The sequence below is a fragment of the Asterias rubens genome, chromosome 6 (assembly GCF_902459465.1).
Source record: "Asterias rubens chromosome 6, eAstRub1.3, whole genome shotgun sequence".
Taxonomy (NCBI): domain Eukaryota; kingdom Metazoa; phylum Echinodermata; class Asteroidea; order Forcipulatida; family Asteriidae; genus Asterias; species Asterias rubens.
Window position 1 is genome coordinate 2,703,881 of NC_047067.1, and position 144,179 is coordinate 2,848,059.

General features: G+C 37.2%; 3 protein-coding genes across 5 annotated transcripts; 2 read left to right on the forward strand and 1 right to left on the reverse strand.

Annotated features, from left to right (window-relative positions):
- Positions 1–8,667: 8,667 nt before the first annotated feature.
- LOC117291793 lies at positions 8,668–16,867 on the reverse strand. 2 transcript variants are annotated; one of them, XM_033773707.1, is made up of 6 exons: positions 16,827–16,867; positions 16,194–16,267; positions 14,620–14,850; positions 14,002–14,199; positions 13,034–13,166; positions 8,668–11,508 (listed from the first exon to the last, which is right to left on the reverse strand). In XM_033773707.1, the coding sequence occupies exons 2-6, from the start codon at positions 16,223–16,225 to the stop codon at positions 11,401–11,403; spliced, it is 702 nt and encodes a 233-aa protein (XP_033629598.1). In that variant the 5' UTR covers positions 16,226–16,267; positions 16,827–16,867; the 3' UTR covers positions 8,668–11,400. The 2 variants fall into 2 exon arrangements, with proteins under 2 accessions (XP_033629598.1, XP_033629597.1); XM_033773706.1 differs by lacking the exon at positions 16,827–16,867 and having other exon boundaries at positions 16,194–16,477.
- A 149-nt stretch (positions 16,868–17,016) lies between these two features.
- Positions 17,017–90,916, forward strand: LOC117291344 (cyclin-dependent kinase 14-like). Of its 2 annotated transcripts, XM_033772988.1 has the most exons (13): positions 17,017–17,267; positions 35,045–35,125; positions 42,796–42,842; positions 63,363–63,611; positions 79,842–79,933; positions 80,832–81,006; positions 83,307–83,493; positions 84,074–84,194; positions 85,226–85,319; positions 85,665–85,728; positions 86,913–86,961; positions 89,531–89,670; positions 90,465–90,916. In XM_033772988.1, exons 1-13 carry the CDS (start codon positions 17,210–17,212, stop codon positions 90,521–90,523), a joined length of 1,416 nt encoding a protein of 471 aa, XP_033628879.1. In that variant the 5' UTR covers positions 17,017–17,209; the 3' UTR covers positions 90,524–90,916. The 2 variants fall into 2 exon arrangements, with proteins under 2 accessions (XP_033628879.1, XP_033628880.1); XM_033772989.1 differs by lacking the exons at positions 17,017–17,267; positions 35,045–35,125; positions 42,796–42,842 and adding an exon at positions 56,998–57,726.
- A 41,605-nt stretch (positions 90,917–132,521) lies between these two features.
- Positions 132,522–138,628, forward strand: LOC117291938 (frizzled-2-like). Its single transcript, XM_033773957.1, has one exon. The coding sequence runs from the start codon at positions 132,751–132,753 to the stop codon at positions 134,407–134,409; it is 1,659 nt and encodes a 552-aa protein (XP_033629848.1). The 5' UTR covers positions 132,522–132,750; the 3' UTR covers positions 134,410–138,628.
- The last annotated feature ends 5,551 nt before the right edge of the window (positions 138,629–144,179 follow it).

Here is a 144,179-nt window from a genome sequence, read left to right on the forward strand (position 1 = left end):
TGCTCACTTACCATAAAAAGGTTACCATCCAAACTACCATGTAACATGAACAACTATTTTATGACCGGTATCCTGCTCATTTCTGTTTAGCAGCAATTGTTAAGCAATATTCCCGAGCAGCTCTATGAAATTGGGCCCATGACCTACGCACACTGGGGTTTCTACTTACACATAACTTCATTTTGGACTTTACTGCATCATTTCCCACATCATTTAATAAAAGTTCACATGAAAAGTTGGAAACCATCTTCATCTTCACATGTATCCCAAGCCCTCCGGGTTGCGGTTGCATTAATGCCAGAAAGATACCTAAAAATAAACATCCATCTCCGTATTAGAATACCATCTCGTTTTAGGGCATCACAAACAGGAATCAACAGTTTGCAATTAATACGGTATCTAACCCAAAAAGGGAACTTGGAGAAGCAGTGAATTTGGTATTTCACTCGACCTCTCCCTTAACCAGAAAGAGCCCGTAACACGAATCCAGTTTCCTGCTTGTAAAAGTTTAACTGTATCAATTGGTAACATAACCTGCTGATCAGCCACGTTATCCACCATGCGCCGTGAGCTCTCTGTAACTCAACACAGTCGGTGGATATCGCTTCAGATGTCATCTCTTGAAAATAAGACCTGTTAAATCAAACCGCTTAGAGGGCGTTTCCTAACTGGTTGCAGCGTTTCGTTTTCCCTTACAATTCGATTTCCGATCGTTTGGTTGAAACCCGCTATATGCCTGGGGAACACGTAAAAGGAACAGGGAACATCGTTAGCCAAAAGAGGAAGGGATCTGACTGGCATTTTGGGATTGATATCCATGGATGTGCTATAACCCATACATTAAAGTCAGGTTATCCCTCACAACCTTCATTGCTTCCCTTTCTAACAACACCACTTTCCGTAGACTGGTACCCTGCCCCTATCCGCAAGGATAATAATATTAACATTTAATAATATTTATCACATTTACAAGCACATGTACATACATTAAACATATTTAAGAAAACAAAGTAAAACAACAGTGGGGTGCCCAGGAGAGCATAAAAGTAAAAAAAAAAAAATAACTATCGCCAAAAGGCGTATGTCTCCTAAAATGTCTCCGATAATGACAGAGATTGGCTTATATACGTGTACAAAACATCTACGTCGGATTACACTGCGAATCTCAAGAACCATAAAGGTCATGTGAAATGATGAGGTCAAAGGTGATTAATGAACGCGGGTCAACAACAAATGTCTGGCGTAATTCACGAGCCCCGAAGTGTGACGTCAGATGTTCAGGCTAGCCTACAGTCCCAATTACTTCCCTTTCTAACACCACTACTTGTGTTATTATTTTTTTTTTGAGATGTCTGTTTATTTACATCGTGAAATCGACTTTTGAGACTTTTAATACATCGGCAGCCAATAATGCATTTAGGGGTAGATTTGAATAATTTGTATATAACCTCTTTAGGCACAAGTTACCGCTTCCTCGGACTTTAGATACAGTTGCTATGTCAACAAATGGTTCGGGAAAGCTTTTGCATAACCTCCAGATGAGCAAAACCTGCGTACCAGTGTGCCATAATGTGACACCTTCTCTGCATGAGGTTAAGCAGTGTAACTTGATTCAACCAATTCAACTCATGCAAGTTTTTAACTGTTGATATCTTTGTAAAATTAATGTTTATCTCACCCCCCCCCCCTCATCCCCTGAGTATCTGCGTGTCTTTACCTTATAGAATGTTTTTATCGGCAGACTGAACATTTTATAATTATTGGGAAAATTACATTTTTCTCCTCAGTCTTGCCTCCTCCATATCTTTTTGTATCTATTTTGTGTGAAATTATATTGAACTTGTGAAGAGAAATAAAATATTACTACTAATAATCCAAATTTGTGATCAAACACGCAACTTGTACCAGAAAGTATTCAAATCTCGCAAAGCTACTTTACTGAATAAGCTGAATATCATATACAAGAGTACAATCACTATGCCACTGCACTCTCGATATAGGACCATCGAAGCTAATGCCTCCACGGTCATCAATCTCTCATCTATGTTCATTACAGACGCAAACAAAAAACTCATTACGCAACGAGGTGCCTCGCCATCAATTAATCTCCCACTTTGTCTTTGTACTCCTTAACCCGTCATTGACAAGTGAAGCCCCGGTCTTGATTTACATCGACATGTGTGGGAGGATATATCGATCAGGTAACAGCCATTTTCAACTTGACCCCCCTCCTGTTTTATGATTACACAGATATCGATTACAAGGGGTGATATCCATTAACTCCAGATTGATTTGTAGGAAATTGATCCTCGGTGATCACCCTATAGTTTAGCTATTAGGTCATTGCCTCCTCAACAACCAACAACGTATAGTGTTGTTGGCAGTTATTGACTGCTGAAGCCAAAATCTTATTAAGGCTGCGATTCCATGTGATATGACCAGCCAAAAACAGTTTGTGAGCTTTAATTGCCTTTTCGAAATCACGACTCCAGTTTGTGGGCTCTTGTTGGTAGGGTTCGTCTCGTATTTTTGAAAAACGTGCGCATGCTTTCGGTATCTGGGCTTGGAGTTTTATAAGCCAAAGCCCATAAGCCGAATACGTGGTTTTAAAAGGGCTGTCAGTCCATTTGAAATTACGTATCATATCCTTGTGCACGTTTTCAAATACATGTTGGCCTATGACAGTGGTAACCTACCTCGAAACACAGGTTTCGAATTGGTCCGGCTTAGGCTACGTCTATGCGTGGTCTATGTGTGCAAAGCCCACAGTGTTCACTACGCTGTTTCGAAGACTGCCAACACTCTCAGGCTTTGCGACCAAAAAGGGCTGTTCAGCGACAACGCTTAAGAACCACACTTACATGACGTCACTATACATGTTTCTAGTATTGGAGGGCCATCAACTTCGGTTTCGCCCTGAAATAGGTTATCGTTTCGTTAGGAAGTAGGTACCCATCACCAAAAGATAGTTATAACATGTCCGCGCATCTTGCATATCGAGGCTCAGTGCCAGTTCGCATGGACAGTTTTCATGACACTGAAAATAAACAAAAATCAACTGATTTTACTTCCACCTCGGAAATAAATCAATGAGTGGGGACTTACCTGCCTGCAAATTATTAACTGCTTCATGTACAATGGACGTCATGGTGTGGTCTTTTTTTGCCTAGTGTATGATCAATACATGAATTATTGAATGTATTACATCAATGCAATTATCATTCCGTTTACCCCTACAAGCTAATGGCATCCCTATTGCCTCGCACTCAATCTTCTTCAACTACAAGTTATATGCAGCTGTAGTTTACTTGGCTATGGAACGTGCACATGACAATGCACATGACGAATGATTGTATTGTTCGCGGCAAAAACAAGCCCAAACCTTTGGTAATAATTATTAGAAATCCAGAAATTCATTACCATAGACACTTGGTAAAGAGCACTGGAAGGAGAACTGTTGATATTATAAAACATTGAATAAATACCCATTGAAGTAATGTGGTTTTACAGAAAGAGGTTATTTCTTTAAAATTATGAGAAAGGCATGGCGCCTTTCGCATGCATCCGAAAACACTCAAATATTATAAGCAACGCCTGACGTCACACAGCGAGGTACCACACCGATTGAATAATAGGGTGCGTTCGTTTAGCTCCCCTGAGTCTACCCCGGTGTGTGGCGGTTTTTTTTCTTTCTAGGACGAACGTGGGTAATTATCTGCACACGTTCGTCCTAGAAAAAAAAAACTCGACACACCGGGGTCGACCCAGGGAAGCTAAGCGAACGCACCCATTATGGGCAGTTAGGTGTGCTCAGTGGTTTCTCCGTCACTGTCTTTCATTTATGTGGACCCTCGTTCGATACCTGGACCGAGCCTTGCACGTGGACCTGTAATTTGTTTCAGTCTCTACCTCACTGCGTGGGTTTTTCCTTAAAGGCAGTGGACACTATTGGTAATTACTCACAATAATTATTAGCATAAAACCTTTCTTGGTGACGAGTAATGGGTAGAGGTTGATAGTATATAACATTGTGAGAAACGGATCCCTCTGAAGAGCCATAGTTTTCGAGAAAGAAGTAATTTTCCACGAACTTGATTTCGAGACCTCAGATTTAGAACTTGAGGTCTCGAAATCAACCGTCTAAACGCACACAACTTCGTGTGATAAGGTTTTTTTTCTTCTTCTTTCATTATTATCTCGCAACTTCGATGACCGATTGAGTTCAAATTTTTCACAGGTTTGTTATTTTATGCATATGTTGAGATACACCAACTGTGAAGGCACGTCTTTGACAATTACAAATTAAGGGGTTTCCATCCCACGTCTCAAACTGCAGTTTCTTCCGATTATATTTTTCATATTCAGATTTTTAGATCCATACAAATTGAACAAGAAAAACGACAGAAGTACGTAAGAATTGGGGATGTTCTTTCATCATTTTGGCAGCTTTCTCATGGGTGGGTGTTGTGTAGTTTGGTTTTCGCCATGTCATTATGAATTGGTGTTCATTGCTAAACCAAACCGATCATGAGGTGGTTAACTTGCACAGAAGACAAGCAACTGGTTGTTATAAACATAGGTGGAAGTCACAGAAGAAAAGAAACGTGACCCAAATTTTAGGGGTTCCTTGAAATGATGGCATTCCCATCCTCTTGATAACCCTTGGAGATACACACTTCAAGAAGCTACTGGAACAGTTTCTTCAGCAAGAGAAAAAGCAATCAAGCGCAGGATAGGCTATTTTTAAAATTTTGAGACAATAAGTTCCCACAAGAAAACAAAAACACAGAAGTCTGAAACCAGATAAAGGTTTGAAGTTTCTCATACCGGATGACATCATGCTTTTAAAACGTTGCTGTTTCCGGATTACAACAAACCAAACTCTTCCATTAGGACATAAAACACCAACTCTACAGACAAGTTTCTTGCAATATTTCTAAAAGTAAAACAGAAATGCACTCCGACCCCACGTGGTTGTACAATGTTTCCCACATGTTCACCGGATATAAGCGATTCTATGCCCAATTAATAAGGAAGCAGACGAGAACATCAGGGTTTTTTTCCCGCTCAAATAACACATGGAACATGTTGAGGGTCAAGAACCCAAACTTCAAATAGCAATCATATGTTCAGACCGAAAACGGAGACAATACTTGAAAAGCTTGTATACCATGTACTTCCCCCTCCACCACCAAGCACCGCTAACGAGCGAATTGAATTAGACGTGGGGACAAGTCGTTAAACGTCTGTCGATCGCGAAAACCTGAATCATCACGCCACCACCACGACTCGACTATCCTACCGTGATATTCCATAACGACTTGTCCACAAGTCTATAACTGAATTGAATGAAACATACGACAGACGCGCTGTGAGAAAGAGCTGGGCGGGAAATTGCCCAATTACGCAACACACTTGTGATTCTCTACAGCGAAAGAGAGAAAGATGGGGGGCGATGTCCTACTTAATGGTCTTAATGAGGACTGAGCTCCAATTAGGCGCCATTATTGAAAGGAAGACACGCTTGGAGATGTCTCTGACAGGCCTGGAGCCCTACCGTTAATTCCTTCATAAGAACACCAGGGGTTCTACCTTATGCTTTCATCCAAACATTCCAGCCTTGTCAAATACCTTTTTCCTTCTTTCCCCACTCCATGCACTCGCTGATTCTTACCCTGTATTTCTGTGAGAAGATGCTGACAACTTGGAGAGCAGAAATATATACGATAATGATGTAATGGATTAGACTCGCAGAGTCGCTCGATGACGCATGGTGTTGTAATTTTAGCACAATGCCAAAGTGAACAAAGGGAACAAAATACAAGTAGTTCCACCAATGTTTGTGACAGCATGAATAACATAAAAAGTATGAACATTCTTCATTATCAATTACGGGCGTCTAAAGATTTGAGTCTCAGATCGTCCGTGCAGATGCAACAGTTTATTTTCCTCAATTGATATTTTGAAAAAAATAATTCAGGACTTATGCTTCGTTTTTGAAAGGGCAAGGCATCAAGGCATTTTCTCCTTGAAAGGGTACCCTGGGGAAATTGTTATTTTCTAACGTTGAGCTTCAAGGGCACCAAGGGCATGGAGGCAATCGCCTTCGTTGCCTCCTTGAAATATATCAGGCCTAAACAATAAACAGAAGTTCCTCTATACTGAAAACACATTATTTTGTTGTGGTTGATATACATGCACACAATAACAATATTTTCCTGTGTACCATATCTTTAATTTTACCTCAAAACCCAACTTTAATGGTAAACGAAACCTAACAACAATTGCTCTCCAGATTGACCGATTCACCATCAACTCCTGCCCCTGGAGTTCGTGTTTTGATGCTAGGTCCACGGTCGGATCGCACACAGTAGCAGCCAAGCCAGTCTGCGCCCGGGGCTCCCCGTCCTTAAACCCAGCGTCTATTCTTAGAGCCTTCGCACTAGCTCCTCGTTCCCTCCCGCAAGCCTCCATAGCAGTCGCCCCCAGGATCATGAAAGGACCGGTAAGCGATAGTTATGATGGGGCTCTGTCAGTGTGCTCCTAGCCGGCAAAATGGATTAAAAAGATTTAATGGGCCAAAATATACACTGTGTATTATGCGGGCTATAAATAATGGCAATGTGTCAGTAGGGTTAGAATAACATACATGGGGAAACAAATGGCTAGGAGATGGTAGATCTTTTTGACATTGAGGAAACATACTCAATCAAACCATCCATTACTAATGCTTAATATTTACATCGAAAACACAGCTGTGTAAAATGAAAAATAACACTTAATTTTTGCTCTATGTTATCTAGCTACACTTTCTAAAAATAGTTCATAGCCCGAAGTTTCGACCAAGAGTCTGTCTCGAAAGCAAACAAATTCAGCTACAAACTCATACAGTTGCAGCATGATCAAAATTCGATTTTATTATTTTTGACGCATAACTCAGGTTTTATTTGCATTGTCATTTTCGAAACTATAATATAATAGGCATATATCACTTGTTATTATTATTCTCAATTTCGTTCCCATTTGAAGACTGTTGGTATGAAATCTATCATAAAGTACTTCGCTTAAATTTGTATAATAATTGCCCTGTCAGACCGTTGTAAAAAATACATGAAAACCCAGAAGGACTGTGTCACAAGGTGAGCAAAAGTACAAGGGTACTGAAAAAGACTTGAGAGAACGGGTCCCAAGACGCGAGGGTAAGGGACTGTCATGACTACCACCAGCTCTGGCACTCTATTCAGACCCGCTTGCCCTAGGTAAACACGGTATACATTTGGCCAAGGAGCTACCTCAGAGTGAGCTAACAAACGTGTACTCCACTAAGCAAATAGCCTGGTGCTTCAACCATAGCCCGTTATTGTCAGCCCCAACAATAGCCCATCGTGTCCCAAGCGTGTTTCGGGGGACTGGTGTGGTCGTGAAAGCCACACACTTCATCCGTACGTATACATGTACACTCTCTCTATTCCACACTCGGCCCAAGAATTTCGGCTGAACAACACTCAATCTTTTTATTCCCCCCCCCCTTCCCTCCCTCTACCCGTTTATTTCCCATGGAAGTTGAGCACACAATGTGCGGCGAAGAGAGAAAAAGTACTACAGACCACGAGGGGAATGTCGCTGAGAATTTCTGAATAAAAGAGGAGCCGGGGAAATCATGAATTTGATTTGGGTTATACAGAGTGGTGTATTCTCTACTGGGGTAAAATAACCCTATTCACAAATATTTTGTCAGAGTTGGAAGTAAACAGTAGCACTGGGTGCTACTTGGCAAACATGACCCCTTAAAAAACACCTGCCATTTAACGTCCAAGAACAAAACACGAAATGGAAGTGGGATTTTTTCTTTTCACAATGAGGAGAAAAATCGGGACCAACACATCAAATAAATATCTCAACTATTGTTCCAGGTTATACAAAAAAAGTCTGTCATTTTAGGTCCTTGAATTGGTAATTTCTAAACAGAGTAAAGTTTGAAGAACTGTCAATAACCATGTTAAATTACAGAGGTTTATTGTTAGGGACACGATTAACAAACTTTGAGGTAGGGTTCAACGAAGTAGGCGACTCTTCATTGCTGACTTTACTTTTAGATGTACACCAGTATTTGCTGTCAAACTGGGGTTGATTGTTCCAATTGTTCGAGGTTGAAGTCTGCCAGGGGAAGGGAAAACTGGGGCATGGGTTCACTTCGGAATAAAGGAGATCCTAAGAGATGGTATGACCAGACACTTAGTGTGACTCACCCTGACATGTCAGTTACTGGCCACAAATATTGCCTCTTTTGAATACAAGAATTTGTGTTAAAGGCATGAGGTTACTTTTAGTCTTGTTATAGTTGGAAATCCGCGTTCTTGTCGGCTGTCAATTTTGATCACAATGCTGTCCCAACATCACTGATGTTAAAGCAGCACTGAATTTTTACTAGAATGAAGAAAAATAATCATCAAATCATGAAATTTGGGGCCTTTAAATTGCTCTAATTAAAACTTTTAAGGAAGAGACACACATACTTCACATTGCAGAAGAGAATGAACTATAGAATCTTGAGGTCTAGAAACCTACAACACAAAAACATGAAGTTTCGCAATTTCTGCAGACAAACAAGAATTGAACAAAAAATAGTTTTGTTTGACTAATTTTATATCCAATAATTAGCAACATTTACAGATAGTTCATTCTATATTTATACATAATGTGTACCTTATTTGAACATTGAAAAATAATCACAACAAATTAGAAGAGAAAAAATCATTCCAGAAAATATGAATTTCCTTCATGAAATTTACAAGCAACATGCAAAATAAGCCAATATATACATAATTCATGCATAATTCATACATAATTCATGCCTTTGGAAAATAGTATTTTCCAGAAATTCTAATATCAATCAATCATAAGGTCTTAGTTCTATCAAATAATTTAGAATACATTTCATTCATAAATAATTGTGATCAACACAATGATTATTATCCATATTCTAACCATTTTATCTTTTGTAAAAAACATCTTCTCACAGCATTTTCCACAAGCTTTGCATTCAAATGTTCTGAGTTTTCAAGTTCACTCGACGCTTACAGCAAACCAACATAACGCATTGTATTTACATCATCTAAGCTTCACCTTTTTAATGCAAATTTGGTTATTTACACAGCCCAGAAATGCAGTCAGCTACCACTATACAGTGTCCCATTTATGTCAAAACCAAACCCCGCTACACATCGATTGATCAAAGTGGTTCCGTTTGAAACCCTTATGAATAATTTTGGGAAACATTCAAGATCGATTCTGAATTCGCCCAGACAAAAGGCCAACAAATATTTCTTATAATAATAGTAGCTACGGCTGTTTCAATCTTATTGTAAACGAAAAACCAACACACAAAATCCGGTCAGATTTTGGCACTTTCGGTGCACCTTACTAAAATGGCATGGCTGTCAATCACCACTCTTGTCAAGTTTCAGTAGGCAGGGTGACTAAAGGTCAAAGGTCAATGACACCGGTACTCATTTCAACACTGTGAAATCATTGGCGCATACTTGGCACCGGTGAAGGCTGATGGACAGGAATGCGATGGTGCAGTTTGTGTGTTCTGCCACGGAGGGGTCGGGTCGTTGGAGGAAGGGTCGATGAGGTCGGCTGGGTGACTGAGGCGTCTTCGAGCCCCTGGCAGCGCCATCGGGCTGGCTCAATCTACCCATCATCCATTACGCCAGAATTTATTTTCCTAATAGCTTATTTCTTTCAGGCGATAAATCTGGTGTCATTTTCCGATTGGTAGAAGTTGAAATTGCTTGACTGCTTTGTTTATTTTTGTAGTTTATGACAAAAAATGACCGGAACTGTAGGCAATGCTGACACTAACAAAATACATTGAAAATGAAATATTAAAAATAGCTTCGACTGTTTTGTCTGATTGGTCAGGGCGTTAAAGATTTAAATAAATACACCATTTTTTATAAATGGATTATAAGTTGGGCAGATAGGGAAATATTTGGGGGAATTTATGACACTAACGTGGAATTTGGCACAGTCAGAGAACATCACACGAAATGTATCTGTCTGTTGGGCCATCACATTAATTTGAATTATTTTCCCAAATTTCAAAATGACTGTCATCGCTTGTTATACTAGATGAACAGGCAAGGGTCAAATCTGTGATGCCCATATAACCCAATATTTTTCTTAAACATACACGGCGTTCCAAACTTCAGGGTTGTCCCATCTGTACTCAGTATATTTACCTAATCATATTGTAAAGAAAATGCAAAATGACTGTATCGTGAATATTCAAAAAGAAATCAAGGTAATAATGGGCAAGAGTGAAAATTAAGAAAGTCAACTGAAAAGAAAATTCACGCTTTGAACAATTTTAACAAAACTGCATAAAACTTCTGAAGTCTTCACACACAATCGTAAGATCTGGTACATGCAAAGGGGTGATATAAAAAAGTCTTAATAAAGTAGTTTTATAAACCATCAAATAATCATCCAAATGGCACGTCATATAAATTTATTGTATAAATAACTTTTGACAATGTTCATCACTGATTCAAAATATTGACAACATCTTAGTGCATCATATCCTTCTAAAATAGCGCCCTCTATTGATCTGATAACTCAAATCATTTGATGATAAAAAGCACCGGCTTTCTCAGATAAACTTATTCAGACCGAGTCTTTGACTCTGGTTTCAAACCAATGAGATTTCTTTACACATAATTATAGATTTAAAAAGCATACTGAAAGGAGTTTCACACACTAATCACACCATTCCTGCAATACCGTGTTTCTAAGCCTGGAATTTCATTTTTGAAAGGGCAAGGTCATTTTTAATTTTGCAAAGGGCTCTTCCAATTAGAAAATCTTAAAGTCAATGGAAAACTATTGAAGGGGCACCAAGGCCAAGACCACGGGCAACAAATGCCATGTCCTCGATGTAATTCCAGGCCTGTGTTTTTATCCCATTTTATGGATGGCAACAAGGCAAAGAGTATGTGCGCAGAGATGAATATTACTCTGTGACACTGTGTAGAGCTAAAGCCCTTCACTTCACCTCCAAATAACCCATGGCCGCCACAGTAATTGCTGTGGTGCCCTTTGCAAAGTTCCCATACAAATTTACATTTTCCTCATAGAAGTGGAAAATTTAAAAAAAGGCTGTGCCCTAAAACGAAGCGAAGTTCAAGGCCAGCTGGACATGGAAACAGTTGTGAAGTCACAACGCTTCATAAGGCTCAAAGACAAAGTTATGAGACAGGAAAATTATTTCCGATGATGCCCCTGTGAAGTTCAAAGCCTGTACCTTGCCGGTACCCCTCTCACCTTCTATCATCTTGTTTATTCCAGGACTCAGCGATTCTATTTCAGAAAACAAACTCCGGCCAAAACATCCTGTCAGTGGTCTGTCTTCTGACTCTTCAATTTCATGCGTAGCCAGCTGTTAGGGGTGTTGCAGTGTATAATGAAGTCTCTTGAGAATGGACCAGTCTGGCCTCGGATGGCCTGTGATATAATAATGAACAGTGTATAGGAAAGTGTTGAAGGCAAATCTTGAAATTCATCGTCAGTTTCCACAATGGGGGAGGGCGGGTACCTTGGTTGTGGCGTTTTTATTTTTCTTGGTGGTGGGGGGGGGGGGGGGGGTGGAAGAGTGGAGGTGGATCTATGTCAAACAAGATGACTGTTTCATCAACACTGAATGTGTCTTATGGTGTATAAGTGGGGAAATGGATAGCCAGACACCGAGCCTGACTGCAGATGTGTTGGGCTCATTAGGTTTCAGTTGTAGGGACTTCTTGTCAATAGAGGGCGCTATCTCACTTTCACCTCTCTGCATTTAGTGGTAATAATAGTTTGTACTGATTCGCTAGTATAAATACCAGGCTGTCTCCATTTCTTGTGATTAGTTCATATTGTGATTAATTAATTCCAGACATGGTGTTAGCAAGAGGATGTATGGGAGTCTTTTTAACACCTACATGTCATATAAATTTGGACACCCTAACTTTTCCCTAAATATTGTAAGAATGAAGCCCATGTCCCAATTTCATAGAGCTGCTTTAAGCACAAAAAGTAGCAAAGCACAAACAAAATGGTGCTTAAAGGCAGTGGACACTATTGGTAATTACTCAAAATAATTATTAGCATAAAAACTTACTTGGTGATGAGTAATGGGGAGAGGTTGATGGTATAAAACATTGTGACGTAGTTTTGGAGAAAGAAGTAATTTTCCACGAATTTGATTTTGAGACCTCAGACTTAGAACTTGAGGTCTCGAAATCAACCATCTAAACGTACCCAACTTCGTGTGACAAGGGTGTTTTTTTCTTTCATTATTATCTCGCAAGTTCGATGACCGATTGAGCTCAAATTTTCACAGGTTTGTTATTTTATGCATATGTTGAGATACACCAACTGTGAAGGCTAGTCTTTGACAATTACCAATAGTGTCCACTGTCTTTAAGTATTGTTTGAACATTTGCAAGGTGTGAAGACATAAGAAGAAACTATAAATAAATAGTAAACTTGCGGGTACAACCATGTGTAAATCTCTTAGGGTGAGTGTTGGCTCCGAAAAGAGCCGGTTGGGTCTCGACGTTTTGAACAGTATACTCTGCTCATCTCCCGTCTTCTGAAGACGAGCAGAGTATACTGTTTGAAACATCGAGACCCAACCGGCTCTTTTCAGAGCCAACAATCACCCTAAGAGATTTACACATGGTTGTACCCGCAAGTTTACTATTTATTTAGTTTCTTCTTATAAATAGGTGCTTACCTTAAGCTACCATGTCACGTGTACAATTTTTAAATGGTGTCCTGCTCAGCATTCTGTTTAAGCATCATTCTGTTTAAGCATGTTTCTGCTTTTAAAGCAGCTCTATGAAATAGGGTCCAGTTCTTAAATTTTAGAAACAGATTTCCACATCGTTTCCAAAACCTGTACTGATTCATGTAAATATAATACAATTTTGTTCTACAATTGTATACCTTCCCTAACTGATCAACATATTCAATGGGTGCTGCTTACCTGCACGTCATAGTTCTTGTGTTGATATGGCGATAGTCTCCAAGCAGCCTGTTTTGTTCCATTTGATGAATGTTGCATAAGCTCCGATGATTTAAAGATGCCAGGAAGCCCAGTAGTACCCCTTGTTGCAAGACTACAAAACAAAAACCACAATACAATAATCAATTTCACACAAAAAAACCCACTGAACATAACATAAGGATTGGGGGCTGGCTCAAAATTTACTAACACTGGACTGTAGGCTTTAAGGGCAGTGATTATAGCGTCATGCGTGTAAAGTTATAATTAATCATTAATCATTATCAACAAATCCCCTTCACTTTATATAACTGCTTCTCTCCACCCAGGGGTAAATGGGTACGAGTGAGAGCAGCAGTACTGGAGGGCAGAGATGGTTCTTACGATTTGATTTAGCCGAGTAGCACATTACTAATTTTGCACAGGCTGTATACTCCCAAGGGAGCTGAGATGGTTTAAAGAGAAGGTACACATTTGGTAATTACTCAAAACAAATATTAACTTAAAAACTGACTTGGTAACGTGCAATGGAGAGCTGTTGATAGTATAAAACATTGTGGGAAACGATTCCCTCTGAAGCTACGTAGTTTTTGAGAAAGAGGTAACTTCTCACTAAAATAATAAAAGACTTCTAGCTAGAAGTCTTTTATTCCTATCTGAAAGCACACAAATTCGTCCAACAAGGGTGTTTTTCTTTCATCATTTTCTTGCAACTTCGACGACCAATTGAGCTCAAATTTTCACGATACACCAAGTGAGAAGACTGGTCTTTGACAATTACCAAACGTGTACAGTGCCTTTAAGGAGTGAATTAAGGCCCAGTGACCAGGGGAAATATTGTTGGAAGCACTTTGATACGCCCTTTGGGTGTGAAAAACGCTATATAAAATTTGGTTATTATTATTATCATTTTTATTATTAACAGGAAAGTGAATATAACTTTCAGGTACCTTGTTCTACTCGCTGTATGTCCCTGCACTAGGTTCTCACTGTAGCCACCCATCTTGTTATTGGGGCCAATAGGTCGAATATTGGCCCTCTTGAAGGTGGGCATATGAATCCCCTCTTGGCGTTTGAGCTGTGCTATGGTGTTAGGAGGGTCCGGAAGCTTCTCTCTCCGCTGGAAATATTTCTCAAGGCTTTCGGATCTGCAATTTTGAAAAAGACAAGAACAAGCTCAACACTACTAATGGTCACTGACTATACCACACCCATCATTTTTTTTTTGAGGACAGAGGGGCATATTTATAAGGAAACCTTCCAATTTCCCTGAAAGAGGCAGTTTGGATTTTCATTTATTCTTGTTTTAAAGCCAAGGGCCCCAGAGATAGCAAACTCAATCACCATACTAAATTAAGTCAAGAACCCCCAATAAAGAGAGAAGACAAAGAAGGAAGTTTCCGTTTTTGATGCGGGAGGAAAACTATGTCACTTCAGAGGAAGCTGTTCTCACTATCAACCTCTCCCCATTACTCGTAATCAAGAAGGGTTTTATGATAATAATTATTTTTAACATACTCAGTAGTTATTATCAATAACAAAAATTGTCGGTTTCTTATATATCTTACCCCATATAATCAATTTTATAGAGTAGGTCATGACTTGTTGTCTCGTGGCTGCTACTAATTCTTCTTGTAATCGTACTTCTTGGTGTTGGAAGAGATTGTGAAAGTTCTACTTTCGGCAAGCGGTACGGTATCTCGTTGGCAACGAGGGCACTGCCCTCATCAGATTGTACACGTCGATGTTGCGGTTTCTTTTTGTGTACTTTTGGTAAACTTCTGCTGGAGGTGGCAGGTCTGAAAACAAATAAAATAAGTTAATGTTAAAAACATAGCACAGGCTTAGATTAATAGAATTAATTAAAAACATAATAGCAACTTTTAATGTGAAAGCTAAGTGATAAAAAGTTCTCTCCAGTACCAATCCATCAGAGAATAGAAATATATATCTTTTAAACTGAGTAACTAATGGCATTTGTAATCCATGGCAAAACATTAACAAAAATGTTTTGCAGTTATAATTGTTTTAAATTTATTCGTGACCATTTGACAAAGTTTGATAAACACTAAGCCTTAGGACTGAAATTCATTAACTCTTCAAACAGTAATAATGATGTAGGCCTAGCTGTAAGTGTAATTCTAAAGCAGTGATACTTTATTCGTAAAGGAAATCTATGGCAAATAAAATAAATGTTATCAATTCTTTACACATTTGATTACTAGTTATTATTTTTTAAAATGACTTGTTAATTAAAAGTAAACACTGCAATACAGCGACTAGTACAGTAGAAGCCAAAATGTAGGCCTAAAAAAAGTTTACAAAACAGTAATTTAAAAAACATTAAAACAAATAAAAGCATAAGTAATGAGTTTCAGTTAGAAACATGAGATCCTTCACACAAGTCATCTCAAGTTGTCAACATTATTTAATTAAATTTCAAGATTTTATCTGTCTGGACAAAACAAATCAATCATAATTGAATCATACCAAATCAATTGGATAACTTTCCGTTCAGTGCCTCCACTTTTTCACTCATTTCTACAAAGAGGGATATCTCATTGAGGCTAATTACTATATTATTTCATATCGAATGAAAAAGTGTGGCACCTAATTGATATATCCCTTTTTGTAAAAATGAGTGAAAAAGTGGTGGCGCCATACGGAAAGTTATCCCAAACATTAGTTACAACAAGCAAACAAACAAAGGCAACCATTTGTTAAAAATAAAATCATTAATTCCATTAACTGTTGTATTTTGTAACAAATAAAATTTTGTAAACAAGTCATGACACTGGCAGTTGACACACTCCCACAGAGGCTATTAATATTAACATGATTAATAACATGTTTTAAACTGTTTTGCCTGAATGTTCAATCAAACACAGATTTATTATTGAATAATATACAATTTTACAACACTGCAGTGCTGGGAATTCAAATGTGAAATGATAAACAAATTGTTATTATCAAAATCATTAGGGGTGTCCATCTATCATCACTCAGTCATGTCAGTCAGCCCATAGAGGAAATCAGTAAGTAAGGACAGAATGGCAAAAACTTGAAAAATTGAATTGAAACACACATAATGCCTACCTCATTCAATCATTGTCATTTGACATTTTTTGAAACACATGCCTACCTCATTTCTTGCAAACTGCTGTTGCTAACCATCAGAAAAACTTTCCATAGTTAGCTAGTTGGTTCCTTGAAAAGCTACAATATCAGGCATAAAATAAGAAGCTTTGTAGCAGTGAAATTGTACTCATGAAGCTTTCAAAACAAGAATAGTTTCTCTCTATTTTCTGACACCCCTAAAGTTCCGCCATCTTGTCGTCGGCACAGTTGTCATAGCAATCACGTGATCAATTCATTATTGAGGGCGCTGTAGCATTTTAACGGTGGCGCACGTGGTGGGCGTGGTGGTACGACTTCATGATCTTGTAAACAAAAAGGAGGTAGGTTATTTCTCTCAAAAATGCAGGAAGAATTAAAATGATAAGATATATTATTAGGACAAGTATGTGCATTGAGCCAAAGTACTTTGACTTGGTTGTTCTTGAGTGTATAGCATTCATGATAAGAGTGTGGACAAAGATGGGATGGTTATTTCGGGACCTCACCACAATAATTTCTAGTTGTCTGTCCTTACTCTATGCTATTAGTTTTAGAAGCAGGGACAAAACAAATTATTTAAAGGCATGAAGAACAAAATATATGAAGTACAACTTCAGCAAAATAATTTGTGGTTTTACATCAAACCTGGGGAACCAACCTTTCCGAATCGGCAAGAAGGCGACTCGATCTCGATCTCGATCTCTCCATCAAAGTGGGGGGAAAAAACTAGTCAATCATGGTCAAATGAGGGCGCTATAGCACACACCTGTTAGAAAAACCCATCAACATTCTGACAGTGACAGCCATTCGTCGTGTGTATTGATGTGATGTTCTGTGCGTGAAACAGCAGCAGCCAGACAGCAGACGATAAGCGGTTTGTCACTGAACGTGGACAGAGACGTTTGTGTGTTTGTCAATGAATGAAGTGAAGGATTATTGACAATAACCATCAGCTGAAATTTGCTGCTTACAGTGCACATTTTTGTCTAGCACTAAGGTTCACAGCTTGTTGTGGTATCGCTGTACTGTTTTGTGGCAAGGATGGAGGTCGAAGTCTTCGAAGATGAGAAGAAACCGGACCCAAGTATTGTGGAGGGTGGTAAGTACGCAACATAGTTGTTTATTTTGCACTGGCTAATCATGGAGGAAGGAAACCCAATTATTTGTCTGCTGCAGACAGGGGGTGACAAGTTAGTGACTGACATTGTAATAAATGAGTCAAATTCAATACCTTTTCATGGTCGAGCTGCTACTGCTGCTGAGTGTCAGCATGGTCAGTGAGTGTCGGCTGCTTTGCTTTGTGTATTATTACCAGGAGGTAGAAATTGTAGGCCTACCTACCTCCCTGGTTTGTACAATTTGTGTTCATTTTTAGGAGTATGATCAGCAGATGATGAAATTGTTCATTTTTTGTGATGCTAATTTATGTAATAAAATTTTGCTCAAAACATTACTGTGGGTAAGTGCGAGTGTCATACTCTACTGGACAATGTTTTATTGTTGGCAAATCTTCTTTTTTTTAGGGGCGGACAAATGATTTGTGGTAATAATGACACAAGGGCTAGATTGTTACAGAATAATATATCCTCCTTTTCAAAAAGGTCACCATTCTTTGTATATTTTTCCATATGGCGCTCCAGCACTTTTTCACTAATTTTTACAAAAAGGGATTTATCATCGAGGTTAATTAGTTTTTAAATACCTTATTATTTCATATCGAATGAAAAAATGGTGGCGCCGTACGGAAACTTTTCCCATTTTTTCCCCAAAACAGTTTTTATTTGTCGCAACTGGAATGTTACTAAGTAATGTATTTTGCTCTTTATTTTTATATTACTGAGTATTTATTACTAGCTCATAGTAAAAGATCTTGTTCTGAGCACCATGATACCACCACCTCAATCTAAGTTTTGGTCCATTGACTTCTTTGGTCTCAGACCATCCGACTGTCTGACCCCTCATCCCAAACTTGCAGGTGTCTGTCTTGATTCTGAATCCTTCAAATAATTTTCACAGTCTTGATGATCTTCTATCCATGAACTCTTGATATTTTCAAAGTTCCATGATGCAGTGTCCGCTAAAATGCTTTCGACCACATCCATTAGGCCTAACTGTGTCGACAGTTCTTGTTTGTTTTCTTAAAACTTACTCAACGCACAACCTTTGTGTCCAGTCCTCTGGGTGCCATGCCAGAAGTATAGATTTTTGTTGTTGCCATCAAAGTCAACCCGAGTTTATGGATTTGTCATTGTTCTGTCTTTATTTTTTAAATAATAGTCATGCTTAGAAGCTCATGTCACATGCTTTTAAAAACCATTTGAAGTGAGTATTTAAATACCATAACAACTCAATATTTGTTTTACCGATAAACCCAAAGTATGATTACAGTGTTTGTGCTGAACAGTGAACTATGGACTGTCATTTTGTAAACATGAAACGAGGTAAATCTTGTTTTGGTTTGACTGAACCATGGCCTGTAATTTCATCTATTGAAAGGGCAAGACCATTTTTCATTTTTGCAAAGGGCCTTTTCTTCGGAACATCTTAACTTCAATGGGATACTTTTGAAAGGGCACCAAGGTCAAGACCAGTGACATGGAGGGCATTGCCTTCCTGGCATGCGTGTAATGTAATTCCAGGCCTGTGAATCTACACCATCAGTGTCAGCCGATTACGCCGATTGATGTAACTTAGACACCTTCAAAATACCACGTATTACTTTGTTTTTTTAGATGATCTTCCCAACAAGGGAACTCGGCAAAGCTCCCACAAGAGTATTTAAATGCCAAACTGGCAACAGCCAATCTCTCTCATTCAAACATTGATCAAGAACTATTTACACTATTTTATCAATGGTTTATTCAATGGTTTATTAAAATTCTATTTAATTCGCTGCCAGCAGCAGAATTACATGAACAGTTACATAGTTAAATAATTTGGAGTAAAACATTACATTACTATTTAAAATTGCCTAAATCTTACACAGAAAAACTGAGAGGGAGAAGTACTGTACACTCCTATAGGGAGGAGAACAGTTACTTAAAATTAATTAATTAAACATACACTGTAAATAAGGATTATAGGGACCTCTTAATATTCCTTTATTTCCGTTGTTTTTATTCTTGCTTTTTATAAAGGTTTGTCTCATGGGTTTTGTATACATGGGAGAAAACTGAGAATTTAAAAAAACATCCCCTTTGTTTTAAAAAATGAGATCTCCGATTGGATAGGGATAGACACCCATGCGAAAGAGTGGAGGCTAATTGAATGGAAAATATATGTGGGCCTGGAATTTCCATTTGTCTATGGGAAACTTTTGATGGGGCACCAAGACAACAGGCTGGGCCTGAGTGGCTCAATGAAATTGCAGGCCTGACACACTCATTGGTACAATCTGAAATCAAATCAATGTTTGTATCCAAACCAACTGACCTTGCAAATACACATGGGAATCAAAATGCTTGACATGTCAAAGGTTAAATTCCAGCTCAAACTTTACATTGTAAATTGATTGGGAATGACATATTGAATGACATAGGGCTAAACGGAGTTGTAAAGTTTTTACAAATGTTTTTACTTGGACTATAAAGGGAAAGTCGTTTTTTATAAAAGGTTTGTTAGTGTATTGTTTTTCAATTGAAAATACAAGCACAATTTATATCCACCCACAGAAACAATTAATGTGGGGTGTCTTCGCTCGTTGGTGTTTGCATTGTACACATACGTGTACGTACTTAGTACTACATGTCTTAAAAATCTCGAGCTGTTAACAAACTTTTGTATGGTGTTGCAGGTGTTTCATAAGTTGTCAGCAGCTTCACAAAGTGCCAAAAAGTTTGTGGAAACAAAAGTTCAACGTTTTGTTACACTTAGGAATGAAGTGAAAAGGCAATTCTGGGTTCTTAAAGGTTTTGTTATGGTTGTATTACTGTAGCATTTCAAACTAAAAACTAGATGATTTTGAGACCTAACTTTCTAAATTACTTCACTTGAGTTTTCCCTCCATTTTGCTTCATGGTTTTTGGCATGTCAAGTCATGATGTTGCTGTCAAAACGTAAGGTTTAATTTTGTCTTCTTCTGAGCTAGGTACATCGTGCATACAGGCATGACAAGAAAGTCCATGCTCAGTGGCTCTTTTATAAACAATGGGATGGGCTACATGGATATACCCATATAGGGTCAGTCAGTGTTCCCCAAAGTCCAGATGGAAATTCCCAAGCTGATACTCCTACAAGTTCCCATCAATCATAACAACGAAGATTCTACCTGAATCCACAACGAGTCCATCTCTTAAAAAAAACAAGAAGACTGACGCAGTTGGTCATCTACGAGAAGACTGACACAGTTGGTCATCTACGAGAAGACTGGCACAGTTGGTCATCTAGTAATAGAGTCGTTTACTCTGTGTTAACGCGCCTTGTTGATTCAGAACTCAAGCGGACTAGTCCCAATTGTTGTTCTGACTCCCTATTGTACACAACAACGGGACATTGTGAGATTTCGTCAGAGATTCCTTGGTATTGATTAATTCGTCCATCACAATGAATAGGACTTCACAGTACTTTGGGTTTAGGTTACACATTGTCTGTGCAGGGGGTCAGTCAACCGTGTTTCCATAACTCACCTTATACTCTTGGAAAGAATTCTGGTTTTTAAAAATATTTGCATTACCCTTTGGAAATGTTTACTCTTGAACTAATGAGTGAGAAAATATGAAACTACTTAGAGCTCTGTGGCTCTGAAGGAAGGTTACTTGGAATTCTTAAGAAGCTATTCATGATGCAAATAAAATTGTGAAAGGAGCTGATCTCTGGGGGTCGATTTCACAAAGGGTTAGGATTGATCTTTTAAGTGCGAATCAATCTTAACTGCTAAGCAAAGTATGATGTCACAGTGGCAATACTGACAGCTTTCAACAGTGCTTTTTGAAATCAAGTCACTTCGGGCATTCTGGATCCAAATTTCTGAACTTTTGCCTAAGCACGCTGAATTTAAACAAGGTCCTCTACTCTGAATATTTTTTACTTTGTGTTTATCTTTGGTTTTAAAAGTCCTTACTGTGTAATCTGGGGCACTCTAAATGGTGTAAGTCTTGATGATTGTTGTCGATGAATTTTACTTCAGCCCGAATTCACACACATTTGGCACACAATTCACGTTAACCAGCCTGATACACAACCTTTAATTGTGCATTGTAACTTGGGAGAGAACCCTGAATTCCGTTGTTCATTTGCTTGCAATATTGCTTTTGGAATGTAGTTTTATAACACAACATGTTATAAATACCTTTTCAAAACCATAACTAAGGGCCTATAGGGCTCCAGATTTGACTCTTTCAACCTGTTTGAAGCCCCCTCTAACAAAAGTGAATGTTTAGGACTTTAGAATTGAGACTTCAGAGTTCAGATCCATGATTTGATCATTCACAGATAAATTCCATCACTGAAATTACACACACTCAGTGTGTGGTATTTCAGTGACAGAATTGTTATGCATTGATTCAACACAAAATTCCCGCGCTGTAGATATTCCCAATCCTTGTTTTTTTTTCTCTCAAAAATGCAGTCCAGCAGCCAGTCCAGCCCTCCCTGATGTACTTGAGCAGTGTTCTGTCAGGTGTCCATGCTGACCACCTGCAAAACCTTTGATTGGATACTAACTAAGCCTTCTCATTCTTCGAGAATGTTAAAGCAGTAAAATCCTCCAGCTTAGAAATACAAAAAGACAAGGATTTACACTTTATGGCTAAAAGTTCCAGTTGAAAACCTCAAGTGTACTTGACTTGCCTTCCCTCATTTAGATTCATAACCTGCCCCCTGACCCTGTGCCCTTAATCCAGGTAGACAACAAGCTCCTTGAAGTCGCAAATAGTACGCAGGGTCCTCATGTGTTTCTGATAAACTCCTCCTCATTTGTAAGAATCTTGAAGACGGTGAAGAGAGGAAAGCCTTGAAAATGATAAAATATTCTGACTGATCTTCTTTTAAAGGGAAGGTGGACAATTGCAAATCATTCATAAATTATAGTCAGTAAAAACTTTTGGTTAGAATCCTACAGCAGTGTTTGTTCGTTTTAAAGCATTTTTAGAAACATTTCACTCCAAAGTAACGTGGTACAATGTATCTAAAAAGATTACAGTTTTTATTTCCCAAGATTTGAATCTGAGCAGCTTTTCAAAATAACCCCTCTCAGATTGTGTATTCCTAGTAGGGTTTATTCTTTCTGCAAGAACATGTTATTTGCTCCGGATTTTCAGCGATATCTCAAAAACGCGACCACCTTTTGAAATGATTTATTCAGATGTTAACGCGAACATCTACATAGTACAAATACAATCAAAACGTTTCAAAAACAAAAGTTTTTACAATGCGCAGTTCTTAGTCACTAGAATGACATCTGCGTGATCTTGCTTAAAGAAACAAATAGGCCTAAAGCATCAAGTGATATCAAAGGATTTAGTAGACCTCAGGATGAAAACAAAAATGATTTAAATTTAGTGGGCCTGTCTAAAGATTTTGTGGCTTTGTATTTTGAGTGCTGCAATCAAATAAGCAAATGTGGTTTTCAGGAAGGGCCTTCAGATGTTATATGGTCCTCTTTTGTTCTCTTTTTTTTTTACAAACACAGGTCCGCCTTTTTGTTGAGTAAAATATTTGGTTTACAAAATGGCGAAACTGTTTTAGTGCATTAAGTAATATGGAATGCCACACAATTTTGAGAATGTTTATGTGAATCATACTTAACTTTTGAAACATCTTTCAAACTATATTAACTTCATAACAAATGCTTTTGTCCAAAGCACTTAAAGGCTTGTGATTCATATATGGTCCTCTTTTGTTCTCTTTTTTTTTTTACAAACACAGGTCCGCCTTTTTGTTGAGTAAAATATTTGGTTTACAAAATGGCGAAACTGTTTTAGTGCATTAAGTAATATGGAATGCCACACAATTTTGAGAATGTTTATGTGAATCATACTTAACTTTTGAAACATCTTTCAAACTATATTAACTTCATAACAAATGCTTTTGTCCAAAGCACTTAAAGGCAACATGTCCCTTTAACTTATCTGATGGAGGTGCCCTTTGCTGTTGATAATCAACGAGTGTCAGGTCTGCACAGACATTTGGAAGTGCGTGCAAATGATGATATATGGTATGGTAATGACCAAGTCAAATAGCTGTGCTTGGGTGTTCTAGTAATAAAAAAACAAACAGGACATGTATTTTCTAATTACAGGTCTTGAATGTGGGAAGACTGCAGCACTTTTTTGTTATGTACCTAAATGTTTTTACTGGACAACAATTTATTTTACAGTACCAGATTCAAAATGAGTTGAACCAGCCCTTAGAGAGAATATCTAGGCCTATCTCATTTGTCATTCTACTTTGATACTCAACAGAACTGAAAGACATTCGGATTCATTGTGAACATTTGCACTTCAAACACTACTACACCGTGAGATATTACTGTGTTACGTACGACCAACTCATAAGGTCAAACACCATAAGTTGGTACCACGGCACACTAATAAAACAATGGAATTACCAAAACAATTAAAGAGAGGGAAAACCAGCCGAGTCGAGAGGCATAGTTCGTAAATGAACTGAATCAGTATTATAATGAAGTAAGAATTCGGCCGAATATCAATGAAATCAGAATATTTAAAGAAATACCATTTTTAGTGCTCAATCGACCCAGGAGTGCAGGGAGTCCGGGGCTCACCACCAGTAGGTAGCCTTCGGGTCAATTAAACACAAACAAAAAACACCAGTCTTGTTCGGTAGCGATTTTACTGGCCTATAATGCTAAAAGTACTGGCCTCCAGGCCTGCCGCCAGCAGTGTTCGTTCGGAGCCTTGAATTATCGGTTAGTTGAGAGTTGTCTTTGAGCTTACAACGTGTGGCAAGCTTTTGCTGCTAAAAAAGCAAAAGGCCCATAAACCATCCCCCAAATTTCTAAACATAGAAAGTGCATGCACACGTATGCACATTTTATCTCATTTAAGATGAATCAATAAAGTGTAGTCCGTACACACTATGGGAATGTAGTGGCACACAGTTCGTCGCCTTGTGATTCATTTGATGAGATGCTGAATTTTAATCTCAACATCTCAACCTGAAATTCATGATGTGCATCAACATGTACATGTGTTAATTAGCACACATACATTCTAAAATGGAAGGAAATTTTCAGAAAAGGTGATTATTGAGGATTAACTATAGGCCTAATTTATTACAGATTTTCCAGATGCATGTTGTTTATTTTTTTGTAGATCAGTGATTTATCAGAGTTAGTCTCAATGATTAAATAATTAAATTCACCAATCCGGATTGTTGGTTTTTAGAATTAGAATATTTACAAAATGAGTGCGTTTTGGATTTGTTATAAAGAATTGTAATATCTGAAGAATGATTATTAGAAGATATTTTGAGCTTAAATGATCCTCTCTTCCAGAAAAACTTAACGTAAGTAAGAACAATTATGATATGTCATTTTCTTATCTTTTGCAATGTTTCCTGTCATGCGCCCTCGAACAGGCTGGTCCTGGAGAGAGCGCAATATAAGATCAATAAATTGTTATTATTATTATTATTATTATCAAGCACGGAAGTGTAATACTATCTAGTATAATGCTTTAGTTGACATTGTTTACATTAGAAACATATGTAAAAACAGTATTTTCCCCAGGAAGCAAACATGACCAGAATCCCTCCCCACTCAATGCCATAACAAATGACCCTCTGCGACCCTTCAATGTAAAAATAGTATATTAATATGGCTGGTCTACCTTGGGCTCATATTGATCCATCTATAACTGATCAATGCTGTGCATTGCCTGACAGCTCCCCAGCCATTTTTGTGTTCGTCCGTTCTGTTCCATCAATATTTAAACAGAACAGCAAGGGTTTTTTATGCTGTTTGCCCAGTATGCATAGTTGTATTATTAATTAATTTGTTTGAATGAGAACCTTGATTATCTGCATGGAGTACTATAGCAGCTGTATGCTTTGTTCTTTTGTTCATTAAATCATTGGCATCAGAAAAATAAGAGAAAAATTACTGTCAAGAGAGAAGACAGTTGCTTCCAAGAGTCACAGGGCAAAAGCAGGCCTATATGCTTCATTTTTAAGGGCAGGGGCACTAAGGCATTTTCTTCTTGGTAAAAGGTACTCTATGAGGATTTTTGTTAATGTTTACGTGGAGCATTTCAAGGACACCGAGGCATATGACCAGGGGGCATGGAGGCAATCAGCTTTGAGGTCTACGTGAAGTATCAGGCCTGACAAAGTATAAACATCTTTTTTCTATAAACTTTTGTTATTCTCATCAAAACATGTTGTCTTATCAAGGATTGAGTAAATTTACACACTTTTTAAAAACAAGCAGATAAAATAATGTACAAACCTGTACCTGTTAAGAAAATTTATTTACATGTTACTTAGTGTTTGATATTAAAGTCACCTGGAAATATAATTTTTTTTTCTTTCAAACATAAGAGTATATGCTTACGAACAATAAAACAATTTTTTTAGTAATTGTTTATCACGATTTATATGTTTAAAAAATATATAAAGTTGTTTGGGGGGCTGACTCCGCCTACCCCTTTTGTGACGTCATCGAGGCAGACTTTGCCTGCAATGCGTATAGTAAACACACGTGCAAAGTACATGTACGTCCAAGTCGTGAGTTGGTACATTTCAAAAAGTGTTTTTCTGCATTCAGCAGCAATACACCTGGTCGGCATTGCCGGGAAAAAAACAATTTTTAATTTTTTTTTAAAGGTACAAACTCACGACTTTGTCCGTACATGTACTTTGCAATTGTGTTTACTCTACGCATAACAGGCAAAGTCTGCCTCGATTGACGTCACGAACAGCGCCCTCTCGGGTCGGGGTCTACTCTTAAATTTGTAAATAACATAAGAACTGATTTTTTAAAACCTTAGTTAACTGTTTATTCACATTCCACTCATCAAAACACATAGTGACAAAAGCTTTATTTTGAAAAAATACCACTTCCAGGTGACTTTAATATTATAATGCAACATTTCTTTTAAAACTTAGGACTCAGTTCCGTTTCCAAAACTGTAGGGCGCTTTGAACTCATCCTAAGTTAGGATGGGTTACGTGCCTATCTCGAGTAAGGATTAATCCAAGCGTTTCATGAAATCGGCTGCAGTATCTTATACTTTGATTCAATAAGTGTGTTTAGACTTTTTTGGGGCGCACATTTGGCTTTTACCGGAAGTTCCCAATCATTCTTATGTGATGGTTATTAATAAATAATTGTTTGTCAGACTTATTTTTAAAAGTCTACATAGTATTTTCCCCGTAGTCTGTATGTTTTATGTAGATGTTTTTTTCTTTCTTCAGAAGTACATCTGAACTATAAAAAAACTACCCCCATGTCTGTGATTATCTACCATTCTGTGAATTTGTTCAAATGTCACAAGCGTTCATTGCACCTCAAGTAGTAGAAACGTTTGCTTTTTCCTTCAAGGCTTCAGATCAAAAAGACAACAACAATTCTTCAGCTTCTTTCAGGAAGAAATTGAATCAATACTTCAGTAAAAGCCTTAAAATTTGATTATAAATGATCAGAAATCCATGATGAAGTTTACACTGTGCAATGCATTCAGACGCGTGGTGGAAATATCTCTTGTTGGTGTTTTTTCTTGCTGAAAGTAAATTTAGTTGCTGTAAACCACAATGTATTTGTCTTTGCTAGTTGTCATGAGAACATTACTTTGGGACCCTGAATGCATTTAATCAATTTAAAACTGAAGACAAAAACACCATACGATTTAAAGGCACTGACCTCACCTTTGGTAATTCTCAAAGACCAGTATTCACATCTGGTGTATCCAAACATATGCATAGAAAAACAAATCTGTGAAATTTATGACTCATTTCATCATCGAAGTTGACAGACAATACTGACAGAAAAACACCATTGTTGCCTAAATGTGTGTGCTTTCAGAATGCCTAAAAGGGCTTCAGGCCTGTATGCCTTTCTAAAAAACTACGTCACTTCGGAGGGAGCCGTTTCTCACAATGTTTTATACTACAACAGCTCTCCATTGCTCGTTTATGCTAACAATTATTTTGAGTAATTACCAATAGTGTCCAGTGACTTTTGACCCCTTCTCCTTTACGATAAGTATTCTTATTTTTGCCATGTATGCGTACTGCCATAGTACGTTTCTCACAATGTTTTATACAATCACCAGCTCTGTTGCTCTTTACAAAGTAAGTTTTTATGGCAACAATTATTTTGAGTAAATACCAATAGTATCCAGTGCCTTTAAAATCAATCCCCGAAACACAATGCGCAATGTGCAAAATGCTGTTTACTGAAAAGGCACTACGGCACTATTGGTAAAATACTCAAAATAATTGTTAGCTTATGGCTCAGTCTGAAGCAACTTAGTTTTTGAAAAAAGAGCTTATTTCTCACTCAAATATTAAGAGACTTCTGGCCTGAAGCCTTTGTAAGGCATTTAAAAGCACACACATTTGTGCAACAAGGATTTTTTTGTCGAGTGCCTTTAGTAAGTTTAAAACCGGGAAAAAAACCTGAATGATTTTTATCCCAGAAATGGAAAGCTAATTTACATGGATCAATCTGAAGCTATGTAAATTTACAGGGACCTAGGAAAAAACTAGCCACAATGTGCATAGTGCAAATGTAATGCACTTTAGTATCAACCACCCCTCTCAAACTTGTCTCCCAGATGAATTGAGCCATGTCAGAAATCTATTGCACCTGGTCTAGGCCTGCCTAAGCAAATATCAAATTGTCATCTCATCTGCAATGGGAATCTCTCTTGTGAAAACCATTCGCAGGTTGAAGTGTGACTTGCCACAATCATGTGTCATGAACAAAAATATGCAATTTGTAGATCTACAGTCGCTGATGTATGAATCTGATTTTGGAGGGAACACTTAATTATCCTTTGAATCTAGAGTGGTCTGGTTTGGTCTTTTTTCTAGTAACGGGTTACTTCACCAGTTTCATGAGGGGGAATTCGATGTGGGCCAAGAGGGTGGAACAAGATGCATGACGATAGTACATTGTTAAAAATTGTATAGTAGGCCCAATTTTAATGAGCTGCTTTTAAGCAGAAAAAAATTGCTTACAGTTTTGCTGCTAGGTTAGGCAAACACGAGAGGTTACCACAGTCACATTATGTCACATATGGTAAGCATAATATTGTTGTTACATTTGTAAAACTACTTTTGAACACCAAGTAGACAACAGCCAATCTCTCTCATACAAACATTTGTTTTATGTCTATGATTATGAATTGCAAAAATCAAGAAATGTGATTCAGTAACTAGTCGACAATACTTGTTCTAGTCATTGTGAAATCAGCGATAAGCCCATTAGGATTCGAACCCACAACCTTGTGATTGCAAGTCCCACAGAGTCTAACCACTGAACCACGGTGACCAAAACGTCTTAAATGACTCCTTTTAGTCGCACATCCCTGCGATACGATACCCAGAACAGATGAAGTGATTTCGGAACACATTGGTGCATACAGACTAATGGATACCCCCTGCCACTGGCATCCAAGTATAAAGGACTTGATTAAAAATAACAGATTGGTTAAGACTCCCTGATACGACCAACGTCAATGAATCTTGCATCTTATATTCAACCTTCTAGCCATCCTCATTGATTTTATTCAGATTTTTTTTTATGAAGTATTCCTCGCCACTTTAGTTTTCTTTTTTTAGCGTACACGCATTTCACACTGGGGGATGTAAAGTACTTTACATGCAGAGCAGAACTAAATCAACCAGTAAATTAAAAAATAATAGATTGAGCCGATCAGGTGTGTATCCGGGGACACAATTATAAAGTGATTCTGAGCGAGGCCGTGAATTATTGATGTTTTCAATTTACTGGCGAAGGATAATGATGTTCACTTTTTTTTTACCATGATAAAGTTATTGTTATTGTAGGTTTTTCATTGTAAATGTGTGTGTATTACACATGATACATTACAGTGTCATTAACCCCTTTCAGTTCCAAATCCTGTGTAATCCAATTGCTCAAGTAAAGGATTCAGAAGGACTTGGGGCCAGCAGGCCGCGCCCACTAACACAGTGTCAGACATTCCAATCTCAAACACCAAGACTAAACAACTTAGTATGGAGTGGACTGGAGAGGAAATTGAAGGATTGGGCCGAGCTGTAGCCAATTGCCCAGTCTGTAGTGGAGGCAATTGCCTTCATGCCCCTACTGCCCAGTCTGTATTGGAGGCAATTACCTACATGCCCCTACTGCCCAGTCTGTATTGGAGGCAATTGCCTACATGCCCCTACTGCCCAGTCTGTATTGGAGACAATTGCCTACATGCCCCTACTGCCCAGTCTGTATTGGAGACAATTGCATAGTACGCCCCTAACTGCCCAGTATGTACTGGAGGTACAATGTCCCTATTGCCCATCCAGTCTGTATGGAGGCAATTGCCTACATGCCTCTACTGCCCAGTCTGTATTGGAGGCAATTGCCTACATGCCTCTACTGCCCAGTCTGTATTGGAGGCAATTGCTTACATGCCCCTTATTAATCCCTCATCATTGTGGGTTCTGAATTGTTCCATTATAAATGTGATTTTCATTCAACAAAACACAACCAGATTTATTCCTTCATGCTTACACTTGGTCTTTGACATTATGATTACAAGGCCTTTATTAGCCTGCACTTTAATATGGAAGCATACAGCTTGACAATGTGTGGCATGGTAATGACCAAGTCAAATTACAGTAGCTGTGTGTTATTCTACTGATTAGCAAAAAACAACAGATAAAAACCTTTCTAATCTTCACTAAGCTGATAGCATTCTTTGTATTTGGACCTTGGAGCAAAGGTCTGTGCTGCCAAAAAGAAAAAAAAATAACATCCACAATATGAATGTACTTTTGAACTGCAAAATCCTGTCTGGTTTTTAGGTAGGATCATAGATTTTTTTTTTTTTTTTTTTGTATATAAATAATTCTGATATATTGGCAAAATTATCACAAAATCACTTTAAAGGTCATCTGTGTGAGCCGTACTGAATATAGAGTGTCTGCCTGTTGAGAATGCAGCGAAAAAGAGACCCAGTAGTTTCATTAAGAATGTCGAATCCATCCATGTTTAGAGAGGTGCCAGCAGGCACGCAACTGCATCTCTGGACGCAAGCTTCGTGAACAGACACCATGGAAATTTAAATTTTCAGTCAACCGTCACAAATCTGAGAAGCAAATCATGCATGAATCTTTATCAGATTCAAATGTTATTGGGTGATAATTACATGTATCCTAATATATACTGGTGCATTCCCTTTTGGTTAATTTACCCTTGCACCGATACATACTTTGAAGGGAGTCCTTTCTCAAAACAGTTCATTATTATCAGCAGCTTCAATGCTTTTTAACAAATAATTTCATGCAGAGATTTATTTATACAACAATCATCTTGCTAAAACCTTTTACAATGCTCTAGATTGCACATTAGGGTATTTAAAACCAATAATATAAACACCAAATAGAAAACATGTTGAAGGCCCTCTATTTTCAGCGTCCCTTTGCAAAACTTTACAAAAAATTATGTCCAGAATGCCCAACAAACCTGTGGAGATTCCTGAAGAGTACTTGAAGCCTCTATTCCACAAGATTTATTTTACCTTTAAAGGAACTTACAGAATTGTTTTTGCTAACAAAACAGTTGCGTGCAGTGTAAGCACTTTATGTTATCCGCCATATACATAACCTGACAAAACTGTAGAAGTTTGAGATCAACCGGCCATCTGGGTCACGAGAAAATAGTGGGAAAAAAAATGATTACACATTTTGCATGACATCGATTTAAAAAAAAGGAATAAAACACTCACTGACTGAGCGATAAACTCAAAACAGGAATATTTCAAAGGATGTTTTCTACTATCATAAGACTGTGTACATGGTGTAAGTTTTATGTAAATCTTTGATCTCAGACGATTTTTTTTCTTACCAATTCTGTAGTGTTCCTTTAAAGAATTTGTACGTTCTTATTACCATATACCGGGGTCCTGCAAAATGCAAGATTTACCTTTGTGTTTTGGGCGCATCTGCAAGAGGGGGAAGCTATTCTGCCTGCAGGGTACAGAGATTGAAAACAACTCACTCACAATGGTTGGATGGGACTGAAGAAAAACACAAAGCTGGACAAAAAAAGGGAAATGTCAAGGAGACAATGTTGTATGGTTATACTTGAAGGGGATAGCGTCTTGGACAAACAACATAAAATGACGATAACGAATAATTTCCCTCAGATAACATAGCAATATCTTAAAGGAACACGTTGCCTTGGATCGGTCGAGTTGGTCTTTGAAAACCGCTATGTAACCGTTTGTTATAAAATCGGTATGGTTAGAAAGATGTTGTAAAAGTAGAATACAATGATCTACACAAATATGCCTCAAAAATGCGTGGTTTTCGTTTTACCTCGTCGACAAACTTGGTCGGCCATTTATGGGAGTCAATAATTTGACTCCCATAAATGGCCAACCGTGTTAGTTCGCGACGTAAAATGAAAACCGTGCAATTTTCAGTGATACTTGTGTGGATCATTATATTCTACTTTTAAAACATCTTTCTAACCATATGCATTTCATAACAAATGGTTTCAAACGCTTTTCATAGACCAACTCGTCCGATCCAAGGCAACGTGTTCCTTTAAAGGCAAAGTATACCTTGGTTTTTAGAACTGTTTGATTGTTTTTAGCCTTAACAAATGTAGAAATTTGTATAATTTAGTATCGGATGGTTCATTATTGCAATACAATAAATTGTAACGATGATCCTGAAATATATAGGATTTGAGGCATTGCATGGTGAGGTATCAATGTATATTTGGTTTGCGGTAACACCATGTGTGTATCTACTTGCCAGGTAGAGTTGTTCTTAGGGAACTGTCTTGCTTTATTATATCCTGAAATAGTAAATACACTCAGAATGTAACAATATACACAGTGTAAATACACAGGAAAAATATACCAGTACAATTACTTGATCCATTTGTATTTGAACTATAAACATACTTCTCAACATCATTTTCATAATGTTGTCATGTCTCACTGTCTGTGGTGAAAAAGTGCATACTAACATGACTAACACTGTACTATTTGTATGCAACATTATTTAGTTGTAATAGCACACCGTGTGAACAGTTTTATTTCCTTAAGGGACAGCGATGCCTCGACAAGGCTCACGCGAAGATTCGCTTTCATATAGCCACTCTGTATTAATGTACTTCGGTAACAACACCTGCTATTTCATTGCCTCGTGCATCTTGTACGCACATAATCTTATAAAAACATTGATCAGAATGAAAGATTATATCCAAGCAATATCATTCCTAACATTTGAGTAGCCTTCGTGTTTGTGTCATCTTCTTTATGCTGTTGCGGGCACACCCAGTTTTATACATTTTAACAAACTGAGCATTTTAACATTTTGCGACTACCCATGTGAGTAATCAGGCTGTTTTGGGGATATAGTCGACCGAAATATTAGCCTTGACGTCCATGTCATGTTATCATCAACATACGTTGTATAATGCCAATTTGTTTTTTCTACATCTACGTGTAGGGCCTATTCCATGAGAATAAACAATGTTGGGTTTGAATGTTGAATTTGCATTTTGCAGAAATGTTTTAAAGTTTTGTAAACCCATGCAAATAATCAAGCAGTTTAGAATTCGAACTGCTTCTTCACAGAACTCGTTGGTGTATATAAATGGGTAAACCAAAATTAATATTAATGTGTGGTTTTCTTAGTAGTACAGGTCTGGTTGTGACATTAAGCATTACATTTGAAATTTTATTCCTTTTTACATTTGATGCCATTTATTTTGTAGACAATTATAGAGATAGTTGTGTTAGTCTGATAGATAAAACAAAGAAGGTATACGTAGTAACACTTAAAGGGAAGGTACTCGTTTGATAACTGTCAAGACCAGTCTTCTCACTTGGTGTATCTCAACATATGCACAAAATAAAAAGCCTGTGAAAATTTGAACTAAATTGGTCATCGAAGTTGCGAGAAAATTATGAGAGAAAAAACACTTGTTGGACAAATTTGTGTGCTTTCAGATAGGAAATAAAAGACCTCTAGCTAGAAGTCTTTTGTTATTTAAGTGAGAAATTACCTCTTTCTCAAAATCTATGCTATTTCAGAGCCGTTTCTCACAAAGTTTTATACTATCAACAGCTCTCCAATGTCCGTTACCAAGTCAGACTTTACCATAATTACCAAACGTGTACCTTTCCGTTATAACTAATTACAGAAAATTTCGCTAAGCAAAGATTATTAGGACACCAGTCATCAGAAATTGTGCAAATGTGACATGGTATTCGGCTGGTAATTTTACTCTGGGAAGCATATTTTGTTGTGCTTGGCTGCTTTTGGTGAAGTGAATTTGAGTCCAGACGTAAATGTGAACCGTTATGGATTCATCATGTTATTAGATGCCTTGTAGACGTCAGACACTCACCAATGTATGTACTTCCTCAAAATAATACACAAGTCATAAAATGAAAAGGGAAAACAATCTGTCAGGAAGCGGGACTACAAGATGAATGGTGAAGTATAAACATACATTGTAACCATAACAGGAAATATGTGGACATGCATGTAGGGTAGTTTACATTGGAGCTCTGACATTGAAAGTCTAAAGGTTCCTGGAAGGAACTTGGGCTTCAAAAGATGCAGTGTTTATGTACATTGCATGATTGTGGTAGTGCGTGGCGTTTAAACGTACGTAAAACAGTAATTACACCATTATGTCAATCAGTCAATCTGTGATAAATTCTTCATAGCGTTGCTCTAATGAAAATCAGTTAATATTTTGTTGCAGATTTTGTCCACATTTTGTTCACTTCAATTCTGGTAATCAAAACAAAGATGAGTAGGCCTATTTTATTATTTTTTTCAGAAAGGATGACCTATAGTCTAATGGCCCTACGGTATAATGATATTTAGGACACATGTTGTTACTAACATTGAAAATATAAAATTGTTATGGATTGAACCAAATATTTTGGTTGTTTCCCCCCCTCAATTTAGGCCCAAACCTTTTCAGAGGCAATAAGTGGAGGCATTTTTGTGCCCTTTGAACTACTCCAATTAAAAATCTACAGTTTCCTCATAGAGATTTCTCTTTTCAGAAGAAATTAACTTGATGCCCTTGCCCTTTCTAAAATCGAGTCTGTTAATTTACATTTAGTCTATCAGCCTCACGAACAAAAAGGCATCATGCAAATGACATTTCCCCTCCACGTTTCTAACTGGTACTTACTTACTTTGAACCGTTTATTATTATTCAAACATACATGTCAAACTCAAATCTTGGGAAGAAAAGTACCTTTCATTTTTTTTCCAAAGAAAATTGAGAGAAAGTTAGAGGGAAATTAAGAATGAACAAATTGACTAGAGCAGGCGTGAACCAACAACCTCCGGATTAACATGCCGGTGCTCCCTTTTTTGTCAATATTTTGTAGGGAACACTTAAACATTTTCTTCAAAAACAGATCCTTGTTTCATTCAAATGAGCTTAAAATGCAGGCATGATATTCCTCCTAGTTTAGTCTGATTTTCGAAGAAGAAATTGTTGGCCCTCGGAAAAATTAGAAAACTTATATAATAGCCTGAAAAGTCTATTAAATCCTTTATCACATGTGGGTAAGACGTTGTACTAATCACAATTTCCTACATGTGTTCCAGGGACCATTATTTTATGTCATGACTGTAAAATATGCTAAAGCTCATACTGTACATTTTATTGCCTTTTTATAACTGTCGCTTAATGTGTGGCTTACTTTTTCTTCCGCAACGTTTTAGAAACAAACGGAGAGAAGATCGGGCCAATAAGCCGGATGAGGAATCTAAAGAAGCGAATTTCCCTGAAGAGTTTCCGACGCTGTAAGTATGATTACTGCCTTCTAGAGAATAACAAAATCCAGGGCTCGACTGCACAAAGAGTTAAAGGAACACGTTGCCTTGGATCGGACGAGTTGGTCTGTAAAAACGTTTGTGACCATTTGCTATAAAATTCAATGGTTGGAAAGATGTTTTAAAAGTAGAATACAATGATCCACACAAATTTGCCTCAAAAATGTGTGGTTTTTCTTTTACTTTGCGGACTAACACGATCGGTCATTATTGGGAGTAAAAAATTTGACTCCCTTAAATGGCTGTCCGTGTTAGTCGACGAGGTAAAAGGAAAACCGCGCAATTTTTAGGCATGTCTGTGTGGATCATTGTATTCTACTTTTACAACATCTTTCTACCCATGCATTTTATTTAAAACGGTTACAAACCCTTTTCAAAGACCAACTCGACCGATCCAAGGCAACGTGTTCCTTTAAGATTGATCTTAAGTGCAAATCAGTCTTAATTGCTGAGCAAAGTGTGATATCTCAATACAAATCACAAGTAATACTGCCATCTCATTACAAGATGAATCTTGTTACCCTTTGTGAAATGATCTGAGTTATTCCATTTGACCCGGACTAAACCATTGTTCACAAACATGGGTTTTAAGGCATGGAATTGCATCAGTTTGCAGTAACATCATGTGTTATGCTGTGTGGATTTGTTCTAACAGCGGCAGTAGAAAAAAAAGTAAGACAAGTTCTTGCAGTAGATATTTACACACAGTTTGTCTTGCATTCACTCTGCAGTCACTCATCATTCACCTTTGTTTTGTAAAATCCTCTATATGGATTGCACTAAGCGTCATCGACCGCCATATTTGATGAAATGTGCACGCGTGTAAGGCTATCATTGGCTAAGAGCTTGCGTAGCGTGTATACGTTTGCACTTTTGCATTGTTTATCATCGAGTATGGCACGTGATGACGCTTAGTGCAATCCATCTATTATTCAACACTCATGTAGCTATGAAGAGTAAGGAGATTTGGCATATATCGGAAGCAATCATGAATTCATCAGTGATTCAACAAATTTGCTGTAACTTACAAAATATTTCGGACACCTTTTTTAGTAAGGGCAGTCTGTACTTTCTGTCAACCAAGGTTGCCAAAACTAACGACTTTGACATTGCACAAAAAAGGTCTGTATATAGGGCGGGGGAGTAGGTGGCAACGTGCTCCTAGCGGCAGTTGATTTAGGTCGGTAGCCCAGACTGGATAAGTGTAGCCCTCACCTTGACGTGGTCGTCCAGACTTGTGAAAACAAATCAATCACTTTTATGCTGCCACTTTCTCTCCGGATCCATGATGCTACTGTCGAAGGAACGAGAGTACGTCCTAAATATTGGTCTACCTCCATGTAGCCTACCATGTTCACGCACCACCGGTGGTGTTCATCACTAGGGAGTGAAAAATCTTACGTAATACATACACACAATTGACTTAAAAATTTAACAATATTGCGCCATTCGTGCAAAATATTGGAGCGATTTTAACAATAGCATAACATCACAGGTGTGCCGGTGAACGCGCCATTCTTACCCACGAATGGCGTGCACCTCGCGCTTTATCCTATACCTAACTATGGAGCATAATCTGCGTGGTCATCAGCATCAGTATCATCCGATGCAAGCCTCATACTCTAGTCTTCGTTAACAGCAGCTGGGATGCAAATCTATCAGGAACATTTCACTGCAGGCAATTTCCCAAGTCTTAGGCTAATGTGGGCAATAATGAAACCGGTTGCATTTCGCCTCAAACAAGGGGCTGTTGAAAATACCCCAGAGGAAACAGAATAGATTGATATAAAAAGGAAAAGAAAAAAACACACTTGTTCGGAGACGACCAACACAATTGTTGAAATGGTATTGAAAACTGTAATCAGGAATCGTGATGCTTTTTCTTCTGTCTTTAAAGAAAACAATATTGGATAGTGTGAAGATGACTAAAGATTAAATCATTCTGAACTATTGTTTCCATGCCCTGAAGTTTTGAAACTCTGCCGGGGAAAACACTGCTAATGTGTCTCAAAATATAACATCTCCAAGAAGTGACAGTATCAGGGGATCTTTGATTTATACACAGTACATTTTTATCAAAGAATGCTGTTAAAGACCACGATCATGTATTAAGGCTTGAATCTTTTAAGCTGACAAAGTGAGTGAAGGAAGTTTTTTTTTTTACGTGTAATGTAATTCCCACGCCAAACGGAATGCATTAGTTGCTATCTTTGAAAGCAATTGGGATAGGCAGTAACGACTGACTTAATGTCAGTGGTACATTAAAGAGATAGAAGTGGGTGTCAGTTATAAAAGCTTTGGTATGTGGCCACATTCTTAAAATATATGACGATTTTGTTATCTTGGAAAGAGATGGGTGTAGACCATGGCCCAACTTTATGGCTCTGCTTACTGCCGAATTCTGCGCTTACGATCACTATTCCCCGCTTATGTGCAAGTGCCGAATTTCTGTGCTAGCCTTGTTAGCGTAGAATGCCTGGTATGCACGCGCGGAAGCCAAAATTAGCCGCTTACCCGTAAACTTTGCTTGCAAGCACAGAATTCCCTGCTTCCGTAAGTGCCGATTCTGTGCTTACGGTAAGCAGAGCCATGAAATTTGGCCAAGGTTACCCTTGTTTCCAAAGAAAAAAGGACCTTTTACACCCAAGTGCATTTACTGGAATGCAAGAAACGACAGAAGGGAAGTTTAACAATTTGTTTCATAGTTTCCGCATCAACTCAAGAAAAAAATTCGGCTGACCACATTTTTAGATGGGCTCCTTTCTTTATATCAAAAGTTGATGCAAATCTCTACAAAAAAATCAGATTTAATGTTTTCGCTTATTGAGCTGTGTTCAAATTGTGCCTGCAGGAAGTCCAGACTCTGTGGCATTATTGTAAAGATGTAAATTCACTGGTTGCAATCCATTTACGACTAAATTAATCATGTCAGTGGTAATTTTAACGAGAAGTACTTGTCAATTAACTAAGCTTGGCCGCATTCATAAAGTATCTCTGCTAAAATATTGCTCTGTTTATTTTATTGTGGTACACTTTGTTGGACATTACTTTTGATGGAAGCTAGTGGTTTCAAATCCATCAACCGTGTCATTAATTCTGAGGTCATAATTGGGAATTAGAAGGATTGCCTGTTGATGTGTACATCCAAGGTCCTCATTCAGAAGCTGTTGATGGACACTAACAGCGCCCTCTCTTGACCATTCATACATATATTTTTATCCACATGGGAAAAACAGCAGATTTTTTTTAAAGAATTGTCAATTAAATTCAATTAAATTTGAGTCACTTTTTGTTTATTAAGCACCTGGTGGTTTTTCAAGCAAAAGGGATTTGTCATCGGGAAATTTTTTAATGTAAAAATTGACTTATTCTTTCTCATCATCAAAGTCTAGTTTCAGTCTTCTTGGCCCCTTAACAAAATCCGCATTGTTTTGGTCCTGTTTTAATCAATAGCCTAAACAGTTTATTAAAACCATAGTAATGTACATGTAGATTAGCCCTTGTACTCAATACAATTTTCCTGATTCCAAGGGCCAAATATATTGACTGTTCATATCAGATCATTTATAGATACCAGTACATAGGCACGTTTGGAAGCATCATTGTGTACAGTATTCAATTGTCAGGATTTGTTGTTGGTGCTGTAGCCCCCTCTTGTGACCAATTGTTACTTCTTGTTTGCCATAAGTTATGAGAATGAAGGTGAGGCATGAGTAGGAATGAGGACGGAAGAGCATTGACCCAGGTACAATTTCACAACGCTGCTCAGTCACAAGCACGACAAAATTTGCTTACCAGAATGCGGTACCTATCCGGTATCCTGCTCATTTCTGCTAAGCAGAAAATTGTAAGGCGACAATATCTGCCTTTTAAGAGATAAGTTCAAAGAGCTGCTTAAAAGCAACTCTTTGAAATTGGGCCTTGTCTTAATTTTACCACCAAATATCAAATTAGATTAGTACTAACAAAATTTATGACACATTGCTTAAGAAAAGTTACTTCCCATAAATTGGTTTGTATCTCAATTTCTTGACTTGTCTTACTGAGAAATATTTTTGTAATGCCTTTCGTTTTACATGTATGGGGTGTCGTGGCCAAGCGGTCTAGTTCACTGCACCCAAGCTTTGTCAGCAGCAGAGTGATTGGTTCGAATCCCAGTTATGACGCTTGTGCCCTTTAGGCACTTAACCAAAACTGCCTACATCCTTACGAACTGTGAAGGGGGTAACTCTGTTTCAGTCCTAGAAATAGGTGGCAATGTGCTCTTGGTGACATTTGATTTGGTTCAACAGCCCAAATCAGTCAGTGATGTTAGGTGAGATTGCATTGAAAAAAAAGAAAAAAAAAAGAAAATTTCAGAGATGACTTGGATAACTGACAACGTTTAACAGCATGGTTGATAAGGATAAAGATCTTAGAGCCAAGGCAAGGGGAGGCGGAGATTTACTGGTGAGTGGGAGGGAGGACGCTTTCTCAAGTGTGAATTAAGTCTCGGAATCATCGCCCCAACACACCATGTAACAATCTCAACGACATTTGCTAGAATGAAGTTTGGTACAAAGTCAGTCTTGTCTCGTCTTGCCTCGTCTTTCTCCTCCTGCTGAGCTAAGTACCAAGACATATCCATGTACGTTCCCTCGGCTAAGGCACATCGGGTATATTCCTCCCTTGGGGCTATTTTCAAGCATGAAGCCGCGCCATTCGCATGATCAGACGAGATTAAGTCAGCCATGCAGAGGCATTGCATTTCATGTTCATTTAAAGGCACTGGACACATTTGGTAAATTTTGTCAAAGACCAGGATTCTCACTTGGCGTATCCCAACATTCATAAATTAAAATAGCAAATCTGTGAACAAATTTGACTCCATTGGTCATTGAAGTTGCAAGAGAATAATAAAAGAAAAAAACACCCTTCTTGCACAAATTTGTGTGCTTTGAGAGAATAAGAAGCTTCAGGCCTGAAGTCTTTTATTATTTGAGTGAGAAATTACCCTTTTCTCAAAAACTACATTATTTCAGAGGGAGCCGTTTCTCACAATGTTTTATACTATCAACAGCTCTCCATTGCTCATGAGTCAGTACCAAGAACCAAGTTTTTATGCTAACAAATTATTGTGAGTAATTACCGGTAGTGTCCGGTGCCTTTGAAGCACAGAGGCTTATGAAATCTTTAAACCTACGCATTCTTCCTCGCAGGCGTAATGTGCGTAATTTATGTTTTTGTAGAGAGTTGTTTTCTTAACCGGATATCCGCATAGGGCGTGAATACCTATTTATAAACCGGATAGTTCTGTAATTAAAACCAAGTAACCGGATATTCTTTTAATATCCGAATATCCGCGGACGTCGGGCGACAACTGATCGGAATGTTTTGTCTGAAACTTTATGAAACTTCTATTAAGACAGCATAAAACAGCATAAATTAAGTATTTAACTATGCTCACCTCCGTGAAGAGTTAAAACAATGACATTTCTGACGTAATTTGTTCAAAGATTACGAAAGTTTTCCTTCACGTAGAGTCAATCACGATCAAAAGAAAAAGCAAATCGCCATCTTTAAATTAGATCCGGTTATTTTTATGAATGAACCGAGTGACACTGTCTAAACCTAATATCAATCCGCCCATACGATCTCATTCACAAACGAACAGCGCCCTCTAGCGGCAAAAAAAATATATTTGTTTAATTTTTTTTAATTTATTTTTTTAATAGCCCCCTATAGCGGCGGAAAAAAATATTCGAATATCCGGTTAATTTCGGATAGTTGGCCAGCGGTATCGGAATATCAAAATTTCACTATTCGCCCAGCACTAAAAAAAAACGCTCAAAAATGAAATGTTCACGGTATTTTTGTTTGCCTAATTATATATAAAGCAATCGATCAGTTAAAAAAAAGAAGGGTGTACATTGCCATTAATAAGGACCTGCGGCAAATTGACAGATTTTAATTAAGACAATACATGATGAGCAAATAGAGAAGAAAATGCAAAGAAAACAAAGGTGCAGCTGGTAATCTTTTAATGGTTTTAAAAAGGCAACCGTCAAACATGCGTCAATAATTAGGCGTTCACCCTCGAGCTATATTTAAAAACAAAGAAATATTTTGATTTGATATGTGTCTTAAGGACATCATTAATTCTACTGATGGCCTTAAGAATTATTAAGGACAGGGTTTTGTCCCCTTTTCCTCAATTATTACGCCCTAATTTCTTTTTTCCTGTCCATGCTTGGAAGCTCAAGGATAATTGATTGATTATCAAAGATAATTGATGAAAATTCATGAAGAGAAAAACAATTTAGGTGTTGCAGGGCTTCAATTTGACACTGGACCACAGGCCCTAGGCCGGTGACTTTAGCCCTGGACCAGTAAACTCATGACCTAACGAATCTGGCAGTCCTGTGTTTTTCAATTGAATAATAATAATACCCCACTGTGTTTTATTTGTAACAGAAAGAACTAATTTTCAAATGTCGACTTGTGAGTGAGTCTGGTAACACAGTAGACCGATCCATTAAGCTCCGCCCCATTGCTTATTGACCAATCACAACGCAACTAAGGTCCGACACTAAGGTCCGACATGCGTGCGCGTATCTTGGCGCGCGCGGCAGAGTTATGCAGAAAGGCATTGGAGAGCCCCACGTGTTCTTGCTCACACGTGCGTCGTGGCTCACACGTGCGTCGTGGGCGGAGCCTACTGGATCGGTCTATTCTTTTGAGGACCAAAATACTAACCCTTGAATAAAATGAGATAGTCTTCTCTCAGTGCTTGTTCAAATATTTTTTCAAAGTTCTGTAGCAAGCTCTTTTCTTATGAAGATTCTGGTCTTGTCAAACAAATTCTGGTTTAAAAACCATTTTGAGCTACAAGCCTACTGGTCTTGGTGAATTTTATCCAAATTCGAGCCCTGTGTTGGGAGGAATGGAGGTGGGGGTCATTTCTAGCGAAAAATCATTAAGAACAGCCACATGATGTTTTAACATTTTTAACAATTTGTTTGTATGCAACATTTCTCTCAAAAGGCACCTGGATTTAGTGCATGAATTTATAATCCTTCTGTAATTGAGTTATTACTTCCACGTCCTGAAAACTCATCAAGTGAAAAATTATAAAATATCTGAGGCTGCCATTTTATAGAATACTACCATTAAGCGCTACGTTTGTAACCAAGGTGATAAGCAGAAGTGGTTACCATCCAACATTCTTGGTGATTTATATACGAGCAAATCTGGTCATAATTCTTGTAAATGGAAATTGCAATGATGATCTATATTTAGGTTCACTAATGCGAAAGCATAAGCGCATCACAACGCAGCTATTAAACGGCGGTCGGCCTATGCCGGCCCGGCTCGCATAATCGTTAAGTGATTCCTTCGGCTTGATCCCCGTGCAGGGGAGACGACAGAAGGGAAGCTGTCTTCCTCTCAACCCAGAATCCAGAGAGTTAATGATCGAGCGCAAGGTCTGTCACACTCTCCCCTCAACCGCGTTCAGATCAGGTGGCCGGTGTGTGCTAATAAACCCACATCCACTCGACCGATGCGTTGTTGTTCGTTAGCTGCTTATTGCATTTTGGGGGTTTTAGGTGCGTACGTGTAATTTACTACTTTTTCTTCTTGTCTGATTTCTTCTTATGCAGCTTTTAGCAAGGATAGCACAATCACAGAGGAAGCATGCCAACTTGAGGTAAGTCGGACTGGTTTTACTCGTTTCCTTTCGCCATTTATTCATTTGTTTTCATCCTGGGAAGATTTGTGAAGATTTCACAGCAGAGAAAGTAAACAAAATGTTCATGCTTTTATTGGTTTGTCACCATCCTTTTGTATGGACAAGTTTTATCGTCAACAAAGAAACCTGACCAATCAAAATCTCAAGAGAAATTTTGACATCGTTGATGGTACATGGTTTCTTTTGAATCAATTCTGTGAACCATCTAATGATCTGATTGATTAATTGTGGCAACATACTTTACAGTTTTTGAGGAACCGTTTTGAGAGAAAGTGTCTAAAAATTACACTGTTAATTATTTTGTTCGAGGCAACTTCACAGGAAGTTGCCTCGTTGGCACATTTTTGGCATAATATTCTCAGTCAGCATTTTCCTGTAGAAACCTTGCTCAGGGTGATATGGTCATAGTAGTGTTTTGAATAATAAGTGATATTGGAATACAATAAATATACCATGTTCATACTGTAAACTGGTTCATTTGTAAGCCCCTGTCACACTGGATGAAATTCACAGAAAATTTTTGATTTTACTTTTTTACACTTGAAAATTTGAAAACCCTGGCAAGGTCCTAAAAATTAGCTACTTCCTAGGAAATAACTACCCCTATAGGTTAGTGCTTGGTAGTATGGCTAAGCCAGATAACCACTGGGTAACCCTTACTGAGTGGTCATCCGTCCTAGGGAAACTGCCTTGAGTATTGACTTGAGGGGGTTTGGGGGGGGGGGGGGGGGGTATGTAAAACATCCTTTTAATTTCCTTGGGTTTTATTTCCCTGGGACCTGGCTCTGTAGTGTGAGAAATTCTTCACATATTTAAGGTATAATGCCTGATGGAAGGGGGTGGGGCTATTTTGCATTTTAACTCTTTCTGCGTCCTAGCTTTTAATTATCTTTCTGTTTTTGTCTTAAGGTTTTTTATTTCTTTATAGTTTTTTTGTAAATAATTATAGACTTTTAATATATGGCCAGGGATATTGGAATTGAAGGCCTTCGGGCTACAGTTTTTAGGTAAACTTTTTAAATGTATGAAAAAGCCACGAGCGCCTTACAGGCAGCTCAGGGCTGTATACTCCCCAGGGAGCTGAGAAACATTACAGGGATGTTATTGGCCCCATGACCAGGGCACTAATGTAAAGAGCATTAATACGGTTATTGTGAAATGCGCTATATAAGAATTTGTTATTATTATTATTATTATTATTTTGTTTTGTACTGTATTATGTTTGTACTTTCAATATAAACCATGTTTGTACTTTGTTTGTGTTTTTATGCCGAATAAATAATAATAATAATAATAATAATAATAATTTGAATTATATGTCTTGTAATAAAACGGACGAACCTGGCTGGGTAAATTTTAACATTTCTCAAATCTCATATGACCAGTGTAGGAAGTACAACCAGAGTACAAAATCTACTCTGGAGGACAGGGCCAAGGCTGTATAAGAATTGGGCCAGAAAAGTCAGGACCATCCAAACAAGTCCGGTTGTCTACACTGTTTTTGCACGTTTGCCAAGAGATACATCCTGTTAATAATTTGATGCCATTTGCAGTAATTTGATATACATTTACTTAGCAATTGGACAAGTAAGATCGATCTTCTTTTGGTGCTTTTTAAAGTCTAAACATTTCAAAGTCCTGCTCCTTGTGATTGTGGTCTTGTTTAAAACTTCAGGTCTGACAGTAACAATTTGAGCTATATAAATAAAATGTACACAAGGTATCAAATAAAACTGCAAATTTGCAAAATTATCTAGCAAAACAAATACAGAATTGTTTTCACCAGTGAGACGAATTACCATAGAGTGCATTTCATTAATGAGGCACTAATGCTGGTTGGATGTTGATTACAGACCCATTACGTACATCAACAGTGACGCAGTGACCAAGCAAACCTTGTTTAAAGGATTTGGGTACTTTTTGTAACACAAAACACCGTGTCCACAGATTTACATTAAACTTACACCGTTTGAAGATAATGATAGTAGAAAGCGTTCCTTAAAATATTAGTTGCTGAGGTGCTGTAGTTTTTTGAGAAATGAGTAAAACAGTGTCATGAAAATACGTTTTTACATGCTAAAATAATTGTCGTCTCATGATCACTGAGACGAAAATTATTTTCATGATATTGTTTTACTCATTTCTCAAAAACTATGGCCCTTCAGCAAGTAATATTTTCAGGGAAGCTTTCTACTCTCATTATCTTCAAACTGTGTAAGTTTAGTGTAAATCTGTAGACATTGTGTTTTTTGTCCAACAAAAAGTTTAAAGACCCTTTAAAATAACATGTATGCAATCCATGAAATTTAACCGTATTACAAGCTGTGCCCTTAAAGGCCCTTTCAAAAGCGAAGCATACAGGCCTGCTGTATGTATGGAAAAATGTGAAAAATTTAATTACACTCACAAGACGTCTTGAACAAGTAAACGTCATTAGAAACAACATGTATAAATGGACAAGGCGTCTAATTAAATTCAACTACAAGTTGAACTGTTTCAAAGAGACCCATGCCCAGTTGTCATCCATGGGGAGATGTTTTACATTGGGATGCCGTCTCGTAGTCTAGCCGACTGTATCATCTGGACCCATCCCTGGAGTGCTTGCACAGTACAAGACGGAATGAATGATCTGCCATTAGCTCACAGTCCTTGTCTAATTCATTTATTGACAACTGTCCCATGAGGTTGTGTTCTTTAATGCTGGGGCATGGCCTCTGCATCAGTCGTCGGCGATCTGGCGATATTCTGATTCTTTGCGGTCTGGGGTGTATTTGCTGATAACTCTTAAACTAAACTTGCATTTAGACGACAAATTGAAAAGTCAGTGATGCATGGAGGTGGTTGTTATCTCAGTGTAGTTCCACTCCATAACAAGTTTGCATTGTAAAAAATCATAGTTCTAAAGCAGCGAAATTGTGAAGACCACATACTATGCACCTCTTACGGTAATTTTAAATGTTGTGCAGGTCTGGTACTCAAAAAAGTGGTGCGTGGTGATTGATAAAATGAGGTCAACACTCTATATTGTAGGCCTCTACACGTTTTACTTCATATGATTTCATATTCACTATACCTTACGGAGATCGAGAACAAAACAGAAAGGGAACACAAAAGGTCTCCATAGGGGTTTATCTAAAGACCGGGGTACGTCTTCCACAAAATCTATTCGAGAATCTTAACTACACGGACACTTTCGGTAAACAGTATTGTCCAAAGGCCCACACTTCGTGTATCACAACTTATATATAAAATAACAAACCTGTAAAAATTTAGGCTCAATCGGTCATCGGAGTCGGGAGAAAATAACGGGAAAACCCACTCTTGTTTTCGCACGTTTCGCCGTGTCATGACATGTGTTTACTATAAATCCGTAATTCTCGATGTCGAGAATTGACAATTGTTTCAATGTTTTCTCAAAAAGTAAAGCATTTCGTGGAATAACATTTCAAGAGAAGTCTTTTACCATTATCTTCTGTAAACCCTGTAAGTTATTTGTAAATCTGTGAACTTTTTTTTTTTTCTGTTCCGAAATTGTATAATGGCTTTAACTACATGGACAAAGGAAAGAACAAAAGGGGTCTCTAAAGGGATGCAAAAAACAGAATGTTTGAACAAGCTACTTGTTTATAATGTCTCAGATCTTTGGCAAACCAGCTGTGCAAAGTTACATCAAACCGACATATACGCTCGCGGTTTAATCAAAACTGTATACATTTATTTGCATTTCAAAACACGAATCTCAAATTTATATCTGATTGTATGTCATTGCCTAACCATTTCTAGCATTAACAAAGTAAAGTTAATGTTGTTGGCATGAGGTCTGGACTCCAGACAACTTCGTACGCTTTAGCCGTGAAATAAAGTGCATGCTGGTTGCGCTATGTAGTGACAAAAGTTGTCATTATATACAGCATGCACATTTGTCATTGTCCAATGCACAGGAAAAATGTATTGCAATTAGTAGTTTATTTCACAAAGCACTGAGATCCAGGGTATAGTTGACGCTACTCGGGCCGACCTTGGCTCAAAACAGATAAGATCCATTTTTAGTATACCTTTGGTATTTACTCAAAAATTTGAAGGTATGTGTTGCCTTTAAATCATGATTTGCTGTATATAAGTCTTTAAGGAAACATAAGATAGATGCTCTGTTGCAGGAATATGTTGCTCACATAACGTTGTTTTTCAAGCGTAAACACAAATTCACTTCCTTGCAAGTTCCTTGAAAGATTAAACAAGTGGTTACTGGTCTGCGGACAGCGAGAGACAACACAGGACTCTTACTCTGCATCTTGTTTGTGCAGTATTCACCCTGGCATTGTAGCCAGGTCTTGTTGATTCATCCATGACATTGAGTCTTTGCTGTTATTTCCCTTCAACTCAAGAGCATGACGTTTTCTTGTTAACAAGAACCCGTATGTACGTATGTACGTGCATTTATCTGGAACAGTCAATTGCCGCTGATGAAAGGTTGACACAGATGGCTTGCTGATGGGGGAGGGAGGGGGGAGGGAGGGGGTTGCATGGGGGAGGGAGGGGGTTGCATGAAGGACAAGAGATAGAAGAAACAAATGGGGAGCTCTAGTAATCAGTCTCCGAAAAAAAATGACAAGAGTAATACATGGACATTTCATCCAGCATAAATTGCAAAGCTAAATATTTAGACTGAAAAGTTTTGTGCACTCTGAATGCTAATATTGAGTAGCAATGATGAATTTTGAGTAGCAACGGATATATTTTGTGTAGCATTTTGCTCTGCTATACAAGGGAAATTGTTCACTGAAATAGTTGTAAATATTTGGGGATATTGTTAATTCTAATATTAAGTCTAATGATGAAAGAGTTAGAGGAATTTGAAAAGAGGTTGGTTGGTTTACTCCAAATATTTTGAAATGTGTGAGCTATTTGTCCACATAAGCATAAACATACATTTTCATTTCGGGTGGGGGAACAGGGAAAATACATATTTAAGGGGATATTGACATTAACTTGTTGAGCCATTCATTTGTGCATTTAAAACAAAAAATCTCATGGGGGTGAGAGGGGGGAGGGTTCTGGTGGGCGGGAGGCTGCACACACCCTCTGCCCCCACTCTGATTATGCCACTACGGGCCAATATTGCGAAACTTCAGTATGTAAGTGTTGTAATAGAATATTCATTTTTTATTTTACCCATATTCATCGGTGTGTGTTAGCACTGTATACTCAGTACTTACCCGAGTTCTGTGAAAATAACCAGGCATATTACTCAGGTGGGATTCAAACCCACGACCTTTGCAATTCTAGACCACCGAGATTGCCCGGTGGCTAGAGGCAGTCCAATCCTATGTTTAAGCTGGGGTAAAAACAAAAAATTAATATTTGTTGTCTCTATACAAATTTAACATCTATTAAAACATGTAATAGAGTTTAAACACTACAGTTAATGCTATAGTGCTTAAGTTTGAGCAAAGATCACTGCTGACTAATAATGACAGCTTACATGTATGTTACAATTTTCATTTTAGCTGCACATGTAGTTTCCTGGTTTGTCAACTCAGAATATATTGACATGGACTTACACATCATAATCATACCTTAGAGCAAGGACTAGTAATTAGCCTTTCAAAGAATTATAATAAGAGTTGACATGAATATTGAAGTTACCCCAAGGCATGATGGCCATGACAGTGGGCAGAGGAAGCTAGCCATTATTGGCTAATGTTTTATGTATGGGCACAAGGCCGATTCAGGCCAGGGTCTTTCACTTCAGCTCCCAGAGAGAGAGAGAGAGAGAGATGGTTATCCGCATGACCTCTGCTGACCTAACTACAAATGTACATGCAACGATGACCTCTGCTCCAGTACATTTTTATTGATCATGTGACCTGTGACATCACATGTTTACTAAAGAGCCGCAGAGCCTGGACTTCCTGCAGGCACAATTTTGTATGTAAAACAGCTCAATACTAAAACGTACAATTTGCATGGAAATTGCACTGTAGGATTTGTATAAAACATTTGATTAAAGAAAAGGGAAACATACCAAACCTTCTTCAGGTTTTTGTTTTTATAAGTCATGTTAAGTCATGAAATTATGTGGAAATTAATTCACAAAGTGTAAAATTTTCCCATATTAACAGTGTTGTATCTTGCCTGCCAGAAATACCCTGGAATGTAATGGACCCCCTGTTTACAAAGGGAACATGGACTACACACTAACTGATAATGTGATACGGGCCTTGCCTTACAAATTTTACCAGCACCCACATAAGTTTGCTTAGTGCAGAAATATAATGCAGAAATAAGCTTCCTGCCAAAATGCAAGGAGTGGCAGATGGTGGGAAAGGAACCTATCCTGAAGGTGTGTTTGAGTGTGGGGGGGGGGGGTCACACATCTACTTCATGCAAACATGAGTCACGAGAATGCAAAAAAATGATGCACTTCCCCAATCAAAACTGTATCAGATGATAGTGAGTAAAATACAGTGAAACTGTCATAAATTTCAAACCAATAACAGGAAGATGATCATGATGGATCATCAGCAGGGAGTGGAATGTTAAATGTTGACCAAAGCAAAAAATGTTTGTCATTGTTGGTTATAATCTAGTTCAATCAAAAGCACTATTTTGGTTTGTGTCAGGTTTCATACCAACATCAAATCTACTGCAGGGCTTCCAACTCTCCCTGATTCTGCAGAAAGTTCCCCGAAAATAAACCAAGATTTTCATGTTCTGAAGAATATTTTGGAAAATCTCCTTATTGTAGTACAAAATCTACCTGTTTGCAAGGTGTAAATATTGGCAGCCCTGCTACTGAGTCATCTACCTTGGCATTGTGATTTTTCAGTTTTGTCTAGATTTCAGCAGAATTTCCTCAAAATCCCCTTGAGCCTTCATATTGTCTTGAGAGAAGTATACCAAAGGGAGAGAAAAACTAATGTGTCAAAACCTACAGTTTTGTCTTTCTGGTGATGCACTGGTCTGTAAATTTCTGGAAGTCATTGGGGAGGTTCAGGTCAGAAAACCATTTCCCAGAAATCTTCCCATAATATATTAAATTTCATCTGTGCATCTACCCCTGTCATATCGAAATTATGCATACAAAGCTTTGATTTTTTTCTGCCATTTTTACAATTCTGTGGGCCGAAGGCAAATTCCATTAGCGGCAATTATTTTGTAATCAAGGGAAACCCTGGAGTGCATTTCCAACAAAGAAAAACCATAGAAGGATATTAAAATAGTAGCCTTCGATTGGAAATGATGGATAATTTTGACAATTTTTTTTTTTTTGTGGGCGGGTTACGAGGTTGGATATCCAAGGAACAAATGCATCCATTTTTTGTTCCACCATCTTGTTCGTATCTCATTAAAATCTTATAAAACTGAGGCTGAAGGGGGAAATTAGTTTGGTGCCTGTTTTTATGATAACTGGTATGCATTTAGTTATCATTAGTGGAGTCAGGGAAATTGACAGATATGGTGGCAGTAGAATAATGGTATCAAAACTTGAGTAAGAAACATCTGTACTGATGAATTCTGGATATTTAATTAACATGTTCCACCCTGACATGTTCAAACATGTATTTAGCATGATTAGGCCAAGCATCCGGGACTTTGGGTCTAGAATGCCCCACAGTTTTGAAAACAAACTTGGGAGAACCTTGAGTAACTAATGACTGGACAAGTCTAGCGGTCTTGCGGTCTCTATCTTTAATAAAGAAAATGATATTAGATACTGACTTTGAATTTTTCAGACTCGGAATAAATATTTGAGCATCATTTTTTAATGTTTTTCAATTCTATTCGGTAAGTATAGTTTCCTCTATTCTAAGACAAAATGACATCAATTTTTTCATAGTGCTAAACTTGTTGAAAGTTTTTCGTCTCATTTAGATTCTGGTTGGGTTAAATAAATTCTGGACAAGTACACATTTTGAGCTTAAAGCATTGTGAAACTTGACCTAAATTCAAACTTTAAATAACAGTCTGGCAAGGAATTTTATGAATATTGGATTTGAGGCATTGCATGGTGAGGTATCAATGTATATTAATTTGGTATACAGTAACACATTGACTGTGTATAATTGCTGGGTAGATTATGTTCTTTTGAGAGCTTGTCTTGCTATATATTCTACTATACTGCAGAGTTTTTTTTTTTTGGAATTCGGGAGATTTATCTACTACCGCTGAGTAGATTTTTATTTATTTCTATGAACTCCTACTATTTATGTAAAGGAACTCAATCTGTAAATTGGAAACCATAGTGTGACTTTTCATCCATCCAAAATGCAAGGTGCCATCAGAGTAAGACTTCATGTAGAAGACTTGATGTAAACGTAGACGATACACCTTCAACTGTAGAATTGGTTTCTCGTGAGACCCCCAGCTGTGTAAATTCCATGCTGATTTAGTTTCATCGAGCTTAGAGAAAATGAGAGAACGGATCCCAGGTCCCGTTAGCTCCGGATGCAGGAGCTCCGGGAAATCTGATTGTGTACTGAGGGTTTGCAAGAACAAATCTTATTATACATGTTTATAAAAAAGGTGAAACAATTGAAACTGCAGTTGTGTGACGGCTAAAATTTATATGTTTTGTACTGAACATCTGGGAAAACAAGTTTAAACAATTTTAAAAGAATAAAAGCAGTTTTAGTTTTTGTACATTGTATTTAATGTGCTGTTTCTTGTGCTTTTTATGTGTGTGCATAAATTTGCTTTCTATTGTATTTAAGTTCAATTTTTATTGTAAAGCACATTGGTCTATTTTGGAAATGCGCTATATAAATCTTTTAATAATAATAATAATTCCTTTTGTTATATCATGTTAATTCATTGGCCATTTTAATTGCTTTTGTTGGATTTATTTTGTAAAAAAATAAATAAAAAAAATATATATATATTTAATAGGTGTTTAATTTTCATTCGCGATAATTAATAATATTTGAATCTACTCTTTAGTGGAAGGCACTAAATACACAGTATTTTTCCCAAGTCTTGTGAAAACAAAATCAACAGGCATATTATTTGGGCGGGTTGGAGTCGAACTCACAACCATTGTCATTCTAGGGCAGATGTATTACAACTAGACCAACAAGATTGCCTGGGGTCGCTACAGGGAGTTTGAATTCTAATAGTGAAACCAAATAGTATTTTTTAAACTTGATGCGAATGTAACCTTTTAAATTATTGAAGTACCTGCTGTTGAAATTCAAACTGCCTCTAGCTACTCGGGTAATCTCGGTTAAACAAAATTATTTTGAATTTCCCTTATAGAAAAATATTGCGGTTAAAATTGAATAAATAGAGTAACAGTCTACTTTTTCTCTTGAATGCAGATTTCCTAATGTTTTGCTTCGGGTTGTCAGGGAGCAAAAGTCAACTGTACTAGCAATAAATACATCTGCCCCAGGCAATCTGAAATATACTCATTTCCAAGTGGCTAGCATGCAATACATGTTACCATGGTGACAGCCATTTTTATGTGTCCAAGGTACTTATGAAGTAAACATAGGGACAGGATGAACGCTGACACCGGTGATGTGTGGCCTTCCACTTGCACTGTGTACACAGTACTCGAGTTCGTCAGGCGCAATTATTTAAATTAATAATTGTTGAAAACGGAATGCTTAGATTTTGCTGTGTACAGTGCCAGTGAACTTCTAGTTATATATATTATACACACTAAGATAAGAAGTCTTTATCTATTAAAGATTATGGTAATACATTTTTTGTTTTACCTTTCCAGGGGTCGATTTCACAAAGAGTTAGGACCAGTCCTAACTTAGGACTAGTCCTAGGAGATATACAAATTGCATGGATAGTCCTAAGTTAGGACGAGTAACTGGTCCTAACTCGAGATAAGACTAGTCCTAACTCTTTGTGAAATCCACCCCAGCTTGATACAAAGCTGCTAGGGTTATCAAGAGAAAAACAGATCACAATTTTTTAAAAAGACAAACAGAAGAAAAGATCTTTGCCAAGAACAAGTGTCGTTCCATTCTTTCAACAATTTTATTTTCGGATTCTGGTGATGATGCCATTATAGCTAGGAGTATATGCAAGTACATCTACTCACCTTCTAGTGTTCTTTATCAAATATTCAGAATTTAAAATGGTTTAACAGCTACCCTTAAATAAACATGAATACATGTATATAAGCTTGTACACTTCCTCTATAAAAGTAAAATGATGTGGCTTTCGGCAACTTGTCAAATGCCAAGGTTGCCTAATGGAAGGTAGAAGTCAGGCCTCTGTATTTTTAAAGTGGCTTGGCCCAGACTGCATCTATCTTGTATTTCAGTGCTTCTATCTGGGAAGTGAGTTGTGTGTTTTGTTTGCCATTCTTTCGGCCTTGTTGAACACGAGTTGTTGCTTTGAAACAATATTTTCCCCAACCTTAAAAAAGAAGAAGTGGTTTCCCTCCTCGCTTCTTTCAATAAGTGCTGCTCTTATTTTTCGTCGAAACATAAACTGTCGTGCACGAGCAAAGACATAATGTACAGGAAGTTTGAATTGAGAAGCAGTTCAGTTTGTAATATTACTAGAGGAGAAAATGTATAAAAGATTTATATAGATGTGAATGCGTTAAGTACACGTGTACTTTATAACAAGGATCATTACGAGTTTGTGTCTTGCTGCAATTTAAAGACCCTGGGCACTATTGGTAATTGTCAAAGACCAGTCTTCTCACTTGGTGTATCTCAACATAATGCATAGAATAACAAGCCTGTGAAAATTTGAGCTCAATTGGTCGTCAAAGTTGCGAGATAATAATGAAAGAAAAAACACCCTTGCCACACGAAGTTGTGTGCATTAAGATGCTTGATTTCGAGACCTCAAATTCTATAAAATCTAAGGTCTCAAAATCAAATTCGTGGAAATTTACTTCTTTCTCGAAAACTATGCTACTTCTGAGGGACCTGTTTCTCACAATGTTTTATACGACCAACAGCTCTCCATTACTCGTTACCAAGTTAAGTTTTATGCTTATAATTATTTTGAGTAATTACCAATAGTGTCCCTAGAGATTGAAGGTTCTATTATTTCTGAGTAGGATGAAACCTTCTGCCTCACATTTATGTAAGGAAACCAAATTGCTGTGTAAGTCACAAAAATAACCAGAAGTTCTTGAGACATTTTGAGAATTACTTCAGTTGGAAAGACGTTCTGCATTCTTTAAACCAAGTCTGAGGAGTTTTTTCTCAGAAATTAGTTAGAGGTTGGAGGTTCCATTATTGCTGAGTAGGATGCAGCCTTCTCCCACACAAGTAAAAAATAAATGAACCCAATTTGCTGTATGTGTCACGAAAATAAGTTCTTGAGAAATTTTAAAAATTACTTCAGTAGGAAAGACATTCTGCATTTTTTACACTAAGAGGAATTTTTTCGCAGAAATATAATTCATTACTCAGAGATTGAAGGTTCCATTGTGTAGGATGTAACCTTCTGCCTAATTTTATGAAAGGAAACCCAAATTGCTGTGTACGTCCCAAACATAACCAGAAGTTCTTGAACATTTTTGAGAATTATTTCAAGGAAAAATGATCTGCATGCTTTACACCAGTACAGTCTCAGAAGACAATTAAAGGCAGTGGACACTTTTGGTAATTTTTACTCATCAAGATAAATAATAGCATAAAACCTTACTCGGTAATGGGGAGCTGTTGATAGTATAAAACATTGTGAGAAACGGCTCCCTCTGAAATGGCGTAGTTTACAAGAAAGAAGTAGTTTTCCACGAATTGTATTTCAAGACCTCAGAATTAGATTTTGAGGTCGCGAAATCAAGCATCTGAAAGCACACAACTTTTTTTCTTTCAGTATTATTTTGCAACTTCGGCCACCAATTGAGCTTAAACTTTCTCAGGTTTGTTATTTTATGCATGTTGAGATACACCAGGTGAGAAGACTAGTCTTTGACAATTACCAATAGTGTCCAGAGTCTTTAAAAATAACATGTTCATAAAAATGGTGGATGTTGTGTAATCAAATTAGGAACATTCAAAATATTGACTCTCATTAAGACTCACTAGAAACATTGACTGCTCATGTATTTTTAAGGCCATGTTTAAAAATATTTAAGCCATTGAAAAATAATAGAATTGATTTGCAACACAAAACCTGAGAACACTCTCGCACAATTTAATAACATCACGCCAGCACTCGTGCAATCGATCTTCAGAATCCATACCTTGAAAGCTTTTTCTTTCTATAAATGTCTTCCGCAAACACCAAGGATTTCCAGTATTTGCGTACGAATGGATTTTGATAGGTGCGCTTTTGTTGCGACGTTTGGACACCTTGCTTTTTGTTAGTGAATGTAATGGAACACCCACCAAACTGATTGCACAGATGAAAAAAAAAGAGGGAACAAATTGGGAACAAAAGAAAGCTTTACGTCACATGGGGAATGGGAAATGAAACAAAACAGTTGCCATGGTTACTGTCTCTCTAGTGATTGCAGGAGATTCGGGAAGCCATTTTAGTGGCAGTCATGCATAAATATTTGGATAGGAGCAGATTGTATGAATTTGTTTTTCTTTTTAAACTTTTACTAGAATCTTCTATACGGTGCAAGCGTTTTTCTTAGTGCAGTGTGAAGTCCTCAACTCTATGTGTTAGAAAAAAATCTCAAAATTATTTATTTTTTTGAGAAATAGAAAAAATAAATAAACCTAAAGTTGTTTTTTGGAACTGTTCCATTGCTGGGATTAATTATATATATGTTTACAAGAAAACTGACTTGTAAAAATTTCATTTCAAAAGGTTGCTGCATTTTTTTGAAAATCTGAAGTGGATATAACCAGCAAGAATAGTCTAAAATTGGAATGCACAATCTGAGAAACACATTTGACAGTATCGTTTATCAGATTCAAATTTTAGGGGATAAAACAGATATATTTATCCATAACCACATTACTTCAAAGTAAAAATGAGTCTCAAAATGTTTAATACTATCGAAAGCTGTTGTACTTTTAGCCAAGTCTGTTTTTATTGCCAATTATTTTAGGAGTTATAACCAAATTATACCTTCCCTCTAAATTTTTCGCCATCTCATCTGCTCTTAATTAGGTTCAACATATTAAAAACGACAGAGTAGTTATCAATTTGTAGCAAAAAGGGCATTAAATATTAAAGATGCAGCAGAACTATAAGTTATGATTATTATAAAAATACAAATGAAGTAAGTTTTCAAGCTACTGAAGAAATGTTTGAATAAATGGAGTCCTATAACTCCACATCAAAAGAAAAACAAAGCTTTCACTGTTAATAAATAATTAACCTGAGCACATGCAAATCAAAAAGAAAAGAGTTTATAATGCTTATTGTAAAAAAAACATGCTAGCTACATTCTGAAAAGTAAATCTGTCATTGTTATAAATAAACTGAGCAAGGTTAAATAAATGTAGATGGGTCAAAGAAATGTTGATTGGGAAAAAAAACAATATTTTATTTTAAATGTCTCTGAAATTGTTGATATGAGTACAGTGAAGTGCAGACTGAGATTTATTCTTGCATGAGTTGATACCAAAGGGGAGCAACAGCACATCTTTTTGCATGCTGGGTTAGATTCTTTTGATTCACATCCCATGATCTAATTTCAATAACCCTGACCGTCATGAAAAGATTGACATAGATAAATTAATACCTCATCTCCAAGTGTGGGCAAGGACTGCCTGCTGAGATAGATGTAGCGGCAGGTTCCCTGTGCCCGGTTCCCTGTATAGGTACACGCCATCGACAACGTGGGTACCTGTGGTTATTATCTATGATCCACTGGAACTGGCTGACCAACATAGTTGTTTTAGTTCACTCTGGAGATGAACACTTCTCGGTAATTTATTGCCATCTTAAAGGACGACATAATTAAGTGAGCGGCAACGTGTGCAGCATGGTCGCGGTATGCCGGTAATGAAATTGAACTTGATTGATCACCCGTTACGATATCTTGACGTCTATTTCAGTGGCTGTCCTAATAACAATACCTGGTGTTTTTTTCATTGCGAGTGCCCAACAAAGGCGTTGAACGGACAATTAAACTGGATGGTGATAATACATGGACTTTAATGAAGAACTTGTTTATAATGTAGTATCTTGTTTGGCTTCATCAATGACACACGTGCAGATTGGCGGACTGTGCAGAGAAGGATTTAGCCAGAAATCCGTTTGTGGACTCTGAAGGCTAACATTGAGCGCTAAGTTATGATTTATGTATGAGGAGCAATAATTTGTGAGTAGTGTTTTGCTACGCCATGCTTAGGAGAACATTTACAGCATTGTTTCTATTTCAACGTGGTGGTACACCTTACGACAAAATACATGAGTTGACTATTAGTGTCACAAGACATGATGATTGATAATACTGACCAAACATGAATATATGGACTTAAGAAGAACTTGTTTGAATAGCATTTGGTTTGGCTTCATCATGGAAACATGCAGATATTGGCTGACAGTGCAGGGAATGATTCCAGCCAGATTTATGTCATGAAGAAATATTCACACTGATGATGTTTTGCGTGTACTCTGAAGGCTAAAATTGAGTGGCAAATAGTGATTATTGAGGAGCAATAAATTAGGTGTAGTGTTTTGCTACTCTGTGCAAAGGTGAACGATCACCGCATTGTTTCCGATTCAAGGTGGTGCTACATCTTACAACAAACTCTTGAGTTAAGTATCAGTGTCGCAAGACATGATGATTGATAATACTGACGTAAGCTCTCGGTAATTATTCATTGGTTCATCGAGTTAGTTGGTCTCTCATCAGGTGATCTGTTGAAGTGGTCTTTGTATGTAACCAGGACAAACATTTGTAGAATTGAAGATGGGATCCTGTTACGCCGGTGTGTATACTCAAAAGGTATGAATCAAATCGTTTAGGAAGTGAACCAGAATTGTGTGTGTCTTTTAAACGAGCTGCTAAAGAGAGGTGGTTAAAGTGAAAATATTGATGTATCGTTTAATTACAATATCTACTTTGTGTGATGAAACTAAGGAATTGCTATAGGGATCTTTTCAGGTTTTTATCAAATTTGTTAATGTTTGGACGAAGGACGCTGAATTGAAACAAGGACTTTGGAATGATCTACTTACATGTAGTGTTTATCTGGAACATTCTATACAATTTTTTTTTAACAAAAAGAAAACAAATTGTGTGAAGTTTTTTCGCATTTCAGCAAGTTGTGCGATTAAAGTGGTTCTCACTGTAAGTATTGAAATGGAACCATCTCTAGAGAACACACAAAAGAAACAAATAATGGGGACACATAAAGGAAATATGAATGAAGGATTAATGAGGAAACACAATTAAGGCTTAAATTTTACTCCTTCTTTCTTGTGTCCTCATATATTTCAGCCTGTACGCAATCTTCCATTGTTTTTGCTTAAAATATAGTATTTCATTTGTGTGTCCTCAATAATTGTGTTTCCTCATTCTCTTAAGGCGGCTCTGTCTACTCTAATGTAAGTGTAACCAATGGGTTTGAAGGAACCTGTAGAGAGAGAGATTGAGAAGATTGTTGAGTTTAAGATGCCTTAGGAATACAGCATTGGATGTACTCATTGTGCATTAGAATGGAATTTTACATGATGCTTGGGGGATGAGAAAGTATGGTCGTGTCACACAATGGAATACAGCATTGGATGTACTCATTGTGCTTTCGAATGGAGTTTTAGATGATGCTTGGGGGAGAATGAGAAAATATGGTCGTGTCACATAATAAATATCTTTCAATTCTGTTCTGTATTGAAGCATACTTACCCATACATGTAGGCCAAAATAAGATCAATCTTCTGTTACTGCTTGTTCAAGTAAAAACAATTTATTGTGTATGTTAAAGGCAGTGGACACTATTGGTAATTACTCAAAATAATTATTGGCATAAAACCTTTCTTGGTGACGAGTAATGGGGAGAGGTTGATGGTATAAAACATTGTGAGAAACGGCTTCCTCTGAAATGCCATAGTTTTCAAGAAATAAGTAATTTTCCACGAATTTGATTTCGAGACCTCAGATTTAGAACTTGAAGTCTCGAAATCAACCATCTAAACGCACACAACTTCGTGTGACAAGGGTTATTTTTCTTTCATTATTATCTCGCAACTTCGATGACCGATTGAGCTCAAATTTTCACAGGTTTGTTATTTTGTGCATATGTTGAGATACACCAACTGTGAAGAGTTGTCTTTGACAATTACCAATAGTGTCCACTGCCTTTAAACTGTTTAGATAATTGTTTTCTTCTCATTTTGAGTATATTTACAAATAAATCTGGGGCAGTAAAACTGCTCATTCAAACTGCTTGTTCACTTCGCCCTTAAACTTCAACATTCAAGCCCTAAATGCCATACATGCACTTCATCTTTTAGTCTAAATTCGGATATGACAAGTAAAAAAAAACGTAAGCAATTTCTGCGTCATGTTTTGGTCTTTTTTGTTCATTATATGTATGCAGTCCTAATGGATTAGCTTTTAAGGTAATTCTGAGCATGATTGTCAATGTTCCATGAGAGTACTTTGCCATCCATCACAATGAATTAAGTTCATCAAGGACGTGGATTTTGATCAAAAGCTTCTCTTTTTCCGTCCCTTGAGTGAAGTTATCATGTGGATAGGCTGACTCTTGTAACTACAGCACTTTAGTGATGTACATTTAATTGGTTTTTAATGGGAGTGCACTTTGCAATCATAATTGGTTACTTAGGGTTTGTATTTGTTCAATGGTTTAATAATGCACGCACAGATGTAGTGTTAGGCGCCAACATTATTACCTTCAGCATGCAAAATTTGTCAAATGTTTTGTCATGAATCATTTTAAGTTTTTAGTGTGGGGTCGGGTAGAGTAGGATATTGCGAAAAAAGGTGAAGAATAATGAAATATAATGTAGCTGTACAGAGAGACTGTTCGCTTAATGCGCAATGTTTCTGATATACTAATGATCACGCACTTGTTTACTCTCCAAGAACAGCTATCGTCCAATGATCTACCTCCTTTTGTCTCAGTGATGGGGCTGTTTGAGAGTGTTGCGTGGCGTGGTCGAGTGGTCTAGTTCACCAAACCAATGCAGCAGGGTGTGGGTTCGAATCCCTGTCATGACATTGTGTCCTTGATTAAAGGCAGTGGACACTATTGGTAATTGTCAAAGACTAGCCTTCACAGTTGGTGTATCTCAACATATGCATAAAACAACAAACATATGAAAATTTGAGCTCAATCGGTCATCAAAGTTGCAAGATAATAATGAAAGAAAAATAACCCTTGTTACACGAGGTTGTGTGCGTTTAGATGGTTGATTTCGAGACCTCAAATTCTAAACTTGAGGTCTGGAAATCAAATTCGTGGAAAATTACTTCTTTCTCGAAAACTTTGGCACTTCAGAGGGAGCCGTTTCTCACAATGTTTTATACCATCAACCTCTCCCCATTACTCCTCACCAAGAAAGGTGTGAGGTAAATGCAAACACTGTCTATTTACTTACTTAAAAGTACTGATAAGATGACCATCCACTCTTCCAAGAATCAATCACGGCGATGGTCAAAACGTGGTAGAGCCACTTGTGTACAAATGTAGCGCACGTACTCCAAAAATTTAGAATCACACTGCACGAATTGGAACTTAGAATTGTTCCGCTTTTCCACAGAAAAAGGTGCCGGAATCCGTCCTCAAAATACTCGGAGTGGAGATATGTAGTATACAGTGTTAGAAATGTTCAGATAGGGTTTTCCTGAATACCCTTTAGGGCAGTTCCATAGAAATGTAAACCTCAGTGCCACAATTTCAAAATGGCACTAATGTGGCAAATGAGGCATCGTTTTGTAGCTAATTGTATGAATTTTAATAAATAATTTGTTACTGAAAATATTCAGCGGCTCAAGTGCTATTTTCGACTGAAAAAATACTTTAAAAATAGTGAAATTTGCTCAAAAATAATGTTTTGCCAAATTAATCAAAATTTTTTACTGTGGTTAAATAGTGTTTGTTTTGGTTTTGCACCTGTTTGAAGTTTGCTATGGTAACAACACAATGATGGAAAAAAAAAATGAAAAACTTTCAAAATTTTATGATATTCAATATTTTAGGAAACTTACTTTTCCGATGTACGTCCGACACCAAAATAGTGAATATTTTAATCTCCCTTTTTCAACCGTGGGCAGAAAATTTTCAAATTAACACTACAAAGCACAATTAATGCCCTCTATATAAACATGGAATTATTTCTTTAAAAAAAATCTTCTTAATCGTACAAAATCCTGGTGCCGGACGTGCATTTTGTTCGTACGTCCGACACCAGTACGTCCGACACCTCCAAAATAATTATGTGAAAGCCTTTTTGAATGCCTTTAAAATATCATACAAAGCTATAAATTGGTACCTAGGGTAACTCTCACCCAAATCACTCAAACCTTGCCTCAAAACAAGTGTATTTCATTCCCCTTTTTTTCTACTGGCTGCTAAAAACACAATAATTTTAATCCGCAGAAAATTTTAATTTCCATTTCTAAAACCCACTGGTACTTATAATTAATATAAGAAAAGCTTGGTTTTTGCAGTATATTTGTTAAATTCAGGTACATGTGGTTACCCCTAAGCAAGGATAGAGCGCTTATTCATTTAGTAAACTGTTGACAATGCTCTAAAGTTGGTTCTTAAGAGAAAATATCAAAACATTTAACACCCAAATTCTTGGTGACCTTTGACCTTGGCAACAGTTACCCACCAAGAACTTTAAACTTTAATTTTTTTTAAACACAAGTCCAATCTTCAATATATTTGGACCAAATGTTATTTTGCAGACTTATATCTTTTATTGTTAGGCAACATTTTGAAACTTGGGTGTTTTGCCAGTTTTGGTTGCCACAGCAATGCATAAGGATACGCATGTACATCATGTACAAGTTGTTTCTATTGATCTCAAAACGTTGTATAATTTGACAATTAAACCACTTTTTTCAACAAATAATGATTTAATCTGATATTACAACACCAAATTGGTAGATTAAATCATTATTTTATAACAAAAGTGAAAAGTTGAACTGATTGTTACCTATTTTTGAATGCAATTTCGGACAATTACGTCCGACACTGTGAAATGTACGTCCGACACTAATATATTAAATGCTGGTCCTTAAAATTCAAATTTAAGAACCAAATGTCTTATGGTAAAGTGTAATGACAGAGGTCTGATGAATCCATAAATAAGAAAAAATTGCATTAAAGTTCAAACACATCACAGAGTTTGAACTACAAATATTGGTTTCCATAAAAAGGCGTTTCTCTGAGTACGTCTGACACCATGGTGTTTTGGGCGAATGGCGTCTATATCCAAAGACATGGATGAATAATTTTTTGATAAAATAACTTTAGTGACTGCCTTATACCTCTATCCAGAATAAAAATTCCTTTTATTTATACCACTGTAATAATACACTCTGTTAAAGTGTCCGAAATGTACGTCCGACCCCATGGAACTGCCCTTTAATGAAACTTAACTGAAGTTATCAAACCGAAGGTGGAGCAATAAAATGATGCATGTTCATCTGTTGACTTCATAAAACAAGATGGCGTTGCCCATGCAAAAAGCTGAAGCACATGGAAAAAGTCAACTGCTGTTGCATGTAGCAAATATATACAATGTACATGTTTTCTGTACCAAAATAAACGGCTGTTGCATGACTAATATAAATAGTAATAAGTCACTACAGGTGTTTTGGCAATAATTATTTTGAGTAATTACCAATATCGTCCACTGCCTTTCAGGCACTTAGTCATAAACGGTTAAAAAAAAATTGGGAAGGTAGTGCACTGCTCTACCAGCCAGGCTACTGTGGTTATTACCCTTATATACATCCTTACGAACTGTGAAGGGGGTAACCCTCTTTCAGCCCTAGGAGTACTTGCTATTTTCCCCCTGGCGACAGTTGATTTGTTTCGAAGGCCGATATCAGTTAAGTGTTGGTCCTAAATGGTGCACTTTGACACAGTACTTGGATAGTTGAACCATATGTAATAAAAAATAATCTCACAGACTTGTCTGGAAAATTAATCATCTTACAAATAATAAAAGAGCGTTCACAAGATGAAATCTGTGACTGATTGTTCACATTTTGTTATGAGACAGTTTGCATCTTTTCATCTTAACATTGAGTGACCACCTGATGAGCCCACTAAGAAGAATCCGTCTAGTAATAGAGCAAAGGTCTTACATTTTGTCTTAAAGCTTGAATTTAACTGTATCTGATTTTTATCGTTTGCCAATTATTTATGTCAATGGTTTGTTTGTTACATTTCAATGTTTCCTTAGATATTGCATTTGTATTGTATTTCTCTACCATATATATTCTGGATTTCTTCTAAGCTTATGCTCTTACGTTTCAAATTTGGTTATTGTACATTGTACATGTGTATGTTATTCTTTGTACTTTTAACGCCATGAGCACTTTGATGGATTTGTGCGCTTTATAAGTTGTTCATTATTGTTATTTATTATTTTCTACAGAATGGCACACTGTCACCTGCAGAAGATTCTCGACTCCCAGTTTCACCCGACTCCATCGCAATCCTTGTACATGGATGTCCAGATGCCCCGCCTGATTCTAATAAATTAGACGTTCACCCAACCATAAGAAGATTTTGCTCAGCGAACGACGCAATGCTGGGACCCAACGACGACCTGATGGTGGAGTTAGAGAGAACACGGAGTAAAGATGACTACGTTAGGAGGAGACCAGTTAGCATGAACTATTCGGTGAGTTCATTTGCATTCAAGGCACTCAACACCTTTGGTAGTTGTCAAAGACAAGTCTTCTCACTTGGTATATCTCAATATATGCATAAAGTAACAAACCTGTGAAAATTTAAGCTCTTGGTCTTCGAAGTTACGAGTGAATAATGAAAGAAAAACCACCCTTGTCGTCACAAGTTTTGTACTTTCAGGTGCTTGAATTCGAGACCTCAGATGAGATCTCGAACTCAATTCAAAATATTTAAGTAATTACTTTTTTCTCAAAAACCATGTTACTTCGGAGGGAGCTGTTTCGCACAATGTTGTATATTATTAGGCTGTGTCCGAAACGACGACTTCGGCTACAGCTACGTCTAGATCAGCGCGTCTACCAGTGTTGAAGAATAGGCAGACGCGCGCGATCTAGCCGTAGCTGTAGCCGAAGTCGCCGTTTCGGACACGGCCTTATATTATCAACAGCTCTCCATTGATCAATATCAAATAAGTTTCTATGCTAACAATTATTTTCAGTAATTACCGAGAGTGTCCAGTGCCTTAACATGTTTTTTCTTTAAAAGGAGGGTATACACCTTTGGTAATCACTACAAAAATAAAATGACCATAAAAACTTACTTGGTAAGAAGCGCAGCAGCTGTTCAATTTGAGGAAAATATGCGAAGCGTTCATGCATGCAATCCGGAGCGATTAAGTCAAGGCAGGAAAAAGAATAAACCGTAGTTGGAATACCCAATCTGAGAAACGTTAATGTCCATAACGCTTCTCAGATTCAAATTTTGGGCGATAAGAAACTGAAACTCGTCTCTTTATCTCCATTTGCCAAATCAAAATACATCCATACATGAGGAAGATCCGGCTCAAAATCTCAGACAAGAATTTGAGTTGATTCTCCAAATGCTTTATACTACCGAAAGCTACCTCTAACCAAGTCAGTTTTTATTGCCATTAATTTTAAGAGTGATTACCAAAAGTATATCCTCCCTTCCCTTAAAAAAAAAACTTGATATGAGATCCTAGATTATGAAGATATTGTTCTCCTTAAATTACTTCGATGTCTCGGTAAGTTTCCTCCCAAACCAAAACTCGTCTCTTTATCTCCATTTGCCAAATCAAAATACATCCATACATGAGGAAGATCCGGCTCAAAATCTCAGACGAGAATTTGAGTTGTGTTTTTTGCTGTTTGGATCAATAAGTCTTGGCAGATATTTCATGTATGTACAATGTGACAAGTTACAGGAAACTGGTGTATTTTTAAAGACAGTGGACACTGTTGGTAATTGTCAAAGATAGTCTTCACAGTTGGTGTATCTCAACATATGCATAAAATAACAAACCTGTGAAAATTTGAGCTCAATCGGTCGTCGAAGTTGCAAGATAATAATGAAAGATAAAAACACCCTTGTCACACGAAGTTGTGTGCTTTTTGATGCTTGATTTCGAGACCTCAAATTCTAAACTTGAGGTCTCGAAATCAAATTCGTGGAAAATTACTTCTTTCTCGAAAACTACGTCACTTCAGAGGGAGCTGTTCCTCACAATGGTTTTTACTATCAACCTCTCCCCATTACTCGTTACCAAGTAAGGTTTGTGCTAATAATTATTTTGAGTAATTACCAATAGTGTCCACTGCCTTAAAACATCACTGCAAATCAGGACTAGTATACTTTCCTAGATGAGAATGTCATAACAACTGGAGTGTGCTTGAAAAGTCAAGTGTGACTGTTCAGTGCTGTTTATTTTTTATATACGTACAAACGTATGGAGAGTCAATCAACTTACTCAAATGAGACTTAAATATGTGTATGATTTGGTCTTTGTATTATTAACAAGATTGATGTTGCAGGCTTATTACAAGGTTGTTTATGTATTACTGTAAACTCACGTCAAACAGCTTAAAGGCATTGGACACCTTTGGTAAATGTCAAAGAGCAGTTAACTCACTTGGTTGTATCCCAATATATTATGCATATAAAATAACAATTATGTGAACATTCAGACTCAATTGGCCATCGAAGTTGCAAGAGAATAATGGAAAAAAAGAGAAGAAAAAAATCCCTTCACGTTGGTGTTCTTTCAGACCAGATGCCTAATAAAAGGCTTCAGGCCGGAAGTCTTTTAAAATATTTTAGTGAGAAATTACTTCTCATAAACTATGTTACTTCAGAGGGAGCCTTTGTCACAATGTTGTATACTATCAACAGCTCTTCATTGCACATTACCAAGTAAGTTTTTATTCTAACAAATATTTTGAGTAATTACCAATAGTGTCCAGTGCCTTTAAATGCTGCAAGTTTATTGAAAAGAATATTTAAAAGAGCAGGAAACCATGCCTTTAAACTAAATTGACGTCAACAGTTTCTCTCATGAGCTTGGAGTTATCCTAACGTGTAACGATCATAGTATCATAAATAATCCCCAGTGACATTGATCTCTGTAAGAACTCCCGTCATCACCGCCCCCTGATTTTTGAACTGACACTTTTTTTCAACCATACAAAATGGACAATTTCAAAACAGTTTTGTTGTGTAATCTGTTGTTTTTGTAGTCAGTCTTTTGGGGGAAATCACAACATCCTCTGCGGGGAGAGTTGATGAGATTTGAAGGTCAGAGCTTCAGGCTTGTGGTCTCTAGTGGGCAGGTGTTGTGATAGAATTTCTTTCCCCTGGATTGACACAGTTAAGGAGAGAAAGTGAAATACAAGCATATTACTATATTCAAGGTTCAATAATGCAGCTTGAACCTTGTGTTATGCAAAATATTGGGCTCAAAACTGGTAAAATTCTTCAGCATGGTGAAGTCATTGGGAGACATTTAGGGATTCTATTATGTATAGGTAGCTGCAGAATTCAATTAATTAATTAATTAATTAAATTAATTTGTTGTCGACGAAAATGAAGGAGAAGAATAAAGGAACAAGTTCTACAATGATTTTTTTTTAAAAGGACAGTAGAATATTTAAACACCAATAAATAAGTAAATAGTTTTAGACAACAAGGGAAAAACAAACATGAAATCCCCACAAAAGAAGTGAAGTAGAACAACATAGAAAACATTTATAAGTAGGCCTATAACACCTGAGATCACATCAGCCCTTTCTCCCCCCCCCCCCCCAACCCCCAACACACACCCAACAAGAATTGTGACTGTAAAAAAAAAACAATAATAACTTGTGCAAAATGTGCAGAAACGGATAGAAATATATTGAGAAATATTGCCAGGTGACTTTATCAAATTCTCAGAAGTAGAACATCAGAAGTACATTTAACTCAATATACTGGAGACATCCCAATGTATCATTTTTGCAAAGCACATTGATAATGCACAAGTCATTCTTGTGTTTCAATCAATCAATCAATCAATCAGAAGACATAGGCCTATAGCGCAAAAATCAACAAAATCATTTCATAGGCACTCAAGACAGTTTCAAAAAAACATATACAATACACTTGTTGAAAAAGATAACGTTTGAGCATTTTCACTTATTGAAAAAGATAACGTTCAAGCATTTTCTCGAAATTAATAGTCTGATAAGTAGCTCCATCCATGATCTGATCATCCTTGATGTGAATTGAAAGAGTGTTCCATTCTTTTGGTCCATGTTTATAAGGGAAAGGGCAAGGAGATAGATCTTTGTAAAACAGAATTGAACCATGAACATACATCATTAGTGGGGACGTTGTTGTTTTTTTGATTGATGCTAAGTGCTTTGAATACTGACCTTTATACAACATGATATACAACATGATACACAGTGACTTGCCTGTATGGCTGCATGTTAACTATTCCTAGAACTTCCTCATCATATGACGATCGTTCCTTTTCCGCTTGTGCTCCTAAACTTTGGAACGCTTTACCTAATAACATCAGGCGCTGTAGTTCTCTTCCATTGTTTAAAAACTTGCTTAAAACTCATTTATTTAAATCCTCTTACAGCTCATTACATGTCTTGACAGTAGATTATTCATTGTATAATTTTGTATTATGTTCTACATTTCTTTTTTGTTGTATGTATTGTTTTTTGTTCTGCGCCTCGGAATAGGGTCTTGTACACTAGATAGATGGCGCATTATAAATGCATTATTATTATTATTATTATGTTGCACTTTCTATTCGCGTTTCATCTGACCAACATATCTCATTTTTATGAATGCGCTTTTGAAAAGGTCGACAGGTATGAAACTGCAAGTGTTCTTGTGGATATGAAACTGATATGTACGGCAGTGTACACAAAAACAGTTGGGAGCGCAGTTAATAAACAGCTCCCTTGCATTGCAGGGGAATCATTGATTGCGTTTAAACTGGGTGGCATGAGGTCACATCATTCTGGGACGAGTTCTTATAATAGATTAATAAATGAATAGGGTAAATAATGCTTAGCAAGTTGAACTCAAATAACTGTGCAGGGAATCGGGCATACATTTTTGTTGGCTATTGGCACCCGACATGTTTGGTAATTACTCTAAATAATTATTACCATATACAAACTTACTTGGTAACGACGATGGAGAGCTGTTGATCGTATAAAACCTTTTGAGAAAAGACTTCCTCTGAAGTAGCCTAGTTTGTAAAAAGGAGGAAATATCTCACTCAAGTGTTTGAATCTGAGAGAGACTTCAGGCCTACGAAGCCTTTCTTAGGCATCTGACAGCACACAAGTTTGTGCAACAATGGTGTTTCTCTTATTTTCATTCAACTTCGATGACCAATTCAGCAAACATTTTCAAAGATTTATGCATATGGGATACACCAAGTGAGAATACTGGTCTTTGAAAATTACCGAATGTATCCAGTGGTCCTCTTCACAAAGACCTTCCAAACTTAATTCTCAGGCGGTATTTCAAAATTAAGGCTATCTTAAGTTTAAGACGATTTACTTGTCTTAACTCGAGATAAGTCTTAACTCTTTGTGAAATCCAGCCCAGTGCCTTTAATAGCTCGATGATGTTTCCCCGGGACCAGCCACACTTATGAGGTTTATGCATGGAATTCAAAGCTACCGGCAGCACCTGTCACCATTTAGCAGGTGCCAGGGTATTTGTGCAGGTGCTTACAGAGATCTGACATTGACTTTGCTCATTGACTATTGATGAGAGTCGCTTAGGCATATGAGCAAGGCCCAGTTTTTATAGGGTAGGTTCATACAAGAGCAGCAATAGCTGCGGTGATTTCATATTCACTACCTTACGGAGACCATGAACAAAACAGAAAGGGGAAACAAAGAGGGGAATTCTAAAGACTGGGGTGCTCCACAAAAAATTGTGTATAAGTCTATGGGAGGTTCTTCTAAAACTACAGGAGCAAAGAAAAGACCAAAAGATGTCTCCACAGGGATGCCAAAAAATAGAATGTGTGTGCTTGTGTGTATTTCATGGTTAAAGACCCGGTCCCACTGCAGCGATAACGCGAACGATAACGACAACGGCGCAGAGAAGGCATTCTATTGGTTGAATCGCTCTGCACAGAATTCGCCCATGCTTATTCAACCAATCGAGGTCATGTACCTATTGATGACGCTATCGTTCTCGTTATCGTGGCATGTGTGACTGGGCCTTGAGCAGAGTATTTTTGCTTAGTAATTTGATAATTCTTGCAGACAGCACTTGTGTATATAAATAGGAAATCCCCCAATAGGATTGAAGCATGTTGTGATTATGCAGTCCTATTATGTACAGATATGAACAACGTGGCATTTATTGCTTGGAAATTGTTCACAAGTTAAACCACTATTCCATACAGGGAAGCCCTAATGCATTTTTTTTTGCATTTTCCATTTACCTTTTTCATTTACCTTTTTTTCCGTACTCAATTTCCTTATCCCAGATTTGGAAATTGAGTACGTGCAGAGATTCTAACAGCAATCAGTGTATATCCTTGGAGGCATACATTAATTAGTTTAGAAGGATCAAATACACACTCGTTCTCAACATAATTACAAAACTTGCATCTTTCCCCCATGGCATGCCATATACATGTAGGTACACGCAGACCGAGGGGGATGAGGATGGGGGTTTGCATAGTCTTCCCCCCCCCCCCAGCCCATGACCTTAATCTATGGTGGTGTGTGCAATAGAGTCCTGTGGCTGCAAAGTGTTCCCCCTGCATGCTTTAGGTTTTCTAGATTTTTAGTTTGTTTGAGGTTACATTATTTATGTTTAATTTGCATCAGGGATAAAGAATATTAATGTTGGTATAATGACCCTTAGGCCTACACTTATGTGTTTACAACTGAGTATTATTCCTGTGATTTTGTTAACAGAACCCAGGAAAGTACTGAGTCCAGTGCTGATTACACACATCGGTGTATTAGGGTATTAAAAACCAATGATACATGTAGATGTTGAAATGCTCATGCAGGATAGATCATCTGATGTCGGTTGTTGTCCTTGACTTTGTTGTTGTCCTTGACTTTGTTGTTATCCATGAATTAATGATTAATGACCACAATATGGTGTTTCCCTGCCTCTGCGTGCAATGCATGGAGGTAAGCCCTCAATGGCGTAATAGGCCTTCCGTCTTTAGATCCCTCTGGCCTTCACTAATATTATGACAGATACTTGTGATGCATTATGTTTGTGTTGTGAAGGTTGTGGTTCATGTCTGGCCACTACAAGGGTGCCATTAAGTCCATTGAAATAACCCAGTTTCTAGGTGACCCTTGCCAAATCCTTTGTCATTTTGTTCACTCTTTTCGGTTTTAGTGTTGACTTCACACCACTTGTCACATGATGTTTTCAGGTTGTGCATAAAGTTTTCAGTTTTTGAGTTTTAGGTGACTCTGTAAATCTCCAGTTATTTGCTTTTTCATTTTGGTTTTATAGTTGATTCAACAAAATTCTAGTTGGGGTAAAGTTACCTTTGGACTTAAAGCCATTGGACACTTTCGGTAAACAGTATTGTCCAAGGGCCACACTTCGTGTATCACAAATTGTATATAAAATAACAAACGGGAAAACCCACCCTTGTTTCCGCATGTTTCACCCTGTCATGACAAGTGTTTAAAATAAATTTGTAATTCTCGATATCGAGAATTGATATTGTTTTAATGTTTTCTCAAAAGGTAAAGCATTTCATGGAATAATATTTAAAGAGAAGTCTTTCACCATTATCCTCTGTAAACCCTGTAAGCAATTTGTAAATCTGTGAACTTTTATTTTTTTTTCTCTGTACCGAACGTGTCCATTAAGGCAGTTTTTACGTTTTTCCTTCAAATCCTCAGTCATTTTGGTGATTCATTTTGGCTTTCGTTGACTTTACCAGTTTCCACTTTAAGACAAATACCAAAGGTTAAGTTGTTGCATAAAGCTACAAGTGGATGTTTTTTAAATTTTATGTGACTCATTTTTTGACTCATTTTGGTTTTAGTTTACCCCACAAATTTTCAGTTGACCTATAAAGTTACTATTGGACTTTAGAAAGCTGAAATCATTTAACTTGACTCTTTTGAGTTTTTGGTTACTCTTTTTGATGAGGGTTTGCAAAAATAGTTAAAGGCCTAGAGTGACGTTTCAGCCCAAGGAGAGTCTAACTCTTTCTCAAAGCTTTGGAAAAAGGCTTCACAGAGTCAAGTGGTCTCATTGGTTAACAGTTCTATGACATACATTGGCTGGCTTTACCAACAGCACTGTGGGCGTTATACAAGGGCTTTGTGTACGGTGAAAAATGCATGCCCTCTTCGCTCGTTCTTCTGTCTCTGTCAAGACTGCCCGTAGTGAATACTAATATGAAGCTAGATCAATTGACATTTTCCTCATAGATTTGCCCTTATAACCAGAGCAAAATTGTTGTGCTCCTTCAAGAGCGAAGTTCAAGGCCTTCTACATGTAAACAAACAAACAAACAAACAAACAAACAAACAAACAAACATACAAACAAACAAACAAACAAACAAACAAACAAACAAACAAACAAACAAAACCTGAGCATTTCCTGCCTGTGGCTATTTGGTCTCAGGGACAACAAAAACAAAACAACAGCAACAATTAAACCAACCAAGTTTGTTTCTTATCAATGGTTGCACGTATTTCACAATATCTCCAATCCACTTCCTCTTGCCCATATTGAAAGTTTTATCTTGTATGATTGTCCCATAAACTACAAATGAAACCCTTGAACTAGCCGTTGCTGTGTCCTGCATCGCCAGTAGCTAGGGTGAAGAAGTCTCTATCCGGCCTTTCCTCTGTCCATTACACCTTGATAAGAAACCCATAGTAACAAATTGTTTCCATCAACCATGCTATAATACTTGTTATAACACACCTCTTGCTTTTTCTGTACTCTGGTTGGCTGAAACACGGTCACGTGGGATGAACTAATATAGGCTATTGATCGGGCGCGCGTGTTTTGCGGGAATAGTACCAGAGCGGGCACTAGTCTTTGCAAATAGTGCCTGCGGCAACAGCGCCCTCTCTTGACTTGAACCGTGAACAAACTACAGAATTCCTTTTTCTGTTCTTATTTGACATTTTTAAGACCGAGCTGTGTTATAAAACACATATTGACTGGCATAATGCGGTAACTAGTGTATGTCTATTCCCCCTCGGGCCTGTGAGTGACCAGAAGAGGGACCTCGGGAAATAGGTCGCTCTTCTGGTCACTCCAAGTCCCTCGTGGGAATAGACGTATACTAGTTACCTCATTGCCAGTCAATATGTGTATAATAATGTTTGGATGGAATATTGGTGGCAAAGTGAATAGAAGACTTTGGAGTAGAACAGAAGAAATGGGAGGAGATGTCGATCTTGCATTCCAGCTCAATCTGGCCTGGATAAATTATCCTTTACATCAACACTATGACACTAGTCTAGTCACCAAGGCTCAATGACATGTGCTCAAAAGTTATCAGTTAAAAGTCACAAGAGCTAGTTTTGATAATAACATATTTTTAATAAAAAATTTCCCAGAGACATTTTCTAACCGAGTAGTTAAATAACTAATAACACATTCTTTTAACAAATTTTCCAATATTTGTTTTCTAATTAAATATTTATAACAATACCGATAAAATAAAATGTTAATAATTTTGTCATAATTTCTTTATTAATTACAATTGCAGTTGAGCTTCCTCTTACCAATACTGCTGTTAGAATGGTTATGTTTTGTTTTGCTCGTGAGCGCAATCATATTTTTATTTGAGCCAATGTACTGTGAAATTTGACCATGAATAAGAATGAGCCTTTGACAAGCCATTTATTCAGTCGTTGTTTTGCCACGTAGTACATCTTCTCCCCTAGTGTCTTGTAGGGAAGGGACGAGGCAGACAGGCGCCATCATTTATTGATTTTATAGAAAGAGTTCACTCATCAGATAAAGCGCTAAGCATCGGTGTGACCATAAGAGATCTGACTCCTAGTAGAATTCAAATTTCTTGGATGCGAAACGGGTCAATATAGGAGAAAAGGGCAGCCATTTTGTGTAGTTTATTATTTTTATTTTTTATTAAACCACAATGGATCTAACCTGCGAAAAAAGCAACATGCTCAGTTGGTAGTGTTCCTGCACTTTAATCCTGAGGTCGTACTTCGAATTCTGCTCTGGTAATCTTTGTTTTGTTTTACTCTAATTTTTTTAATTTATTACATGTTTAGCTTATAGACCTTATAAATGGCTAAAAGAAATCATGAAATTGTCCATATTATAGTTTCAAACTGATAAACTGCAGCGCACATGATTGGCCTTTATTTGGGTGAAGAAGTCATTAAGAAAACTTGCTGTTGAAGGCAAATGCTAAAATTACTCTTCAATGGTTCAAATTATATTTGTTGCTTGGATTTGGACAGCTCCTGGCCAGCCACCTCATCAAAGAAGTTTTTTACAACTTATATAAGGTCATATATGAGAATCATCACATCACATTTCCTGGTATGTTGTCGTTTATTTTTTATATAAATGCTACGGATAGGTGACTTTTTGTGGGTTGATATTTTCGTCATAACCTCCTCAGCATTATATCTGAAATGAATAGTATTCAGAAATGAGGAAATGAGGTTGAATTGGTGGGAAATGTGGGAGTTAAAGAGTATGACCATTTAGCCGACAATTACGCACTGTTTCCTTTCAGATTCAGCCAGGTACGAAACCTGACAAATTGGGTCAATATAACTGATTGATTGCATGAGGTGACCAATGGCTGGTAGTACGGACAGGGATAAGTGTTCATCCCTTAAAGGCGGTGGACACTATTGGTAATTGCCAAAGACTAGCCCTCACAGTTGGTGTATCTTAACATAGTATGCATAAAATAACAAACCTGTGAAAATTTGAGAAAAAAACACCCTAGTCACACGAAGTTGTGTGCGTTTAGATGGTTGATTTCGAGACCTCAAGTTCTAAATCTGAGGTCTCGAAATCAAATTCGTGGAAACTTACTTCTTTCTCGAAAACTATGGCACTTCAGAGGGAGCCGTTTCTCACAATGTTTTATACCATCAACCTCTCCCCATTAGATCGTCACCAAGAAAGGTTTTATGCTAATAATTATTTTGAGTAATTACCAATAGTGTCCACTGCCTTTTAGTAAAAAATAGGTCCATATATGATCAATTTATCACTAAAATAAATGGTGTATAAAATGGTTAGAGGATATAAGTTTCGTTGTGACAATCTTTTTTGAGTAGTGGCGGCTCGGAGAAGAGCTGGTTTCTGCTGGACAATTCGATCAGTATACTCTAAACGTCTTTTGGAGAATGAGAGTTTACTCACATAGCGCCGAGCAAACAAAGTGGTCCTTGATGCACACCCTACAAGGAGATGATGGCACAAGGAGATGATCCACTGCTTCGATTTGAAAGGGCAAGGGCACCAAGACATTTTCTCCTCGATAAAGGGCACCCTATGAGGAAATTTCAAGTTTCTACTGGAGCCTTTCAAGGGCACCAAGGCAATGACCAGGGGGCCTGAAGGCAATTGCCTTCATTACTTCTCTGAAGTATCAGGCCTGATGATCTTACTGGTATCTCTGGGTATGTTCAGTGAGCGTACTAAGTTAGACCCGAACCGGTTTAAAGACCTGCTTGAACGAAAATGTCAAGTCGTGAACTTTGCTGAATTCCACTTAAAATGTTTTCGATGAATAAGGAAATCGAGTCATATGATTATAAATAGGTTTCAATTGTGTAAAAAAAGCAATCATCTTGTATGCCCTTGTCCAGAGCTTTTCTGCGAGATTTGCGAAAAGCCCCGTTACGTAATCACTCTCAAAACGTCATAAGTAGATAAAGCCGCTTTGTTGCAGCGTGGATGTATAAGCAAACTCCCACAAATGACGTCAGCGGCATTGTCCTTTGACGCCCGCTCTCAACGGCAGAAGTGTTTTTAGTTTTTCAAAAAACCTTTAGGTAGGGGCCTGATTTTTTACTTGATAATTACGAAAAGTTCAGAAGTGTACACATATCAAAATTACATTAAAATGGTGAACAAGTGCATTATAAACAAGTAAAAATACCATTTCTGTAATAAAACATTCCGTTCAGGTAGCTGTTTAACTTTCGAGGTTGTTGTAGCACAGTGTTAAAAGATACACCCGAAGCGGTCTAAAGATAAACCCCCTCGCTGGTTGAACTCAATTCGGACTAACCTTAGTATCGTTCAGACACACAGAAATTAATTTGATTGGGTTGAACCATGAGTTAAACCGACTTTCATGGTCTGAATGACCTCTCTGTCCTATGGATGTACACCAAACAGTGGCACATGGAGGTGGTTCATGAACTAGTAGATGGTCAACCGGATAGATTGACCACCAAGATTGACCACTAGGACGGACGGGCAGTTGTAAGAGGAAATGATTACAAATGACCAATCAGGATCAATGTAGGTTTGTCTGGGGAAACAGGAAGAGAAGCTAAACAATCTCCCGAAACAATCCAAATTGCGGCAGATTAACTAGTAGACATTTTAACAATTTTGAATCCTTCTCTTCGTTTTGTCCGTACGTGGGAAAGGAACTTTTAGCATTTGTTTCTTTATGAAGGAGTATCACATTTCTTATTAAAGAGGGGGGGGGGGGCAAGTGGGTATCAAACTTGTTGTGTTTAAGTCTTGACAACACCAATAATCATTCTTTTTGTTGTATTTTGTTTCTTCATGAAGAAGTATCACTTTTCATAGAAAGGGGGGGGGACTGCAAGTGGGAGTCAATTTTTTGTGTGACAACACCATTTATCAATAAGGGTATAATAAAACATCTCAACGGGGGCAGGGTAGACATGGTGGAGCGATTTGCATCTACCCCTGGCTTTGTGCAATCTGTAATTGTTCACAGTTATATATTTATTGGTTTGTAAAAACCACCTTATTGCAGCATCTCACACTTTCCTCTTCTTCCAAATCTTGCACCAAAGATACTCAGAGACTGTTCTTATAAAAATAAAATGCTCAAATGTGAATTGTGATTAATTCCATGTAACTGTCTCATCGCCTTTGAACAGTTTATGTTGTTTTTGGTGCTAAATGTCTTCTTATTGATTGATTTTATAACACAAACAACTTGTACGCTTAAGTCATAATACAGCCAAGCCTACTTTACCATGATATGTATACAGGCCAGGGCTCCCTTTGTGCTTCCTGTCTGATCATTCTGATTAATCCCAAAATAGTTTCTGTAATTGTGAGCTTGGAATAACATCCCGGTGGTGGTAAATATGTAATTTACATTTAAGAGACTATTAAGAATAGAAATGTTTCCCTGGTGACGTCAATCTCATTTTGTCAATCATCTTTAAGTAGTTTTTTTCCCATTGTTTATCCAGATTTTAAATCATTTGCCTCAATTATGACGGCCACAAATGGCTTGGGCAGGGCCCAATTTCATGGCTCTGCTTACCGTAAGCACAGAATCGGCGCTTGCGGAAGCAGGGAATTCTGTGCTTACGGCAAGAGTATTTCACGGGTTAGCGGCGAATTTTGGCTTCTGCGCGTGCATACTTTACGTTACTAGGCATTCTACGCTTACAAGGCATTCGGCGCTTGCACGTAAGCGGGGAATGGGGGTTGTAAGCGCAGAATTCGACGGTAAGCAGAGCCATGAAATTGGGCCCTGGTGCTGTATGACTTCCACAAGAAACACCAGTCAAGCTAGCCCTGATATTTAAGCTACAACTAAATACAAGCGCATCAAGTTTACAACTTGATGAATTACATGGGCAACGAGTTTATAACTACACGGGAAACTAACTGACTATTGTTAATAAATTGGGATTGAAAAAAGACAAGTTGACTAGAGTGGGATTTGAACCCAGAACCTCTGGGTTAGCGTGCCAGTGCTCTACCAACTAAGCTACATGTGTCCCCTTTGGTGGTGGTCTCCCTATTTTGTCCGGGGCCAATCAGAAGTTTCAGAGGTGCCAGCTAGATACCTCAGTTGGTAGAACACATTAAACCAGAGGTTTTTTTCGTCCATATCCTGTTCTAGTAAAATTTTCTTTGCTCAACCCCAACCAACTGTGAGTGGGACAACACTTATTAGGATTTCCCACCAAAACAAAGAACTAAAATCGTACAAGTTTTGTGCGCATTGTAACGATTTAGGACCACTTTTATCCCAAGTGCTTTAAGGTGTAAAGGAAACAGACTTGTGAAGGAAATAAACTTGCGCACTTTAAGCTGGTCCTGATGTTAAATTGATACATGCTATACTTTCTCATTCAAGTGGTAGTTTAAACTGGAGGAATGTAAATGAGGAGTGTCAGGTCAAAGGACGTATGACACAATTGACAATGACCACTATAAAAACTGTCTCTCAGATAAACATCCCCTTAATGTTTTGGAGTAGTTTGGCATGTCAAGCCCCTTTGTTTCATCTATACCTTTAACAGATGTCCCATGTAGTTTATCTCGACCAGGAAAATCTCTCTGATGTGTTTATTGAGGTAGGGTAAATCTTTTAGACATTTCGTGGAGAGTTTGTTCTAAGTTAAACATTTTACATGGAAGAAGAAGAGTCCAACAAAACAAGATGATAATTTTTTATTTGTTTACCTTCCTAGAAACTTTTGAAACAACACTCAAAGTTTTATTTTCTTTAGCATTTGGTTAAGTTCCAAATAGGTAAACCGTCTAGGATTCGGATTTGCATCAAGATTATTTACCAAGCTCTGTTATTTCCAGGCCATCGCGAATTTAATTTATATTTGTTTACAATTTATTTATCAACCCCAGTTGAAAACTTGTTTCGAAATCTTTGGTGCCACCCTGGACGAATGTTTCAAATCACCTGCGTGTGAATCACCTTGATTGTGTTGGAAACAATTGTGACTCAACAACAACAAACTTAACCACAATATCAAATATGAAGCAAAAAACATAATTGATTACTAACTGTTTTTTCCATTTTTGAGGGGAGTGTTTCGCAATTTGTTGTCAGTGGTCGTCACAAGTGGTCGACACGTGTTGTACGTGTTTGTAAATACAGAAGTAATATCGCCTGCAGACATGTACTTACACGTTGGTTATGCAAGTGCACGTAGTAGCCAACCCACTTACAATAACACGCTGGTTGATTCAACGTGTAAGTGATTCAGTCCACATCCTATAAATATTCATGATGTGAGGCAGCTTCCTGATTGGTTAAGAGTTACGTCACTGGCATTTTTACTACTCCACGATAAACAAGGTCATTGCAGACCCACCACAGCAACCGTTCCGTCGTATGCCCCGTAAACTGTTATTCTCTTATCTGCAAACATTTCCTGTTCGACTTTTCCTTTCTATTTAAAACTCATGGATTGGCGGACTGACAGCCATACTTCAGAAGTGATTCGAAGAGACAGGATTGTTTTTTTGGAGGTCAACTAAGTGATTTTTATATTAGAAGGATGCCTAACGTTGCTGTATGTGTGGGGTGTCACAATATTGGACTACGTAACAGTGTTCATTTACCACTATGTGATGAGAAACCACGTAATGAAATACAACGAAGGGGAACTTGCCCACCATGCAAGGTTTGTTGCTGTCATATTTTGGATAGAAATTGTTGTCATTTGTGTTAGGATTACATTTTAGATTGTGGAGGTTAAAATCAGTGAGGAGCATGTCGTGAATGGTTTTTGTGCGTAATTCATATTCCTCATATTGTACCAACTCATATTGGACGGGTTTTCCGTCCGCAAAGACTTTCAGTCTTTGTAAGGTCGTCAGGGTGTCAATTTAGCAAAGAGTTAAGACTGTTCTGGACTATAGTCCTAGGAGATATAAAAACGTATGGCTAGTTCTAAGTTAGGACAAGTAACTCGTCCTAACTCACGATAAGACTAGTCTTAACTCTTTGTGAAATCGACCCCTGAATTAAGTGATCTGAATTACCAGACTGAGGAACGGTGGAATTCATTATGTCTTCAAAAACTTGGATTGAATGTACATTAAATCATTCTGGGGTTCTCGCTAAATGAGGACATTTTTACTGACAACTTGAAGGCAACCAATTGCACTACCTTCAAAAGGAACACTTGTACGGAAGTTAATTTTGTTAAGGTAATTTCCTCCTCACAAAACTGTTGTGTGAATTGCTTTTTGTGAGAATACCTGGAACTGTGTGCCTTTAAATTGCTTTGTCTGGCATGGCCTTAAACAATAACTGATAACAGAGGGGAAATGTCATCCACGCATCCTCATTATTAAGGTCTGAACAGTGCATCAATTTCCCTGTTCTGGTTTTCCGATCATCAGAATGATGAAGTCCACTGGAGTTATCAGGGGACGTTGCGTCAGTTTCATTTGTATGGAGTTCGAAAGTTGCTTTGCATTTTTTTAAGGTCCTGGCCAATATAATTTAATGGTAAAACATTTTCACCATGTTAGGCAAGAAACATGCTTTCTGTTAAAAAACATTTATCTGTGGATTTTTATTTTGTTTCCAGATTTATAAGTATCTAGACTGCTAAAAATTGTATTCATGAAATAATAGAATATCCTATTTTAAGAAAACTTTTCTGGTGTCACTCCCAAAAATCTAACTAGAAATTATTTCTAGGAGTGACACCAAAATTTGTGTCTTTAAAAATGATTTTGTTTTTATTTCAATAATACACTGAACGCCCTTTTTTACCATTACAGATATAAAACTCACATTTAGCGTTCTTGTTACCACTCAACGGACAAGCAGTGTGGAACCCTCAATGGCTTCAACTTGTTTCTATTAATTTGAGAGAAAACAAGTACTTGTTGCCAGGTTCGGATTATGTCTCATTTTAGGGAAATGTTTAATCTAAAACGTCTTTGTTTTTTGTTCTTGTTTTGCAGTCCTGTTCACCATTCGGCAAATCAGAGACGTACACAAAAATCGGTCAACTGGGCGAAGGTTCATATGCCAAAGTGTATAAGGCAATAAGCAGGTAGGTAATTTAAGATCCAATTTCTCAATTCATAGCAATTTTGAAGAATTTATTTTGAAATTTAAGACTTATACTTAAAGGGGAGGTATTTAGTAATCACTCTTTAAGGAACAAGACAGAATTGGTAAGAAACAAAAATCGTGAAGATCACAGATTTACGTACAACTTACATGGTCTAATGATGATGATAGTAGAAAACATCCCTTGGAATATTTCAGAAGCACAGCACCTTTCGATAATATAAAGCATTTGAGAATAATATCATTTCAAAGTGATGTGGTTATAATGTACAAAAAGTATCAGTTGTTATGCCTAACTGGAATCTGTGAAGCACTGCTGTCAGAAACACTTCTCATATTATTGTGTGTTCCCATTAGGTATTATTCCTCCTGCATGGATTCATTTGCTCTGGATTTTCGGTGATATTTCTGAAACGCAACCACATCTTCAAATCAAATTTTCACATGTTTCCAAAAACCAAAGGTATACTTTGCCTTTAACAACCCTTCAGATTGTGTATCTCTGATTGTTCGGTGTTACTGCGTAGAGTAGCGGCAATGTTGAAGTAAAGACTCGCAGTTAAACTATCTGGGGTGGATTTCACAAAGGTAGTCCTAACTACTAGTCCTAGGCAATGCTAAGAGATAGGACCAGTCCTAAGTTAGAACCAGTAACTCATCCTAACTTAGGACTGGTCCTATCTCTTAGCATTGCCTAGTACTAGTCCTAAGTTAGGACTACCTTTGTGAAATCCACCCCTGGTATCAAACACTCAACCAAATGCTCTTTATTCTACACAACCTTTAATGCATTCTCCCCCACATTGCACTTTTCCTGTCTGACAAAATAACCTCAACCCCTTCTCCTTGATTTCCTCCCCTCTTTCTCTTTCCTTCAGCGTCAATCAACAAGTCGTTGCGCTTAAAGAAATCCGTCTACAACAAGACGAGGGCGCTCCTTTTACGGCAATCAGGGAAGCGTCGCTCCTGAAGGGTTTGAAGCACGCAAACATTGTCTGTCTTCATGACATCATCCACACAAAGACAGCGCTCACGTTTGTCATCGAGTATGTGGTGAGTTGCTGAATTATTGAACGCCAAAGATTTGTCCCTTGGGTGTGTTTTTGGTTGGGGGTGATCCCGTGAGGGTGTAGTTTTTTACACCTGCCTCAAATGTTGACAGTTCCACAGTACATAAATAGTCTTAGGCTGATCACAACACAAACTACTTCGGGAAAACATCTCCAAATCATTGATGGGGTAGAGATGTTTTAAGAGTGCATGCAGCACCGAGGCTTTGGAACTCCCTACCTGAAACTGTGAAACTTTCATACTCACTTGGCATATTCAAGAACAGTTTAAAAACTTGTCTGCATAAAAGAAGCATTTTGTTTTCCAATTGCACCAGAATTTATGTTTTGTCACTGGACAATTTTGTTTTCATGAGATTTTGTTTTCATAAGATTTCATGACCAAAGGAAAACAAAAACTGTTATTTTACGAGTCATAAACCACAAGGGAAACTGACTAGGTGCAAATAAATGAATTTGGGGCCAACAAAGAAGTAGTTGACTAGAGCGGGATTTGAAACTGCGACCTCCTGGTTTATTTATCAATTTATTTAAAGCAGTCTGTCAAAAGTAGAGGGTAGCCCCATCCAGGAGTCTGGTAAGTTTGGGTCCTCTTTGTAAAAAATACTTTGGAAGAAGAATAAAGCAGAATAGTGCAGATGTTTGTGTACTAAAATAGATATCCCCAATTTAAACATAAAAGTGGTAAGGGATGGCTTTAGCTTTCATCCAAACCAGACCTTTTATTTAGGTTAATCAAAACTAGAAAATGCATGCAAATATTTACACTCACAATATTCTTCTCTAGGGTTTAGGATGTAACATTGATTTCTTCCCATAATGCTTGAGATTCAGAATTTCATGTCAAAGTCGTAGAACGCAAGATTTCTAAGAAGCCCACCTTTCTCTGAGCCAACAGTGCGACTATAAATCAATGACACGCTTGACTATACGCCAAAAACGTCAGGCCGCGATGCTTAAATAACAAGTTGTTATTCACATCACAAAAGGTTAAAGGTGTATTGTTTTCACTGGTAATTGACGTAGAGAGAGCTTTTTAAAAATTTGTTCTTAAATTCGCCCGCTATGTTATATCAGACGGACGGGGTGGTGCATTAAATTTGTGTCACTTCAAATGTACATCGTGTAGTGAGTGCATAATGTGTTGCACCATGCTTCTTGTATGTGTATTAAATCTCGGCATGGAATTGGTATGGTCTTGGATTTCTTATGCCATTTTCGCATTAGTCGTTTTTCCTGAGGATTTTCTTTGACGTGTGGTCGACCTTTTCACACTTGGCATGGCTAACCCCTGCGCATTCCCGGGAATTAGCGTTTTCCTGGGAAATAACCACCATTGCTTGGGAGTAAACAAAAAGCAAAAGGTTTGCGCTTATTCAGAAAATCTGAGCTTAATGTGAGTGAGTTACACAGTGTGCATCGAACTTCATGAAACTGAGCATTCTTCACTTACACAACTTGCGCAGAATTTATGCGTTTACCCTGCCTAAGCGGTTAATTGTTTCTGTAGATGCAGAATTCAGCGGTAAGCAGAGCCATGAAATTGGGCTAAGTTGTCCACCAGCCTTTCATGCAACAATTTGATTAAATACAACAATACACCGAAGAACGGAAATCTAGAACGCAGACTTTTGGAATGAAACAGTAAGCATATCCAGGGGCGCTGTTTTGTCTCTTGGGGGGGGTTTTAGCAAAAGTCAACTCAAATAAATTGAATGAGTGGTAAGATTGTCTTTCGATAGAGACCTGTTTGATGTTGAGCACATCTGGTGCTGTATTTCAACTGAATTCGCTTTGTCTGAAACTGTCTGTTTCAAATTTAAATATCCAGTTGAATTTTTCAACACAGGATGAAAATTGCCTTAGAATCATAAGATCCAGGTTGATTGATACTTATTTAGTTGTGTCATGTTCAGGCCTGTATGCTTCTTGTTTTAGAGAGGGCAACGGCTCTAAAGCATTTTTTATGAGGAAATATCTACTGTAGCATTTGAAGGGCACCAAGGCAATGGCGAGGGGGGCATGGAGGCAATCGCCTTTGTTGCCTCCGTGAAGTATCGGAGGCCTGCATTTTAAAATGTTGTTTTTCCTACACACAAAACAAGTTTGAGCCGAGATACAATGTTTTTGCACGAAGCATTTATGTGCGAGATGCAAAGTTTTTTTTTACAAAATCGTGATCCAACGTTTTTGCACCGATTCTTTGATTTTTCTATTGTTCACAATGGATGATACATACTAAGCCTTAATGACATCAACTACACTCTATCTTCTCTCCTCCAGCATACAGATCTGAGCGCGTATTTGGAGAAGCACCCAGGTGGGTTGAACCCACACAATGTCAAGCTGTTCCTTTTCCAGTTGCTGAGGGGTCTCTCCTTCTGTCATCAGAGGACAATTCTCCATCGAGATATGAAACCACAAAATATTCTCATCAGTGAAACGGGTGAACTCAAACTCGCAGATTTCGGTAAGTTTCCTCAGTCAAGTCAAGTAAAACACATCAAAAAAAAAACAAATCTCTTTAAATGTTTCAGCGGGGATAGAGAACAATTTTTATTTAACTATATTCTTTACACAGCAAGGTCTTCAAATTGTCTTCTTCGTTACCCCTTGCTATTTATGTGTGTTTTCTGCTGAACTCTCTCTCTCTCTCTTATCATGTATTTCAAATTGACTGCACAAAAAAAACATCTGAAGAAAACAAAACCTCTTTAAATATTTCAGAGGGGATAGAGAAGAATTATTAGTTAATTTTGTTCTGTTCAGAATCCTCAAAAACACATGTGCAGACATTTGCTGTTGAGGTTTACTTTCTGAAAAGGCATTTGTCCTCTCTCATAACTTTCTGCTTAATCATAGAAAGCCTACAGTGGGAAGCATAGTCTCAAACGTGTTTAAAAAATGGAAGATCCATGTTTCACAACTTGATCCATGTTTCACAACTTAAAAAATGTTAAAGGTTAACACTCCAACTCTCCCTATTTTATCATCGCCCATCTCGATGAAGCTTCTTACAAACATCCTTTGTGTCTTGTATCTTCATTTAGGTCTCGCAAGAGCGAAGTCCATCCCAAGTAGAACCTACTCGCATGAGGTGGTCACATTGTGGTACAGACCTCCAGATGTACTCTTAGGATCTACAGATTATTCAACACAACTAGACATCTGGTAAGCCTCTAGATTTACACATTTGTTGAAATTAATAGCTGTAATTTCACTCGGGGGATATGTAGTGAGATCCTTGGACCTACTTGGCGATAAAATGATGATGTTACTGTTATGCAAGCTTAGAGATGTAACTCCGGTTTCACTCTTGAAAAGGTTTCAAATTTCCTGAGAACTTTCAAGTTGAATCCTCAAACCCTAATCCAATGTTTCATTCTTGTTGAAGTCTTTATGAGTCCATATCACAAAAAATGAAACCAATAACAAACAGATGCTTCAAACAATAATCTGTCTTTGAGTCTGCTCCCTCAAAACAGAACATTTTATAATTGAAAACATGACACTTGTGTCCTTTAAAACCAAAAAAACAAAAAAACAAGTGTGTTCAGCAAATTCTTGAATGATTCTAGTGAGTTTGCTTTTCTGCAGCTATCAGAAAGTGAATTCCACAAGGCCGGGCCGGCATTAGGGAGGGCTTGGTCTCCTGCTATAGTGTTTGCCCGATATAAGACTCTAGTAATAATTATTATAAATTTACCAGTAGCTATAAAATTGAAAATAAAAGTACATTTCATTAATGTCTATAAATACTGATGCAACAGAACTTAACCTTAGTCAGATGAAGTTTTTTGAAGGTAGTGTCTGCATTTATTATTCACTGAGTGAACTATTTTTGTCAGCCACCAGAAATATTTCAATGACATGAAATAATTTAAATTGATGTCACTTTAGACTGTCACTCCAGATATCGTTGGAGGCAGTTTGATGCTCACTACACCTGGCATACCATTGACACTTATGTAACATACTTCACATTTTGACTTCTTGGGGTGAGAATGTGCTTAATATGAAGAAATGTCTGCTTTAACAGCAACTGTATTCGTCTGTAAAGATACATCCACAAAGAAAAAGCTTCTGACGTCATTTGAACAGTTGTACAAAGTTTTTATGAAATTAGTTTTGAAAGTCCTCATTGGGTAACTCACTTCATCTCAAAAGTCAGAAGCTAATGGACTTGACCATTTTTTTGATAGGGGTGTTGGCTGTATATTCATTGAGATGTTGAGGGGCCATCCAGCATTCCCCGGAATGAAAGATTACAAAGACCAACTCGAGAGAATATTCAAGGTATGGCATTTATTTGTATCCAACTAAATTCTGACAGCACCATTTTGTTTACTGCCCTCTTGTGGTAGAAATTTCAATCCAATATTTGTTATTTAATTTGATTTTAAATTTCCGAGCTTGATCATGATGTATTGCAATAGATTTCTTCTTTTATTTTACACAAAAAGCTTCCAAACTATTTCAGCTACACAATGCTGTAACTTCATAATTCATAATTCACATACCTGTTATTTTGTGTATTTCTTCTTGGCTGGCATGTTTCTAAATTCATTTTAATGGTAGACAAACATATATCCAGTGTTGTTTGACTTTGAAGATTGACTGAGTTTGTGAATTTTTTCCCAGATTTTGGGAACCCCAACAGAGGCAAAATGGCCAGGTGTAACAAGACTACCAAACTATAAAACAGGTTAGTTGAACTGAGCTTTTTCGTATAGGTTGAAACTGAAATATAGAATCGGATACTTCCTGCATGTTGCTCACCTCCGGATGAGGAAGTTTTATTTCATCATATGGAAAGAGAAAGCCATTCCCTGTTTCAAAAGTTTGCCACATAACTTCTAAAATAAATTGCTAACCAAAAGTATTCAATCAGGAATATGCAATCAAATGTTTGAATAATTCTCACTTGGTGTATCTCAACAAGACGGCACAAAGTAACAAATCTGTGAAAATTTGGGCTCAATTGGTAATCGAAGGTGCAAGAAAATAATGAAAGAATAAACACCCTTGTAGCACAAATTTGTGTGCTTTCTTTCAGATGCCTGAGAAAAGCGTCAGGTCTGAAGTGTCTCTCAAATTCAAATATTTTAGTGAGAAGTTACCTCTTTCTCAAAAACTACATTACCTCAGAGGGAGTCGTTTCTCACAATGTTTTATACTATCAACAGCTCTCTATTGCTCGTTACAGTTTTTATTTTATTATATATTTTGAGTAATTACCAAAGGTGTCCAGTGCCTTAAACTCTGCAGCATAATGATTGTTACTGAACAGTTTTGGTAGAAATTTAAAGGCAGTGGACACTACTGGTAATTGTCAAAGACTAGCCTTCACAGTTGGTGTATCTCATTATATGCATAAAATAACAAACCTGTGAAAATTTGAGCTCAATCGGTCATCAAAGTTGCGAGATAATTATGAAAGAAGAAAACACCCTTGTCACACGAAGTTGTGTGCATTTAGATGGTTGATTTCGAGACCTCAAGTTCTAAACACCCCTATCAAAAAAAAAAACTACTCCACTTCAGAGGGAGCCGTTTCTCACAATGTTTTATACTGCCAACCTCTCCCCATTACTCTTTACCAAGTGAGGTTTAATGCCAATAATTATTTTGAGTAATTACCAATAGTGTCCACTGCCTTTAAACGCACCAAACTTGATAAAGCTTACATGTTCACACACAACCCATAGCCAAAATACCGTATTTACAATCAGTTAAAAAAACTACTCCAGTGTTTCCTCAATTGCAGTGTTGCAATAATTTACAGTAAATAACCAAGTATTTTGGTTTCGTGGAGCTGTTTCTATCACTTGAATACTGATTGCGATTTTGTAGTTTCATTTGTCTATTTTGTCTGGTTTGTTTTTACAGTAGTGACTAAAGTTTATCCGCCCAAATTCCTCTGTGAAGTAGTACCAAGGTAAGAGTTAAAGTAACATTTTTTTATTATTTTTTGCTTACTGTTATTTTTTGGAAGTACTAGGTGCTTTCCAAGCCCTGTGAGGCAAAAAATATATAGACTACTCCAGTGGGATTCGAAACCACAACATCCACATTCTAGGGTAGCTCTCTTATGCAATTATAACATCAATGAAATGACAGCAAGGTAACTTTAAAGCTTTCACCAACAAAACATTCCTGATATCAATTTTGGTTTTACCCATATACACCGATGTGTGTTAGCACTGTATACTCAGTACAGTCCCGAGTTCTGTGAAAAAAAAATCACAGGCATATTACTCGGGAGGGAAATTAATATTCTATATCCACGATGCAAGTTCAACATCTATTGAATAAAATTCCCAAGATTCTCTTAAAAAGGTAGGAAGGTAGGTAGGTAGAAGTTTATTTTTAGCCAATCGTCCTAGGAACTTGTGGTTTTCTGTGACAGAGGAAGTTCAACATCCTGTAGAGATTTGAGATCCCTTGGATGGGATTTTCCAGTCGGTTGTTTAGTTGTTTCTTGACAGGAAAAGGAAGTTTACAGCGGGGGAACTTGGAGGGTGGTTAGAGGCTCAAAGTGAAGGTTAAACAAAAAAAGTTAAACAGGAACAATGCATAAACAAAAGTGCAAAAAATTGCAGAGCTGTTTGGGTGCTGAAGTGGGACTAGAACTAGCATAACTTAGAAGACAAGAGTCCAATTTCATGAAGCTGTTTAGCAGAAAATACTGCTCATCAAAGTTGTTGTTTAAGCAAAAAATGAGTGCAGCACCAGTCGCAACAATGTGAACTTAATGGCATTTTAGCTGGTAACCTGTTTCTGCATACTGGTACTTGACTGGTTTCAGTTAGCCTCAAATATTTTTTTATCATAAACATTTACAGCCATTAAGAATTGTGGTTGAGGAATCCAGCTACCAAATTGCATAACGTTTGATACACTTTTTCAGCACAAGTTTCAAAATGGATCATTGGTTTCTAGTATTTGGGTTTTTTTCCCTCCCAAAACTTTGAACACTTAGCCATTGAAACCAAATATCATTTATCTAGCTTTGTTTGTTTCTTAACGAGATATAATTGACGCTTATTAAAACAACACAATCCCAATCCTTCACCATATTTGCTATTATTAAGCCGATTGAAATAATTTTACACAGAAAAGGTTTTTGTATTGAAAGAAGGGAAATAGTTAACATTTATCTAAACGATTTTGAAGTTTTTCATCTACACCTTCACCTTCTATTTTGTAGGCCATTGACCCTGAAGATATTCCACTATTTCCCTTGAAAACAAACTCGCTCTCTTTCTCTTGTTTTGCCAGACCTCATACTCTGTATGTGTGAAACCACAAACCAGATAACACTAGGCCACAATATCTGGTTTTAACCAACCCTGCTTTTAACAATGTAAAAAAATATAACTGTCACCCAAGCCCAACACCCCACCCCCCCTTTCACTCCAGGAAATCTAACCACAACCTAGATTCACCTAAGCATACATCATTAAAGTAATCAAAAATGCAGTCTTTGGCCTGATTTCATAGAGCTGCTTAAGCTCAAAAAGTAGCTAAACAAAAGTAACAAAATTATGCTTACCAGAATAATAGTATCAGTCAAAACACCATCCAACATTGAACCATTGTGTAAATGGTATCCTGCTCATTTTTGCTGAGCAGAAAATTGTTAAGCACTACTTGCTGATTAAGCAGCTCTATGAAATTGGACCCAGGCCTGATACATGGTTCATTGGTTATAAGGGCAAGGCAGCTTTTCCTTAGTAAAGGGCACCTCTATAAGGGAAATTAACACTTCTAGTGGACCACTTTATAGGGGCACCAAAGCAATGACCATGGGCATGGAGGAAATTTCCTCTGTTTTCTCTGGCAGATATCAGGGGCATGGATTGCAATTAGGTTCAGAAAGTTTGTTCAAGAGTTTATTTCTCCAAAAACTGCTGATGAATTTTAAAGTACACTGCCACTTTTTGAGATCTGGTGTAAATATTTATACAAATGGTAAATGCATCAGATGTGGAAATCGGGCTCTATAGTTTCTGGGGTACAGGAAGTCCAAGGACTCACATTTCACAATACCGGACTGTTGTCCTTGTGGAGAGTTTGAGAACACCTACAACTTGACTAGCTGTATGTGCAGGAAACTTTGACGAATCATGACAGATCAAAGGGCAGCATAGGTACTTCCCAAAGTCGGCAGGCTGGCATGTTTAAAAGAAAACGCTAAAATATATACAAGGGTTCTCTTCGGTTTTTTTTCAGAATTCGGAAGGATTGATCTGCATTTAGTTTTCCAACATCTTTTTCCTTAGGACCAGAACAAAGTTCAACCTATGTGCATAGTGGTGATAGCAATATGAATGGTTTGGAACTTGGTTAATATTAACTCAGTAAATTTCTGAATTGTAAATTTTTCTCACACAATCATTGAAAACTTCTGAACTATGTGTGCATCGTAAAAAGTTTTGACATCGTTTAGAACAGGTGAATATTCGTCTGATTTTTGTTGTTTATGTCTTCTTTCTTTTGCTCAGTCTGTGTGTCAGTTACGGAGGTGACGATCTTGCCAAACGTCTTCTTCAGCTGAACCCAAGAAATAGAATATCAACCACCGATGCCATGAGGCATCATTACTTCAGTGACTTGCCAACAAAAATACACGACCTCCCAGATAGTAAGTTTCTCTCTGTTTCATGTCAAAATGACTATGGTCCAGTGGTTAGACTGCAGGACTTGCAATCACAAGGTTGTGGGTTTGAATCCTACTAAGCTCACCACGGATGCCACAATGAGTAGAATAAGAATTGTCGTCTAGTTACTGAATCACAACTTCTTGATATGGGAAATTCATAGTTAATGTTTGTTTGAGAAAGACTGGCTGTTGCAACCATACTTCTAGATCTTAACATTTTAAAGACAGTGGACACTATTGGTAATTACTCAAAATAATAATCAGCATAAAACCTCACTTGGTGACGAGTAATGGGGAGAGGTTGATAGTATAAAACATTGTGAGAAACGGCTCCCTCTGAAGTGACGTTGTTTTTCGAGAAAGAAGTAATTTTCCACGAATTTGATTTCGAGACCTCAAGTTTAGAATTTGAGGTCTTGAAATCAAGCGTCTGAAAGCACGCTACTTCGTGTGACAAGGGTGTATTTTTCTTTAATAGTTATCTCGCAACTCGCAACTCCGGCGAACAATCAAGCTCAAATTTTCAAAGGCTTGTTATTTTATACATATGTTGAGATACACCAAGTGAGAAGACTGGTCTTTGACAATTACCAATAGTGTCCAGTGTCTTTAAGTTATTTGACAATCATTGAGAATATTTTGGGATTTCGTTACAACAATCCCCCCCCCCCCCCACTTTTGGCCAAGGGGCCAAGTTCTTAGAGACCTGTGGTTGTCATGAAAGTTGTCATAGGATATATAATTAATGGGTTTTTGTTTCTCCTTTCTACCCACAGTTGCGTCCATTTTTAATGTCCCAGGCATAAAGCTAGAACCTGAGAAATCATCCAAGTGAGAGGACTTCTGCTGATGACTCGCATCTGTAAGTCTCTCTCTGATTGGTTGTTCAACCATCCAATCCCGCACAGTGTTATAAGTGCACTCATCACATGCTTTCATGCATATTTTGCCGAAGTGCTTTGCTAACGGCTCCTCTGATTGGTTGACGGAGCGCACTACTGCTACAGCATCCAAATAAAAACTGCCGTTCCGAACGCCTGTTGCAACTTGTAAAAGGCAAATTCGAGTTAGTGAACTCGGCCAATGCATTCTGGTGACTGTTGGAGCCTGTCGTATGAAGTGGCGTGGGTTTAAGTCGGAAAGACGCATTTACCAGAAGGATGCAGGATGGGCATCATAGAACAGAAAACGCTAACCAGGATATAATAATGACATCGATGCAAAAAAACAAAAATGAGTAAAACAATCACTGATGAGCGAAAGGTGAAATTAGATTATTTATTTCTCATCAAATATGACATTTCAGACAGAAACATTTCAAGGGATGTTTTCTACTTTCATCATCATGAGACCATGTAAGTTTGATGTTAATCTTTGGTCTTCACGATTTTTGTTTCTTACCAATTCTGTAACGTTCCTTTAAATTCGCGTATCAAAGTGCATAGGACAAAACTTGTTGTTATTGAGTTCGGTGACTGCGCACTAACCCATCCCATCACTCCCTCTCATTTGTTACAATGTTTATTCTCTTTTTAAACAAAGTAGGCTACAAATCCACCAGAAACACACAAATCTGCTTAGAGCGGGAAAAAAGCTGCTCAGCTCAGCAAAAAAAAAAGAAGAAAAAAAAGGGTTACCAGCCACAAACTTAATACTTTGTGTGTGCTATTGATAGGCTGGTACCCTATTTACTGTTGATTTGAAAATGGTTCTATAATTAATGAGTGTTGGTTTGTATGACAAGCACTTCTTTTTTGATGAATCTTCTATTGTTGTGGTGGATTTTTACCTGACAAGTTTGTTTTCCTGTTCAACTAACCAGAAAGTTATACAGTCAACTCTCGTTAAAACAAAGTTGCTGACTTGTCAAACTACCTTTTTTAACAGGAATGTTGTTATAAGAGTACAGCAAAACAAAGTAACACAAAGCAGAAATGAGATTCTGGACTTCAGAATGTACTCTTTATAAGCAGAACCTCTTAATAGCATGGTTTTGACAGTAAGGGTTGACTGTACGTTACTGGGTTGTTTAAAGTTGTTTTATTACTGCCACCAGCAAAACTCCAACCAATTGTCACAGGCTCTTTTGATTTACAGTGTATACTTCTTTCCCTTGCTTTGCATAAAATTACATGAATAAAACTTTCTTATGAAGTTGGGGGTTTTGCTTTTCCTATTTTTTCAGTTGTCAGAGTGGTCTGACAGAAACAGATTAACACATTGTATCTCTCCAATGTGACTACAAAGTCTAAGCCCTTAAGACGTGCTATATAATTATTACCAAGGTGTAAATAATTTTAAACACAGACTTTTATTGTGATAATCTTTTGCTATAATGCAAGTTGTCCCCGAGCGATTAACAAAATTTCAGATTCCGTTACCCTTTGAGAATCAGTAGAATAAACAGCCAGAAAAAAATCATCTATACAATATTTAGGTCATACTCATGGAAATTTCCTCTTTTTTCAAGTTTTTAAATACTATTCTGCCGTGTAAATGTAAATGAATCTAATGAAATTAGTTGGACTCCCAAACTGAATGCTTAGAGTGACCAGTACAAATTTTGACAAATAAAATGTGCTAGCGCCCTCTGTTGATGAGCAATAGGGTCCCACTCAGGATCATGATGGCGCCCTCTCTTGATCGCCCCACTGATACCCAATCTTGCCAGATGAATAAAAAAATTATTTGTGAAGGTTTTTTTGCGCTGTAAATTTCTGATGTAGGCCCTAATTTCTCAAACAATGGCGTACTTTTGTAAAACTGAAATTGTGTTTTTTTTAATTAATTCCAATTTAGTAATTGGAAGGCTGTGTACAAATTGAACATAACTATGTATATTTTCTTGTGTATTTTATTGTAACATAATATTATTTTCTTCCATGGAAGAAATTGTAAAAAGGAACTATAATAAATAAAAAGCTGCCGTCAATGTAAAGAAAGGGTGGTTTTGCACGGTTTTGTTTGATGAAAAATGAACAGCTATTGCTCTCAGCCAGCTCTACCGTGATTGACATCCACTCAATTACAAAGTTACACATCAATATTAAACACATTGAACTGATTCAACTCGTAGTTGTTTCAACCAAATAAACCTATTGCATTTCATTGAACAAGTTTAGTAAAGCCATACCTTGCTCTATGGTAAAGCACAGCCCCTGCTTCTACTGTCAACCATACCTTTTTAGGTGTTCAGTTGATTTCTTTGTTTTTAATTTCTCACATGTGCCATTATAAATGTTAAAACACAGAACAAAAACTCTTGCAGTGCTTGGCATCTTCCTCTTTCTGTTGAGAAACTGTAGTTGCATGAGTGCATTGTATCAACCTTTACTTGGTGCAGCTTTTGTTTCCAATCAAATCCAAGTAGCTAAAATGAGGCTTGCCGGTTTGATTAGTCTGGTTCTTTTTTCAGTATGATAGGTAACCAGACCATGTTCAATATGGCGCCTATGGGGGGGATTGCTGCGTCATCATGTGATGAAGTATGGGGTGCCCTCAGCAACACCCTTGGCAACTGTTGTAGCCATAGCCACCAGTTCATATCTGGCATGTGCGTCCATAAATCATATTAATACAAAGAACAAGACGTAAAGACGTGTCTTAAGGGAGTTTGTAAAACTACATATAATTTTAAACTTCCCATCCAATTCTCCCTTTGAATGTTCAAACTCATATCAAATATTTTAATGCATCACCATTTAAAAACAAATTTGTTCCCGACAAACAGCTGTGGTTTGGTAATTATTGTTTCTAGAAGATACTAGAATTCAAGTATTTTCTTGATGACAAGTTTCTTGAGCTTTGCTCTTAAGGCCAGCAAATTTGAACCTCTCTCACAACACTGAGCATTTCCTAGTTCAGTATGATTCATAACCTCCAGCCATCTGGAAGTAAATTGTATTAAACAAATCATTGTAGTGGAAAATTCTCACAAAACATACAAAGACTTTTTGCTGTGAACTTTTGGCACCGAATTCCTTTGACATTTGCCTTTGCATACTGCATTTTATTCACAAGGTGGTTTTTGTTTAGAAGGGGGGGGGGGGGGGGGTTCAGCTAACATGTCCACCATGTTGGTGCGATACATTATGCCTGTTATGTAGTGATTTGACACCATCTAAATACCACATCTGTCTTTTTTTAAAAATGGTAGCTGAGTTTGTAAGTTGAGATATCAGTGTAAGAAAAAATTATAGTTAAATTAGATTATCATTTCATTCTTGCAGACAAATTTGTTGTTCTCAAGAGTTTCTTTTGTGTCCAATGAGTTCTATACCAAAACCATTTTCATCGGCTAGAAACTTCATTCTTAGAATGGCAAGGCATTTTTCTATGATAAAGGGCACCTTTGTGAGACAATTTTTTATTTCTACTGGGGGCATTTCAACAAGAAACCAAGAGTCGACCCTTCAAGAGCTTGACAGTATTATATCATTTCCAAGTATTAGTTTAAAAAGCACACTTGTATTACTGTTTCCTTTACATTACAAGCTGTACTTATGTATTGTCCTCTATAGCCTATAATATCTAATTTATATTTCATTATAATTTTATTTTATTTTAAATTATTTTGTATTTATTTCCTGTGGTGTGATGTAAACCACATCATTTTAAAGCAAACGGAAAATAACAAAAGTTTCAACCAATTTAAAGGATTCCAGGTACTTTTTCAAAATGTCCACAGATTTACTTTAAACTTACAGGGTTTGAATATAATGATAGTGGAAAGCTTCCCTTCAAATATTACTAACTGAGGTTTTGTAGTTTTTGAGAAATGAGTAAAACAAGTCACAAAATAATTTTCGTCTCAGAAAGACGAAAATTATTTTAGCATGTAAAATCCCATTAACGAGTTATGATATTATACCAAAACCATAGCATAACTGGTTAATACATTTTTACATGCTAAAACTGAGACGAAAATAATTTGTTTTACTCATTTCTCAAAAACTGCAGTACCTCAGCAATTAAAATTTTAAGGGAAGCTTTCTACTATTATAATCTTTGGACATTGTGTTTTGTGTTAGGAAAAAGTACAATGCCAGCAGAAGTAAAGGGTGTTTATCCACAAATCTTGTGGTTGATCAACAAAATTTGTAGTGGATGATTTTCTTAAGCTTAATCTATTTCTCTCTGTGTGGATTGGAGTGATCAGTTTGAAGGATTTGGGTACGCAATGTCCACAGATTTACATTAAACTTACACCGTTTGAAGATAGTGATAGTAGAAAGCGTACCTTCAAATATTAGTTGCTGAGATGCTGTAGTTTTTTAGAAATGAGTAAAACAATGTCATGAAATTACGTTATTACATGCTAAAATAATTTTCGTCTCATGATAACTGAGACAAAAGTTATTTTCATGACATTGTTAACTCATTTCTCAAAAACTACAGCACCTCAGCAAGTAATATTTTCAGGGAAGCTTTCTACTATCATTATCTTCAAACTGTGTGTAAGTTCAATGGAAATCTGTGGACATTGTTTTAGTTGTCCTACAAAAAGTACCCAGACCCTCTAAAGAGGTTTTTACAGAAATGGATATTAATGTGCAATGTATAATCACATAATTTGCAAATCTTTATTTTTGGGGTTCGTTTTGTAATTGAAAGCTGTATTTATTTTAAACAATTTTTTCACAACTTGATTTTTTAAATTAACTTATGTACCAGTACTTACAAAATAATCGGGGGAGAATGTTGAAATTTAATAAATTAACGATGAACTTAACAACACAAGGTTTGTTTGGCTTCATGATACCAAATAATAATTTACCCTTGCATTTAATCAAGTCTTAGGGTCATATGTCACACAGGGTAATTTACAGGCAGCCAGTTACAGGCAATCTCCGAGAAGAAAACGCAATCACATCGGAATGTTCACTGTTTGAAAAATTACTAATGTGCCACACAAAAGTTGTCCTTAGCATGCACTGCAGTTGGTGCCTGTAAAAGATGCCTCATTGCCACAACAATGGTGGCAGAGCAATGGCCTGTGCTCCATTGGTAATTGGCTGTTACAGCCTACTACTGTCAGAACAGTTATTGTTGCCTGTTTGTATTAATATTAGTGTTTAATCTGTGGCTGCACCCACAGTCATGCACTTACTACCTCTCCATGATCATTGTAAGTCCATTGTCAAGCTGCATGGTCCAGCCACTGCCCAATTATATTTACTCTCTAGTGATAATTTGTTTCACAACCTCATACTTGTCTGGTCCTAGTCTGGTGTCGGCATAGCCCCATGGTTAAATACCTCCAGCAGTTTGTGGTCACTTCATCAATCCATCTTAACACCCATTAAACCCCAAAGAATTCGGAGAATTATGCCAACATTCAGAAAAGGGTTCTCCAAGATAAATTGCATCTGAATCTGACCTCTAAGGTCAAACTCCTGACCCCCTAGGGGTCGAGGGGACTCTTAAATAACTCGACCTCCCTCCTTCTTTTCAAGCTTGGTGACAGAGTGATTATAAACAGCCCTTTATGCTGTATGAGCGGGGAGTAGCCCTGGTGTAATCTGGCCATTAGGATGTCTGGCATTGGACGTGGACTTGCTGAAAGAGTCCAGAGGGAAAATATTTTCTGCATGGTGGTCAGTTGCGGCTATCATCGTTCACCTTGGAGAGGCCGGTGGCCCCAGTGGTGAAAGAATCCAACCCCAAATAGATCAATCCTGTTGAGATCATAAAACGGTTCCTTTGTGGTGAGGTCATCTGAGGTCACAGATTTATTGGTGGACTGTATTGGAACGCAAAAGTCTGCTGGAGTATTTGAAGCTGTGTTTCGGTTGAGATGGGTAGGAGAAGGTTCACTGCTTACTGCTTACCCCACATCTTGTAGCAATCTTGGTCTGTTCTAATTTTAGAATAGTTCACTCAGGTCTTTGTGGAAGTTTTGACAGTGATGGTTTAAACAGAGGAATCTCTGCATGGGAAATGCAATTAAGGAATGACAGATATGGTTTTCTCACGTGATGGTCGCCGCTTAGTGGAATTAAGTTAGCCAACTCACTGTGTTTATATAGTATTGTCATTCTTTAAAATAATTAGCAAATTGGTCTCTTCATGCCTTCCACCACTTTATTTCTGCTGAACAGGAGTGCAGTTTGAATCATTCAGTTCAATCCTGCACACATTATCCAATCCATCAACACCTAGAGATTTCATCGGGTCACGCTAAATCATATTTTCCTATCCTAACTGAAAATCAAATCAGTTTTGCTGATGTCGATAAGGAACAAATCCACAGCATCGCATCAAGAGAGAGGGTGAGAGAAATTGAATTTCTTTCTTTGCTCTGTCATCTCTTTCATCTTCAGCTCATTTTCGATCCTAAAGCCGTCCATAGCGAGCAATTTACGCCGAGATTCAATTCAACACAATGCCCTGCAGATCCGTAACCCAGAACCTTGCCGAGTGCATCGGCGTTTCTCTTTGATGCACCGCCACGGCACCCCGTCCAACTGGAATTTAATTACATGCATGCAAATTTGTTTCTCTCCGAGTTGACCACGAGACATGTCCCCGGTAGCCCGCGGTACTTTTCCCCGTTTTTGTGTTTGACTAGCCACGGTTGTCTTGAAATGTGGCGGAAAAACCGGCTTCCGTCAGAACCGTAGTTATTTTATTTTGTTGTAATATCACTTTTTTTTTATCAATGATAAATTACGCGGATTTTGCAACATCTGCCCGGAAATTTGATTAAATTCCCAGCTACTAAAATACACCGTCTCTGCAATAATAAAACCCATGTGCTTTTTGTGTTTGGTTAAATTCCATGGAATTCATTTGACCCTAGATTCAATAACAATGTCTTGCAATCTTTACATCTTTTGTATCACACTTCTTTTATTTGGTCATTTCTTCCTTTATCTTTTGACAAGGAAAAAGTAATTATATTGACTTTCTATCAACAATAATTAGACACAAATTTATTCAGCTGACCCCAGATAAAATAACAATTTTTTGCAATCTTGACATCTTCTCATATCAAGCTTCTTTTATTTGGTAATTTCTTCCTTATCTTTTGATAAGGAATAATATTGATTTTCTATAAAATAAAAAGCTGTATGTTTTAAAAACAGAATGGCACTTGTGCAAAGTAATTTATCAGAATTTAACGTGGATAGGAAGCATGAGTGGTGCTTACTTAGGCAATTCGCCTACCCGGCCTGGGTGGCCCCTTAAAACACACAGATAAGGGGGAAAATTGTGTTGCACCAATAATAATGAAATGCCAGTGCAGAGAATGTGTATTTAGAAAACACTCTGTAGGACAGAGTTGCCTCCATGTTTTCCCCAGCGACATCTAATCCAGTGAAAAGTGAATAAGTAACTGACCTCAGCCAGCGTTTTTGTATTCATTTATTTATCTTCTCCTTGAAGGTTTTGTAGTGAGGGTTGTTCTTTCGTTCTCTCTTCATTCCTTTCATGGCAGCCTTCATGATTGAAGATAGTCGCACTGCCAGACACATCGGGGTGAACCCCTTAGCTTTGCGATAAGTGTGTACTGTTTTTTATTTATGTGCGTTGATAATTTTTGTAACAACACACAGGACCTACAGTTTTACGTCCCATCCGAAGGACATCAACAAGAAAGAATTTCATCTTGATAAGGAAATGGGAGAAGGGGGGGGGCATAACTGTTGTCACAATTACTTAGGGTCTTGTTTACTCCCGTGCATCATTATCCTCATGCATTTTTCATTATAGGCTAAGTATATATCAAGGGGGGAAATGCCGTTATCAGATATCTTTTGTCATTCAGTCAGTTTGTATTCCCTGACCTCCTTAAATCATGGAGCAAAATTGACGATGAGATGAAATTGAGATAATGTGTCCCTGAGCTTACTATTTGTCTTAATGAGATCAAGAATAATCAGTACCTTCAGCAATGATAAGGAAAGTGTCGAGAGTGGAGGTTGTATTAGTTTGGCTGATCAAGTTACTATGGAGAAATACTTGGTATGCCATTAGGATGTCGTTTATATTTTCGGATGATGAGGCAAGGTAAAAGTCTTTTAGATGTCAGTGAGAAAAGTTTAATTTAAAGGGCACATGTATATGTTTTGTATTCACTCTTAAAGATTGTTTTCTTCTAGTCAAGTTTATCGAGATAAGATGCATGGTCAGGAAAAAGTTCACCTTAAATTTGACACATTGTTTACCTCTTTGTAAACCCAACTTGTTCTCATCCTTATACTGTGGCTGTGCCGAGATGTAGAACAAAGAGCTACTCCAGTAGCTTTTTCCCTCGTACTGCATCTCTTTTGAACTCCTTGCCTGGTGCATGTTTCCCTTCATCATGATCTTCCATCTTTTAAGAGGAATATCAATTCCTACCTTCAGCCCCACTGAGTTTCTGCATGTCTATGTTTTCTTCCTTGTAGCCCTTAACCTAGAGTGGCTTTTAGCCTTGTTTTGGGCGACTTGCATAAAATATAAACAAAAATAAACAAATAAAAATACTTGTACAAATGCATTGTTACAGTTGGTAAGTCCGTGACAAAAAAGCCTAACTCAAACATGTTGGTTATCAGATCATTTCTGGGTAAATTGAGGTTTTTTGTCCATTTCAGAGTTTCAAAGGCATAACTTTCTATGGTTGTGAATATATCTTGACCTGTCTCAGCCTCTTTTTTAGCATCTCATTTTTATAACAAAACTACTTTTCTTAAAACGTTATTTTTTAGAGTTAGACTGTTTAGCCAATGAAACGGCTGAATTGAAGTGTTTTGATAAAAGGAGAGTAGTGGATGTCACCACCCTTCAGTTTGTGTTGTTCTTCTAAAGGCACTGGACACCTTTGGTAATTGTCAGAGAATAATGAAAGAAAACATCCTTGTTGCACAAATTTGTGTGCTGTCAGATGCTGAACAAAACTCTTCAGGCCTGAAATGTTTTAATATTTCGGTGAGAAATGACCTTCTTAAAAACTACTTTACTCTAGAGGGAGTCTCCATTGCTTGTTACCATGCAAGTAAGTTTTTATGCCAACAATTATTTTAATAATAAAAGTATTTATAAAGCACTTTTTCAAAGGGATTAAAATGCTGAACAAAAATGAGAAATTTACTTAGGTGTCTTGTTTAAAAGCAGTGGACACTATTGGTAATTGTCAAAGACTAGCTTTCACAGTTGTTGTATCTCAACATATGCATAAAATAACAAACCTGTGAAAATTTGAGCTCAATCGGTCATCGAACTTGCGAGATAATAATGAAGGGAAAAAAACCTTGTCACACGAAGTTGTGTGCGTTTAGATGGTTGATTTCGAGACCTCAAGTTCTAAATCTGAGGTCTCGAAATCAAATTGGTGGAAATTTACTTCTTTCTCAAAAACTATGGCACTTCAGGGGGAGCCGTTTCTCACAATGTTTTATACCATCAACCTCTCCCATTACTCGTCACCAAGGAAGGTTTTATGCTAATAATTATTTTGAGTAATTACCAATAGTGTCCACTGCTTTTAAGACGCTTTCTGGAATTGGTTAGATGATGACGAAGGGAATAGTGTTCGAGAGGTGCTTTTTGGTGTTTATTTTTCTTTTCGTTTTTTTTTTTTGGGGGGGGGGTGAATGTTATTATTCTGACAGTTATTGACAGCCAAATATTTATATCGAGTTTCATTGACTTTGGAAGTGGCCTTCCACCCAACCATCTCAAATTATCTTCGCCAACTTCAGACCTGTTTATTTATCCTTACAGTTTGAAACAGGTAACATTCCTGGAGGTAGGACATGTTTCCTTGGTAGGTTTCCATGGATGTGGTTTTGGCTGTGTTTTCTTTTCTCAGGTGTAGGGGATTAGTTGAGGTTTTAGGGTGAAAAGTTTATGGTTTAGGCCCAAGAGTATAGTTGACTGTCTTCAAGCCTTCTTGGAGACTAGTGTTGAGGTTTGTCCCCTCAGGTGGGTAACCATGGGTCTTATCAGTGTCATGAGAGGTGAAAAGTTTATGGTTAGATCTCAAAACAACAAGGTTCTTTCAGTGTTATATTTTTTTCATTATTTGTAACAAGACAGTCTGGGGTTTTTTAATTTCAAAGCTGAACTGGTTCATGGTTAGGATTCAAGGTATAGTGTGTTTTTGTGGTTTCATTTACCTACAGGCTCCCTTTGAGCTACATTTTAGAAAGTGACTGTGGTTTTAAAAGAAAGTCACTTTAAAGGCACTGGACACCTTTGGTAATTGTCAAAGACCAGTCTTATCACTTGGTGTATCTCAACATGTGCATACAATAACAAACCTGTGAAAATTTGAGCTCAATTGGTGGTCGAAGTTGCGAGATAACAATGATAGGAAAAATAAAACCTTGTCACATGAAGTTGTGTACTTTCAGATGCTTGATTTTGGGACCTCAAAATCTAATTCTGAGGTCTCAAAATCAAATTCAAATATTTTAGTGGAAAATTACTTCTTTCTCGAAAACTACGTTTACTTCAGAGGGAGCCGTTTCTCACAATGTTTTATACTATCAACAGCTCTCCAGTGCTTGTTACCAAGTAAGTTTTTATGCTAACAACTATTGAGTAATTACCATTACTGTCCAGTGCCTTTAAATCTTTTCAGTAGATCTTTAGAATCATGTCGCCACAATCTTTGTCTTGTTCCATGTATCCATTAGCAATATGGTAATGGGTTTTCATTGTAATCCACTAGCAATATGGTAAATATAGGTTTTCATTGTATAAAAAGGTGTCACGCTATATTCCCTCACAGCCTCACTTTGGTAACATTGACTTGATAGGGAGATGGACAACATGGCTGCTACATGATTAAACTTTTTACCTTATCAGGGCTCAGAATACTCCCTGGATCACCGGTCAGAGTCTAGTAATAGACCGATCCATTAAGCCCCGCCCCATTGCGTATTGACCAATCACAACGCAAGGAAGGTCAGACACTATTAAGGTCCGACATGGGTGCGCGTCTGCTTGGCGCGCGCGGCAGAGTTGTGCAGAAAGGCATTGGAGAGCCCCACGTGTTCTTGCTCACACGTGCGTCGTGGGTGGAGCCTACTGGATTGGTCTATTAAGCATAGGGCCAGTGAACCCACAACCCAAGTCAAGTTTTCCCATACACATACACATACTTTAGCTTCTTTTAGTTCGAACCTCCACCAAACAATTCAGCAAATACATCAAAATGTCAAGTTATAAACTAGGCCCTTGAAACTGGGTACTATTTAATTCAAATTTGTAATGAACAAATGAAGATTGACTTGAACTGGATTTGAACCCAAGACCTCCGGATTAATGTGCCCTAACATTATAGGGCAAGGCAGCTCAGTTGGTGGAGCACCGGCACATTATCCTGTTATACAGTCAATTATTCTTTGTTCACCCCCAAAAATATTTTTACATTAAAAAATAATAAAAAATCTTCTTCGTATGTGTTTCTGTTCTGGTAACATTTCTGAGCTACTTGTAAGAGACCTGGCCTCAGTTTCACAGAGCTGACTTTCACTGACTTTTCAACCCTTTCTCGAAGGCTAGAACATAGCTAAGCACAATATTCTAGCTTCAGCAACACCATGAAATTTGGCCCTGTAGTCTGTAGTGCATTTTTAGAATTTTTTCCCTTGAAGTTCAAGCCCCACTTATTGGACATCACATTATTTCTCATTTTGATTTTGATCCCTGTCACAAGACAGCTAAGTGCCCAAATATAAACCCCCCCCCCCCCCCCCCCCCCCCCCCCGCAGTATCATGTTGTCACCATGTGTACAACAGTCCAGCCAAAATATGCCGCCATGCCAAGAAAACTGACAATTACCATCTTGAATAGAGCCGGTTTATTTACCCTCGTTTAATTAGGGTCGGGCAGGAAGGCAAGCAGCCTGGAGCTATTGCAGTTGGAACTAGAAATTCTGTGGTGCTTTTTTGTTTTCCCTCATGGTTCGTTTGACCCTCCATGTACACAGGTCGAGACAATTATTTTTTTGTTTTATTTTTGTTCGCTCAGAGGGGTGGCCGTACTTTGTTGTCAGATAATGATGTGATGGATGAAAACATTTGTTCAAGGACCGAGGATCGAGATCGAACTGTACAAACATGGAAAATTACAAGTTGGGTTGCTACGGTGACATTAATTGCTTGCAAAAAGGTTTTCGTCTTTATTTTTTTTGTTCAAACAAGGTTCTAGGATTATAGAAGCTAATATCAGCTTTTAATAAATTGTAGCATTATTAAATTGTAGTACTAAATCAATATCATGATCAATCTAAATTTACAACCTAAAAATCAAGTTAAATGAATGAGTTACAGATAAGCACCTCGTGCACAGTGTCAACAATAAACTCAGCCTATCCCCCGAGTTAAAAGTAGGTTTCCATAGCCTATATAACAAAGTCCGAGCAGTAAGATTATCCTATGCACACACATTCATTGGCCTATATATATTTTCACGTTGGCTGAAACTATTAAATATTCACCTTTTTCCCTCTCATGCAGTTCATTTATTCGTACCACTACATATGTGTCTGAATCACCCTACCTTTCTGTTTGCCATTTGCAATTCTTCAATACAGAGTCAATAATTATTCTCGGTAAAAGCGTGTACATTGTGTTACAGCTCGCTCAAACCACACCTGTGGAGGATCGGATGACATAAGAATGAAGAGAAGGGCCTAGGGCGAGCTGTGCGATAACAGCACTTTGAGAGATCTCGTTGAGGTAATTTGAATATTCTTGTGGTCGTCCAGTCCACAGTTGCCTTTGCGCAATCATGGCGACGAGGCTCCACTTTGTCTTTAGAATGCCAGACAGAAATTTCGTCTTCTTGGGATATTTTTTTCGATTTGAGATTGAGAATGGTTTCAAATTTTGACGTGATATCCGAATATTCTTTTACAAAGCAAATATATTGATGGCAGAGAGTTTATGTGAACTTGATTAAGTTTCGCACCTTATTCTAGTTTACATGTAACTTAATAAAACAAGATTTTGGAGACTGTTTTTAGAAGAAATGGAAAACAAATGATTACGAAAAACAAATTGAATTTTGGTTTTTACCCATGTTTTGTACATCGGTGTATACAACCAAAATTAACATTTGTTATCCATGCAAGTTTCCATACAAATTTAAATGGGAAAGGATGCAACTTTTCTGTTTTACTTCTAAACTTCATTCAAGCTATTCTGTTTTTTGTTTGGTTGTTTGTTTTTCTTAAGATTTTTAAGAGGAAGGGATGACATAGATGTTTTGGAATTTAAAACTTTCAAAGTACAGATGTCAATGCTGCTGTCAATGTTATTTTGTCTTTTTAGACATGTACAGATTACCATCAATCATATCTTTCACTTGTCACTTAACATTTATGAATGCAAATTCAAAGCTTAACTGCTGCCAGTTGATAATTTGGAATGAATCGTCGCTCGCTTAACCCAAAACCAAAATCGTTACCTCCCAAGGTACCATTCATGGTGACTCATTCAACATCTTCCTGAAAGGTGTCAAAGCCCTCATTAAGAAAGAACGTGTTGAAACAATAATCCCTTTCTCGCCGTTGGGGGGAGGGGAACGCTAAGGTATTGTGAACGCTCGGTTTCATCCAATCCCTGGTGTCCCATGATAGAATGGCGATCTTCGGGGACTCCTGCAGGCAAGGAGATGGATGGGTTTCAAGAGTGAGACTAGCATTGTAGCCAGGACCAGCAGGTGGATTTTCCTATGCCTCATTAATTCATGCTCAGTGTCCTTTGTTTGCCTTTGATCTATTTACAGGGCTATCCCTTTTGTATGATGACGATCTCACACTTTTCACATGTCCTGCTTAGCTCTTTTCAAAATATTTTAATTGAAGAGGAATGTGGTGTGCTTGGACACTTGCTGTAAATCGTCTTGGGTGGCAACTAGACTCGCAAACAAACCACAGGAAATCAGTTGTTGTTTATTTAAAGTCAAATGATTTTTTGATTGATCATTAGTTTAACTGTAAAGTTTACAGGATGCTTAAGTCAGAGCTGCTAACTCTCCTTGATTCCGCAGAAATTTCCCTGAAAACAAAACCAATCTTTTCATGTTCTGATGAAGAAATTTGTACATCTCCCTGATGATGGAAACTTTATGCCTGTTCTTTTGAATGCAATTCTAAGAATCCTCTGGTTGCAAGATGCAAATGTTGGCAGCTCTGTTATGTTGACAGCGAGTCAAAAGAATGACTCTATTTTGTTTTTGTTTTTTTCCTGTCGCTGGATGTGTTTGTTTTTCTTTCCAAGACACTCCTCCTCCTTGAGCTTCTTCCAACCACACTGCTTTCTCTGACTCATCGGTGTTTGAGGAGGCATGAGCCACCCTCTACCATAATTCTTCTTCTCCCTAATGGACCCTTTCTCCGACAGGGGATCCTCGGACCAATCAACTCCCCCATCTCCCTTTTTTTTTCTCACTTTCAATCATGAAGAAAGTCATTCTTTCTTTTAATCACAACTTGTGGGTCCCCTCCCTCTCAAATCCACTTCCTTGTCAAATCATCCAAAGATAAACAATTCAATTTCGACAATGAAAACAGATGAATCACGCCTCTCCGAAAGAAACCCCGCCAATTTCCACCACCATCGTCACTTTCCAGCTTGTACCTAAGACCGAAGAAATCAATAGTTTGGGTCCGAAATAATGATCTTTGGTAGCAATTTATAGATGACAAAGCGCACTTTTTTTGGAGGAGGAGGGAGGTGTGAGTCAGATAGCAGTGGATCTTGATATTACTGTGATTGTTCGCTGAGGCGTTATGGTAACCCACTGGGGTGTGGACAGGCTGCTGGATACCCCCTATGGCTACACCCTTACCTGGGGCATTAGCCTGGACCATCCCTCGCTTTAAATGGTTTGCGATTCAGGGGGGAAAGGTGATGTTCATGAGTGGAGTTAAAAGATCCTTTGGAGTGGTGTGCATCAGTCATCAGATGCAGAAATGAAGAATTGAAAAGAGGAAGCGGAGTTTGGAAAGAGTGGTGGAAGGATTTTGCTTTCATCTGGATAACAAGTGGCCTTGAAAACAAATGCTTTGAATAATAATTCTTTTGTCATGTCTAATCGAGTGAGAGTCGTTAACCACTGGTTCTTTTCAGAAACACCACTACTCAAAAGAGATATTCACATGGTGTTCGCAAACCTATACTTCCACCATGCAAAGTTTAACATCCTACATGTCTAATTGATTGATTGATTGATCGATCAATTGATTGATTTACTTTGTTTATTACCTTTAAAGTGTTGTTAAATATACTTTATTTTAAAGCCTTGCAATTTCACAAATTCTACCATGGAGAAATGCTACTACTTTAAGTTCAGCAAATATAAACATTGAGTGTTGAGGTAAGACAAATTGACTAGAGCTGAGCCCAATTTCATAGAGCTGCTAAGCACAAACATTTGCTTAGCATGAAATTTCTTCCTTGATAATAACAGGATTACCAACCAAATTTCCACAGCTGAATACCAGTAACAAGAAATATGCAACCAATCAATTTTTTGTTGGTTATCATGTTATTATCAAGGAAGAAATTTCATGCTAAGCAAATTTTTGTGCTAAGCAGCGCTATGAAATTGGGCCCTGGACTTGAACCTTTGACCTCCGCATTAATTTGCCTGTGCTAATGCTGTGCTGTATGTACCACTTTTAACTGAGCTATTAATCTAGCCCTAGCGATTGGTGGTCTCCCTATTTTGACAAATCTAAACATGACATATTTTTTATAGGTATTGTAAAACCTACTTCAGGTTTAGTGGAAATTTCTGAACTACACCTCGAGGCCCCTTGTGGTCGAGTGGAGTTTTTCTTGAAACTAATAAAGCCCTGTTTCCTTATATATTTGAACCCCATCTTTTTAAAAGGGTGTGGGTACTTTTTGTAACACACAACACAAAGTCCACAGATTTACATTAAACTTACATGATTTAAAGATGGTGGTGGAAATGACAAAACAAAGTTGTGACTTGTTTTATTCATTTCTCAGAAACTACAGCACCTCAGCAAGTAATATTTTAAGGGAAGCTTTGTACCATCATTATACTCAAACAGTGTAAGTTAAATGTAAATATGTGGACATTGTGTTTTGTGTCGTACAAACATTTTTTTAAAGGCAGTGGACACTATTGGTAATTACTCAATTTAACTATTAGCATAAAACCTTACTTGGTAACGAGTAATGGGGAGAGGTTGGTGGTATAAAACATTGTGAGAAACAGCTCCCTCTGAAGTGCCATAGTTTTTGAGAAAGAAGTAGTTTTCCATGAGTTTGATTTCGAGACCTCAGGTTTAGAACTTGAGGTATCGAAATCAACCATCTAAACGCACACAACTTCGTGTGATAAAGGTGGTTTTTTCTTTCATTATTATTTCGCAACTTCGATGACCGATTGATCTCAAATTTTCACAGGTTAGTTATTTTATGCATATGTTGAGATATACCAACTGTGAAGGCTAGTCTTTGACAATTACCAATAGTGTCCACTGCCTTTAATGTAAATATGTGGAAATTGTGTTTTGTGTCCTACAAACATTTTTTTAAGCAATGTACCAGGCTAACCAACACCAGCACTGAACAGTAATTGGCCACACCATTCAAAGGTTGACCAATTACAATATGCTTCAAATCTCCACACTATGTACTCTTGTCACCTTCATCCATGTTTATACATGGCTACCTGCAGCGTATTAGCGCCTGACGCTGGTACTTTTTTTTACCGAAATTGAACAAGTTTTTAGTGCAAGACGGCGCAATGAAATCGTAAGGCGCCGACAAAGGTAGATTTGGTTGAGTCACGAGGCAAAGTGGATCTGACATTTCGTTTGGGTATTGTCATTGTTAACTCAACCATTTAGTGTTATCCACCCGAGTGCGATGAATACATCCCATGCAAATACACACACGACCGTCAATCAAAATATTAATGCAATTATTGGATGTACTTCGGTGGCGCATGTTCAGTATTGATCCCCTACACAGGGACTTAATGGCTTAGACACAATAGACTTCTGCATGGCTGGTAATTGGTTATGTCTACAAGGCTTTTGGTAGATCAGGGTTGACAGGGAAAAGGGTAGTGCACCCTGATAATCAACCATCTTTATGCAAATCGTGTCCTGTCCACCCCCTTTCCAACCCTCTCTCTCCCTGAGCATTTTCCATTTTTGAACATTCCTACATATGAGATTAACATAATAGAAATCATTTGATATGATTTTATAGTCATTTTACTCCGCCCCATCCACCTCTTTTGGTTTCTTTTTTAAAACTTACTTTTTTAGTTTAGTTTGGCAGCAGACTTACCAGGTAAAACCAATGTTCTTGGTTATGCATGTGCGCATGCTCAGAACTACGTAAACAATGAAAATTTACCCGGGAACTGCTGCCACCTATAGCTTTTCAAGTCTCTCATTGCTTGGATGCTTTCTGTACGACCTAGTTTTTAAAATTAAAATTTTGTTTCTTTGGGAGCATTTTATTGCCTGGGTTTATAGGTTTATTGTAAGGCTCTTTGTGACAACTTAAATAAGGCGCCATAGAAATGCATTTTTTCGTTAGTAATATTTGAAGCAAGAAAATGCAAGACCACCCACTCAATACTGTTTTCCTCTACAATAATAATAAAACACATTTATATCCAATTTCAAATCCATTTTTACAATGCTACAAGGTGCTTTACACCAAGAGAGACTGTACAAAAATAAACCACAGAATGTAAAATGATGAAAGGGAGTGGCCTATCCCCATTGATCCAAGATCCCTCTAGCCTGATGTATGTTTATCCCTACCTGAGAGTTCCTTCATATCTTTACTTCAACCCTTCTTCCTCCTTGATTATAGCTTATCATGATTTCACAGTTCAAATGCGAGTTATCTCCTTGGTGTTTTCCCTTTGATTTTGCACCTTCTTTATTAAAGATGCTATGTCAGATTTTTGGCCGCTTTGACCCCAAAATTTTGATTTAAAATTCAATAGGTATTTTGATGGGGGTCGAGAAAGTTACAAGCTTTCATTTGAGCCATTGCTCGAAAAAGTCTGCCAATTATTAGTAGCAGTGAAATAAAGTGCTCAAAATTAGTTGTTGTCAAGATCCCGACAATATATCACGTGACCAATTCTTATGGGTTTTATAAGAAACGTTTTAACTTTTTGTCATGGTTCCTGACCATTAAAAGTAAAAGTTAAACTTTTTTTTCCGTTACAGCGGGTGATACTCTTTGAATTACCATTCACTCAAAAAAAAAATCTATTTTTTAATGTTTGGGGCAAAAAATCTGACATAGCATCTTTAACTCTTTTGTTAGAATTACCCAAGTGAATGTTTACCCAAGTGAATGTTTTTGTTCTGTACACTTAAGGTAATATTATTATATTTTGTCAACGTTGTGCTGATTTATAGGCAAAATTATAAAGAAAAACACAACCAAAATCTTATATGAAAGTTTCAGCTCATTACAGTGTCTACTACTTGCTGAGAAAACAATAACAACATATTTTGCTTTAACCAATTATTGTTTTTAAGTTCACCACATACAATTATCTCAGCACACTGTAACACTTGTAAAAAAAATTGGTAAGTTTTCATGTCATTAATTTTTTGGAGTATTTATCCATGGCCCTATACTCTCAATAATAGATATTGCACAATAATAAATATTGCACATCAAAATCATCCAAGTTGGAGTAAAGCTTCTATTTCACAGCCTCCATAATAAATGACATCCCTGAGGATAAGATTGTACAAAGAACCATTAGTTACATCTCCTACACGTCTCAGAATACCTTGTTTCTTCTGCCCCAGCCAGCCTATCTTAAAGACATCTTCTCCCATTTAAAGGGATGCTGCAGTGAATTAAAATAAAACAGTTAATTTTGCTGTCATTTATTTCTGATATATGTATTGAACATCAATAAAATGTGTTTTGTTTTTTCCCCGACATATCTCACTTGCGTAATTAGCGAATAAGTCATGCCCCCCCTTTTGTGGATTGTTACCGCCCCCTACCATCGACGTCACGTCGGGAATTCAAACATATCGTCGGCAAAAAGAGTCTGGTCCCTAACTACACGCGCCTAGGTACCAGGCCACACAGTGCACACGTCTCTATATGCACACAGCCAGGCGGCCCGACGGCTCGGGTTCCCGACATGACGTCACATGAAGGCTCCCTTTTAGGGGCGGGGTGGGTTCCCCTAATCTCTTGAAAACCACTTTTAAAATACTTGCGCGTTAAATAAAAAATATAAAAAAATATTTCAGGTTTAAAAAGTCATGTTTAATCGTTTAAATTTAAAAAAAACCACTGCAGCCACCCTTTAAAGGCATTGATTGACACTATTGGTAATTACTCTAAACAATATTTTATTGTTAGCATAAATACTTACTTGGTAACAAGCAAACAATATTTTATTGTTAGCATAAATACTTGGTAACAAGCAAACAATATTTTATTGTTAGCATAAATACTTACTTGGTAACAAGCAAACAATATTTTATTGTTAGCATAAATACTTACTTGGTAACAAGCAAACAATATTTTATTGTTAGCATAAATACTTACTTGGTAACAAGCAAACAATATTTTATTGTTAGCATAAATACTTACTTGGTAACAAGCAAACAATATTTTATTGTTAGCATAAATACTTACTTGGTAACAAGCAAACAATATTTTATTGTTAGCATAAATACTTACTTGGTAACAAGCAAACAATATTTTATTGTTAGCATAAATACTTACTTGGTAACAAGCAAACAATATTTTATTGTTAGCATAAATACTTACTTGGTAACAAGCAAACAATATTTTATTGTTAGCATAAATACTTACTTGGTAACAAGCAAACAATATTTTATTGTTAGCATAAATACTTACTTGGTAACAAGCAAACAATATTTTATTGTTAGCATAAATACTTACTTGGTAACAAGCAAACAATATTTTATTGTTAGCATAAATACTTACTTGGTACCAAGCAAACAATATTTTATTGTTAGCATAAATACTTACTTGGTAACAAGCAAACAATATTTTATTGTTAGCATAAATACTTACTTGGTAACAAGCAAACAATATTTTATTGTTAGCATAAATACTTACTTGCTATTATGCAATGGAGAGCTGCTGATAGTATGAAGCAGATTGAAACAGCTCCCTCTGAAGTAAGGTAATTTTTGAGAAAGAGATATCTCATTCAAATATCAAAATACACCAGGCCTGAAGCCCCTTTTAGGCATCTGAAAGCACACAAATTTGTGCAACAAGGGTGATTTCTTTCATTATTCTCTTGCAACTTTGATGACCAATGGTGCCCAAATTTTCACTGGTTTGTTATTTGATGCATAATTTATGTTGGGATACACCAAGAGAGAATACAGGTCTATGACAATTACCAAAGGTGTCCAGTGTCTTCAACAGTTTGTATGTCATAAATTTTTGGAGTATTTATAAATAAATATTGCACATCAAAATAATCTAAGTTGGAGTAAGGGTTCCATTTCACAGCTTCCATAATAAATAACATCCCTGTATGAGGATAAGATCCTTCGAAGAACCATTAGTTACCTCTCTTAGTCTTATACTTTCTTCTGCAGCATCCAACCAATCTTAAAGACATCTTCTTCCCTTTAAATGATACATCCCAAACCCTCTCCACATGACTCATCACGCTGAAAAATGTTCCCACTGGTTGCTACTCCCCATTCGGTGTAAATTACAAACGCGAGACGGCGACGCCAGATTTCGCTCGCGGTTCCCAAGATAATGGAAAGAGGTAGACATTGGGTAACCTGATGCCGGAATCACCGGACTGGAATTGTGACGCTGTCACTGCTCTGATTATTGGCAATTAAGAGCAGAAATTGTGTGATGATGATGATGGACCGTGCGATTGCTTGTCATCGTTGTTTTTGTTTTCTACTTCAGTTTTCTTTGGAATGAGTAACGACAGTTCATGTATTTGTAATCAAGAGCTAGAGTAATTAAGTAAGAGGGTTGAAGTTCGGGTCTGGATTTTGAGATGTTCCTTAAATGGCATGATAATTTCAGTCTTTAAAGGTTTCATAGAAGATTGTTAAGGATACAAAATATCATTGTTTAATTTTAGTTTGAAAGCTTGTCATCATTTTGTTTGTTTTCTCCTTCAGTTTTCTTCGGAATGAGTAACGACAGTTCATGTACTTGTAATCAAGAGCTAGAGTATCAAAGTTAGAGGGTTTGTGAGCTTTGAAAAATCTCACGCAAAGCTGGCCTCTGGACTTGGCATCTCTGCGAGTATAGAGTTGATACTAGAACCATTTTTTTTCTGTGAAATATTCCTCTCTGAAAAGCACTGTGTCTGAAAACCTATAAAAAAAACAACAGTTGATTTCAGTTGTTACAACCAAAATTAGAGACAATATTAATTATGTTTACACGCTGAAAATTGTGCATGTTTTTTTTCCTTTCACTATTTTCTCCTGACTCACAAACTGGATTAAGCCCAAATATTTTCACAGGATTGTTATTTTATGTATATGGTTGATCTATAAAAACACATGAACACTGTCTTTAACTATTTTGTCAGCACTGTTAATACCTTTAACTCATCAAGTGACTATAAAATAAGCTAAATGGGTAAATTTTAATAACTTAGGAACCCTGGTGGACACTGGGAACATTTACTTGTAATTTTCAGCAAAACTGGACACTCTATCCAGAGCCTTGTTAATGTGGTTATTAAACAACAATGTTTCATTCTTGGAAACGTTTCTTCTCATTTCAATAAAAAGATTTTAGATCACCTTGTTGTGGGAAGAGGACGTAAGAGACTGCTGTCCTTATATGCAAAAACAAGAAAAAACATTCAAGTTTTTCAAAATGAAACCGTAGTCAGGTGACTACTGCATCAACAGGAAGAGTGGCATTTCCAGCCACAGCTCTAACCCCTCCAGCAATGCTATCAAATTCATCTCCAAAGATGTTTTCATCTCTTCTCACTTTCTCTCCACTACTTCTTCATTACCCGAGCTTCACGTCAAGTATTAAGTTGCCCAAGTGTCTCTGACAGGGAGTAAAGGTGTTTTACAGCGTTGGCATGTCACGCAAGACCCATCATCCTCTTTATAACTGTTTTTACTTTCCGAGAGGAAAACACATTGCCATAGCGACGTGACCGCGTCAAATTATCAAGGATTTTGGAGACAGTCTCCTCCTACAAACCCTTCATCTGGCTCTCCTTAGATGCACCTGTCCACATGTCAACTCTTAAACCCCCTGGGCTTTTTCTCCAAAGCGACATAATTTTCTTCCGGAGAAAAATGCATATTTCAGAGTTCTTTTTTGGATCAGGAAAATCGTTGGCAGAGATATTCAGGTATAATTCAATTTGATGTGAATGCTGCGGTTTAGCCTATAGCCAGGAATATAAAAATTTGCAGCCTGAAATTTTGAAAACACTTGGTTGAAGTTTTTCTTGATTTTTTAGCAGCTGCTGTGCTTCCTTCCCCCTTAAGGTGATGTATCATCAATTGGGGTCAAGTGAATTGAAAATTGTATGCAGAACTAGATTTGCCTCCATCTTTGGGCACGGAATTACTATGTAAATGTGTGACTAAGATTGACCATTTTGAATTATGTTTTAGAGCAGTTCTTATTCTTATTATGAACTCAACTTGAATAAAAAACAAGGAAATTGTATACATTGCAAACTTTATGCAGAACTAGATTCTTTGGTTACTATGTAAATGTGTAACTAAGATTTTTTGAACTTACAGGGTGCAGTTTTTTTGAACTTACAGGGTGCAGTTTAGGTTGGCATTTTTAAAGAGAACAAGGAAGGTGAGCATCAATTCTTTACTTATTTTTTTTTTAAAGGCAGTGGACACTTTTGGTAACTACTCAAAATAATTATTAGCATAAAACCTTTCTTGGTAAAGAGTAATGGGGAGAGGTTGATGGTATAAAACATTGTGAGAAACGGCTCACTCTGAAGTGCCATAGTTTTGGAGAAACAAGTAATTTTCCACGAATTTGATTTCGAGACCTCAGATTTAGAACTTGAGGTCTCGAAATCAAGCATCTAAACGCACACAACAAGGGTGTTTTTTTCTTTCATTATTACCTCGCAACTTCGATGACCGATTGAGCTCAAATTTTCACAGGTTAGTTATTTTATGCATATGTAGAGATACACCAACTGTGAAGGCTAGTCTTCGACAATTACCAATAGTGTCCACTGCCTTTAACACAACCCATTCCCACCAGGTGCATGGTCGAACAGAAAAAATGATGCTGGTGGAAAATAAAATAAACTCATGAAAAACAAAAAAACAACAGGGTAGGGGCATGAACAGCAAGGACTTCATGCCCAGATGCTTGTTGGGCATTCTGAACACTGAAAACATGAAGCAGGGGGACTATAGACCAAATAGTAATTACCAAAAGTACACCCTGCCTTCAAGTCTAAACTGATATGACTTTAATCCCCCTGGTGTTTTTAAGCAGAGATTTCAGTTTTAGGACCGTTTTGAAGCTTGTATTTAATGTTTTTGCTCTTGACTCTTGTTTTTTTTTTTGTCTCCACGGTCACTGAATCCAAAATAATATCACCATAAACACTTCAAGCGCTCATAAATCAGCCTGTAAGTCAACCAGAAAAACAGAAATATGTAAAGTGTGTCTTCCGCGTGTAATAAATAATCGGAATAGTGTTAAAAACATAAATATGTAAACACGATGGTGGATGGGTTTTATATAAATAGGCGAGCCGCATAGTTCAGCGTGTTTCAATCTTGTTGGATGGGTTTGGCGAGTCTGTCCAAATAAACAATGGGATGATGGGAGAGGGAAGTCTGCTTCAGAGCGAGGAATCGTTTGAGCGTCTTGATCTTCGCTGATGCAGGAGACTGCTTTGAGATGCGATCTTTAAGCCTGGCTGACCCAGTGACCTTTAGGGATGATTTGCATGTGACTGTCACTGTGCTGAATTTATTTAAAGCAGTAATGTGTATTGATTTTGCATTAAACCAACTTGTTGGTTTTTAACTTGTTGGTTTTTACCACTTCATGGCGTCCTCTTCATGGCAAAGTTATGTCTTTCTCAAAGACAACTACATTACTTCAGAAGGAGCCGTTTCTCACACTGTTTTTATACTATCAACCTCTACCCATTACTCGTTAACAAGAAAGGTTTTATGCTAATAGATATTTTGAGTATTTATCAATAGTGTCCATATATAACAGGAACAGTTTGATAAGAGGATAGCAAAACAAAGAAAGCAGAAATTAGATTAGGGAATTCAGAATATGAACAGAGCCCTGATGTGCTCTTTATACAAGTGTTGACTGTACACTATTCGATTAAATTTTACTTTTCGTTGATGCATTTAACACACAAATAATTATAACAAAATAAACTGAATATGTTGAGATGTCTCTGTCCTCTTCATGTCCAAAGATAATAAAACAAATGTAAGATTTAACATTATTTTCTTCCATTTAGTTATGTATGAATTCTGCTTGTTCGTCTGTATAGGCATTTATTGACATTGAGAGTTACTTGTTATAATGTACCTTGAAAATGTGTATAGCCGTGTTGTTTTCCAGGATTTGATTCCTGATTGAAGAATTTTCCTTTGATCTCTCTACACCTTGAGATTTTCCTGCCTTGAGGGAAAAATTGCCACTGTATAGAGTGAAAGACTCAGCCTTCATGACCAGACCTTCCGATTTCTGTTTGACTTGATTTAGAGAGTCTGTAAACCTTGTATATTCAGGGAGTTTATTTCCCCACCCAAGTGGAAACAGTTTTCAGATGTTGTCATTTTTCTGCAATCGTACCCCTAGTATGTTGTCTTTGGAGGCTGTAACATCAATTCATTGGGAGACTACCACATTTTGTGCTTATACATTGTGGGGTGATTTTGAGGTACGAACTGAATTTGTGGGTAGTTTTGCCTTTTTTAACAGGAAATATTTAAGAAAATGGGCATATTTTTAGGTAGGAACTGAATTTGTGGGGTGTTTTGCCTTTTTTTAACAGGAAATATTGAAGAAAAGGGTCATATTTTTAGGTAGGAACTGTACTTGATGGGTGTTTTTAACAGGAAATATCAAAGAAAGCCGAATCAAAAACAACACTATGGGAAAGCCCACTATGTCACTCTACTATTAGACATGTCTGAACCTTATTAAAGCTGAGAAAAGGAAAACACAGATGAAATAATTTTTAGCACTTTGCTTGAAATTCAACACTCATACAACAGGCCATTAGTAATAAACTTACTAAGAAATTATGTAGTAGATGTTAAGTTTGCATCAGGGATAACAAATATTATTCTAATATATTAATATTAAATGTAAACAAATTCACAGGAATCAGAACTGTGTATACCAAGTAAGTGCTGAACACAAATCAGTGTACGGATAAAACTAAAATAATATTTAAAAAAATATTGTTTATAAAATAAGTGAGACTGCGGTTGTTTTTCTTTGTTCACAGTCCATGCCAAACTAAACTTCTTTCTCTAGTGGTATATCCAAGTGTTAATATTTCCAGTAGTTTGACAAATTGAGGCGGTGGCAACCCCTGTTGTGTGAGAGCTGTTGGTCCCTCGGTTCTAAGGCAAGCGAGACCGTCTGAACACACACCGAGCTCAATGATTGTGAAAACGGCACCACGCTTGCTAAGTAATTGTGATCTTACAATAGTGAGTAGAGGAGGGGGGGGGGGGGGGACCCTCCATCTCCTGTGACATACCGAAGCTGGAATGTGGTCCGGCATTTCTTGTTTTACTGGGAGTTATTTAGCTGGCTTGTTGATAAGAGCGACTTCTGACTGAGTGTGACACATCGTTTTATCTGACTCTGCTGGGATGCGGTTGAGTTTTGGTTTGCGGAAAAATGTGACGTATTGGAATTGAAGGGTCTTGATGTGTATTCCTTACTAGAGTTACGGAAGTCTGTCATTGTCATTCAAACGTAAAATCAAGGAATATTTTTGCATAAGGTTACGTTTGATAACGATAAAGCCTTGTTCATACTTCCTGCAAATGTGAATGCGATAAGAATTTTTGCGTTACAGGGCTGTTTTTCTTTTGCAGCGAATGTCTCACAGGAGTTGAGTACCGAAAAGCCCGGTTCATACTTCCTGCAAATGCCAAAGCGAAGTGAATTTGACGTAAATTTGACGCTACAACTATCCTTTTGCAAGTGCGTTGCCCAGAGCTGAACTGCTGCGAAATTCGTTGCGAATTTTGTGACGTCAACATTCGCTTCGCATTCGCATTCGCAGGAAGTATGAACCAGGCTTTAATCAACTGACGCAAATTATTTGTGAAGCCAAAATTTGTATCGCATCTCACAGGAAGTATGAACCGGGCTTAAGTAGTTGTAATTTGATAATATCTATCATCAGAGGTAAGAATCAAATAGACGAGAAGAATACAAATAATACAAGACATTGTAGCGCATAATGCAGGAGCTTCCCGCTGCGCTACACATAAACTAATTAAATATAAGACGCCATTTGTTTCAGTTTAGATTAAAACAAGTGAGTCTTTAAAAGTCATGAGTTTGTATGTGGAATAACAGTGCACTTGCGTTTTTTAAATTTTATGTAGAGATTTACGTTGCCCAAACATTTCTTGAGCAGACAATCTTCGGGATGTCGCAATTCTGTTATGGTCTGAGATTTTAATAAATCTCAGACCATAACAAAATTGCGACCTCCAGAAGATGGTTAGAGCACACTGATCGAAGCATCAAGCAGTACAAACTGGCCCAAGATGTTTACATGGTGTCAACACAAACCTTACAAATTTTTCCACCATGCATAGCTTTATGTCTATCTTAGAAATGTGACCCCTTTGGAGAAGCAAATGAAGAAGTAACATAATTTTGTATTTGTATGGCCCATCTTATTGCCAGTCCATCACATCTCCCTGCCCTGCCTCCAGTGCATCCATCCGTTCTTATTACTCCTGACTCAGGCAAATGACAAAGATATTGATACCCACAGTGAGGAGTAGGAGGTGGCACAAGGCTTAAAAGCTGAAATTAATGAGGTCATTTAGGGTCAAGTTAATGTGCAGGTGCACCAGGATGGGGGAACTCATAAATAGCTGTTAGAAGACTGGAATGTTCCATTCTATGAGGAGGTGACATGGGCGTGATATGGGGTTGTTTTGAGGAGGGTATTTTCTCCATGTGTGGATATATTGCTAGATTTGTTGGCTTTATTTGTAGGGTAGGAAGCTTGGATATAAACATACTTTACAACGTGGAAGTCTCTAAACAACAGAACAACACAATTTTGTTGATGGTTGTCACCCTGTCACTCAAATTGGAGACAGTTTTATTTAAATTGCCTGGCAATAAGCAATATAAATAAGAAAACGTCCACAAAAAATTTATATAGAGAGTCAAAGATTCACAGATTCAAAATAAAATGTATTTGTCTTGCAGTTTAGAATGCATAATTTTGTATTCACCAAGCATGCATATAATTATAAAAATGATCAGAGCATCAAAACGTTGAGTTGTCAACCACCGATACTTTTCAGAACCTTCACTACTCAAAAGAGATTTACACATTGTGCTATCACAAACCTCACCCAATTGTGTATAAAAGCTATTGGACAAAAAACTTGGTTTTTTTGTGTTTTTTTGAAAAATAACATCATCATTTAAAATAGCTAATTTATTTAGTAATTGGGAGTGTATTCCCTGCCTTATTTTAAAAAAAATCTTGTTTTTTATTCATTCTGTTATTGATGATCGGGCTGTTGGATGTGTACTAAGAAGAAGAAAAAATATCAAAAAATCAAAAATCAAATAATAACATGTCAAATAACTTCTCTTAGGTTCAGAGCAGAAAAATCCCAAGACATTTTGTCAAAGACTTCCACAGGGAGGAGACTGAATAAACAAGATGGCAACTCCCAAACCAAGGAACTCAAACTCCACCTCCTCAAGCATGAAATATTCCTATAAATATCTCATCACAATAGAACCAGATCCATAAATAATCTCACATTCATATTGGAGTTGTTGGCATGTCAACCCAGTCTGGTTCTTGTCTATCGTCACCTCCTGGTATTGCAGGGCTAGTGGTGACTCCAGACCCCTGCCAACCCCACCACCCCCCCCTTCCCAACAGCAGGATGCCATCTGCATGCCTTGTGTCAAAGCTCAATTCAGAGGTTCCAAAAAGTACATTTGCATAACATTATTGGTTTTGAAAGAGTAGACCCATTTCAATCCTCCTGTTTTCCAAATAACAGTGGAGAATGTGAAAGTTTCAGAGTGAAAACAATAAACAAAAACTGGTTTTATGTTTTGTCATGGGTTTTGCACCCATTCTTACACTGGGCTTATTTTGATTGCAGCAATCAAAATAAGTAACTGAAGTGTAATTTGTCACAGGTTTAAGAAAAGTAACACTTGAAGAAAGTTTGTCCCGAGCCTTAATATGGCTCATCAGGCTGGTATTAATGTATGATTTCTTTGGCATCAAACAACTACAACTATGTCTCTAGACAGGATGCCAGTTCATCACAAGTTTACTCCCCAGCTCTCACCAGTATCCATGTGTACATCTAGGTGGAGAGAAGTAATTATGACACCAGTATTATGACTGACCCAGTCAGGATTCAAACCCACATTCTGTAAATTACATAACTTAGTTTTGGAAGTGGACATAACCTTAAAGGTTTTGCTGACACTTGATTGCATTTCTTTGTCGTCAGACCATCCTGAGTGACTTCATGATGAGAATGTGGAATCATCTTCAAGTCTTTGACCTTCAAGATGTGAGACATCTTTTTAGATGATTCTCCCTGTTACTTCAGCCTCGTGATGTTTATCTTTTCAGCGTGTTTGATCTTCAGGATCTGAGATTCAAGGCTCAGGATGGATGGAAACTTTGTACATGCTAATTACATACATGACTAACATCAAACCAATATGTTTGTGTATTTCCTGAGAAGTTAAAACCATGGATTTCTTTCTCCATGATAAATCTAAATTCTTTTATATGAAAAAGGCATTTTTTTCCCATTTCTTGTGAATGAATCACAAATCCTATATTTAAGGTTACAATGACCTGTTACAGGAAGGTATGGATATATAAAGCAATATTCACTGTGACCTAACGTCAGCTACTAGATGTGTTTGTGTATTTTTTAAGAAAGTAAAACCATGGATTTCGATGAAACTAGACTCTCTGTACGAATGTGGCAAAGATTCCCTTTAATTTAAATGGATGAATCTAGGAATCCTATATTTCAGGCTAGAAGGACTTGTTACTGCATGGAGGAAGGAAGACTCCATGGTTACAGTAAGATGTATTAAGCAATATTCACCTTTTTGGATGAACTGATTTCGGCTAAGAAGTGGCGATTAATTAACAGGAGATGCTTCTTTAAAATTTGCGTTTCACAACATCGCCTCCGGGGGGCCGTCTTAATTTGTATAATTTGTCTCTTGAGGTTTAAGACATAGTATAAAAGAAAGGCAAAAGGGGATATATGGGTGTGTTGATACAGCTTGTATCTCCCCTCTAGTTGCCCCAAGCACCGCCTTTGACAAAGGAAATAGCCCTGTAAGATGTGCTGAAAGCATGCTGAAAGTGACTATAATCCAACTTAAATCAATAGGTAACAGTATGACCCAACAGGCGGGATAGAAAAAATGAGCAATGGGCCGTGAAAATGATGCCATGTCTTACGGGAAAAAAAACACCATGTTGAGAGTTTTCATCTCGGATAAGGAGGAGGAAAACTCCAGTAGAGCGTGGCTTAATTGACATTTATGGGAAGCGACTAATGGCGGTAGCTTGCGCGCCTCTAAGGTTCAAAGCGTCTTATTTAAATTTATGTTGAGTTTGATGGAAACAGATTCAGTGGATTGGACACTTAAACTCAGGCTTTAAATAAAAAGTGCATTTGGCCTTCTGGTTAGGTCTTATTAAGGAAAAGGTTTGTTCGACACTGACAGGCAAGGAAGTAAACACTTAAAATTTGTTATTTTAAATGATCAAGCTGATAATATTACACAGTTATTTTTATTACTTTTTATCTTTTGTTCATTTGTCAAATTAGACAGTCTGGATTACAGAGAGAGTTATTATTGGAGTTTTTACTGTAGGTATTAAAGGGAAGGTATAGACGATGTGACCTGTGACATCACATGTTTACAAAAGAGCCACAGAGCCTGGACTTCCTGCAGGCATGATATGTACACAGCTCAATGGAAGAAAACTTAAAATCTGATATTTTATGGAGGTTGCACTGTCTAATTTTTATCAACTTTTGATATGATGAAAGGGGGCACATCTTAAACTTGTCCAGCTTTTACTTTCATAACTCTTGGATTTATGTGGAAATTATGACACAAAATGTCAACTCTCCCATAAGACCAGTGTAGTACAGTGCCTGCCAGAATACTTCAAGAATGTACAAGGTCACACTTGTTGTAAACAAGGTTCACATGGTCTATACTTTTGGTGATCACTCTTAAAATTAATGGCAATCAAAATTGTTGGTTAGAAGCCTACAGCAGCTTTCAATAGTATAAATCATTTGGAGAACATTTCACTTTGAATTAAAGCCATTGGACACTTTCGGTAAACAGTATTGTCCAAAGGCCCACACTTCGTGTATCAAAACTTATATACTAAATAACAAACCTATAAAAATTTAGGCTCAATCAGTCATCGGAGTCGAGAGAAAATAACGGGAAAACCCACCCTTGTTTTCGCACGTTTCGCCGTGTCATGACATGTGTTTACTATAAATCTGTAAATCTCAATATCGAGAATTGATATTGTTTTTATGTTTTCTCAAAAAGTAAAGCATTTCATGGAATAATATTTCAAGAGAAGTATTTCACCATTACCTTCTGTAAACCCTGTAAGTTATTTGTAAATCTGTAAACTTTAAAAAAAAATTATGTTCCGAAAGTGTCCAATGGCTTTAATTGGTGATGGGAAAATAAATCAATTTTTACGGCCTAAAATTTGATTCAGAGAAGCATTACTTAGATTGTGTATTCTTTTTCCAGATTATTCTTCATGTGTGGACATAACTGCCCCAGATTTTCGCAATATCCCCCAAACACACCCACCTTTTGAAATGAAGTTTTCACAGGTTAGTTTGATTGTATGTATAAACGATAACAATATACATGATTAAAACAATCAAATGGTTCTAAAAACCATAAAGGTATGTATACTTTAATCACAATAATTAGGGGAAAATCCCACTTGAAACCAACTGTTGTTATAAAGGGCATTAAAATGTGGTATCAAGTGAGCAGTAGCACACCTTCCGATCAGTTACATGTTTATGCAGACACACCTCTGGATATTCTTTGCATTCAACTGACGAACACTCGGCACTTCCGCTTTGCTCAGTTTCCTAGCAACGCTTGCAAAATAAGGACAAATTTAAGCGAGAGAAATCAATATTTTGCACTGTGTTTGTAGCACATTTTTTGCTGCCAAGGTGAATTTGATCACTGTGGGGCTTTTGTTGCTATGGTAAATCAGGAAATGTCTTGATGGCCACAGGAAGATGAGGACAAGCTAGGGATGTGACGGAATAGACTCCAGGGGAGGGGGGAGCAGCCATATTGGTTTTTGTTAAAGACACTGGACACCTTCAGTAATTGTCACAGACCAGTCTTCTCACATGGTGTATCTCAACAAATGCACAAAATGAAGAAAACAAACCTGTGAAAATTTGAACTGAATTGGTCGTCGAAGTTGCGAGATAATAATGGAAGAAGAAAAAACCCTTGTCACACGAAGTTGTGTGCTTTAGGATGCTTGAATTCGAGACCTCAAAATCTAATTCTGAGGTCTCGAAATCAAATTCATGGAAAACTACTTCTTTCTCGAAAACTACGTTACTTCAGAGGGAGCCGTTTCTCACAATGTTTTATACCACCAATCTCTCCCCATTACTCGTCACCAAGTAAGGTTTGATGCTAATAATTCTCTTGAGTAATTACCAATAGTGTCCACTGCCTTTAATATGTGACTATTGTAACTAATCTGAGGTCTGAAGGAAAATACTTGTCCTATTTTGGGTTGAAAATCAAATTCATGATTGTTTAGCACACGTGATGAAGATGGTGCCATCACAATTAAAGGCACTGGACACTATTGGTAATTACTCAAAATAATTATAATAATTAGCACAAAACCTTACTTGGTAACAAGTAATGGGGAGAGGTTGATAGTATAAAACATTGTGAGAAACTGCTCCCTCTGAAGTGACGTAGTTTTCGAGAAAGAAGTAATTTTCGACGAATTTGATTTCGAGACCTCAGATTTAGAGTTTGAGGTCTCGAAATCAAGCATCTGAAAGCGCAAAACTCCGTGTGACAAGGGTGTTTTTTCTTTCATTATTATCTCCCAACTTTGATGACCGATTGAGCTCAGATTTGTTACTTTATGCACATGTTGAGATACACCAAGTGAGAAGACTGGTCTTTGACAATTACCAATAGTGTCCACTGCCTTTAAAGGCAATGGCAGTGTTGGTAATTACTCAAAATAATTGTTAGCATAAAACATTACTTGGTATTAAAGAGCAATGGAGAGCTATTGATAGTAATCTACATTGTGAGAAACCGCTCCCTCTGAAGTAAAATAGTTTTCGAGAAAGAGGTAATTTCTCACTCAAATATCATAATACTTCAGGCCTAAAGCAAATTAATGATGACAGATACATCTTCTATAAAAGTAAATGGATAAATATTAACATTTGTGATTTGATTTTACCAAACAGCCCTTTTCATGAAGTGGCATGGATTAAAAAGATGTTCATCTCAAGGAACAAAAAAACGCCATGAGAAATTTTCAGCAGTCTTTACCCCCTGAATTGGGAATGAAAAAAAAAATTGAGTCAAGCCCCTAAGGGGTCCTTCGGTTCAATATGTGTATGGATTAATTCAAATCCATGTTTTACAGCCCAAAGCATCTGAACAATGACCACACTGGTAGAGTTCTCACAAACTAGTCTCTACTCCTGTTATGACAGCCTTTGTAGCTCAACAAAACCTCAATCTATAACTTGGATCTTACAGGGTTAAAAAAAAAAAACACCTAAAGTGAGAGAGAAAAAAAATGGAAGAGGCTTATTTCTGGCCCAGTGGCTATGATTGACAGGCCAGCTTGTGGGTTAATCCCTTGTAAGACATTCTGATCATGAACTGATTCACTCTTAATCTCAACAGCACCTGTCTTCTGAGGATCATATACAATCATTAAAATGGTCTGCTTACCAAAGCAGCAGGAGAGTCTAATTCTACCTCCATGGTCCAAGCTAGCCATGAGATGAATGTAAAGCAACAAATGTGTCATTGTGAATTCCATGTGATTTAATTTATTAACTGAATTAAGGCCACATTTATTTTTACACTTGGAGGATTTGCAAACATTTTTAAAGTCATAAATCTGATTGTCACAAGACTGACTTTTTAGAATGCTGTCTTAATGGTGCCCCTTATTGGCTGTAATGATTTAATAGTGATTTTAAAGAACGTCATTATTCAAAATTGCATTTGGCATGTTTTTACACAGTGTCATACTAATAGTAATAGCTATACATTTTCATTGGAGGAGTAGGGGGTTCAGGGGAGGCAAAAACATCATTTCTTGTGCCCCCCCCCCAAAAAAAAAATATATATATATATTAATAATAATAATAAAAAAAAATCCCCTAAATGAGATGTAGGGCGAAGTTAGTAGTTATATATTTTTGGGTGTTTTAAGTTTGTTGTCTATAATATCCAATATTCTTTATCAAATTGACTGAGTAGCTAAACAAAATCTTTTGAAATTCCTCTCAATTTCCCATGTGTGAAAATAAGCAAATGAGTTGTTGACAGTCCATAATGTTAGATCAAATTCGAGTTCCTTCCCCAATGATTAAACTATATAAACTCTTCCTTAGGAATTCCACAAGCAGAGATTTCTATCCATAGCGTTTGAAGGCATCATATTTAAATCTAATTTTATTTTGACTCTCTGAAAAGCTCACTTCAAAGAACCCATTAGAGGAAGACATTGTGAAGGAAATTTCAGTTCTGATACAGAAAGACAAACAGTTTGGCACCTTTGAGAAAGTGTACCTTAAATGCACACAGTGAGTGTGGCAAGTTATGGATGCAGTGCGTTACTAGTCATAAATTTCAACACATTGAAATATTTGTATTGATATGAGGTGTTTATCACCCACAGCTATTTCAAATAATTTTCAACTGCTCTGCCAGAAAGTAAGATATTTACTGCACAGGGAAGAAAACAGAATGCCAACCATTCAAACTCAGGTCACCTGAGGTCACATTTTGAGGTCACATTATACCCTTGAACCCTTCAAAGGGGTATGGAAATTACTTGCAAAAAAGGAAGTCTTACATAAGCAAACAATCAAATCTTAATCCCACATTCCTGTTGTAATGGTCTGGTGGGACTTGTGGTGTTTTGAGAATTAGAATTATGACTTAGGGTAGTGGCATGTGTCATTTCCCATAAATATTTGGTCAATTCAAATTTACCCTTAATTAAGTTCAATTGATTGGTTAACTTCCTTTTTCCTTGAGAAAGGTTGCCACTTGAATTGATTTTGTTCCAGCATGTGGAAGGATAGTGGCATAACCAGAAGAAGGCCCCCTTTTCCCGCCCCCCCCCCCCAAATGAAATAATGCACGAATGAATCATTCAATATATTAAAAATGTCCCCCCCCCCTCTCTGCAAAAGGAAATTATGTGGACTGGGGGGGGGGGGGTGCCTTTATTGGATTATGGATTTATCAATGAATGAAAGGAATAACCCTGACAAGCCTATGTGGTTAAATAATAATAGAACCATGATTGGAAATATTTATAATTTTTGACGGCCTATTTATTAAGGGTTAAATTTAGCCTAGAAAATACTTATTACATTGACATTGAAAAAATATTGGATAAGAACCAAATGGGGTCTAGGCTGTTTTAAGAAGAGATTTTCCTATGGCGTAAACTAAACATGCAGTCTCACTACATGAACAAAACATAAATAAAGTGTTCATTTCTTACCATAAACCTCTTAACAAACCTTAAAGACACTGGACACTATTGATAATTGTCAAAGACCAGTCTTCTCACTTGGTGTAACTCAACATATACATAAATAACCAACCTGTGAAAATTTGAGCTCAATCGGTCGTCGAAGTTGCGAGATAATAATGGAAAAAAAAGACACCCTTGTCACACAAAGTTGTGTATGAATTGGAGACCTCAAGTTCTAAATTTGAGGTCTGGAAATCAAATTTGGGGAAAATGACTTCTTTCTCGAAAACTATGGCACTTCAGAGGGGGCCGTTTCTCACAATGTTTTATACCATCAACCTCTCCCCATTACTCATTACCAAGTAAGGTTTTTGTGCTAAAAATGATTTTGAGTAATTACCAATAGTGTCCACTGCCTTTAATTAAGCATCACAAGTATTGTCCTTTTTTTTAATTTTTTTTAACTAGTTTCCAAGAGACACTGAAAACAATTTTAGGGTTTTTTTTAGAGAGAGAAAAAATAGTGACTTATATCCAAGTAGGTGAAATGATCTTTTATGCATCAACACTTGGAGGACAACAGATTGACTTATGATATTTCCATTGGAATAGCAATATCATACCTGGTATTTTTCTTCTACCTAATATAGTAGTATTTCTGAAACGGGTCATAGAGGAATAGTTGTGGGTTTATAAATCCCCTGTGTGTTTGCTCAAGTGTTTTTGCTGGCCTAGTTTATCATTCCATCTGGCCTGTTAATAATTATTTATCAAGACCTTTGTACGATTAAAAAGCCAGCGGTTGATGACTAGACCTCCACATTATCATTATTCTAAGAAGGAGTCTGGGAAAAACATTGTTGAGGATTATTTCAACAACAAAAGTAAAAAAGTGAAATTAATCTCTTCATCGATATCTGTTATGTTCTGCCATGTTAGACATTTTTATTTACAACCATCTTGTTTTACTCCCAGACCTTTGGTCGGCTGCCATTTTATTTTACTCCTATTCCAACCAAAAACATCAAATTGAGGCTAGAGGGAAACAGTCTGGTGCCAGACCTTTGATTTACGTCCATCTTGTTTTACTCCTATTCTAACCAACAAATTCAATCTGAGGCTAGAGGGAAATAGTCTGGTGCCAGACCTTTGATTTACGTCCATCTTGTTTTACTCCTATTCTAACCAATAAATTCAAACTGAGGCTAGAGGGAAATAGTCTGGTGCCAGACCTTTGATTTACTGCCATCTTGTCTTACTCCTATTCTAACCAACAAATTCAATCTGAGGCTAGAGGGAAATAGTCTGGTGCCAGACCTTTGATTTACTGCCATCTTGTTTTACTCCTATTCTAACCAACAAATTCAATCTGAGGCTAGAGGGAAATAGTCTGGTGCCAGACCTTTGATTTACGTCCATCTTGTTTTACTCCTATTCTAACCAATAAATTCAAACTGAGGCTAGAGGGAAATAGTCTGGTGCCAGACCTTTGATTTACTGCCATCTTGTCTTACTCCTATTCTAACCAATAAATTCAATCTGAGGCTAGAGGGAAATAGTCTGGTGCCAGACCTTTGATTTACGTCCATCTTGTTTTACTCCTATTCTAACCAATAAATTCAAACTGAGGCTAGAGGGAAATAGTCTGGTGCCAGACCTTTGATTTACTGCCATCTTGTCTTACTCCTATTCTAACCAACAAATTCAATCTGAGGCTAGAGGGAAATAGTCTGGTGCCAGACCTTTGATTTACGTCCATCTTGTTTTACTCCTATTCCAACCAAAAACATCAAACTGAGGCAGAGGGAAATAGTCTGGTGCCAGACCTTTGATTTACTGCCATCTTGTTTTACTCCTATTCTAACCAATAAATTCAAACTGAGGCTAGAGGGAAATAGTCTGGTGCCAGACCTTTGATTTACTGCCATCTTGTCTTACTCCTATTCTAACTAACAAATTCAATCTGAGGCTAGAGGGAAATAGTCTGGTGCCAGACCTTTGATTTATGTCCATCTTGTTTTACTCCTATTCCAACCAAAAACATCAAACTGAGGCAGAGGGAAATAGTCTGGTGCCAGACCTTTGATTTACGTCCATCTTGTTTTACTCCTATTCTAACCAATAAATTCAAACTGAGGCTAGAGGGAAATAGTCTGGTGCCAGACCTTTGATTTACGTCCATCTTGTTTTACTCCTATTCTAACCAATAAATTCAAACTGAGGCTAGAGGGAAATATTGTCTCTGATTTCTCCATTAAAATACACTGCGCTTCATCCATCCTAAAAGCCATGTCTGCATTGCAGTGAATCCTCAACTTGTGAATATAATTACAGATATTGAACCAGTCAACAATACAAACTATAATAACACAAAAATCTTGAAAAAGAAAATATATAGTCTGCAGTGGAGTGAAATGAATTGTACAGCAACGCAATTATCATAATGTGTGATCATATTACATCTCGGATATGTTTCTATTCACCCTACTCCCTAGCCGGAGGGCCAGTAATCTTAAAACATGTAAAATGTGCACGTTAAGAAAATAACCCCGGGGCGTTCGTTGGATGGTATAGACATTGACAGCTAGGTGGAACTATGCTCAACAAGATCAAAATGCTAACATTTCTCAATGGAAAGTGCCTGGGTACATCTTGTTCGGAAGGTTGACTAGCGTCTTTGCAGTTCAGACAAGAGAGTGATATGGGAGTGTCGTTAAGTGAACTCTACGATTTCACCTGTGATGAAAGATTTTATTCCATTTTTGTAATTATATTTATTTTCCACTTTGTTGTTTCTCATTTTAAATCTTGCTTTGATTTATTTAATATATCAATAATTGAAACTATTTGGTTTATACACCCAGTACAGTTTTTTTTAATACTTATTTGTGTCTGAATTATTGTGAAGGTTTTCAAGTATATATTTGTGTGCAAAAAAAATAAACTATTCTTTTTTATAAGCATATTTCCCCCACTATTTATACCCTATGCCACCTTTTTATTGAAATGTGACTCTTTCCCGAAATAGGAGAGACCCATATGGGTCCATTTCTAAAATTGATAGTTAGCCCAACACCAACCAACATAATATAGCAATTAATGATTGTACTTCAATGTGCACAATTGCCACCTTAGCAGTACTAGTACTCTCTCAAATTCTGTGAACCAAATACACAGGTATATGACTCGGGTGGGGATTCGAGCCCAAGACCTTTGGCATTACACAAACAATCAGCGCCAGAAATCATAATCACACTTTGTTGCACCCAAACATTCAACTTGGTATTTATTTGAACCCATGTGAATTAAGTTATTGATTGCTTTCAATATAATATCAGAGAAAGAAAACATGGCAGTTATTGCACACAGAGGTGGTATGCAATATTATTATTCACTACTGTCTTTTGATTACTATGTTTTACAGAGGCTGACCAATGTGAAATACAGCTATAGATTTTATGTGATAAAAATTAAATCATGAACAAGAATGCAATGAAGAAGCAATGGCTAATCACTAAGTCTTAAATGTAAAGAAATCAATATCTTGACACCTAGTCCTAGAAACCTATAGGCAGAAATACCTCTCTCTCTCTCTCTCTCTCTCTCTCTCTCTTCTGTTTTATTTTTTTTTTCACAAAGCTAAGGGGGAAAAAAATCTTTTCATAATTGATGATCATACACACCATTCTGGCTGGCCAAGAAATGAGTTTTAACCGAACCCAGTGAGATCAGTAATTGGGGCCGCAGGGGATGTTGAATGAATACTGAAAATCAACCAAGCAGAACAAATAATTGAACCATTTTAACTTTACGGTCCGATAACCTCAGCCTGGACAACTACAATCTGAGATATATTGTGGGAGGTGTCAACTTGAGATGGAGACTAATTCTTATTGTGTGATTTTTGTCATCAATCATTTTATAACTGGTTAACCTGATACCTAGACTCTTCCTCAATGCAATATTTTACTGCTTTACTTTAATTGAAATCATATTAAGATGTGTATTAATTACTGTTATATTGTCATAAAGTGATGTGCTGTACATGTGTTTCAAAACTTGCATTACTATAACTTTGTACTGTTTTCATGAAGTTTTGAAATAAATGTAAGTTTGAACGAATTGAATAAATTATTTTAGTAAGTAATTGGTACGAAACCCAATGGCCGGTTTAGACTTACAAATTTAAGTACTAATTTTAGAAGCAAGTTTCTTATGTTATTTAATAAGTAATAACAAATAAAACTTTTTATCATGGGTCATTTGTGCTCTAATGTCAAACAGAAATTTTAGCAAATTTGACAAATGGAATGCAATTAAAAATAGAGTTACTTTAATAAGAGAAAATCTGAACAATTCAAAGTGGGTACTATTTCATAAACTTCAATTTTGTTAGACAAAAATGTATGTAAATATGCTGATTTGAATAATTCATGATACTCAAATTATCCTCAGTACACTTGGCTCAACAGTAACACAAAGCTTGATGAATTATCCATGTATTCAAATAATCATTCGCCATTGGCGGTTAACCTGTTGAATTATTCATGATATTCAAATCATCACTCACCATCACGCAGCTGATCTGCCACTCACAGCTGATTCCACAGTCCATTCTTAGAAGAAAAATAAACGATAGTAGCTTTTAGGTTTTATCACTGCCTCAAGCCATTTACCAATTAATGTCCGCCTTGTTCCACGCATTGTAGTAAACAGATCGCCAGGTCCCCTTCTCTAAACAGGAAATCCTGTATAATTAATTGTGGCCTGGTAAAAGAAAAAAAGCTACAAAATTGGGCAATTCTTTCATGTTTTTTCAGGACGGCCGGAAGAGACCTTTTGTCTGATTTGGTGGAGATTACGCTGGAACACAAAGGGGACCTGCTCTTTCCAATATCCATCATCGTAAGCTGGTGACGGCTACGAAGAGTGTGTAGTTTTTATTCACATGAGTCAGGGCGTCACATCAAAAACAAACCGGCCCCAAAACGTTTTTTTTTTTTTTAATATCCAAAATCTAGAAATATTTACCATTCACCATTTTATGAGTCACTGTGTTACGTACATTTTCTCCCAAGTAGTGAAAGTGTTTTGATGTAGAAAAATGATAAATTGAACATGAGTGTAACAAATGTTCATGAAACATAAATTATCAGACATTATTGCTGTTTCTGAATTAGGAATAAGTTATACAACAAAACATAATGTTAACACTTTTATTTGAAGGTACAACCACTAAACGACGTACAATAGAAATAAAACCCCACAATTAGTTATTGACAATGACGTGATCAAAACTGACATGCTGCTGTCGTGATAATAGAGAGAGAATAGTGCATATACCTTGTAATTATAGAGACTTGAGAAATTTTACTATCACGGTTGTTGAATCTTACGGCGAAAAAAAACGAGCAAATAATTTGTATCAGACATGGCTAGCTTCTTCACTGGTTTTAACCATGGTTTAACTTCAAACGCCACCATTTATGACTGCTCGCTTTATGGTTTCCTCATCGTCTTGCCTTATCTTGCTGCAATCACCATCCATCTTTATTTTGATGTTTTTAAGTGTCTTGATGTCTGGAGCAGAGAGCACCATTTAGACATTTTGAAAACAATATTTTTAGTTGAATTATGCATCTGCGTTGTGATACACAAAAGTTGCATTGTGTGCATTTCATATTGAATGATTGTTGACTACACAGTCTCGATGTGTATTGAGTAATAAGCAGGAAGTCACAGTTACTGCTGGAGAGGAAAGCGCGAGGTAATACAGGAAATAATTTCAAGATTAATAGCTGTCCCTCCAATCCATTGGGATTCTTGCCATATTAGATTTCGTCTCGCGAATTCAGAGCATACATTTTGTTATCAGTGCTGTCTTTGTTCTTCGCTTCATTATTTTAAATTAACCTTCCGTCGTATTTATACTAAAAAAGATGATAAATTATTCTCAAAATTTGAAACATTTCCAATCAGTAGACAAATACAGCTGTATATGATACCGGCCTTTTCAATTCAACCCCCTTTATTGGTTTTCCAGCCATTATACCTAACGCCCTTGCCCCATACAGCGTCATCAATTAAAAACACATACGGTGTTTTAATACAAAATGGGCCCTCAATGGGATACCAATTTATCAAGTACAACTCGGTCAAGTACAAAACAACATAATCAGCAATTAACCACAGTGGCGTCTGGTTGGGGAACAAAGGTAGTGGGGAAGACAGACCAGACGTGAATTTATCAGACGAAATCGCTTTCAAAAATGCGAATTTAAGACAGCTGGATGTTAAGTCTCTCTTGTGTAGCTATCGAGTGAGGGGTTAAGGCTTATGGAACTCCGGATGCATGGTTATTAGGCTACTGTGTTTTTGAGAGGGGAGAAAAAGTTTCGGCGAATGGGTTTATACGCTCATTGAACAGTGCCACCTCTTTGTGTACCTGTTCTCACCACTTTGTTCAAGTGGTGATCATGTGATTTTGTGCTGTGCGCTGATTGGTCAAACAGCACTTAGCATTAAGCGGTTTCAAATGGTCGCCTCTTTGGTGAAAATGGGTTCTTATCGAACAGTTTGCGTAAATATCACTGAATTGTGATAAATTTTGAAATTTTTTGAAAGATGGGCCGTATCATTCATGAATAACAATACATATATGTCAATTGCATTGATAATTTGGGGATGGAAAGCGTTATGTAGCGCTATTTATTTTGGGGTGACAAGAAACCGTCCTCGTGACGTCAGTCGCAGCCACCGGGTTCAGCCGGCCACACAAAGCAGGTACACACATTGGCAATACGCACTGACAATAATATGTAGATGCCAGCAGTCTCTTCATTACAGGGTGTTTGTATCGTTAGCTGTGTGCATCATTCAATGGTGTGTTTGCTGTATGTATGAATGTGTCTCACCTGACTGCAGATCGCGCCGAGAGGATATCATCTGAAAGCTTTATTGCCGAATTTCTTCCGAAATCAAGCTTTGATCGTTGCTGTCTCGATGATCTGGCCATAACGAGGATATCATAGCACTAAACTGACAACATGGCGTTCGGAAACGGAGATGTTTTGCGGATATCCACGACCCGTCTTGTTGCAGTTGTCGCAGTTCTTCTGTGTACGAATTCATTCGTGGACTGTCAAATCGGTAGCATATCGTACGGACGTTGCGAGCCCATTACAATTCCGTTGTGCCAAGACGTCCCCTACAACGAAACAATCATGCCAAATTTACTGAACCACCAAAGACAGGACGAAGCTGGGCTGGAAGTGCATCAGTTTTACCCACTTGTCAAAGTGCAGTGTTCAGTGGATCTCAAGTATTTTCTGTGTTCCATGTATGCTCCGTTCTGTGCTAGAATGCCAGATCAACCAGCACTTCAGCCCTGCAAATCGCTCTGCTTGAGTGCCCGTAATGGATGTGAGGAGCTCATGAACAAGTTCGGCTTTTCATGGCCGGCTAGTCTCGACTGTGACAAATTCCCCGAAACTGGACTATGTTTTGATCGCAACCGCACAACAGATAAGTTCACCATTCCCCCTACAACCCCTCCCAATGAAACCAAGATGCCACCAACGACAGCCATCAAGAAACATGTACCTTTCACATGTCCAAAGGAACTAGTTTATCAGAAAGCTGGCGATTATGAATTTATGGGCGCTAAGAACTGTGGAGCCCCATGTCATATGCATTTCAACAACACCAATGAGCAAAAATTTGCCCGTATATGGATCGGTTCCTGGGCATTTTTATGTGCAGTTTCATCCCTATTCACCGTCTTGACTTTCCTCATCGACCGAACCCGTTTCAAGTATCCTGAGCGACCAATAATCTTTCTTTCCGGATGCTACTTTGTCATCGCTGTAGTTTACATTTGCGGTTTCTTCTTGGCGGACAGTGTATCTTGCAACCGTCCAACTGCTCCAGGAAAGCTGTGGACTTTGACAAGGGGAGCCAAGCGAGAAGGCTGTACCATCCTTTTCATGCTCCTGTATTACTTTCGGATGGCATCTTCGCTATGGTGGGTCATCCTCAGTCTGACGTGGTTCCTCGCTGCAGGGATGAAATGGGGTCACGAGGCCATCGAGCGTAACTCTCAGTATTTCCACTTTGCAGCTTGGTCCATCCCCGCCATTAAGACAATCATCATTCTCGCAGTCGGTGAAATAGACGGGGATTCCCTCGCAGGAGTCTGCTACACCGGAGTGTCCAACATCAACGCCCTGCGTGGGTTCGTTTTGGCGCCGTTGTTCGTTTACCTCATCATCGGTTCCATATTCCTCCTGACGGGATTTATCGCTCTGTTCCGTATTAGAACTTTCATGAAGCAAGACGGGAACAAAACAGATAAACTAGAGAAGCTGATGATGCGAATTGGACTCTTCTCTGTCTTGTACACGTTACCCGCCTCAGTAGTTATTGGATGTTATTTCTACGAGCAGTCCAACCACTCCCGTTGGCAAGAGCAATGGCGACTACAGCACTGCTCCCAGTTGAGTTTTTCCTGCACCTACGCGGAGTACTTCAGAGATTTGTCCCGTCCAGACTTTCTGGTCTTCATGATCAAATATCTGATGCTTTTAGTGGTTGGAATCACAAGCGGAGTTTGGATTTGGTCTGGAAAAACAGTTCGATCATGGTCGATATTTTACTCCAGGATCTGTTCTCTATTTCAGCCCAAACAACCGCCTACAAACGTATGATGTACTTGTTTAAAATCGCTAGAGAAACAAACAGCACCAGACTGTAAAAGCTAATGTTAAATAGAGGATTTGTGTTGATAAAGCTAAGCTTTTTGTACTCGGTAACATTTGAGATTCAAGCTTGTACGTTGGACTTGTTCTCAACAGTGACGCTGTGCTTAATATAAATACGCGACTATGGTAGGAGTGACAATGTGAGCTGGTGTGAGAATTGTGGAAAAAGGCCAAAGGAGTGCAGTCGATAAACCTCGCAGGAGACAGCACCCACCCACCCACCTCCAGCCCCTGGACGGAAACCAGGTGGGTGAATTCTTGTAAATATGCTGTATAAAGAAAAGTCCAAGTCATATTGATGACTGAATTGTGCCGAATATTGTACATGTACTATATGAAAAGCAGCCATTGTGTACTGCATGTGTGTTTTACCATTTATAAAACTTTATTCTATTGAGATCTGTTTTTAATCATACTTGTAAATGGTTATTTTTTTGTTGTGATTTTTATTTTATTCAACACATGCTAGGACAGGATTCAGTAACATGCATGTTGCTCTGCCCAATGTAAATCAATACTGTACACAAATTCAAATGCAGGGGTAATTTAATTTTAAAATCAAGGCCTATGTAAGGTATGGTAGTCAAATTCACATAAATAAGTGTATTAAAATAGCAGTAAATGTAAGATGCAAAAAATGGTGTTACAAATGTACATACAGGGACTAGAATCGGTCAGAAATGAGTTGAGTCATATGCCGCCGCCGTCTCTTCACAGAATCTAATGAGCACAAACAAGCACAGTCTCAAGTACCTACATGTTTTTAGCATATATGATGACATTGATGAACAGTACGTAGATAATGCACAGTGAATGTAGTTACAACGTGGAAATGTTATAAATGTGTCAGAACTTTTGGAAAAAAATACTTAGGTGAACATTTCTTGATCTATAATCTGCGGATTGATTGGAGAAGGAGAACTGTCACTGACGATCCCTGAATTTGTTCCTTTTCATGAGAAGCCAGGGCTTGGGACCATCACCTAAGTCCTTGAGGGGAAACACAACTGTCTGGTATGTGGTGGTGTGTGAGTGATTAATGGCAGCTTAAAACCCCTTTTGTTAAGTCTTTGAAAGCTGTACAGGGGATGTGTTTTGTTACTAGCTTGCCACTGCTGATAGAATTGGCAGCCATTTTGAATGAATCATCAATATAATGTATTGTGTTGATCATTGATGGTCGTTTTTTCCTTCTCAATATCGTAGCGTAATGAGTTGATAATCGGTAGACGTTAATTCATTACTCATTTCGGTTTCTCACTTCCACTCGGCAATGACTGGTCTTCTAAAATATTTCAGTTTTCGGAAATACTTTTCTCAAGTTTTGTCCCAAGGTTGTTTGAAATTCAATTTACAAAATTTACAATGAAAAACTGTCTAAATTTACTCATTGGCAATTATGAAAAGCAAATTTGGATTTGGGGAAAGAAAAATCTTCAGTTTTCAGTTTGGAAACAAAATACTATCAATTTAAAACCTGTTTATTTGGCAAGCTAAATATTTAAAACTTATTTCCTGTGACTGTACTGATTGCTTATCAAATCAGCCCTTCCAAAAATCTCAAGTATGGAAAACGGGGTGCTTTGTCTATGTACGGAATGATAGCAAATAAACCTTTGGAGCGTTCCCACAATGTCAAGCGCTGGTTTTGTTGATAGCTGGGGTACAAAGGTCGATCCGTAAACTACCACAGAAGTTATTCCATAGTAAAGTCTGGTGTCAGCTGGATTCTGATCTAGGAATAACTTCTGCTTCAGCAAACCCAGCCTGACCTCCGCTCACTCTGCCTCAACTGTCTTTCCTTGTAGACAGATAGAAATCAGTTCAGTCAAGCGCTAACAATGTGCCACATTCAGTGGAAGACAGAAAACAATTCACCCGAAGGCTTGAAAAAAAAAACTCAACAATATGTAAATCCTCCCCAGTTTTTTTTGACACCAAAGGGTCTGGAAGAGGTATTGATTATTCATTACAGTCCTTGATGCAATCATTGTGCAGACTTTTCTTCCTTTTGAAATCTGTTTTAATGGTTTATCAAACGTTATCCTATTATCAAATGAGAGAATAATAAGTTGGCAATTTGTGTCCATACTGTGTATAGGCCTATCTAATCATTTAAAGTCTATAATATGGTAACAGAAATGCTAAAGGAACTGTTCAAATGGTAAACTTATGACTCAACTGATTGATGTTAATATTTAATAGGCTTGGATGGTATGATAATGAGGTTTGCAACTGATGATACAGACACATTTATTGGACTTCAAAATACGTTCAGGAATCTTTGACAATATTTATGTTTCAAGAATAAGAAATGTCAAGCAAAAACTAGACAAAGTTGTAATTTTGTGCCACTTCTTTTTGCAGTTCCAAACAAAAGAAATCATAATTCATCATGGTTCTAGTTTGACCTCTCCAAAGAGGCCATTGCCCTAGTCCAGTCCCACTCCCACAGAAGGAACTTCAAATTCCAAAACCCCATTCCTGTAACTTCTCAAACTTCAAATTCCCATCACCTGTGCCCAAATTGACATCCATCTTCCGTGCATTTTCTGCTTGGGAGATCAATTTCGTAGGTCTCTAGGGCGACTCAAGGCGAGGAATTCCTCTTGCCTGGGTTTAAAGGGGTTCGCAATCCCCAAACTGACACTCTCAATTCACTTGCATTGTGTTGATTTATGAAATATGAGTAATTAATAAGTCTCTCAAAATTGTCTTTTGTTAAGATTATGCTTAATTGTATCCAACCATGGCAGACATTTCTTATAAAAAAAGTTAATGATTGGTTAAGATAGACAATCAAAATTCTCAGTTGAAGTGCTGTCAGTTGCAAAATCTCTTTATTTTTTCCATGAAATAGAAACATTGCTTGATAAAAGAATAATTTGAATGTTGATGGAACCATCCATTCCAACCATTTTTGTCTTTACCCTTGTCAAAAGGACTTCATGAGATTTATCACTTCTCTTAGGATGAACTATATGAAGACACTTTAAGGGGGAGGGGGGGTAATTTTGAAAACATCAGAACAATCACATAAAATTTATAGCTCATAATAACTCAAGAACTGACCAGCAGTTCAGTCAAGGTAGTTTGAAGCTTGTCCTGTTGCTAAACCTTGTTTATTGACCATTCCATCCAGTATTGGTCGCTTTTTATACCCGCTTCATCTCTGGTTCCTACTTGATTATCCATTTGACAATTTTTTATACTTTATTACAAATTAGTGCCGATTTACAAAGAGGTGCACATGTCTGGGACCCTCTTGAATTGTTAATGGATTGCGAACAGCTGGTGTGTGTTTTTTAAGGGGGGAGTGTGGGGTCATAAGGGAAGATAATTCAAAGAGGTGTCTGCTGAAACCGAACAATGGTCCAAATGTTATGAAAATGAATCGAATGTATTGTTGAGATATTGCTCCTGTGGTGTTTTTGTGGTGCATGTATTTGAAGCAAAGAAATGAAAATGTAACAGCTTGTATTTAACGATTAACGCAGTACGATAATGTCACTAATAGTTTGCAAATGATAGAATGGGGAAAATAAGATGGATTTTTTAAAAATAATTATCTGTGGTGGTCAACATGTTTGTTAGTTTTATAAGAAATACAATGTTGTTAAAATATTCAAAAAAATATCAAGTGGTTAGCAATGACGCAAAACTGTTGCATCAACATCTCCTTTTTTCCTTGAACTCCCAGAAAAAAATGATAATAGATGAAAAACTGTTTGCGAGACTTTGTGTTTTGTTTTCAACATTCGCCTTAAACTTGTGTCTGTGATCGGAGTACAGTACTGCTAAATGAAAACGAAAGGTCTGCAGCAAATTTTCTGAAAAATCTTTTTGATTTGCTGGCACCCTTTATCAGACAGTTTTTTGTTTACTTAAAACAGTACTGTTAAATATATCAATAAGTTTATTGAACTAAAGATTCAAATTTTACAGATTTCAAAATAAATGTATGTCCATGTCAAAAAGAAGTTAATTCTGGTTATAATTAATTGTGAAGTACTTCCTAACTTAGTTCAGAATGTATGTGCACAGTCAAGGTATCAGACACAATTTAAGGGTTATCACCAATAATGTTCAAGCTATTATTTCTATTCCATTCAATTTAAAAGTGAACCAAGACTAGTGTCATGTAGTCTTGAACGGTTCTGTATGGCATCATGAGAATCAGTATTTATTATTGTAGTTTGCATAGGGGGAACATGACCAGGATGGTTTCATGATAAAGGTGTATGGGATCAATGAAGTCGCAGTTAACTCTGATTTAAAGACATTATTTCATATTGTAGATTTTATAAAGCTATCTTGATTTAAAAGCTGTCAATGTATACCACATCTTTGTGAAACTTGAGTACTGAATTGGTTCAGCTTCATTCCTCTGTCCATTTCCAATCGCTTTTTGCGGAGAGCATAAACTTGTCACATTTCTGATCCACCAACTGGGTCTACTATTGAAAAGCAGTGAACCATCATTTCTTCACAATCCGTAGATTTAATCTCTTTGTTATGGATTTGTTGATGTTCCACTGGTTAGAAGCACTAGCATGCCTGACTAGGCCCATGTCTGGTTCTGTACTACTGCAAGACCCGATAGTGTTTGCTCATAGACTTTGTATGGTGAGATATTTGTGTTGGAGATTTGTGATGATAAGGATTGAAGTTGAACCTAGCATGTGAAGACACCATAGCAAATTCAGCTCTACTATGTCTTTATCTAGCAACCCTATTTTGAATATCATCACATTCACAATTCTAGTTGCTGTGTGTAAAAAATCTACGGTGAAAAGTATAAGAGTGAACTAGATTCGCATAGGATTTGTACTTTGGTACCTGTCATGCATGGAGATCTGTCAATGGCAGTTCTATGTGCAAGAAATATTATAATTGTGCATTGATGCATAGCCTAGTTTGGTCATTGATGCTTCACAGACCATGCATATCCCAAGTAATGTTCATAATATAAACAGGCCCAACACTGGAGCACTTGTTTTGCTTTACAATGACGGAACTTGAGTTATTTATGGTGGAGTTATACATGATGGCTTTTATTATATATTAAAAGCACAACTGCACTACAGTTCTAGCACAAAAAGTCCATACCTCGTGTTTGAGTATTAAGGATATAGGTTAGGCTTGTGGGAGTTAGTAATGTTTACCGGACAGGTATTTTAAAGCATATGTCATAATGGAGACACGCATTGAAACAATGAAATCATAGTAAGCAAAATCAATGGATGCACTTTTTCTGCTGTTTTGATAAGTTTTGAGTTTTAGAATACTTTTTTTTGACAGTTGTGGTGCTTTTGTTTTCTGACTATTTTATTTCATTTGTTATTGTTTTTTTAACACCATAGTTGTTTATGTTAAGCTTTTGCCAATGACCCTCTTATTGTATATTGCTGTAAAAGTATCGCATCTGTGTATTTATCAAAACACTATTTTACAATAAAAAATAAAATTTTCACCAAAGTGAATGTGAATAGTTTTGTTTGCCTGAGTTACCTTTTTTTACAGTCCATCTAAAATGTTTTTTTGTCTCTTGTGATTTGTGAATGGTTATATTATACGGTAAGGCCCTTGATGTCAATTCCAAAGCTGGTGAATTTTCATCAACAGCTTCGCTTGCCAGAACAAACTCTTCCAAAAGTCTCCGTACTGTAAACAAAATTTGGGTATGTTGTTTCAATGTTCTTGGAACCATCAACTTGAAATAACTGTTCAATCAAATTTATCAAGTTTTTACGGGCGAGAGTAAATGCCATTTGTCACGGCAAGAACTTCTGACTTTCATCATTCTCTCATCCCCATTTATTATTTCAACATTGATTTACGAATAGCAATTCGTTCCCCCACTTGTCCTCTAAAAACATTGAACGGAAACCACGGAGGCCTGACTACCAGCCAGATGTGAATTAGGGAGGCTCTCGAGTTCAATCATGACCGAGACTACTGCAGCAGCCACTAAACACTCTAGATGTATCTCGGGCTCTTTTGTCGGCGGTGAAAAACCACCGCAGAAAGCCCTATGCTCTGCTTGAACAACAACTCGCCAAGCAAAATTGCTCTATTCACAATTTATCACGGGTCGGGGCTAGGGCATTGTCACGTTTTGTTTATCTAAGGAGAGTTTGCAGAATGATTCACATGGCTTGATGTCAGGCGGGCGTCTTTTGGCCCAGGACTGTGAAACCAGGGGTCGCAACCTGTCAAATTGGTAATTTGTCAAAGCATGCTTCAATTCTGCTTGAAATGTAATGCATAGGAGACACTACAAAATACACAGCAACCCCACACTCCCAAGTAATTTAGCAAAACTTGAACCACTTTACTGAAGGAGTTTTTTCTTTCCATTGAATATCTGATTGGAAAAAAAAAGAAATAACACTTTTGAAAACACTCTGGTAACAACATGTCGAGTTATTGTTGTAGTGAAAGGGAACAATTTAGGTTCAGCGGAGTATACTTAATACAGTTACTCATGGAAACGCAAAAAGACAGGTTTTCATACAAATAATACAATGAAACCGAAAAGGGAGAAGTCTGGTAGGGGTGTTGGGATAAGAGAAAGGTGTTTGTAGGATTGTTGGCTGTAACATTTCACCAACCACAAGAGAGATTTGTTTGGCTGAAAACACCACTGGTATTTGAAAGGTATTTCATTATGTTTTTATATAAAAGAATCAGTAGTTGAATTGAATAATCATGACCTCCAACTCAACTTGTAACAGTAACAATAGTTTTTATTTTTCTCTCACATTTTTTTATTTTCTTTTTTTTAAGGGACTACATATGTTCATTTAAAACTTGGTAAAACTTTCAGTTGCTGCTGAGATAACGAAAAAATCCCCAGCCACATAAAAAAAAAAAAAAATGTGTTCCAAAAATGTGAAGTTCATTTTCTAAGGAACTTTAAAATGGTTCCTTTTTGTTGTTTTTAAGAAACTTTAAAATGGTTCATATTTGTTGTTGGTGACATAATTTAATGTGAAGACAAATCTAAATCATGATTTGTTCTTCTTATTTTGAAAGCACTGTTTTTAAGTTGATAGTGGAAGGACTTGTGCATAAAACTGCAGTGAAAATGTGTATATAAAAATGGTGTATAAAGATAACAAAGCGTCTCATCTTGTAAACTACTGTATTCTAACAAAGCGTAAATCTTTTTGTTCATGTAAATTACATGTATAGACATAACTGTGCACATACAAAAGTATTTTAGCCTGCAAAACAAATTGTGAAACTTAGATTTCTAAAATGTCGGATAGAGAAAGTAATTCAGATAATTTTGAGAAAAAACGTGTAAGTAGCTACTGCATAAATTGTATGATGGGGAAAATGGTGGGTGAAGTGTAATTTGTAATGCTAGTGAAATGTTAATTGATTGTGAGGTTACTATGGATACAGAAAAATTGATTGTGAGAGGATTTGAAGGTTTGACTTTTCATCTTGTGTCGGAGTTTAGTTTTATATCAATCACAGATTTGAGACAGAGATGTCATACAAACAATTAGTACTTGATACAGTGATGCTTACAACAAAGACTATCCCAGATGATATGTGGGGGTTGATTACTTTGTTCCAAGACTAGTTTAACAAACCTAAAACAATGTTGCATTCTGGAACCAAGTTTAATGGTGCTACCTCCTTTTCTGATTTTGGGGGATATCAAAGTCTATTCCTGTGACCTACAGGTACTGTGGATCACAATAATTGGTAAACCCGCATGCCTTCAAAGCGTGTTCAAGTTATTTGCATCCCATTATTCATTCAGCCAAAACAAGGGCCGATACCCACGGAGTGCCAATCACAAAGAAAATTATGTGCTTTCATGGCCCCAGTCATTGGTAAGAATTTGACACAAATTGAAAGGATGAACATTTTTAATGTGCTCTCAAATCGACCTACAAAAAAAAGATACCATACCAATACATAATTTATGTTGTGATGTTAAAAAGTACAACATACACAAGTAATTTTCCAATAACTTGACTAATTCTTATTCTGACAAATGTTAAGTTTTTTGGGGGGTTGTTGAGTTTTGCCATGTATATTGTTCGGAAACAATGTAAACTTCACTGAGGTGATTTTTTTTCCAATCTCTGTTCTTTGCTGTGATTTATCTTGATGTTCCAGATAGGGTAACATGTTAGCAAGGAGAAATTACCACAGTTCTTTGAGCAGAGTAAATAATATACTCCGGTTTACTTAATTTTTGTTGTAATGTTTGAGGACCGTCTTAAAGAAGTTCCTTCCATTTTATTTTTCATTTCATCATTACACAAAGTTCGTATTAACATTATTGCTCATGTACAGTTGTATACATTTAACATTATATTGTTCTTTCCGTTTTTCCTTTTCTTTTGATGTAAAATTTTCAGGAAGTTTGAAAATTAACCGATGTATTTAAGAGTTGTTGTTTTGATTACTTAGTTCTGTTTTGCAAATACCCTCATCTTTATCAAGGGCATTTGACTCACTTAATTAGTACCTGTTTGTAAAACCTTGCTCAAGACATTGTTAACAATGTACTATGTGCGTTGATGGCAGTTTCATTTATGTTATGGATAATTTGATGAGTCAGGCTGGTATGTATAATATATCTGACTGGCGTGTTAATTTAAAGGAACATGTTGCCTTGGATAAGATGCTTTGAGTTATAAAAGGCGTTATGAAATGAACATGGTTTGAAAGCGGTTGGAAAATTAGAATATAATGATCCACAAAAATATGCCTTGAAATTGTGTGGTTTTCCTTATGATCATAAACTATTATAGTTAAAACATTTGATTCTTTAAAATGATTGACCGTTCACAAAGTAAAACGAAAACCACACAATTGTGAGGCTTTTTTGTGTGGGTCATTAGCATATATTCTAGTTTCAAAACATCTTTCCTTGAACCATATTGAACCGTCCATATTAATTTCATAACAAATGCTTGTTTATATCCCAAAGCACACACCCTAGACCCTGGAATCCTGAATATGCTGCCTATGAGTGTGAAAACAAGGTTTCTCATTTTGGCTACGTTTTGTACTATTTTTGATTAAACAAAAAAGAACAAAAAAATCTTCAGGAAAATAAACCTGCTTGAAACTTAAAGTAGGATATTAAAAACGACTTGTTAATCTTTTATATAATTATATATATATTCTTTGAAAGAGTTGTGTATGTTCTTTGGCCCATTTTCTTGATAACAATATTGATTTGGAATCGGTTTTATTGGATTGGATTTGTTAGATTTTTGTCAAAGATTGTTATTCCAAATTTGTTGATTGCAAATTTGGGAAAGAAATTAAACAGTCAGTCTGGACTGTAAATATTCATAATTAACAATAGCTGTTGTTAATGTTTCAATTGTCTCAAATATAGCCTATTGTTATGTAAATCAGCTTTAACAGTGTAGTGAGCACCCGCTGCTGGAAATGTGAAAATAAAAAAATGCTGTATTGGCCACGCTTTGAAGAAAAACTGTATAAACCTTGCCTCTTTCTCTTGTGTCACTGTTTTGGTTTGACAGAAATTCAACCTGTTTCACTGTTGAAGATCTAGTTTGTGAGTTTTTTTTACTACAGATGTTTTTAATTGAACAGGAACATATTTGGAGAGCAGCGTTTTAGTAAGAACATTTCCATGAGTAAAATTTACAAGCTTTTTTCCCATATATAGGAGTACATGCACAGTACATGTTGTTCATGCCAGTAGAAGT

Excerpts from the sequence above, each read along its gene's own strand:
- LOC117291793 (XM_033773707.1), bottom strand. The coding sequence starts at position 16,225 with ATGGTTAGCAACAGCAGTTTGCAAGAAATGAG. Across the intron at positions 14,200-14,619 it reads TATAAAATTGATTATATGGG|ATCCGAAAGCCTTGAGAAAT; the intron begins GTAAGATATATA and ends TCAAAATTGCAG. Across the intron at positions 13,167-14,001 it reads CATACAGCGAGTAGAACAAG|TCTTGCAACAAGGGGTACTA; the intron begins GTACCTGAAAGT and ends TTTGTTTTGTAG.
- LOC117291344 (XM_033772988.1), top strand. The coding sequence starts at position 17,210 with ATGGAGGTCGAAGTCTTCGAAGATGAGAAGAAACCGGACCCAAGTATT. Across the intron at positions 35,126-42,795 it reads CCTGAAGAGTTTCCGACGCT|CTTTTAGCAAGGATAGCACA; the intron begins GTAAGTATGATT and ends CTTCTTATGCAG. Across the intron at positions 84,195-85,225 it reads TCAACACAACTAGACATCTG|GGGTGTTGGCTGTATATTCA; the intron begins GTAAGCCTCTAG and ends TTTTTTTGATAG.
- LOC117291938 (XM_033773957.1), top strand. The coding sequence starts at position 132,751 with ATGGCGTTCGGAAACGGAGATGTTTTGCGGATATCCACGACCCGTCTT.